Genomic DNA, 144,179 nt, shown 5'->3' with positions numbered 1-144,179 from the left:
ACTTTTCTTGACCCCATTTAGGATTTTCTTGTCAAAGATACTGCAGTGGTTTACTTTTTCCTTCTTCAGCTCATTTTACAGATAAGGAAACTGAGGTAAAGGAGTTTAAGTGACTTGCTCAGAATCACAGAGTTAATAAGTATCTGAGGCTGAATTTCAACTCAGGAAGATAAGTCTTCCTGACTTTAGGGCCAGCACTATAGACAATCTGTTAGTAGTTGTAAAAGTAGACAAAAGTGAAACAACCTATGCCCTCAAGGCATTAACCTTGATCTAGCATTCTATCTGTTCTTTACATTTTGTTGCTGTCTGTAATATTATGGACTTCAACTTCAACTTGTATGCTGAACAGTATAAGCACTTGGTGGATAAGTAGATATATTTAGTGAAAAGACTCAAGGAATTAAATTAAGTAGAGGAAATGCACACCAAATCAAGGTTTTCATTTGCATGGGTACCACTAGACTGCCACCTCATTTTTTAATGCATACATTTATTATTATGATTTCAGATAAGTGGTATGAGTGCTGGATATTAAATAAAGATGTAACACTTGGCAAAAAGATAAGTTATGATGGCAAAACATTACAACTCAAGTGTTTCTTTTAAGTAGACAATCTTGTGTCCAAATTACAGGGATATTATACTTAATATCATTAATCAGTTAACAAAAACCAGATGCTAGGAAATATAATAGGGCTACTTATTAAATTTCATAGTGATAATAATAATATTTATGTATACAACAAGCAGCAGAGGTCAGCAAGAAGATATATCTATAGGTGAATTAATGGGGCTCACTTTCTACCTATTTTCAAACATCTTCTTTGCTTCTTGGTTGATCAGCTGAAAATATATGGTAATATTTCACAAGTATTTATGGTAGGACATAGTCCTAATACATTAAAGATGTTACTAAAAATTATTGCTAGGTAACAGACTAAATTCAACAAACATTTATCAAAGTCGATCAAATTTATTTAGGGTATACATGTAGAGTACCCTGTCTTAAGTCCAAGATTTTTTTAAGTAGGAGAAAACATATGAAATAGTGAGGAAAATTAATTTTGAGCTGTATTATTTAATTACTTTTATTAACCTGTGATCTATCTTTTCCCTCATCATGAAAGGTAGAAAGTTTCTAAAGGACATAATCCAGTAATATGATCATTCCCAGCCCCCAAGTTATCTGCTTGTTAACCAGTTTGAGCTGAGTCCATCCCAAGCAGGAGAAAACTGAAACCAGCTTGACCTAGGCCCTCCCCAGCGGATACGTCCATTATTTTTACTTTCCATCATAACAGTTAGGGATAGTCTGGTTTGTAAGATAGAGACCAAGTCAGAGAGATCCTGATTGGTGTTATTTTTCTGTACAGAATTTTTAGCAGTAGTTGGGTCTGATAAAGAGACTAGATTTCCTTAAGTGCAAGAGAGGGCCATGAGCGATCATATCTGAAGGCCATCCCACTTTCTCTAGGGGCAGGCCAATCCTTTTCACTTGGGGATTAATTTAGCTTCCTCCACCCCCAAAGATGAAGTAATAGGGAGGAACTGAGACCTGTTAACTTACCTCTTTATTAAAATGTCCACGAATCAGGATTGCCCTTATCTTTGCCAAGGATGGTCCAGATGATGTAGTCACAGCAGTCAGAAGGAAGGCACACCTAGTTTAAAAAAATCTTTTAGCCCTCACTCCAGGTCTTTTGGCAATAATGTAGGTGGGGCAGATATCCATTTAGGAAAAGGCTCAGTGAACTATTAATAAATGTTATCTTATGAAGAGAATTGTCTCACTTTACCATTTTGTTAAATTTCACAATAATAGGTCTTTAAAATCAGTAGGTGGCATTCAATGCATGATCCTGGGTTCTCACATAAATCTAAAAACAATACAAAAAGATGAAAACAACATAATGTATTTAGAGTCTACTTAATTCAAAGACAGTAAGAAGTAAAAAACATCAATGCTTCAATTATAACAAATATAGGAGTATTATTACTATTATTACAAAAATAGGAAAAATAGCTTATATTATTGCTTTAAAATTTGCAGTGTGATAAACTCATATCTCATTTGATCCCCTACAATAAACCTATGAAGAAATTTAACTATTATGTAATATTTTACAAAATTGGAAGCTGAAGCCTAAAGAGGTAATAAAGTAATTTGCACAAGGTCACACAGAAATTCCAAAGTGGGATGGGTGGAGGCAGGATGTAGAAGATATAGAAGCAGGGACATGCCTGAGCTGTCCCCCCAAGCTCCTCAAAATACCTGTAAAAATTACTCCAAATAAATTCTAGAAGAATAAAAGTCACAAAATGACAGAGTGAAACCAATTTCTACCCCAAGATAATCTGAAAGAACAACAGGAAGTGTTTATTGAACCAGGCTCTGAGCAGAGTGCAGCCCATCATGAGCTGTGTCAGCACAAATAGGACTAGAGCAGGCTTCAGGGTGATGAATCATTGACTACTGTAGCAGTTTCCAGACTTCTAAACACACAAACACCAAAGATAGCTTCAAAGGTGAGTGGGAAAGCTCTCTCACCTGTGTGAGAGAGGAACATGGGCTCAAGTCTTATATCTGAAACACTAAGATTGTGGCACTCCTGTAGCAAGTCATAAACTCTTAATGCCTAATTTTAAGGCAACAAATTTTTAGATGTATATAGAGACTGATCTTCATTCATGAAAGGAATTTCTTCACAAAGAAATTCCATTGTCAGTGAATCACAGTCTAGACCGAAAATAAACAACAATAAAAACCTCAAAGAAACAAACAAACAAAAAATCAGCTGCAAAGGATATCCTATGGCATTCAAGCTTGAGTCCAGGGACTATTTTGTTTTTCTTTTGTCTATCCTCATCACCTAGCAAGTGCCTGACAAATATTAAGTATTTAACAAAATCTTGCTTGGTTGATTGACATTTTAATGGTTAGAAATTTAATAGGCAAGGAACTGTAAAAGGAAGTAGTAGATAATCTTAGAAACTGAGTCAATTAATAGTTATAGAAAAAGAAGTAGTTGAAATTTGGGAAGTGGTTTTAGTTTCAGTGTGGTATGGTGAATAAAATTCCACATACTTTAATTTTATTCAAAGATATGGAAAATTCACTTTTCTATTCATTGGCAACATTACAAAAATATATTTGTGGAATGAATGAATGAATTATAACATTGTTAAATCGAGGATTGCTAAAAATGTCTTTTTTATTTCTGAATATATTTAAAATATCTAGGGAAATGGGAGTAAATGTATCAATATTTAAAATGGGAATATTCTTTTAAAAATCTTCCAAGAAGCAAAATTATATTAAAATTAAACAATTGATGAATTTCATTTTGCTTATGTATGATGCCATCACGTAGCTTAGATTTCACATCATTCCACCAATTAGTTGTAGTAACAGCTTAATAGTATTTGGAATCATCTGATAGATTAAACTACAGCCTGTGTCTAAAGCTACTGTATCCTTCAGTTAAGTTTCTTTTCCTGAGTCCATTGTTGTTGTTTCAGTCCTGTCTGACTCTTCATGACTCCATTTAGGATTCTCTTGGCCAAGATACTAAAGTGGTTTTGCCCTTTCTTTCTTCAGTTCATTTTACAAATGAGGAGCTAAGGGAAACAGGGTTAAGTGACTTGCCCAGGGTCACATGTCTGAGGCCAGATTTGAACTCAAGAAGATTAATCTTCCTGACTTCAGGTCCCACACTTTATCCATTGTGTGGGAGGAAAGAATATATTTAAACAACAAAGTTTAAAGGTGGTCTTGTCTTTTCTTTCAATACATGCAAACAAGAAGGACAAAAATAGTGACTTTCAGGAAAATGAATTCTTGTGAAAGAAACAAAAGATAATGTTTAAAAAAATAGTTTTCAGTTTAATATTTTGAGAAACAATATATTCTAAAGAGATTTTTTTGTCGATGTTCACATAATCAGTGTGATTGTCCACAATCAGTCTGATCAATGTAAGAGGTCTCTTTCCTGGCTGAGATTGCAAACAAGTAAGAAATGCAAATCAACAGTAAGAAAGAACTTTGTATTTTTGTGACACATTAGGGTTTACATTTTATGCTGAATACTTCAATTACACCTGAAACAATATAGGTGCACCCAATTTGACACTGTTGTTTTATGTTGATATATTTCAACATTTATTATGAGTATCCTGCAGGCACTATGTCATCAGAGAAATGAGTCCTCCAATTTATACTTCTCTTTATATTCGTTGGTTAAAATGATAATGGTAAGACCTGGAATGTTTCCAATTTAAATTGATGCTGTTTGGAGATGAAGAACTGTTGCATTAATTTTTTTTTCTGTTAGTAGAAAATCCATCTTACTCCTCTACACATACAAGTTAGTCAGTGAAATAAAGTATTTATTACATGCTTAATGTGTAGACACTGTGCCAACTGCCAGAGATACAAAGAATGGCAAAGATCACAGTCCCTGCCTTTAAGAAGCTTGTATTGCAATGGGAAAGCCAACAAGCAAACAGCCACTTACAACCAAGATAGATACAGATTATATGAAATGTAAAATCAAAGGGAAGGAATAATCAAAAAAAATATGTACACAGACTTAGATATCTACAAAACCACTTCTAGTTTCAAGCTGCTTAGGTATATTACTTGTTTATATCAAAAGTACTATTTTAAGACAGAATATAAAACTATGAGGAGGAGGAGAACCTCATCTAGAAACTAGTTGTATATTACGCTAATTTGAAACATGTTATTAATTATTTAAAATATTCATGACAAAATGCTAAAATAAACTATATACCCTACTCTAGGGTTTTTTTTAATGATGTAGCTCATCCTTTCATCAGTGCATACTGCAAATCCACTCTAAGTTACCAAATGGATCACTAAAGTAGCAGTGATGTAAGCCATTTTTCATCCTTTGGCCAACCTGGAAAGGATCTATTATATTATAACCTGTAGACCATTGGGGAAGAGGTTTCTATGCTATTGTCTATGCTCAAAATGACTTCTAACTACTGTTTCTCCATAAAGTTGCTTTCATATGTTCCACTATTTGCCTGAGGCATAATCCCCTTTCATAGGTTCCATTCTCTCACACTCCTCAATCAAACCTGGAGGAAATCTGTCCCCCTCCAAGATTCTCCCTCTTTTGCACTAGCAATTTCTCTGAGTCATGAGTGGAGACCTTTTAGATATCGCCGAAATGCAGGGAAGACATAGAGAGAGCTTCAGTGATCACTGACTAGCCATGGGTCCTTCAAACAATTCCAGAATCTGATTATCAGAGGTTGGTTTCTTTAGCAGCCCTTTCTTAGGTGTTGCCAGGAGTAGGCAAGAGCTTCTCTAGTATGACTTCTCTGGTTCCTTTTTAATAAAAACAGGAATTTTCATCCTTTCAGATTTCTTGAATTGTTTGCTCCCTTCTCTAAAAATTGTTCTTATTTTCTCCTATGGGCCATTAAGGGATGTTTTAGTTTTTTGTTTTTCACTTTGTCTTTGTATCCCCAATTCCTACTACAGGTATCGTATCACACGGCAAATGCTTAAGAAAAATATATTAGACTGGTCCAGAACATATTCAGGACAGTTGAATCTGTTATCACAAGAATGACTCACCACCTTTCTTGCCTTCCTGGCCAGGGCTCCCAAACCCACTTGCCTATTCACATAGCTTGGATGTGATTGGTGTTATCAATTCTATTACTTCTGGGCAGATGGAAGATCACCTGGACTTATCTGCAGCACCACTGCTTCCTAAAGTCCTCCAGGTCATGCAGAACTCTGGAACCATCATCAGGCCTACCTAATGATCCTAGAGTCTTGCTATAAGGCACATGGACATGGACTTCAGGACTTTTTCATTCACCTTACAGTTAAATTGTCTTTTATGTATTTCTCCCCAATTAGAGTATTAGTTCCTTGAAAGAAGACTGTCTAACTTTCTATTTTCATCCCCTAACAGCACAATGCTAGGCATAAGTGAGTACTTAGCACATGATTTGTAATTCATTCATTCATTAGATTTGATTAGATTGTTGATATTTTGATTGTACAGGAAATGAAAAGCTACTGCATGTGCCATGTTGATAAAATTATTTCAAACTTTAGATGCCCCAAGTTGTTCAAGCTTTATTGAACAGATATCTCTCTTACCTAAAATAAATATGCTGTTAAAAAAACCTATAATCATGTCTATTTTTCTTCAGCAATTCATGAAACTTCTGAAATACTGTTAATGAAACAAACATAAAAACCATAACAATAATTGTGCCAATTAAACAGAACTGATTCTTATCAGAATCTTATATGTATTACTATAAAATTCTTCATGCCTGATAATGAGGATTCCTTCCTGTGTTAGGTTGGTCTAGATGGCTGCTGAGGTCCTTCCCAAATCTAAAATTCTGTGAATTTATGAAAATTTGTCTAATTACCACTCTGTTTCAAGACTTTAGTGGTTTCATGGTAGGTAACTTCATTGGCAAAATGGATAGGATATTGAATCTGGAATCAAGAAGATCTGAGTTTTAATCTTGCCCCAACATTTATTAATTATGTGATCCTCGTCAAGTTGCTTAACTTTTCTCAATCTCTGTTTTCTCCTCTGTAGAATGAGGATGCTATCACAAGACTCTTGTCAGGATTAACTAAGGTAACAGCTTTGCACAGCTTAAGGCAGTGTATAAAAGCTATCTATTACCATAATGATTATTCTTTCCACCAATGCAGATTGTGGGTTATTCAATACTTCTCACCCTTTTCCATTTTTTTCCTGTAAGTCTCCTATAAAGACTCTGACTGATGTGCAGGAAGACTTGCACTGTTTAACTAACTGCCTAATGTTACTCCAAAGCTCTGGGATCACATAGTCCAGGCTCAATCCTACAGGCTTACCCCAAAGGAACATTTTCTCTTCCTATATCATTATCTGCTTCTGAACTTCTCCAGGAAATTCTCTAGATATGCTGCTGGTATATTTTATACTAGGTTTTTCCTAAATGTTGGAAACTGGGTATCTCTGAGTCCTACATGTGCCCTCAAAGTACTGAATGCCAACTTTGAATAGCCTTTATTTTGCCCCACAGAAAAGGAATAAAATGTAAAGGACTTACAGGAGTCCATGAAGAGAAAGAGAAGCCTAATACACTATGCTTCGCTTGGGAAGAAGACACAAGTAACTTGTGTCCACAAACCGTGAGTGTTCCCCCAAAACTTTAATATAAACATTCTTTTCTTCCCCCTTTTTACTAGCTTACTTAATGATCTCAGTTTCCAAGTCTGCAATCATCTTTCTGTAGATTTCCAGATCTACATATGCAGTTCTAGTGTTGCTGTTTTAATAGTCACGTAGAGGCTTTTGGATGCCTCAAACTGATCTCCTGTAGTCATCTCAAATTTAACACTTTCAAAACAGAACTCATCATACTGCCTTTAAAACTCTTCCTTCTTCCAAATTTACAATTCACTTTTTAGCCTCCAATCTCTTAGGCTCACCAGCTTTCAGTTACGATTGAACTTCACTCTCACCCCACACATCCAATGCATTGCTAAATTTTGTCACTTCTGATTTCACAGAATCTCCCATGTATGTCCCCTTCTCTTCATTAACACAACCACAAAGCTAGTTCATGACCTCATCATCTTCTGGACTATTAGAATAGCCTTCTAAGTCCTCTCTCTTTTTCAAAGGACTTCCAGTCTCAATGAATTCTCCATCCAGCTGCCAAAGGGATGTTTCTAATGTGTAGATGCAATCATGTCACCCCCTCTACTCAGTGAGCTCCTGTGGCTCCCTATTACCTCCTGGTTCAAAAATAAAATCCTTTTTTTTTTCTTTTTACAATTAATTTTTTTAATCAGTTGTGCCTTCTGACCTATCTAGTATTCTCATATCTCATTACTCTTCTCCCCACACTCTTTGTTTCAGCAACATTGGCCTTCTTGTAATTCCTCAAAGGAGACACACTATCTACTGTTAACAATTAGCTGTCCACCAGTGGAATTTTTTGCCCCATTATCTCTTCCTCTTATTTTCCCTTATTTTAACAGGCAATTCAAACTCTACCTTCTGCAGAAAAATTTTTTTCCACCACCACCTCCAGCTTTTAATACTTCCTCCTCTCAAATTATCTTGGATTCATTGTGTATATAACTTGCATTTACCTATTTTTTATGTCACCTTCCCATGTAGAACATAAGCTTCTTGAGGGACTCTTTAAGTAGTGTTTTTGCCTCTCTTTGGAGGAACTAGGTGGTGAAATGAACAAAGGGCTGAACCGAGAATCAGGAATTCCTGAGTTCAAATCCAGTCTCAAACACTTCCCTGCTTTGTGATTCTGAGTAAGTCACTTATACTTTTGCCTGCCTCAGTATCTGAAAATGTAAAATGAGGATAATACCATTTATTTCATGGAGTATCTCACTGTGCTTAGCAAAGTGCCTGGCACAAAGTAGGCACTTCATAATTTCTTACTTCCTTCCCCTTCTTTTACTTGTAGTTCTAGTGCTTAGCACAGTGACTCACACACAAGTAAATGCTTAATGCTTATTGCCTTGACTTTGACTCCCTACAGGGTCTTGGCTGGGACTTCCTTCCAGTTTATTTGGCTCTAACCTTCTGTCACACTGGTCCTGCTCTAGACTGTCTGCTTTGCTTCTCTCTTTCTATGATTTTCTGTTTTCAGATATTCTGCCTAACACCACCACTCCAGGTTGGGTTATTTCTAGCCTCAGGTCATAAATTCACGTTTAAGATTTGAATAATGATGAAATTTTGTCTATACAGCTCAGGACAGTAGAGGATTTATCAGAATCTCAAACATTGAGTATCTCATCATAGAACTAGCTTTGGGACCCAAGCCAACACTTGATTTATTTAGTTGAACATTTAGATAATTATTGAACATTTAGATAAATTATGCACAAGAAAAAAGTGTAATGTGGTGAGGTTGGAAAGAACAGTGATATAGGAGTCAGAGCCTCCTGACCCTATCCGTTTCTAATAGTGTGACCTTAAGAAAATCTCTTTATCTCTCAGAGGTGAGATAATCCAAGAATACAGGCTGTGGCAATGGTCACATCATGCCCAGGATAGGGGAATCCCATAGCCTGGGAAGCATGTAGATTCCTGAATATATCAAATATGTTCATCATTAAACAGCTATTCTAGGGAGTGATGGTGTGTGTCTGTACGTGTGTGTGTGTGTGTGTGTGTGTGTGTCCCTATGAGACAGGGAGAAAGGGGGGCACAGAAGTCCCCGATCCCACATTAATTAGAACTGAGACCAGGATAGTATATGAACTAACTAGGTGGCATAGCCAGTAAAGTACTGAACTTGGAGCACAGAATACTTCAGTTTGAATCTTCCCTCAAAAGGTTACTAGTTGTGTGATTTTTGGTCAGTCAATCACTCTTTATATTTTTTAAATGAGAGACTTTTTTTCAGAGTCCTCTAAGGTCTTTCCTAGCTATAAATCTAAAATCCTTTGAATGAACTGAAAGTAGGAAACTGGGATCCTCCATATAATTTCTGAGACCTGGAGAAAGAGAAAATACAATTTAGAATAGTGGCAGTGCAGCTTGTGTTGGGTGGGAGCAGGAGGAGACAAAATCAAAAGAGGCTGCAGTGAGGGTTGGGAGTACGGGGTTCTGGTTTATAAGGGAACATAGAGAGATTGGGGTAAAGGGTTGGAATTGAAGAAGGAATGAGTTCAGGTTTTTTTGTGATGATCAACATGCTAATATATAGGAAAGCACTTAAAAACATTAAAGGGTTATATAAAAGTAAGTTATGGCTAAGTGTATTGATGGACTATAGGGAACTTTAAAGCAAAGAGTGACTAGGTGCCATGAAAGCATTGCCATATTTCTCTTTAATATTCTAAGTGGAAATTACTTTTCAGAGTGCTTACTCTGCAGTTTTCCTTGTTATAAATAACTTCATCCTTGAGATGCGATTCCACATCCTGCCACTGTTCACATCTAGCATGAGTAACAAAATCATCTCATTATGTTCCTTTTTGCTATTTATGCATGGGTCTTATGTCTGCAACAAGATATAATAAAAATAATAATAACAGCCACTAGAATTTACTGAGCACTTCAAAATTTGCAAGACATTTTACATATATTATTTCATTTTATACCTAAAAAAAAAAAAAACAGACTGTGAGAGGTAGGTACTATTATTATCTTCATCTTACAGATGAGAAAATTGAGGCAGGTAGAGATTAAATAACTTGCCCAAGGTCATTAGCTGGTAAATGCATGTTACCAGAATTGAACTCAGATCTACCTGATTCCAGGTCCAGTGCTCAATCCATTGCACAATTTATCTGCCTGAATAAGGAAAGGACTTGGCCTGACTGTGCAGAAGAAATGTCCATGCATATGGTAGTGATCTCTACTCAAGGTGTCAACACCAAATAGGATACGTCAGGGTAAATATATCTGATGAAAATTAGCCCATTGTGATTTGAAGAATTGTTCCATCCTCTTACCATACTCTAATTCAGTAGACTGAATACATTAGCAAGAAAGCTGATTGCAGACCAATGCTTGGATTAGAAACCTCTGCAAGGCAAGTTTCAAAGTAATCTAAAATCCATTTAATTAATTAAGCTCTTTGTATAGAGGAGCAAAAAGAGATTTCTTTATATCTTTGATTTGTGGATGATAGAGATACAAGATAGACTTACTAAGGCTAACTAGGGATCTTTTGGCCTATCAAGGTGCAGATTATTGTTTCTTGGGCAGTCTCAGAACTCACCTTTGAAGAGAAAAAGAGGAAAAGAAAAGAATGCTGGAACAATTTGCCCATTACAAGTAGAGTAGATCATCACCTATCTACCTTCTACTTTAGAGGTTCCAAGAAGGGCCACCTAATCCAAAATATATCCTTAACTTAATGTTGGTTTCATCAAATATGTTGAACAGGGGGGAAAAGCTATCAATCTCATTAAAGATAAACCTGAAAGTTAAATATCCCTGGGAGAGGAAATCAATTGCCTTAAATTTGCACTAAGGTATAAAGTACTTATATCTGATTCTTTCCTGGAGATAGAATTTTTTCTGGAGAACCAGAATCTGAATAGACAAAAAGGAATAGGGTCTAGCAAAGATTTCCCTTGTATCTTAATTTTGTCCAGGGCAGGTTGTGATATAAAGTCTAAAGTCTTTCATTCACTTTATTCGTTTCTTTTTTCATCTTAGATTTGTCCATTTTTCACAGACTCTTCAGAGGTTAAAAAAGGGATTATTTTTCTATATTTATTAAATGCCAAATTTACTTTTATAGTCACAGTAAGATGGATCCTAGTCTATGGATGAATATAGACAGAAAAATCTGTTGTTTGACATTAAATAGAACAGAGTAAAATGCAGACTGAGTTTTTTAGTAGTGAAGGATACCAGTTGGACTCCAGACAGGTCTTCATCAAAAATTGCCTAAATTTAAACTGGAGTAATGCCAAGTCCTACTGTTTTCACTTTAATCAAAGACTACAAAACCAATGTACAAAGTGGATGAGTCACATGTTTGTTTGTTTTTTTTTTTTCTGATAACATTGTGCTTGTAGGATGCTTGTGATAAGTGACAGAAGCTTAATTTACATAAAATGACAAAGCCAAATTAATTCTAATTATCCTGATCATTGAGCATTTAAATGAAAATGAAGACATTAAAGGTATCTAATTGTTAGGAAGACCATTTGTGAGGATGAATCTGAGAGGTTTTAAACAAAGGCATTATGAAACAATGGACTTCCACTGATCAAATTCTATCAGTTTGTTTATTTGTACAGATCACAATGAATTGACATAGCAGAAAATATAGAATTATTTGACTGTTTAAGAAGTCTGAAAAAATAACTCCATGGCAGGAAGCTGAACATTTCTGTTACCTAAAATATGGGCCACAGCTAACTGTCTTAATCCAGCAATTTTATATATTCTCAGACCTTAGGACAAATCACAGCCATACTACAAATCAGGGAAAATAATAAGCACAAGGTTTATTAAAAACTAACTCCTTAAAAACTAACTTTTCTCTTAAACCTCTTCCTTTCTCAATCTTTTATATTTCTCATAATCATCTTGGTAAACAGACCTAGTAGTAGTATTTCTAGGTCAAAAGTTATGGGCAATTTAATAACTCTTTAAGTATAATTCTGGATTGCTCTTCAAAAAAGTTGGATTAGATCACAGTTCTACAAAGAGTGAGTGTTGTAATTTTTTCAAATACCCTCCAACATTTGCTGCTTTTGCCTTCAATCATTTTTGCTGATCTGATAGATAAGAAATAATGTTTGTTTAATTTGCATTTCTCTAATTTTTTCAAATCTATTTATTTTTGGTTTTGAACATTCATTTGCACAAGATCTTGAGTTTCAACTTTTCTCCCCATCTCTCCCCTACTCCCACCCCGTAACACAGTGCCTTCTGATTACCCCTTCCTCCAATTTACCCTCCCTTCTATCACACCCCTCCCCTCCCTTAACCCCATCTTCTCTCTTTTCTTGTAGGGCAAGATAGATTTCTATACCCCATTACCTGTATTTCTTATTTCCCAGTTACATGCAAAAACAATTCTCAACATTCATTCCTCAAACTTTGAGTTCTAACTTCTCTCCCTTCCTCCTTCTCCACCCATCCCTGCTGAGAAGGCAAGCAATTCCATATAGGCTATATATGTGTAGCTTTGCTGAAGACTTCCATAATAGTCATGTTGTGAAAGACTACCTATATTTCCTTCCATCTTATCCTGTCCCCCACTTATTCTATTCTCTCTTTTGAATTTATCCTTCCCCAAAAGTATTTACTTCTAATTACCTCCCTCATTTCCCCTCCCTTCTATTGTGCCCCTACTTATCCCCTTCTCCCCTACTTTCCTGTGGTATAAAATAGATTTTCATACCAAATTGAGTGTGCATGTTATTCCCCCCTTAAGCCAAATGTGATGAGAGTGAGGTTCACTGTTTCCCTTTTTCTTGCCGTTTTATGAGAGATAGTTTGTCACATTCCATTTCTCCCTTTCTCCTCCCAATATATTTCTCTCTCATGCCTCAATTTTATTTTTTTACATATCATTCTTTCCTATTCAACTCATCCTGTGCCTTCTGGCCCTCTGCCTATGTGTGTGTGTGTGTGTATGTGTGTGTGTGTGTGTGTATGTGCATGTGTATGTGTGTGTGTAAACCCTCCAACTACCCATTACTGAGAAAAGTTTCAAGAGATACAAATATTATCTTTCCATGTAGGAATGTAAACAATTTCAGTTCAACTTTAGTAAGTCCCTTATAATTTCTTTTTCCTGTTTATCTTTTCCTGCTTCTCTTGATTCCTATGTTTGAAAGTCATATTTTCTATTCAGCTACGGTCTTTTCATCAAGAATGCTTGAAAGTCCTCTATTTCACTGAATGACTATTTTTCCCCCTGAAGTATTATACTCAGTTTTGTTGGGCAGGTGATTCTTGGTTTTAATCCAAGTTCCTTTGACTTCTGGAATATCGTATTCCAAGCCCTTCAATGCCTTAATGTAAAAGCTGCTAAATCCTGTGTTTTCCTGATTCTACTTCTACAATACTCAAATTGTTTCTTTCTGGCTGCTTGCAATATTTTCTCCTTGACCTGGGAACTCTGGAATTTGGCTACTATATTCCTAGGAGTTTTTCTTTTTGGATCTCTTTCAAGTGGTGATCAGTGAATTTTTCAATATTTATTTTACCTTCTGATTCCAGAATATCAGGGTGGTTTTCCTTGATGATTTCATGAAAGATGATGTCTAGGCTCTTTTATTGTTCATGACTCTCAGGTAGTTCCATAATTTTTAAATTGTCTCTCCTGGATCTTTTTTCTAGGTAAGTTGTTTTCCCAATGAAATATTTCACATTATCTTCTATTTTTTTCACTCTTTTGGCTTTGTTTTATAATTTCGTAGTTTCCCATAAAGTCATTAGCTTCCATCTGCTCTATTTTAATTTTTAAAGAACTATTTTCTTCAGTGAGTTTTTGAATCTCCTTTTCTATTTGGGTAATTCTGCTCTTTAAAGCATTCTTTTCCTCTTTGGCTTTTTGAACTTCTTTTGCCATTTGGGTTAGTGTATTTTTAAAGGTGTTAATTTTTTCAGCATTTTTTTGGATCTACTTTAGCAAACTGTTGACTTGCTTTTCATGATTTTCTTGCATCACTCTCATTTCTCTTTCCAATTTTTCCTCCACCTTTTTTATTTGCTATATCTTACTCTTACTTTTTCATATGACTATAAACTGTTTTGATTTCATCATAGAACTGATTGTTCCTGTCCTTTCACCATTCATCATTTGAAAGATATTTCATTCTTATAGGTTTACAAAATTATATGTTTGAGATAGTTGATCTTTATCTGAGAAACTCTCTATAAAAATTTCCCCAGTTTTCTGCTTTCTTCGTGATCTACACTACATTTATTTTATTTGGACAAAAAATTTAAAATTGGTTGTAAATAAAATTATCCATTTTATACCTCATTTTATTCTTTATTATTCATAAATTATTCACCTATCCATAAATCTGATAAGTATTATGATCCATATCTTCAAATTCTCTTGTAATATATCTTTTTTATATCTAGGACATGTATCCATTTTGACCTTATCTTGGTAAATAGTATAAGGCATTGCTCTATGCTCAATTTCTGTCTTACTTCTTTTGAGCTTTCCCAAAGCATTTTTACTAAATAATAAATTCTTATCTCCAAAACTTGAATCTTTATACTTGTCAAACACAATGTTACTATTGTCATTGCTACTTGTAACTTGAACTCTGTTCCACTGATCCACCTTTCTATTTCTTATCCAATATCAGATAGTTTTGATAACTACTGCCTTATAATGCAGTTTAAAAATCTGGTGTTGCTAAACTTCCTTCCATTACATTTTTGTTAATACGTCTGATATTATTGACTTTTTGTGCTTCAAAATTAATTTTATTTTTTTTCTAATTTGATAATTTTTTGGTAATGTAATTGGAATAGCAAAGAATATATAAATCAGCTTATGTAAACTTGTCATTTTTATTATATTGGCCCTGCTTAGCCATGAATAAGGACTATTTCTCCAAATTATTTAAACTTGATTTGATTTGTATAATTTTTTATTTATAATTTTGTGTTTATATATGTTTGTGTGTGATAAAAAAAAGCATTAGGATGCCTACTTTATTCCAATTAGTTGTAATCAGTTTGATATTTTACATAAATCATATATATAGAGAGAAGTACTTACAGTTGTGCTCAAACTTTAAAGTACTATTTGCTACTTGTTTAACAAGTTATAAGACTCAGGGGCAGAGACAGTATGGTGGAGAAGGACAAATCTCCTCTAGTTTTCACTCTATAATCCATAAAATACCATTAAAATGATTCTAATTGAATTCTATAACAGCAGAAATCACAATCTGACAGAAACAGATTTCTAGCCCAAGACAGCCTGGAAGGCTGACAGAAAAGGTCTATCACACTGGGCTCAGAGTGGAGCATAGGCCAGCCTGGGACACACCACAAGGAGAGGACTGGAGCAGGCTTCTGGGCCCAGAATCATGGATAAGAGCTGCAGTTACCAGGTTTCTCAACCCATAAATGCCAAAGACAGCTTCAATGGTCAGTAAGAAAGCTCTTGCACCTGAGTAAGAGGGGAGCACAGTTCAGCCCAAACTCCAGCCCAGGTCCCAACCTATACTCTAGGGTGGCAACAGCTACTGTGGAAGCAGCATCCCCTTTGGAAGTCCTTGGCCTAAAGATCCCAGGGAAATCCAACAACTGATCTGGATCTCAGCCCTGACTGATGATCCTGAGGTGAGGTGGAGTGCTGGTGTGGTGAAGCTGGTGGTTTCTGTGGAGAGGGAACCCTACTCGCAATTCCAGGGTGGAAAAGAGTGCTTATGGTTGCTCACAGACAAGAGTGCAGGCCCAGAGAGGAGTAAACTCCTTTCCCTTGATTATGCCACCTTGGAGGAACTGAGACCCTCTAGATCCCTAGAGTATACCCTCTACTTGACAAAGGACTCAAAAGTCAAGTAACTGACTGGGAAAATGTCCCAAAAAGGGGGAAAAAATAAGACTATAGAAGATTACTTTCTTGGTGAACAGGTATTTTCTTCCATTCTTTTGGATGAGGAAAAACAAAGCATACCATCAGAGGAAGACATCAAAGTCAAGGCTTCTGCATCCAAAACCTCCAAAACAAATATTCTAATGGCCTCAGATCATGGAAGAGCTCAAAAAGCATTTTGAAAACCAAGTAAGAGAGATAGAGGAAAAATTGGGAAGGGAAATGAGAGATGCAAGAAAATTATGAAAATCAAGTCAACAGCTTGGTAAAGGAGACCCAAAGAAATGCAGAAGAAAATAACAACTTTGAAAATAGACTAACCCAAATGGCAAAAGATACCCAAATAACCAATGAGAAGAAGAATGCTTTAAAAAGCAGAATTGGTCAAATGGAAAAGGAGATTCAAAAGCTCACTGAAGAAAATAATTCTTTAAAAATTAGAATGGAGCAGATAGAAGCTAATGACTTTATGAGAAACCAAGAAATTATAAAACAAAACCAAAAGAGTGAAAAAATACAAGGTAATGTGAAATATCTCATTGGGAAAACAACTTACTTAGAAAAAAGATCCAGGAGAGATAAATTAAAAATTATTAGTCTACCTGAAAACCATGATGAAACAAGGAGCCTAGACATCATCTTCCAAGAAATTATCAAGGAAAACTGCCCTGATATTCTAGAACCAGAAGGTAAAATAGAAATGGAAAGAATTCACCAATCACCTCTTGAAAGAGATCCCAAAAGGAAAACTCCTAGGAATACTGTAGCCAAATTCCAGAGTTCCCAGGTCAAGGAGAAAATATTATAAGCAGCCAGAAAGAAACAATTCAAGTAGTGTGGAAATATAATCAGGATAACACAGGATTTAACAACTTCTACACAAAGGGATTAAATAGTTTCAAAGCATCAAAGAGGTCAAAGGAAACAGGAATAAAACCGAGCATCACCTATCCAGCAAAACTATGTATAATATGTCAGGGGAAAAAATGGAATTTCAATGAAATAGAGGACTTCTAAATATTCTTGTTGAAAAAATCAGAGCTAAAGGGAAAATTTGACTTTCAAATACAAAACCAAAAGAAACATGAAAAGGTAAATAGGAAAGAGAAGCTTTAAGGAACTCATTAACTTTGAACTGTTTACATTCCTACATGGAAAGATGTTATTTATAACTCATGAGACCTTTTTTAGCATTAGGGTAGTTAGAGGGAATATATATGTAGGTGTGTATTGGCATGTATGTATATGTATATTATATATGTGTAGGTATGTATATGTACATGGGTGTATGTGTGTATATGCATGTATATGTGTGTGTATATATATATATATGTATGCATATACATAGAGAGAGGGCACAGAGTGAGTTGAATGTAAAAGAAAATACCTAAAAAAACTAAAATATACTGTTGAATGGAATGTACTGGGAGTAGGAGACAGGGAGCGGTTCAATGTAGTGAATCATCTCACATGAAAGAGGGAAGAATGAGTTTTTATAAAAGAGGGGAAGAGAGGGGAGATTAAAGGAAATGAGTGGGCCTTACTCTCATAGGATTTTGCTTAATGAGGAATAACACACTCAATTGGATATAGAAATCTATGTTACCCTGCAGGAAGGTAGGGGGAAGGGGATAAGAGAGAGAAGATAATATAAGGGACACATTGGGGAAGGGTACAATCAGAAGCAAGCACTATTGTGGGAGGACAGGTCAGGGGAGAGAATGGAACAGACTGAAGGCAGGATAGGACAGAGGGAAATGTGGTTAGTCTTTTACAAATTGACTGTTATGGAAGAGCTTTGCATAATCACACATGCATGACCTATACTCAATTGTTTGTTTTCTCAATGAGGCTGGGTGGGGATGGAGGGAGAGAATATGGAACTCAAAGCTTCAGTAATGAATATTAAAAATTGTTTTAGCATGCAACTGGAAATTAAGATCTATGGCAATGGAGAATAGAAATCTGTTTTGGAAAATACAAGGTAAAGGGGATGGAAGAAGGGCAGGTGGTGGAAGGGAGAACAGACTGGAGAAATGGATGAATAAGATGCATGCTGTCCTGGGTTGGGGAGTGGGGAGAGATGGGGAGAAAATTTTGAATTCAAATTCTTGTGAAATTGAATATAGAGAACAGAAAAATAAATGAATTATAAAAAATTATAAAAAAAGTTGTGAGACTCACCTCTACAACCACAAGAATACTGACCAAGATATCTCCAACCTGTTTTACTCAAATTCCATGTACAAAACCAACATGAGTGAGTTGCCTTGTTGCTTTGCAAAGTCCCCCAACTTATCTTTTGTACCTCTGGCCCATTCTCTCTTCTCCAAAATGAACTGATGACCATCTTATGACCACTTTGTCAATGGAGATGTCCCATGCTTCACCGAAACTGTGCGGCACCCCCATCAATGATATGTCAATTTTGACCCTGAAGAACAAAGACTATCTGCCAATGTGATTCTGTGTTTTGCCATATTTCTTTTGCATATTTGGGGGTCAAATCCTGTAAAAACAAGGACCTAGAAGAGGGAAGATCTGAGGTCTATTTCATTAGAGGGGACCATGGACCCTTTAATAGAGTGCCATTGGCTGAGAACTCTACCTCACTCTCCTTTGTTGTAGGTTGAACAATTTTAACCCCCCCACATTTGGATCCCAAGTTTCTTTTGGCAGGTATACTTTCTGTATTTTAAATGGGGTATCTCTTACTATCTCTCCTTGAAGGATTTTGTTTGTGATATATAGGAATGCTGATGAGTTATGGAAAATTACTTTATATCTTTCTACTTTATTAAAATTATTGTTTCAGCTAACATTTTAGCTGAGTTTTGGGGATTTTCCAAGTATATCATCATAGCATCTGCAAAAAGACATAGCTTCATTACCTCATTTTCTATTCTGATTCCTTCTATTTCTTTTTCTTCTCTTACTGCTATTTTTTCCAAAACAAAATTAAAGAACATTGGTGACAGTGGTCATTTTTTTTTTCACAACTGATCTTAGCCGGAAGCTTTCTAGCCATCCCCATTAAAATTAATGCTTGCTGATGGTTTTACATAAATGCTTTTTATCAATTTAAGGAAAAAATCTTTTATACCTGTACTTTCAAGGCTTTTTAAAATAGAAATGAGTGTTGCACTTTATCAAAATCTTTTTCTGCATGTATTGATATAAGCATATGATGTTAAAAATTTTTATCCCTGATGATTATTGATTTCTGTATCTTCCTTTGCTCTTTTAATTACTTTAGCTTTTCTATGGATGTTTATTGGGCTTGTGTTCAATTTGAATTTTTTTCTCTTTGAGGTTTTGCTTTTAGATATTTTAATTTCTGTCTTGAACTTCTCCATAAACATTTTTTTTTATTTTTATTTGATTTTTGTGATCATGTTCTCTTTTTCTTGTTTCCTCATTTCCCCTGACTTTTTCTGGCCTCCATATCCATACTTTGCTCCTTTCGCAGGTAGGACCCCTGCTTTCTTGTGACTATAACCACTTCTTTCTAGCCTGGATTAACTGGATTAACTCTATACATACACTGCTGAATGAAACCAGAGAAAATCATAAATATAATCTTATATATTATATAATATATGCATTATATATTATATATTGTGTATATTATATATTATAACTGATTCCACTGCAAATTTATTTCAATTACACCTTCATTATGGCTAGAAAAATACTCTATGCCTCCCTAATTAATTTTCTATTCATCTCCAGGAATAGGGAAGTTATTCCAAACCTTTTCTTCTTTCCTCAAACCTCTCATGGAACCCCCACTGCCAAACATGTCACCTGAGGACCCACTATCATACTTGACTCCTTCCCAGAGATCACTTTCTTCTCCTCTATCTTAGCCTTTATTCATTTTTCAGATACACAGTCCTTCTCTTATATGCACTCGATCCAAAATACTCCCCTTCATCATTTCCACTCTATATCTTCAATCTCTACTTATCTACTGACTCGTTCCCTACTTCTTACAAATTTATGCTAATACTTCCTTGATTAAACATTCCTTGTTTGACCCCTCCATCCCAGGCAGTTATTATGTTATAAGTTGTTTTCCCTTCTCAGTTAAACTTCATGAATTATTTCATTACACTACCTCTCATGCTCTTTTAAAGCTACTACAATATAATTTCCAACCTTGTTACTCAACTAAAGCTAACCTCTTCAAAGGTATCATTAATTTCTAAATTGCCAAATCTAATGGCCTTTTCTCAGTCCTGATACTTTTTGACTCTTCTGTAGGATTTCATATTGTTTATCATTTATTCTCAGATATTCTTTCTTATCTGTATTTACATGGTTCTGCTCTTTCCTAGTGTTCCTATATGTTGCACAGTACCTGGGGGCACACAGAAAGTTCTTAATAAAGGCTTATTTCCTTCCATCTTTGTGACCACTCCTCTGTCTCCTTTGCTGGTTCATCATCCATGTTCACCCCACTAACAATGGGTCTTCTGTCATGGACTCTTTTCTCTGTATCATTTCAGTTGGTGATCATAACAATTTCTATGGGTGTACTTATTACCTCTCTTTAGATAATTCTTAATTCTCCACATCTTGTTCTTGGGATCCAGGTACACAGTGTTTAGAAGACCAAGTCTGGAGAAAGGAAAATTAATCATCCTGAGCTCAAATCTGCCCTCAGATTCTTACTAACTGTGTGCCCATAGGCAAGTCATTTAACCTTGTTTGCCTAAGTTTCCTCATCTGTCAAATGAACTAGAAAAGTAAGTGGTCAACCCCAAATGGGCTCACAAAGAGTTAGACAAGACTGAAAGCAACTGAATAACAACAACACTATGTGTGTGTGTGTGTGTATGTAAGTATATTTATATGTATGTATGTATATAGGTATATGTATATACTTCTTGTGTCTCTTCTAAGCTATAACCCCACATCATAAGCTGACTCTTGAACATCTGGAACTCATAATCTTATACCTATCTTAAACTCATAACATTCGAAACAAAAGTCATTATATGTCCATCAAAATATTCTTGTCTTTCAAAATCCCATATTACCCTCAAGGGCACCACCATCCTTTCAGTTATTCAGCCTTATAACCTTACTGTCAGCATAGACTTTTTACTTTCACTCATCTTACATATCAAATACATTCCCAAATCCTGTTTCTTCTATCTTCAAAAAATATCTCTCATGAATATCACTTTCTCTTTACTCACACAAACACAAACCTACCTCATGCTCTCATAACCTCTTGGAGGAACTGTTGCAATTGGCCCCTTGCTGTTCTTCCTGTCACACTCTAATTCATCTGCCACTTAGTTGCCAGTGAGATGTTTCTGATGTATATTAGGGTATATGAGCATGAATTTCAACATTCCAGAGATTACATCAACTTTGATATTCATATCTCCTTAATACCCTCAGCCTCTGCCTTTCTGTTTGTAGGTCTAGTCAGCAGAGCAAAACAAATCTTCCCAAGGCTATATTCAGAGGTCTTTGAAGCCTTGTCATTAATCTAATTTCTACCAGCTACACTCGTTGGATGCATCCCACCTTCATCATGGAAACTCATCATCTCAGAAATTTCATTAGCCTTGGTACTCATCAATTTTTGGTACTTATATGTCATTTTCCCACTATTATAATGCTCTGGGCAGGTACCTTTCTCTTTTTAAGCTTTATTTTGTTTATCGTTTCCCCTCATTATATTGTAAGCTACTTGAAGACTGGAATTATCTTTGTTTTTCTTATTTATATCCCCAGGACTTAGCACAGAACTTGCTTGCTACATAGTAGGAGCTTAATAAATGTTTGTTGAATTTAATTGAAATGTCATTCTCCCACTCAACCCATCCAGTTGTTCTTTATTACATTTGAGATCAAATATAAACTTCTCTCCTTGGCATTTAAAATTCTTCCTTGATTTTTTCCTATATTTCTGATTTCCTTATATTTCTCCCCCCCTACTCATTCTGTAATACAAATGCACTGCCCTACTTGCAGATCTTTGAACAGTATTAGTCTTCCAGTGTTCTGCCCATTCACATCCACCTCTCAGTTTCTCTGGCCCAAATCCCACTAGCTGCATGAGGTCTTTCTCAGTCTCTCTATCTTTGAATGTTGTGATCTCTCAGATTCCGTTCCACCTACCATGTATATACAACATTTGTACTTTAATTATTTATATGTTGTTGTTTTTTCCCCACCACTAGAATGTAAGCTCCCTTAGGGCAGGGACTGGTTTTACCTTTCTAGAAATCCCTAGTGCTTAGCACAGTGCCTGCCACTTGGTAAGTGCAAAATAAATGCTTCTTAATTGACAGCAATCTCCAATTTTCAAAATACCTTTAAAAAAAGGGGAAAATACGCAATCATTGTAATGCCTTCCTCCATGTTCCCAAAAATCTTACTTTTAAATTTCAGTTGAAGATGTCAGAATGTGGTCTCTTTAACAAGAGTTGTTTTTTTTTTGTTTGTTTGTTTTTTTGCAAAATAGAAAAAAAAAATCAATGCATCTTCCCTTGTGTTTTCATATTTTTTTTTCATTCTAGACCTATGGTTTCATTGATGTGGGGAACTGAAGGTAGGTTGACTCCTTCAATAAGTTAAAATCAAAAACAAGTTTGTATGTTTGTTTGAATATCATTTTAGAGAGCTCCTGGGAATACTGAGAGGTTAAGTGATTTCCTTATGGTCACACAGTCAATGTGAGACAAAAACCTGAATTAAAACCATGTCTTCCAAGGCCAACTCTCTATCCACTTTCTCATTTCATGCCTCCTTTTCTAGGGAAAAATAATTTCCTTATTTGTGGTACTCACTCACATTCCCAAATAGCAGTTCAAGAATACCATCATCATGCTACTGAAAAAAGGATACATAGAAGCATCACCTGATATTTCTTTGTGGATCAGGCAACAATAGAATAGGGAACTGTACTTTTGAAAAGTTGTTTTACTTGTGCCTAATCTATTTTTGCCGCCAGAGACCAAACGCCTATTCTTTGCCATCTAGAAGCTCATTTATACAAGAAAATTACTCCTCTGTATTGTCGTGTGTTTCTGCATTAGGCTGCCAAAACAAGATTCAAGCAGAAGTTATATCCTCATGAGTCCACTAAGGGCAATACTGATTGCCACAGTGTGTATTTTAAATTATCTAAATGTGCTCATGGCTTAATTGCATAGGGAGACCTTGTATTAACCTAATAAATATCCTTGAGGACAGAATCTCTCCCTTCTTTTCCCCATCCCTAGAGCTTAAAAAACAGTGTGCTGTGCATAGTAGGCAGCTGATAAATATTTATTGAGTTGAAATTTAGCAAATAAAAACACTGTCCTCCTAAAACTAGGATAAGAAGCATATGGCCATTTGCAAAAATGGTCTATGTCTAAGGTGGTAGAGTAAATAATATTTTTATAAATGTCATCTAACTAATTGGTATTGTATATTTATATCCTTGGTTCCTGCCAGGATTGCCAGATCCTTATCAAACCCAGGTTACATATATTTTCTTACAAGAGATTGTGAAAGCAGGACCTGAGAACATCGTTGCTGATTCATTAAATGTTACCATTTGTTCTATTTCACTCAAACAGGTTCCTGTTCTGTGTTTTATTTTTGAAGAGGGAGGAAATACTAGCCCTTTCTCCATTACATTAGATAAGAAAGAATTCCAATTTTATCTTAAATTCTATTTCCAGCCATGTATGGCCTAGATCCAGGATATGGATGTGGGAACTTGGAAAGGTTACCTATTCCTCCGCTAGGGTGTTATAAATATTAATCTTGCCACATAGGTTCTGGTTGGAGTGTGGAAGTCCAAAGATGAATGTTGGAATTTAGGCTATTAAAGTAATGGAGCTGCAGCTGTGGTAGAAACTGCACAGGTAGGCACAATGGACAACCACTAACTTGAGCAGTCATGTTAGTAGGAAGTTTTGTTAGCAAACTGGAACTGAGTCTATCCAGAACATTGCAGAACCACGACCTTCAAAGGAATCACCATCATAGTCCACATATGGCAGAGACTAAGATATAATTCCTTGGAATTTAAAGAGTAGGTTAACCACATTCTTGTTTTCAAGTGATTTCTGCAGTGATTGAGTAGCACTTGTGTAAAAAAAAATAAAACAAAACAAAACTATATTTCCACCTCAAATCCAGGAGGGGGAATTAGAAACTACAGAAAGTATGGTGCCTTCTAGTTCAGGGTTTTTTCTACTGCTTTTACACTGAATCTTATCACCATTAATGATGTAATGCTGATTGAAATAAAAAGGAATGTCATGAAATTAGACTGTTTCAATAACTTCTGAATCCTTACTGTAGATTCATTAAGGAACTTCTTTTAACAGGGCTACCATGACCACATATTCCGTCAAAATCAGTATGTTTGTCTACTGGTCCATGTATCAACAGCAAATTTACTTTAGATACATATCTACAATTTCTTCAAAGATGAAGCTATATTTGTGCATAGCTTTCAGGCAGCCAGTCAATCCCAATCTTTAGCACATGTCCATGGGCATAATGTTGATCAGATACCCATTCCTATATATCTTTGTCTGCCATTCTAGGGGCCTCCAGTTCCTTTATATAGTAGTCAAAGACGAAGAATTCAGAAAATAATTCTATGTTCTAGGAAGAACTACCTGTAAATATCATTGATCATGGTCCTGCATCTTGCTTAAGCCAAGTTTTAGGAATCTGACTCTTTTTCCCCACTTCATTGTGAGCTTATTGCTTTTGCCTCAGTTCTTTGTGAGATTTTCTTAGCCCAAAAGTTTGGCATTTTCTGTAAAATTCTATTGGAAATATCTTACCTTGTCACCATCTCAGCAAAATCATGATGTCTAGTCAGTCTAATTTGGATCTGGAGTACAAATATTTTTCCCTCTTCAGTTCTTGTATATTATGATATATCAATGCTTACAAAATAATAAAATAAGTCATAACTATAAAACTAAGTTGGAAAATCATTGATGGTCTGGGACCTGAACTAGCTGTTGAGCTTCTCAATCCCCCCTCTCATTTCTCAAGCTTTCTTTAACTTATTGGCAACTAAATATCTGTTAGTCACTCCAATTACCCCTTAGAGTCTCAATAAAATAAAATTTATATTTTTATTTTTCTTCACATATGTTATTAAATATACATGTACATATATACATATGGAGAAAGAGAGAGATTAATTATTTACTTGCTATTGAGTTATTGAAATTTCAAGGTGCTTCAGGGTCTAACAAATTTCTTATGGGTTCACTTCAAGAGTGAACTCATCCACTTCCCAAAATGCCCCCATTCATGGCCCCTCTCCCTTACGTGAAGTCTAAAATACCAGATTGTTAATGCTGGAATATGATATTCTTTCCTCCCTTTTTCTCTCTTTTTCTACTCATTTTTTTCCTGAGAAGTTCTAAGTATTGAATGGACAATGGAGTGAGTAGCCAGCTTTGATTTGTACTGCCTGATTCATATAGGACAGATACTAGCTGTGTCCAATAACCTTTTGTTGGGACTGGAAGCTCAATTCCGTGTGGACAGTCTCGGGCAGGTAAAAGTGGGACTTCTAAATCTTAGAGTCTTACGAGGCCCTCCATGAACAGCGGGGGTTCGAGAAGGTCAGACCGAGCTAGGTCGGCTAGCTCGGGTATTTCCGCCTCTCCCCCGGAGATACCTGATGGGTGGAGTCTCCCTGCCCTCGAGGTCGTCCCGGATTGGAGCACACCTAGTTACCTAACAGCACGGTATTGAGATGCAAACTGTGTGGCTGAAGATTAAGTAGGATTGAGGAAGCCTAAAAGCTCTCTTAGCACGTGTGGAGCCAAAGAGAAAAGTAGGGCTCCGCTTCTTTTCTTTTCTCTCTCCCCTCCCCCTCTCTCCCCGCTTGTACTTCTACTTCCAATCCCTTAAGCTTAGCCTCCTTAGGAAATCTCCCCCTCTTCCTCCTAAGAAAGAAGACCTCCCTGCACTTGTAACCGAAACCCTGTAATAAAGCTCAACCCCTGTTTGACTCTGGAACGTCCTTTCTCTCATACATGCATCCGGCATGGCCAGCCGAAGACCTCGGGAGGTGAGGTAAGAAAGACTCGGGTAGCCCAATACAGGCCTCTAGGCTTGGCAACCTTTCACCCTTACCCTTGCATAGAATAAAGCTTCATATTTCCCCTGTGCTCTTAATGTTGAGTGGGCCCGGAAAATGCAGCATAAGATGAGTCAATGAACTTGATGGTTATCTCAATAACTGGCACACTTCTGAATTAATGACAATTGGGCTTATTCAACTCAAACAGACTTAGAGAAGGATTCTGAAAAGTAAATTTGACCTGTATTTTTAAATAAACCTTGCCTTAGACTCCTGAAGGAGATGATCTCTCCATCATCGTTCTCTAACCCTTCTTGAGTCAGTAATCAATATCTGTCTATTTTTTATCACAAAACTAAATCAAAGATCTCCCTTAACTCAATGTACTTCACCTGGAAAAGTAGAAAGGATACTGCTCCATTTGAGGTAAGGTGTTATTTTGGAGCTGTCCTATCCAGTCAGGTCTGACACCATAAAGAAACATGATAGTGTTCATTAGAATCCCACTGAACTGCTGTTCTGGAACATGCAGGGACCAATACATGCTACATTTTTATAGTCTAGCCTGCACCTTGGTTAGTCCCTGTGAATGAACCATTTCAAATAATACATGTTCTGATCTTTTGTTAAAGGGTTTGGGGCAAAGAGGATTATTGATTAAATTAGGAATCGCTTCTTGCTCAGTAGGCTTTACAAAATACTCTCTCTCTCTCTCTCTCTCTCTCTCTCTCTCTCTCTCTCTCTCTCTCTCTCTCCCTCTCTCTCTCTCGCTCTCGCTCTCGCTCTCGCTCTCGCTCTCTCCCTGCTTCCCATCTCCCCTCATATTTTGAATGAATGGCTTACTTTTGGCAACTATCCCTTGGACTTCTATTAAGGTGGTAGAAAGGGTTTGTGGTTCCTTAGAGTGGGAACCAAACTGAACTTCAAGTCCAAGAATATCTTTTCTGTTTTGTGCTTCTTTCCTTGAAATTCAGAGACCAAAAAGCAATTTTAAGATGAGGGTTTTTGTGCTGATAGCTACTTTTAAGTTTGAGTCTAGGAGAATCTGAATTCAAGTATTGGTTCCCTAGACAGTAATGGTCACTGCAGCAAACTGCATTTGTAAAGACCAGGTGCATACTATGGATAACAGGATTAAGAAAAGTCAAGCCGTGTCTTGTCTTGACTTTAGAAAAATTAGGACTTTAAATGAGTTGCTTGAACAATGCCTATCCAAGGTGAAAGTAAAATTCTTATTCATCAATCCCACAGTGTTTCATATTTGAAGTATCAATATCAACCACCCATAATATTGCAATAGGAGCCATGAGTTACTATTTCATGTTTTAAATATGTATTAATGCTCATTTCTCAGTCTTTTGTATTTTAAGCATTTCTTTGTGGTGGAAAAATAAAAACTTATCTTGTGTCTGATATATGGTATCTACTACTTTATAAATTGAATAACTTTATAGAAGGGATTCTATTAATCCTTTTTGAAGAAACCCTAGACATGACTCGAACCTAAGTTTTGATTAAGAGATTTTCCGTGTACTTTCCAAGGTGTGTGCATAATAAATCAAAGACTTTGAGACAGACCTGATCACCTTTCTTTGAAGTCAGCCCTCCATCCATGACTTGAACTCAGTTTGTGTAATTCTAAAACTATGTTTCCTTTTGTGTGAAGAGGACACACTGCCTCCAAATACACCCCAAGTCACGAGTCTTAACTTATCTTGGCTCTGGGCTGTTAGCAGTCCATAGGGGATAGATCCATTATGGTTTCACTTGTACAAGAACAATTAAAAAGCATTCTTGTCACCCCAAAACAATCATCAAAGTTCACTATTTGTCAAGCATAAAGCAAGCCTAAATTCACCTCTTTCCTCAATTATTCCTGCATTTTCTATAAGACCTAAAAACTTCACTAGGGTTGGGATGAGCTCATCTACAATTCTACTTATTTGTTGATGAATGCTTTACTCTGGGATTTCATATCCCTTGCATCTCTGTAACCTCTTATAATATATATAAGACAGAAAACTGTTCTGCCACTGTCAGGACTAGGGGTTCATTTGTTTTATTTTGTTTTATTTTAGTTCATGAAGTAAGACTGCCTTTCCTGACCCATGAGGATCAATAGATGATTGAAAAGGAAGAATCAACAAGCTCCTATAAATAGTGTCCAAAGAAATATCCCAAGGCAGGAATCAAATGAGCAGCGGATAAGAGAGTCTACAGGTCACATTGAGAAACGCATCCAGGAGATGCCAAGCTTGTATGTCTAGACAGGAAATCATGGTGTGAATTGGAAAGCAATGGGTCCCTAATTAGGGAATGCTACACAGAGCCATGTCAGAGCAACATCAGGAGCAGGAAAGGAGGAAAATCTTTGGGGTGGTGGGGGAGGGGGTTTGTTAATGACCAGATACTTCATGCTAAGAACTTGATGGAGATATAACAAATTTTCTGTTAGAACAGTGCTGAACCTTCTCATTCTACTTGCTATACCCAATTCAATGATAACTGTCTAGCTATGGGCTCAGACAATGTATTTACTTAGATTCCCCTTGTATTCAGTTCTGTTTCTGACAATTTGAGAACACTTGCCATACTCTCCATTCTCAGACCACCATTGTTTCAGGGGTGGAGAACTTGCAACCTCAACAACACATGTGACCTTCTAGGCCCTCAAGTCCGGCCTTTTGACTGAATCCAAACTTCACAGAACAAATCCAGGAAGTTTGGATTCAGTCAAAGGGCTGTACTTGAGGCCATAGAGGGACAAGCTTGGGGCCCTAAAGGGCCACATGTAGCCTTAAGGTCGCAGGTTTGCCACCGCCGGAACATTATACATATTTAAGTGCTCACAGTTAGCTTTATAATCCTAGACTCAAGTTAGTCAAAGGGGCTTCCCATTAGTCTTTAAATTCAAGATATATGCTAGCAAAGGTCTTACGCTCCCTCCCGTCTACTTCCATATAGCATCCTAAGCTAACCTGATTTCATATTGAGGTCTAGGGAAAAGAATATTTCTTAACGTTCTCTTTTCCAACCAAAATGACCAGTATCTCAGGGAAAATATGTTGGGTTTTTATTTTCTCTTGCTTAAAAAATGTGTCCAGAGGCTAAAAAGCAATGTGAATATCCATTAAATATAACAAGCAAATATCTGTTTCTTATCTATAAAGCTTCTTGGGACTAGCACGATAGGGACTATGTAAATTTAAAAGTGCTCTGGAACGAAAATGGCTTGGAGCTTTCTCAACTTGAGCAAAGCTATTAACCCCAAGGTTCTGGTCAAATTCTAACTTGGAGAAGTATGCAGGGCCAATTTAAACCAGGACCTCTTAGTTTGGAAGCCACATGATTCACAGAGCAGAACATGCACTTGAATGCCATGTTACTGGGACTTATTGCTAGCTGACATTTCATGTGCCCCAGCAGCCCCAAAGACAAGAGGCTCAATGTTTATTCAGGGGCTTGCTATACAGAACCCAGGCATCATCTGTATCCAGTGGGTAAACTCAATTGAAACCAGAAGTGACTGAAAATGCCAGACCTCAGTGAAATGATACCTAATGTACACAGACTTCATATATATGGGACAACTGAGTCCACTTTCCTTGTATGCCCCATAATGATTGCTTGTAAGGTAGGTAAATGGCTTAGGAAGCTTACTTAGGCAAAGAGCAGAGGTAGCCCTAATAAAATCTGGACTATTAAGTGTCTAAAACATAAAGCTACTGAGTGCCTATGATGGCTCTGGAGTCCTCAGTGTCAGAGCAGGAGATTTTGATGTAGTGAAAAGAATATTGGAATTAGAATTAGTCATTCTATGTTTGTATCTTGACTTTGAAACACTATATGAGTTAAGTAACCATTGGCAGATCAACTTGTTGTTTACCTTATCTGCAAACTAGGATCGATAATATATGTATGAGTAATTTCAACCAGTCAACAAATTATATTGAGCATCAACTATGTGGTAGGACCAGAGGATACATGTAAAAAGAATGAAATCATCTGTACTCTCAAGAGTCTTCTACTCTAGGAAAAGGATACGTATACAGATGCAAAAATGTGTGTGCATACTTGGAGAAACAGAGACTCAGACGGAGATTACATAAGTACAAGATAGTTAAATATTTTATAGGTTGAGGAGGACACAAACAGTTGGGGGAGAGGATTCAGAAAAACTTCATATAGAATGTGGAGGTTAAGCTTCTTAAAAGAAAACAGCAATTCTTTAATACAGAATATATGAGAAAGGAGTACATCAAAGGAGAGGAGATGGGAAATGAATTATTGTATGAAGAAACAGGGAGAGGGCTAATTTGGCTGGGATGGAGAGGGAGAGTAAGGTATAATGCATAAATGTCATAGGATTGGTTAATGTGAGGAAGTATTCTGTAACAACAAATATGCCTTTCATATAGTGGTTCCCATGTGTCAGGCATTATGATGTCAGACTTTATAATTATTATCTTATTTGATGTTCACAAAAACCGAGGTTAAATATGAACTCAGGTCTTCCTGACTGCAGGCCAAGAGGTCTATATACCACACAACCTTGCTGCTCGTATTTATATTCTACATAAATGTCTAATGAAAGTGTTTAATCTATCTAGATCATCTACTGTGGAGTCACCCTGCTTTTGGGAGAAGATAAGCTGTGTTCTTTTACCACATAACTGGAAATAACCTCTTTCCATTGGTTAGGTGACTAGATGAAACAACATATTCAAAATAATAAAACTGCAAGAGTCATGCTCATTTTTTTTCCTGTGGTGGTGTCCAGAAAAGCTTCAAGGTCTTCTATACCCATAGCATTGATGGCAAGAATTGACTATGTCAGGAGGACAACATTTGCCCTTTTACCTTTTATCCTGTGTCTCAGAGAAACAGACTTATATTTGAGTTTATTCTAGTTCATTGTCCTTTTTAGTTTTAGGTACAGGCAGTGGAATCCCCACTGGACCTTGGTGCTCAAGTCATGATAACTTTGGAGGAAGCATTTCAGGTCAGATGTGGAAGCCAGTCAACCTGGTAGGATGGCTCTGAGAAGTCAGGCTGCCTGAGACTCAAGCCCAAGACCAGTTGGATGAGTTTGCACTTGGAGCTTGGTTAGATTGTGTTATATACCTATGGACCTAATCTTCTTTCCCTCCACAGACTTTGAGGGAGGTAGGGGGGAGAATGACTTACATCCCTTTGATATTCTTGAGAGCTGTTTCTACAACTGCTCTTACTATACCTTTGAAGTAGATATTCCTTTGCAAGAGCAAATTTAATAAGGGATTAAATGGTGCTGGGGTACAGGAGAATCCTAAAATTCAGAGAACTCACCAGTGGGGGCTGAAACCAATGGGAAGACATAGATACTCCCAAACCCTTAAGATAGTGGCATATGTGCCTTTTAAGGCAGTGGGGGTCAAGGTAGTGATGGGACCTATATAAACACAATTACAAACCGCTTTTCACACAAATAAAGTCAGATTTAAACAATTGGGGAAAAATAGCGATTGCTCATAGGTAGGCTGAGCCAAGATTAAAAAAAAATGACAATTCTGCCTAACAATTCACTTATTCAGTGCCATACTAACAAAACTACCAAAAAGTATTTTGTAGATCTAGAAAAAAATACAACAAAATTCATCTGAAAGAGCAAAAGGTCAAGAATATCAAGGGATTAATGAAAAAAAAAATACAAAGGAAGGTGGCCTAGTAATACCAGATCTCAAGCAATATTATAAAGCAGTAGTCATAACACCTATCTGGTACTAAGTATTGGCATGGTGTATGAATGGAACAGAACACAAGACACAAGCCTAATCTTATGTTTGATAAACCCAAAGACCTCAGCCTTTGGGATAAGAATTCACTGTTTGACAAAAGCTGCTGGGAAAACCAGAGAAAACAAGAGCACAAACTAAAGTACCATATACCAAGATAACGTCAAAATGAGTGTGTGATTTTCACATAAAGGGTGACCTTGTAAGCAGATTTGAAGAACAAAGAATAGTCTACTTGTCAACTCTATGAAAAAAGGAAAGAATTTATGACCTAATATGACATAGTGAACATTAGAAAATATGAAATAGATGATTTTGATTATATTAAATTTGAGAAGGTTTTATACAATTAAAACAAATGCAACAAAAATTAGAAGGGAAGCAGAAAGATAGGAAACAATCTTTATAGTAAGTATCTCTGATAAAGGTTTCATTCTCAAAGATATAGAGAATTGAGTCAAATTTATAAGAATACAAGCCATTCCCCAATTGATAAATGATGAAAAGATATGAACAGGCAGTTTTTAGAAAAATAAATCAAAGCTATCTATAGACACATGAAGAAGCGCTCTAAATCACTTTTGATTAGAGAAATGAAAATTAAAAACAACTCTGAGGTACCATACCACACTTATCAGATTGGCTAATATGGCAAAAAAGTAAAATGATATTTTGGAGAGGATGTGGGAAAATTGGAACACTAATGCATGACTGGTGGAGCTGTGAACTGATTCAACCATTCTGGAGAGCGATTTGTAACTATACCCAAAGGACAACCAAACTGTGTATACCGTTTGATTCAGCAATACCATTACTAGGTCTGTATCCCAAAGAGATCATTAAAAAAGGGAAACACACCAACAGGTGCAAATATATTTATATCAGCCTTTTTCATGGTGGCAAAATATTGGAAAGTGAAAGGATGCCCATCAATTGGGGTATAGCTGAACAAGTTATGGTATGTGAATGTAATGACATACTATTGCACAATAAGAAATTATGAGCAAACGGATTTCCAAAAAACCTGGAAAGATTTGCACAAACAGATGCAAATTTAAATGAGCAGAACCAAGGAAACATTGTACACAGAATCAGTAACATTGTGTGATGATCAGCTATAAATGATTCAGTTCTTTTCAGCAACATAATGATCCAAGATAAGTACAAAGGACTCATGAAGGGAGATGCTATCCACCTCCAAATAAAGAACTTATGGACTCTGAATATAAATCGAAGCATACTTTTCCACTTAATTTCTTTCATGTTTTTTGCTCGTTTTGATCTGTTTCTTCCTTCACAACTGTGACTAATATGGGAATATGTTTTACATGACAACACATGTATAACCTATATCAGATTGTCTACCATTTTAGGAAGAGGGGAGGGACAGAAGGGAGGCAGAAAATTTGGAACTCAAAATTTTTTAAAAAATCAATGCTAAAAATTTTCTTGACATACTGTAAGTGGGAAAAGAAATAAAATACTATTAAAAATAAAGTCAGAAAATTTTCAAAACAATATATATGATGTTGACCACAAGAAGAATGGATAGAAAGAACAGGGATGATCAGGGAAAATTATTGTCCTTTCTTAGAAAAATGAGGAGGAGAATATGCTACTTATATCAATGGGTTATCAACTAGTACATCAAACTATGAGACATTATAAACAGGTTTATCATAGTGTCATAACTCGGTTTCAGCTGCAATGGAAATTTTGGCAAGAAACCTATTCATCAATTCACTGTTCAAATGAAAAGATAGCACCCATAGACCATCCCAGTCCAAAAAGAAAAAAGCATAAGATGGTTCTGTGTTGTGTTTTTAAAGCCTAAAGGCTCTTGAAGGTGATAGGGGGCCCTATCTTTTTCTTCCCTAGTGTTTTCCTTTAAATTTTTGTATTCATGTTAACTAAATTCAATGGATGAACAGGTAAAATTAATGAGCAGAGCTGTAATCTCTCAGGGAAATCTTAAAGGTGCATTTGAACACAATCACAGAGAGCCCAAACTGAAATACATTATTTCCCCCCCAATCATGGCTGGTGATTTAAACTTCCTCAAGAACAATGTTCTTTGAAAGAACAAAAAAGGCCTTCTGTTCACTCTTGCTTCACATCTGAATATGACTGCTACACAGTCGCGCTAAATGAAATTTGTCATGCATCCTTAACCAGATGGATTTTGATTTTCTGTTGTGGAAAAGTAGTCATCCGGTGTTTGCATAGAGGGGCTCATATTTAGAAGGAACAAAGAGCCCTGGGCCCTTAGGAGACATAAACCTCACTTGTCTTGCCTTTCTTATGAAAACAGAGAGGTAGATGAGGACTGGATAGTCGTAACTGTACAGAAAACTACCATTAAAAGTTCAAACTGCTTTGCTCTATCACCAAATAGCATGTACTCATTAATAATCTATTCCCATACTGACCATAAAACCTAACTGGGATTGAACAGTACAGTGCCCTACCAGTCCAAAGGAGAAAGCCATGATCTTAATAGAGACATAGCTGGCATACCTGTTTTCTAAAGAGAATTAGCAATGCCTTCTGTATGTAGGAGATGAAGAAATTAAAAAAACAAAAACAAAAACAGGTGGCTATGTGACCTGCCCCCGGTAATAAGAGCTCATTACTTGGAAAGGAGAATCTAATACTCATTGCTTCAGGGTTTTCCACTCCAGACCTCTTCCAATGAGCTACAGTACCAAAAGAGATGGAGGTGATGGACAGTGACAACAAAAAAATTGGAATCTAATAATAATGATGATATCTCATATTTAATAAACTAGCACTGAAGTTTATGGTGTGCTTTCCTAAGAAATGAAGTTTCTAAATTTGCAAAAAAAAGGATTTAATATCCCTTAAAGTTAGCAAATATATCATAATATTACTCAAATAGTTATACCAGTTAAATATCTATTTTGGTATAGTTAATTGGAATAGAGGAGGAAAAAAGGGATATTATCTATGTATGTTATTTTCCATCTTTTAGGAAACAATGAATCTTCTCTAGATTTTTCAATTCAACATCCATTTATTATGCAGTATGCGAAGATACTATGTTAAATACTGGAGATAAAAGACAAAAATGACAGAGATTCTGCCCTGGAAGAGCTTTCTTTCTACAGAGAGATGCATAGCATGTACACAGCTGATATAAACTTAAGGTGATTTTAGAAGAAAGGAGGCATTATCCGCTAGGGAGATCAGAAGGGTTTTTCACAGGGCAGATTTCCCCTGAGCTGGACCTTAAAGGATTTTAAAAAGTAGTAAAGAACGAATATGTTACTCATGAGCAAAAATTTTAGCAAATACACAGAGACAGGAGATGACATGACTATGGCATGCGGCTGGAACATGTCACGAATGGTATGAGATAATACTAGAAAGCTACAATCAGATTATGGAGAAACATAAATGTCAGCCATAGAAGATTATATTATATATTAAAAGCAATAAGAATGAAACATCACTTAATTTTTTTTTATATATATATATAGGCAGTCTTGCCTGCTTGCAAAACACTTTCTAAAACATTCTCCCACTTAGGCATCACTATGACCTAGTGGGGTAGGCAGGACATGTATTAAGATTCTTGTTTTCTAGATAAGTAAGCTACATTTCAGAAAAGGTAAGGAATTTTTGCTAGGTCACATAGCATTTAGGGGCTATATCCAGACAAAACACAGGTCACCTTTATGTTAATACCCCATATCACTCTGCCCAATTCTCCTTTTGTATTGACTAACAATGCACTGTACCAATCCCTCCAGAATTTTAGGGGGAGAAAATATCATATCAAAGGCCTTTTATGATCTCTGCACAAGGTGTGCACCAAAAATTTTATGAAAATATGCATAATAGATGCAGTCCTATGCAGGATATAACAAGGCATTGAACAAGGAATCCAGTTTCTCAAATCATATTTTTTATAAAATAAACGTTTAAAATAATTCTTTTGAGAATATCATCCTTAGAGGGAAAACTAATTCCAGTGTAAGTTTTATTATGTTTAAATGCCACATGACAATAAAAATCATGCTTTAAATGACTATGTATATGTATATGTATCTATATATGTGTATACATATATTTGTGTATATATATATATACGTACACACACATATATATATATTTAAAATTATACACATACATAATTTTTGAGGTACAGAGAGGTTCTTTTATAGAGAGTGTCCATTTTTTTTTTGTTTCCCTTCCCCATCTACCCCCAACAATTTAATATTGCCAAGTCAAATGGAACACCAAAGAAAAAAATGAAAACATACAATTAATCTTGAACCTTGTTCCATTTAGACATCTGTAACTTCAATACTATCTTCTTGGTCTCCTAGAAAAGAATAAGGGCATTGCAATTCCCCAATGTAAAGGTTTTATAAGAAATTAGCAATAAAGGAAGAAATAAAATTCAATTCTCTCAATTTTCAAGACAGTGATCTAGCCCTTCTTGCTTTAGGAGTCAAAAGTATTTCCCTGACACTTTTGAGGGGCAAGGATAATTGGGGTGGAGATAAGTGGTATTAGATTTTTCAAATTTTGTAATCCTTTGAGCACTTATTTTAGAAAGTTAATTAACATTTATAAAAAGTATATATGTTTCATGACCATAATTTTATTTTATTCCTTGTTCTTGCAGTTCATTTTCAAGAATGTTACATTTTATCTTGACCTTTTCCTTTATTATATTCTTGTGATGAGCTCATCAGCATTCTTTTAAATAAAATACCATTTTTATCTGATTCTCTTAAAAGGCTGCATAATTAGTAATGCAAATTGTAAGCTTGAAACCTTGGAGATGTGTTAGCCTTTTTCAAGTATTTATCCTTTGAAGCATTCAAAATAACATATTGACAAAGGTGTATGCTTTACTGTAGCTCTTACAAAACATCTGTGATATGGTTGTTGCTATAGTAACTGCTTTATTAAACATTAAAATTAATAACTTTGAAAATCATTTATACTAAAATGGAAATGGAAAAAAATCTGAACTTTATAAATGCAATGCCATAGGAAAATACCACTCAGAGGGCAGCAAAGTCTTGTCTGAGAGATAAGCAGGGAAGTGTCATGCCAGTTGTTAGGGAGAGGGATCATCACTTGATGACCTCAAAATGTGTGGCATGCATAGCCTCTTAATACTTTATGAGAGCTGGCCAGGCAGCTGTGTCCAGGGCCGGCCTAATTCTTAAGACTTTAGGCATTCTCCATTCAACCAAACCCTTTGACTATATAACTTCACTTGCCAGATTTTGATTTCTCAGGAAGAATTAAACCCACAAATGAGAGACTTAAACAAAACAGGTGTTTCTTTTTTTACACAGGACCTATGCAAGTCACTGTATGTGCTTTTTTAGATGAAATTTCTAATAGGAAGAGAATATGGGGAGATCTGTCTGTGAGTAAAGACAACATGTTGTGAATCCCTTTGTCAGGAACTTGATGAACAGAAGTGGAAATGAGAGAGGAAACATAGGTCTGAATTATGGAATGAGGGATAAGGGGGGAAGTAGAATAAGCAAAAAAGCATTTATCAAGTGCCTACTATGTGCTGTGTACTCTGCAAAGTTCTTTACTAATATCATCTCATTTGATCCACACAAGAAAAACTGTGATGTAGGTACTAGGATTATCTCCATTTTTCAGTTGAGGAAAGTAAGGCTGACAGAAGCTAAATGATTTCTCCAGGGCCACGCAGTTAATAAGCGTTTGAGAACAGACCAGAAATCAAGTCTTCCTGACTCCAGATCCAGAAAACACTCTAATCACTGTGTCATCTAGCTCCCTAGGGGGTATAGGAGGCTGAAAAGTATTAAATACTAATTAAAATAAAAGCCTAAAAACAAAATTTATGAGTGCCTTGAACAGAATGGAGAATAAGAAGTGGGAGAGCGTTTCTGATTATTTTTCAGTTATGCCCAACTCTTCCTGACCCCATTTGGGGTTTTCTTGGTAAAGAGATGGAAGTGATTTGCCATTCCATCTCCAGCCCATTTTACAGATGAGGAAACTGAGGCAGACAAGATTGAGTGACTTGCTCAAGGTCACATAGTTATTAAATGCCTGAGGCAGGCTTTGAACTAAGGAAAATTGAGGATTCAGATCCTGCGCTCTATCCACTATTCCACCTAGCTGCTAGAGAGTTTGTAACCAGTATTCAATTAGAAGTGAAAGTCTTATTGAATTGAGACTTTTGTTTGGATGAGGTTCTAGTAAAATATAATCTAAAAATGCAGTGAAAAGCGTATATGATTTCATATTCAGATTTTTATTTGTCTGTTACTTTAGAGGGGGTAAATGGAGCAAAATGTTACTACTTGAAAGAACTGAAAATATTAAGCCTAGAAAACAGAAAACTTAGAGAAAAATCTTTAAGGATCCATGAAATTTTAGTATAGAAATAAATATTACAAATCACTTTGTTTAAACTCATCACTTTATAAATGAGAAGAAAGCTCCCTAACACTGGAGAGATGCTGCAGGTAGAATTCCTGTGCTGAGCAGGAGGTGGGATGAGATGATCTCAAAGATCTCCTTTGGCTTTGAGATGGTACGATGCTAATAGAGTAGAAGGAGTAATAGTAATAGGTAAGCAAAAAAGCAGGAGTGGGAGATGGAAGACCACTGAGGGTCCCAAATTTTGTTATGGGTGACTGTCATTTACCTTCATTTGGATTTAAAAAAAATAGATGCCATGCACTGAGGTATTTTTATTGTGCAACTGCAAATACTGGCAGGTAAGCTTCACATAACTTATGACTTTTTCTCATCTCCCTTCACATACTTTTTGGTTTGTTTTTTAATAGCGAGACTTACAAAAGTTTATGTGTAAAGGGGATTCATTTCAGGTATTACTTTAACTGAATCCTTAGGGAACTCCACTTATCCAGGAATCAGATTTCTAGAAATGCTAACCATCCAGAACAACCACATATATACAGAAGTACTTATTTACCCAGAGGTTAGTAAAAAAAAAAAAAAAACTGAGAAGAAATGGTCTTTAAGTTGCTTGAGGAGAAAAGAAGGTTGTACTCATGGACTTCATAAACCAGAAAAGATGTGAAGTTATCCTCAGATCAACAGCTGCTTTCTTTAATTTGTATGCCAAACTGAAATAAGGTGAAAGTATTCTTCATTTTTTAAAAAAATTTCTTGTTAGTTAATTAGAAGTGGGTGAGTGAAGCTGAAGAACTTTCATATCTAGCTGTTCTTCTCCATTTTTCTCTAAATAATATCATTTTCAGTTCTTTGGGGGATGTTGATTCCCATGTCTTGCAGACGTTCATAAAATTTATATAGCGCTCAGGATGTTCTGAGTACTTTCTTTTTTTCCATTTAGTGTTAGAAGTGGCCTGTAAAGTAGACAGAGAAAACGTTATTATACTCATTCACTAAGGAAATAATTGAGATCAACAACATTAAGTACTTAATACAAGGAAATAAATTTAATTAGTCACAGAGCAAAACCTAGAAATGAGATTATCTGGTTCCTGGTCAAATAATGATGACATTCTGTGAAATATATTAGACTCACCCAAAGAGGAAGATACATGACTACATCAGGATTTTTTTAACAGAAAATGTTGAAACATATGAGTTGTATTTTGATGTTTTTAGACAAACAGAACAACCATAGGAGTTTTAAAGATGGGACAGGGGAAAAAAAGTCTGGACTAAGTTATTACTAGTCTTCATTTGGTCTGTGGAATTTTGCACGTCAGGTAAGATCAGAAAGTGACAACTGAAATAAATTTTACTGCTTTAGTTCTATCCCAACAAACCATTAAAATGCTTCCAACTTACACCCTGGACAAATTATTCTATGCTCTTGGGCTAAGAATATCGGAAACCATAAACCCTCTTTACTACCATTAATGTATGATGTAAATAAGAGGCATGTAAGCATAAAAATGTTGTCTGCTCATCCTTTGTCTCTTGAACAGTGAGGAAAAATTATTAAGCTACAAAGTATTCCAGACCATAGATAAAGAGATGAAAATGTCCCCAGAGACCATGTAATCTGTCCTCTCATTTTTCACATCAGAAAATCAACACCCAGGGTGTTTAAGTGACTTGCCTGAGATCACACATGTAGTAAACATCAGAGGCGAGATCTGAACTCCTATCTTCTGATGTCAGCATCATTTGACCTTCTCACTGAACCACAAATCTACAGTAACTTCTAGTCAGTAATACAACACTTGTAAAATATTTTCCTATTTTCTCAAGGTTCAGTAACTACAAAAAATATATATATACTGTGTTCTCTTCTCAAGTTTTTATCCTAACCTAAAACTCAATTATTAGGGAAAATATGCTCAAAATATTCAAGGGATTGTGAAGTTAAGAATAGCAATCTCCATTTCATTTCTTTTGAGCAACAAGGTATCTTAATTTTATAATTCCTATGAGACCAAAGAATGAATGAATGAATGAACAAGCATTCATTTAGGACTTACTCTCTGCTGATAAACACACTAGGTGCTGTAGACAAAAAATTGAAATAATTCCTGCCTTTATATTCTAATAGAAAGAAACAGTAAATAACAAAGGTGGTAACATGAGGAAAAAGTTTTATTTTCAGAAGTGTCAGGAATTGTTAGTGGTGTCAGCTTTCATTTTGTTGTTGTTTGGCAGTTACAATTGTGTCTGACTCTTTGTGACCCTATCTGGGGTTTTCTTGGTAAAGATACTGGAGCAAGTTGCCATTTCCTTCTCTAGCTTATTTTACACATGTGGAAACTGAGGCAAACAAGATTAAATGGCCTGCTGAGGGTCATGCAGCTGCTAAGTGTCTGAGGCCAGATTTGAACTCAGGAAGGTGAGTCTACCTGGCTTTAGGCCTCGCACCACCTAGCTACCCTGATCAATTTTCATAGACATTCCAAAAAGAAATGGTAACATTGATTTTATTATTTTTTCCCAAATATAAGGAGTGGAAAGTAATGTATGTGCATGTGCTCTCGGACATGTGTGTGTGTGTATGTGTGTGTATGTGTGTGTGTTGATAGGAAGAATGACAACATGTCTGAGTTAGACATGCCCTAATTACTTAGTAGTTAGCTGACCTGAGTGTGAAACATGGAAACAAATGATAGATAAAATTATCATAAATGTTCTGTATGCTTGATTTAGTGGCTCATATCTGTAATCCCTGCTGTAAAGAAGTTGACTCTAGTTTTTCACTTTGAGTTCATGACTTCTGAGATGCCTGCAATGATTCCTACATCATTATGGTAACCCCCAGAAGCTTGTGTCAGGGCTGGATGTATGTGTGACCATGCTTCCCAATGAAGAGTGAACTGGCCCAAGTGAAAATAAACAAACAAAAAATGAAGTGGATTAAAGCTCCGAAGATGATCAATATGGAGGTAGAGTCCATGCATGGTTACTGGATTTCCAATTTGGATGATCTAGGAGGTCCAGAAAAGGAAGGAAGGAAGGAAAGAAGGAAGGAGGGAAGGAAGGAAGGAAGGAAGGAAGGAAGGAAGGAAGGAAGGAAGGAAGGAAGGAAGGAAGGAAGGAAGGAAAGGAGGAAAAGGAAGAGAAAGAAAGAAGAAAGGAAGGAGAGAAGAGAAGAGGGAAAGGAAGGAAAGGAGGGGAGGAAGAAAGGAAAGAAGGAGGAAATAAAGGAAATGAAAAGTTATATAATGTTCCATAGCAATAGACTGACTTTCAATGACCACGAAGTAGTAAAGAATTACTGCACCTGGAAAGTATATGCATTACTCTCAAGTACGAATTTACCTGGAAAAGTAAACAAAAATAGCCAGATCTTTGGTCTGAGGATTCCAGGCAATTATAAATACCTGATTCCCCCTTATATATTCCTTCCACCTTTGCTTTCTAGAAGTACATTGACAACATAAATGCAATTCCTTTCTGTGTTATTCTCTCATATTTACCATGAAGGAAGAAATGCTCTAAGAATTCTACTTGCAAGATGAATTCCACATCCTTAGAGAGTAACATGACATTCACTTTGTGCATCCACTTGTCAGAGCCCATAGGAATACAGCACAAAGATAGCACAGTTATCCTTTACTTACATTTACCATTCTATTCTGGGTCACACTTCAGGTAAAAAGCTTCGTATTCACCATAATTTTTTGCTAGACGTGTTGCTTTGCTTAGTTATAAAGAATTGAAACACCATTTCAAGGCTATGGAAAGTATCTATATGTTTAGTTACATCTCTATCTATGATCTGATCTAAATTTACATATATGAATACTTCATATACAGGGTACTGGAAAGTAGAATATAGCTGGGGATGGTGAAGATAGCTCAGTCTTCTGACTGGGGATGACAGAAAATTGTGATTGCTTGATTTATTTTTGTTAGCATAATCATTAACTTCGAAAAGCTTAATATTATTTAGTGATTTTTTTTCAATAAAAAAGAACAACTTCTCCAAGTGTCTAAACAAAAGGACATCTTCCAAATATGTCCAAATAAAAGTATTACACTGCTTGCGTAGGTGGGAGTAGGATAGGGAGTGTAATAAATACTTTTTGTCACAGTGGATATTTTCAAACAGACTCAATTGTTTAAATAATCAGAGTAGCTCCCTTAGTCTATGATAGCTAATTTTGTTTTGCACAGGATAGTGTCGCAGAGCACTGAAATATATGCCCTGCGTGCTTTAATAAATTATTTAAAGGAGGTGGGGAAACTAAGCATAAATCCCACATTTTGCTCTTCTGACACGTACTGTTCCACTCTCCTAAGACCATCACTATTATGATGACAGACAAGGTTAACTGGGTAGTTTCCTATATATAGTACAATCAACACCAGGGTGAACATGACGACTGTTTCTTTTCATCTTCAGCAGTGATCCCATAAGTGAACAGTAAAGCCTTCTCGTCCTGTTAAGCACTCACAGATCAAAAAAGCAAATAAGGAAATAAAAATCAGATACTCACACAGAGCATGCTATTTGCTATTTAAACGAAACTTGCAATCCCTCCCAGTTCATGCACTCTCATAGAATTCTAACTGAACTGTTGCTTTTTTTTCTTACAAACATACTAAAAACCTGTGACTACATAGGTTTCTCTTATGCCTAGAAAGTCAGGCTGCTACACAGGGAAATGTGTAAAACTTATACTGTATCTTGAACATGTGCTTAATTATCATAACCTTTAACTTCTGTCTAAAGCTTTGTATGGACAATAAGCAAAAGCTAATATGGGAAGGGACAGAGAGAAAGACAGAGAGATAGGGAGAGAGAGAAAGGAGGAAGAGGAGGAGGAAAGGAAAGAGGAAGAGGGGAGGTAAGGAAAAGAAAGAGAAGGAAAAGGAAAGGCAAGGCAAGGCAAGGCAAGGCAAGGCAAGGCAAGGAAAGGAAAGGAAAGGAAAGGCAAGGAAAGGAAAGGAAAGGAAGGAACACACACAGTGAAATCATTGTTATGATAATTATCAAGGAGAGGCATAAGATAAAATTTCACTTTCAGTGCAGAACAAATGCTCCTATACTACTTACTATTCTTTAAATAAAATAAAATCAAACCAGAGAACTAGAGTCACATTAAAACAGAAAAAAAAATGATTTGACATTTTTTCCTGAACCCAAGTGTTACCTGACTGATTGGTTTATGACTTCAGCTGATTGACAGTTGCACCTGATTTGATGCCCTCCCAACTCAGCAGGGGTCCCTCCAGCTACGGACCTTGCCAAACCACTCTGAAAAATGACGTTGACAGTGAATCTACCCTTACCTAGAAATGAACCTTGAACACAACACAAATATACTGACATTTGGAAGTCATTGTAAGGTGATCATTTTCCAACTGAACTGGAATCTATACTTGAAGCAATGTACTTAGCACTTAATATAAAGTAATAATATGAGATGATGTTATACATCATATTAATGTTTGTAAAGAATTTGGCATATATTACCTCATTTGATTTTACTAACAGACCTATGAGGTAGGTAGATAATGTTATCTGCATTCTAAAGATTAAGAAATTAAGGTTGAGAGAGGTTGTATGACTTAACTACGCACACAAAGCTAGTAGAAGTAATGAATAAGATTGGAAGCCATGTCTTTCTTAAATCCATGTCCAGGCTGCTCTTTCTATAAATGTGCATATGTTTGTGTATACATGCACAGGCATTCTCTCTCTCTCTCTCTCTGCCTCTCTCTCTCTCTGCCTCTTTCTCTCTGTCTCTCTCTCTGTCTCTCTGTCTCTCTCTCTGTCTCTGTCTCTCTCTCTCTGTCTCTCTCTCTGTCTCTCTGTCTCTCTCTGTCTCTCTCTCTGTCTCTCTCTGTCTCTCTCTGTCTCTCTCTCTGTCTCTCTCTCTCTCTTTCTCTGTCTCTGTCTCTCTCTCTCTCTCTCTCTCTCTCTCTCTCCCATTCTAGATGAGGTAAAAGAACTTTTTCAAAACTTCAGCAGAAAGTTGAAATAATAGATACAATTTGACAACTGTGCTGTCTTTCACAATTTCCAAGGCAGTGGGTGAGTTCTTGATTGGCTGGTTGGTCCTGGATTTTATATTGTTTAACATTCTTATAAATAGTCTGAATGATAGAATTGGAATCTTGCTCATGGAATTTGAACAAAAGCAGAGATAGAAAACTTTGGGGCAATGCATTTTCTTAGGGATAAGTACAAAATGGGGTATTCTGAGAGACAGAAGGCACAGTGTGCACAAATTCCTGATGGAGAATGGGTGAACATGTGCAAGCAAGACTGAAAAACATCTATGAATCACAGCAAATAAGTTGAGCATGACTCATGAAAATAACTCTGTTGTCAAAATAAAGTCAAAAAATAGAAGTTCATAGAGTATCCTTTTGTTCCCTTGTGTTTTATTAGGGACTTGACAGGAGAAAATAAGCTTTGTATAAGGAAAAGGAGACATAGAAGTAATCATTTTGACATTAAACATTTACACACACACACACACACACACACACACACACACACACACACATACCAGAATGCCAGAGACATAGAGTAGGGATAGGGTAATAACATCCAAAGACTTCTCAAGTAGGAAGGGCAAAGTGGATAAAGATGGAAGAGTCTCAGAGAGTAATAAAACAGGGGGAAGGCAAAGCCATATTGGTGCCCTCCCATATCACATACACACACACACACACACACACACACACATACTAGAGGTGAGAGGGGAGAGAGATGGCATTGCTACCAGGATGGACTTCAGCATCAAGATTAGAATGAGGCACAGCTGACAAGGGAAACCCAACATATATCATGAGGAAAACATGTGATGTACTCTATCATGGTTAAACAAATTATAATTTTTTAAAATAATAGAAGGATTTGGACCACAGAAAGAGATTTGTCACTGTTTGGCATTTAGTCCTTTGCCACTTCAAAGGATCTGTTATCTCATTGATGTGGGCACTCCCCCATGGAGCACAGGTAGCAACCCATTCAAGGCTTCTTATCCTATACGACTGGTGACAATATCCTCCTATAAATCCTCCACAAGGAGTGAACCCAACATTGAGAAATGTTCCACTGAATATCTTAAGGTTATATGAGGACCAAAAGAGCCTATTGGGTGTCCATCTGTGGATCCTCCTGCTCACCACATGATCAATTCTTTTCTCATCTTTAAGATTTCCTGATGGCATATTTTATACCTATTTTGGTGATCAACTGCAAATGATCATAGACTACTCAAGCCAGCCTATCCCTCTCCATTGACATTTAGAAAGCTGGCAAACTATAGTTTTTCAGAGATTGGGACATTACATGAGTCTATCATATGGCATACTCAGAAGAATATTAATATTAAAAGGAAGGGCGTGAATTTCAGGAAGTTTAGGCTAAGTAAGATCATGAATAAAAAGCATTTGTCATACCCCAAAGTGCAATATGAATTCAAATTGTCATTTTGTTCTTGCTATCAAATTACTCTTCTCTTCCAGATACAAACAGTCCTGAGAAAAGACACTATCCTACATCACAACCTTCATATTTTATGTCCTATAGGCTGTTGCCCAGGTGAATGAAAGAATTACTGGGTTGCTTATTTGAATTAAAGTATTAGCATGTAGTTCATCCTCTATAAACCCATTGAAAGCATCTTCATTCCAACTCCAGTAGCAAACAAGGTAACATTGATGATAAGTATTTCATGTTGTCCCAAAATGATTTTTTTTTTAAAAATCTTCTCACCCAAGTCTTTATTATTCTAAAACCATTTGTTTTAGTTGTTATCTCACCCCTACCATCCATATAACTTAACAGTTTTGAGTATTTGGTAAAGTGATATCTAATTAAAATCTAAAGACGGCTTTTTTTTTTTTACTTTGTCATGTGCAAATATACCTGGAAAATTGGACTTAATAGCAATACATGTGATAACATTCGAATTTCAGGAGAGTTTTTTTACTGAATTCTCAAGATATTTTGAAGTTTGTACGTAGTATGGGAATTTGTCAATTCTGATTATAAGCTTGTAGTATAAGATTCTAACCATGAAGTTGTAGGTTGCTAGATATTTTTTAGGTGGCAAATTCTTGCAGTCTACAACAACAAATTGTACATATTCTACCACTGTCTTTCATAATGTGTATTGTTCAGCAAATCCTAGTTACTTTAGGATAACCCGGATGTAATTTCTGGCATTCAGTGACTGATTTTGAATTGGAATTACCATTAAAAATTCTTCCAATTCTAAAAGTAAATCCACATGATACAGGCTGAGTCTCCTTTATCAACATATTGTTGGTTGAGTTCATGTGGATGACTTCCATGGAGCGTTTTTTGACTCCACTCTTGGATCTCATACATTCTAGAGGCTCCATTTGGAGGTCAACTACTTTTCATTTTATTCAGCAAATCTAATGGCTTATACCTATCTCTAGCCTTTAGTATTATTTGGTTAAATAATGGCGATTTGTTCTAAAAGCCCTTCCATAACATTCTGACCAATTTATCATACATTCTGACATCAACTTCCAATGTCTTTTCTCCTTTTGGGTGAAAGAAAATTCTAATCGTTCCATAGTTTCCATAGAAAAATGGCCCCTATATTTCATTAACATTATATGGATTAATGAAAAACTAAAATGAATATTGAAAAGTTTAAATAACAAGTTTAACAAGAATAGATACATGAAATATCTTTCCCACTTCACCCATTCCTTTGCAGAAGTAGTAAGGTCCATGATGATGCAACACTGCACATATAATCATTTCTTAATGGTTAATTGCTTTTGCTGCTGTTTTCTCTCTATTTTAAAAAATATTCAGTTTAAGAAATGAGAAGGATAAGGGGGGAAATTTAGACAATATAGAAACAAAAAAAACCTATAGAATTCATGTTTAAAATGTTATTAATATTTTACATATTTTTTCAGGATGCCCCTCCAAATCTGTTGTCGTCCATTTTACAGTTCTAAAGGAGTTGGTTAAGTATGGGAAGAGGTAGGTGTTAATTATTTTGATCATGTTCCCTTTCAGCTTTGATTTCATGATGATGATGGTGAAAAAAATGATGTGTTATGAAATTCTCTAAATGTTACTACTGCCCACTCTCTCCTTCCCATTCAATTCTGAGACCAATTCTTTGTCCATCTGCAACATCTGGAAACAATGTATCTTTTGATGAACCAACCATTCTAACTGTATATAATAATCTGTTCAATAAGCATTCTTCAATCACTTTGTATTTCCTGTGTGGATATTTATACCAAATTCTTTTGAGTGATAAAGAATCTAGTTTAAGAGACTGCTGTGTTCTTGGGCTTGAGGTAATAAGAATAATGACATTTGTAAAAAAAAAAAAAAAAAAAAGGTATCTGTAGGAACTTATTTTTTATACAGAAACTTTTTTTTCTTTCTTTTCTATTTGGGTTCTGCAATGGTCTTCCTTCATGACAAGGACATGCAGTTTTTCTGAGTTTCAGCTTTGTTTCATGACTCTCTCAATACTTCTCATCAGAGTCATCAAACAGAGCTGTTTTTGTTATGTCTCTTGTTCAATCTTATATACTATTCATTTATATAAGGGAGAAATTTTGATGGAAGAAAACCTTTATGACTTTTATCACAGAATCAGAAACATGTGTATGATCAACCAGCAACGAACACAACAGAATCGCCTATTTTCTAGAGCTCTTATTCAGCAGTATGACTGTCAAGATCTGATAAAAAGTAGACATATGGGGAGGGGGTTTTCAGGGGTATAGAATCTGATGTACTTGGGGTAGGGAACTCTCAGTAAGGAAACACTCTCCATTAGAGTAGATTGTCATTTGATAAGAAGTTTGCAGTCTTAAAGGATTGCTGAGGTTACTTTTAGGCTAAATGATTTTCCCAGGATTACTCATACAGTAGGTACAAATAGGATTTACTCCAGTTCTTTCTGTCTCTGAGACTGGCCTTCCATTCAGTATTTCATGTTGCCACTGGAGTTAGAATATTTTTAAAAACCTACTTTCTCCTCTTGTACCTTTTTCAGGAATATCTTGTGTGTGTGTGTGTGTGTGTGTGTGTGTGTGTGTGTGTGTGTGTGTGTGTAGGTAATTCTTACAAAAATTCTGTAGATTTTGTATGCAATAATACCATTTTTAATAATATCAGCATTTTCTTGATCAGCTTTTTTTAAGCAGTAACAATAGCTAAGTTTTCTCAATTGTTTTGTATTCTCCATTTTTTTTTATTGAGAATCAATATTCCAAAAGTTAGGTCACTTTTAGTACAGAGCTCTTCTAGCTGCTAGCTATTATTCTTATCTTTATCTTTCTTGGTGTTCCTCTTAACTGTATTGTACTCATGTAGTAAATCAAGACTTGTAGAGGCCAACTACAATGCTTTCAGAGATGAGATTGTTATTAAAACTCCTTAAGGATTTTCTTTTTACATTTTTCAACTGATTATTGTCTTGTTTTCAGATTAAACCTTGAATAAATCCAGGACAATCTAACTTAATTGGTGGTCTCACTAAGCCTTAGTAAGTAGAATTTTTTTACCAGAGTGTTTTATAATTTTATAAAATAATACTTCTCATAATCTTCCACTATCTTCCTCCATAAGATTTTACTGAAAAAAATTTTGAATTATGAACTGCTGTTGTCCATTACTACCATATCTTTCTGCTTGTCAAGAAAATCACATATTTGTTACGTGGGACAGTTTCTAAGCTCTTTTAACTTCTATTGATCGAATTAACTTGAATTCCTTAAAATACTTAGAATTTCTTTGCTGATAACTATTCTTTTATCAATTTGGCATCAATAGGTTGTTTTTTTAAAATAGGTCACATTAGAACCGGTTTAGCTGTACGGTGTACCCTCATCTACAATGCGTCCTTGAAAATAGATTAGTGACCTGAATCTGATTTTGACAGAGAGATCAATTTTTCATAATGGAGAAGGATCACTTCATAAAATTTCCACAACATATATAAAATATCCTTCAAAGGCCATTCAGCTCACTAAGCAAGCTTCAAGTAACTAATTTTGTTTTCAAGTAGTGATAAAAGACAACTTTGTGTAGGGAATATTACTTATATTAGTTACCTGGAAGCAATTGCCATTTACAGGTCCCATGATAAAAAAACAAGGTGTCGATGTCTTTTACTAATCAATCTCCAATGAACTTAGTCTTTATGAATAAATCAGAGTCCAATCACTTTCAGATGAAAAAAATTAAACCTGCTAACCTGGCAATTTGAGAATTTCACTCTAGAGCATCATGAATCAAACCTAAGATTTCTTAATTAACAACCCATAACACTGAGGAATCTTCAAGTCAGAAAAAAAAAAAACTAGACAATTTAATTAGTTTGTTTAAATTATTAACCAACTATTCAATTTTTAAAAAGGGACTTGAGCTGATTGCTTCATGTTAGAATATGAAATCACCCACTTTTTATTTAGTTTGTTTGCTTGATTGGTTTTGGTTTTGAATTTATTTTTCTTTTCAACCAGTTATGTTGGTTTTGGACAGACCCAAGTGAGATAAAGAGAAATACTGAGGACTTGCAGGTATTTACAAAGGAATTTTTAAAGACATATTGCATCAGAAAATAAGACTGTGAAGGAAAGATCTTTCTGTTTTATTTTCCCCAGCAGTACCTCAAGGATTCATAATGTCATTGTCAGTCAATATATATTTTAAGGACCTATATTCAGGGAGGTCTAGCACCTCTGATGTTAGGGTTTGCCAAGTCCTTTTCAAAGCTACTCATTCATATTTGGTACCCTCCTTCATCTGACCCTCATCTATGGTTCCAAGAAGTTGTAGTGTGTGCAGCAGCCACATCCTGGTAAACCACAGGCTAAACCAAGTTGAGGATAATCTACAGACCTCAAACCAGTGAGTTACATGGATGTCTACACCAAGCACGTGAAGACTTTCCCCAGCAGAATAGGTTAATAAAAACAATTTGTTCCAGTGGCCATGAAGGAGATTGAAGAAGGCCCTGTGGAAAATTTAGAGTTGGATTAGGCATCAAAAACATCAAGGTCATCCACTGCATCGCAGACTAGCTTTCAATGACTGGAAGAAATTTTGAGGTTGATGACTGTGCAACTCTGCCTCACCTAAATAAAATTCACAGACAAGACAAGACTTCACTTCTGAGGAGACCGATGCTCTTTAAAAAGAAGGAGGAACCGCAACAGCAAAAAGAAGGAGGATCCGCAACAGCAGCATTAAGTACCCACTATATGTCAGACACTGGGTTAAGACCTGGAGATGAAAAACAGAAAGTCCTTGCTTTCAAGTAGCTCATACTGTAATATGAAAGGCAACACGCAAGCAATTATGAATCAACATGCTGCTGCTGGTTGTCATTTCTTGTGGAAGAAGACCATGGCATCAGAAAGATGATACACTGACACAAGTGAATTGGATTTAGGTGAGGCAGGGCTATGCAGTCACCAGCCTCACTTCCTCCTCTGGAGTCATCTGGGTTCAGAGGATACTTTGTTTGGCATTTCCTGAAGCCCTCAGAGATTACAGCCCTTCCTACGGTTTTGTACATGGTTTAATGAATTGTTTGGGGGAAGGACAGCATGAAGAAACTGAAGTTTCTTAGGAAATGTGTCTTTTTTTTTCTAACAGATGGAAAACACAGAAACAGAAAAAATTAGAGGTACCAGAGTATGGAAAGGAAACATGAACGTATAAGAGGAGAGGAATGAATTTGGAAGCAGAGGAGCTGGCTAGCTGTGTGACCTTGAGCAAGTCAGGACTGAGAGGCAGTATAGGACAGGAGAAATAGTCAAAGGACCTGACCTCATCAACCGCCCCTGCTATTTACTCCCTGTGTGATCTTGAGCTCCAGTTCCCTCACTTGTAAAATGATGAGTTGTACTAGATAGCCTCTGAGGAAACCTCAGCTCTAGATCTAACTCCCTATATTTCTATGCTACCCTTCAGGGTACTCAGCTCTAAAATGAGAGTGTTGGACTAAATGATGTACAGGGATCTTCCAGCACTCGATCCTCTTATATAAAACTATGATAGCCAAACATATCCATACACTATCATACACACACACACATGCATACACACTCTCTCTCTCTCTCTCTCTCTCTCTCTCTCTCTCTCTCTCTCTCTGTGTGTGTGTGTGTGTGTCTCAGTCTCCCTCTCTCTGACTCTCTCTCTCTCTCTCTGTCTTTCTGTCTGTCTCTCACTGTCTCTCTCTCTCTCCTTTCCCCTCCTGTCTTCATTTCCCTCTCTCCATCTCTCTCTGTCACTTTCTGTCTCTGTCTCTCTTCATTTATCTATTCACTTCTCTCTCTCTCTCTCTCTCTCTCTTTCTATTCCTCTCGATCTTCATCTCTTTTTTTTCTCTCTCCATTTCTCTCTTTATTTCTCTCTGTCTGTCTCTCTTTCTCTCTCTCTCCTGTTCTCTGTTTTTTTTCTATTGTACCTTACTAGTTGTTTTTTTCCAAAATGCATAGTTCCCTATGCACTCAGTGGTGAATAATCAGAAATGTTTCTTGGATATAGAACGGAAATGAACTTCCACTCTCATTCTATAAATCCCTTGAATGACAGCTATTAGTCACAATACACACTATTGAAATGTCAGCAAAGGTTTTCAGGATGGCAAGCTGTGTATGAAATCAAACGACTACCCATGCCAAATCATTGCAACCCTGCTGTATCAAACTGTTTTTTGTTTTGTTTTGTTTTGTTTTTGTGGCAATGGCCTGACCCCATAAGGCAGTGCTTAGCATTATATACACGTAGCACAAATAAGCAGATTTGTCTTTCAAAAACAAAAGGAACATTATTGACCCAGCATCAATAAGGCATGTGCTTTGAATTATTCTTCCACTCCTCACAGAGATGGATTCACATTGATTGCATAGCACAATTCTCTTTCTCTTTCATGAGGATGAACTCACATTACTGAAGCAAAAGATGCTTGGAGCAAAGTCCTAACTTTTCCATTCAACATAATATCATGATACAGTGGGAAAAGTCCTGGACATAGAGTCAGAAGACCTGGGTTCAAATCACGTATAATCTTGAAGGAGTCAGTTTCCCTATCCGTAAAATGAAGTAGCAGGACTAATTGACTTCTAAGATCCCTTCAAGTTATTAGCCTATAACCTTGTGATCTAGGATCAATGATCTGTGATCACTATTTCACTAGTTTCACATCTAAGTGCCTTAGTTTAACAGTAAAAGTAATGGTAAACTATGAACCACCTAGTTTATCAACAACAGAAACCTACACAATAATCGCTGAGAGTTGATGTGAGGTAAAAAAGTTGAAAAGTGTTTATGCTCACCGTTATACCACAGTATTTCATTGTAATAGGGATAAAGTAGATAATGCCTAAGTGTTGGTTAGTGTATGACTAGATGACACACGGGATTTTTTCCCATTTATAACTTGAAAGAATTATGGTAATATCATTTTTCCTCTTTAAACTGAAGGAAAAGAAACCATCAGAGCATTAGTCTATAAAGATAAACCTTCTTGAAAGGGTTAAAAAAAGTAAATGAATGTTGTAATCTGGCTCTAGCTTTCTTGCCTACAAAATGAGGTTAGATAAGAGTGGGGATTCTTAACCTTCTTTCTGTGTCAAAGATCCCCTGCTAGAAGAAGAGTGAAGCCTGCAGGGTCCTTCTCACATGAACACATTCAAATTCATAAAGCAAAATACAAAGGATTAAAAAATTATATTAAAATACAGTTGTTTAAATATTAAAAAAAATAAGTTCACAGACCTCCATGTTCAGAGTCCCTGCTGAGATGACCCTGATGTCCTTTTCATGGGCTCATTCTCTTGATCTATAATTCAATGTCCACTAGACAGGGCAGGTGAACGTGAAGGGCAAAGAATAAAATTAAGTGATCTCCTCTAGTCCCTGCAGTTCTGTGTCATTCTTGAATTTGTCTAGAGCCAGAGAAGGGCTGAATTGATAATTCCTGCTGCTTGAGGGGAAGGGGTTATCAATTTCAAAGGAGAGAGAGAGCTTCTCTCTGGTCTCTGGTGGTAGTTTATATGTACTGCTGCTCTCTGCTTATCTTTGGTTTTACAAACACAGTCAGTACAGACCAAAGACAACAGACACAAATGCAGTACAACCAATTAGTTGAAACTAATTCAATCCACTAAATTCAACTCAATTCTAGGCTTCAGAATAAATTATTTTCCTTAATTTAAAACAATTGATTTTGATAAACAGGCACAAAGTTCCAATGGTTTTATCTTTTACATATAAAAATCTTAATGAAATACATGTTAAATTCCACTTTCATATGAATACTTTAGCTTCTGACCTTTCTGCCAAAATTTGAAATAGAACTTCTATGGAACAAAAAGATTAAAAGATTTTGTAGGAATTTTTAAATTACTTTATGAAATTTTGGGAAAAAACTCACCTATTACTTTTGCTTAGAGTTCCGGTATAGAATTTTGAGACTTGTTTGAAAAACCATGTTGCAGCCAAACTGTTTCCCAAACTTGTTTTTCTCCCTTTAAACTTCAAGTCATTGCTTAGTCTTTGCCACGATAATGGCTTTCCATATCTGGAATTCCCTCCACTTCACCTTCACATCTTAGAAACCATTGCTTGCTTTAAATATGTGCAAAATACAATGAACAGTATTACAAAGAAAATCAATTATGCCATAATACAATTATCAAGATATTTATTAGAAAAACAATTTCACAAGCTTCAAGTTTAGAAGCCCTAGACTAGATAATAGCTAAAATCCTCTTTATTCATCAATAATTCTATTGGATATTCTAATAGAAGGAGCTTAAAATTAAAGAATCTTCCAGTCCTTCACAGACCTTGTATTTATGCCTGTGTGTCACCTCATACTCTCTCTGCAGATTAATTCTGTACCCTTCATCAAATAATCTTACATTTACTTATCTGTGTATAAATTGTATTTCCTTGTAGAATGTAAGATCCTTGAAGATAATGACTGTTCTTGGTTTGTTAATTTTTTCTCCACTATTATATATAACAGGTACTTAATAAATGTATTTGAAATGTATTCTAAAAGTGACCTTAGAGACCATCTAGATTAATTCCTACTCTTTTTTTTAACAAATGAAGATGTTGAAATTAAAAAACAGGTTAATGAAGTACTGCATACCTAAACTCGTATCATTATATGTATCATGGGCATTGTTAGAAGTAACACAAAATCTCTTAATTTCCAGGGCTCTTCCCAACACCCCGGAAGCCTAGGGAAAATTTTTAAAAAATTGAAGACTTGATGTTACTAGCTCCTTCTATTAACATTAGAATGTGACCAATAAATTATTGAAATGAAAACAGTTCTTTAATGTATTTTCTTCAAAGTATTCTTTGCCATTATAGATACGTTAGCACATATGCATATGTATATATATATATGTGTGTGTGTGTGCGTGTGTATAGATATTCCTACAGATAATCTCAAAATACACATATACATACACATATACATATACACATATACACATATACATATTCCTATAGATAATCTCAAAAAAATTGCATAGTTACATATATATACATACACATATACATATTCCTACAGATAATCTCAAAAGAAATAGCATAGTTACATGTAACATCTTACATATGTTTTAAAAAGATAATTTCACAAATATAGTGTGGGGACTGGTAGGTTTTGTTATTATTTTTCTGGGGGTAAAAAAAGAAAACCTCTTTGTTTTAGTGAACTTCACACTACCCAGTATGATATGACAAAAAAAAAAAAAAATGGTTTCATTAAGAAAGACATATTCTGAAGAAACAGGGAACTCTGCTGCACTCTGCTCTTATCAGTCTACATCTGGGTTACTGTGTTCAGTTCTGGGTGCCACATTTACAGACATTTACAAGCAGAAAAATGCCTGGAAGATGACCGATAAAGAGACAAATTTGGGTGAAGACTGAATGATGAAAATGTGGGCATTGAATCTGAAGAAGAGAAGTAGACTAGAGGGAATGGAGTGGACCAGATAGTGATCTTCCAGTCATTTGAAAGGTTGTTTTATTGAAGGCAGATTAGACACTTTCTGCATAGCTCTACAGGGCATGTTTAGAAATAATGAGTAGAAGTTGTATAAAGATAGCTTTCTGCTTCATCTAAATAAAATCAAACAAAAACAAAAAATAAACTTTGTGACAATCAGTTTTATCCTCATGTGGAATGAGATTTCTTGGAAAGCTGGGTGATCCCTCTCTCTGGAGGTCTTCAAACAAAGAGTGCATAATGTTATAGAAATAATTTCTACTTATGAAGAGATTCATCTAGCAAATTTTAAAGGTAGTTATTATGATATATAAACTTTCACACACATACTATAATGTCTTAAAACTGCACTGAGATTTTTGGGACATCATGAATCTAAGCATGTATTTTTCTGTAAAAGATAGATATATACATGTTTTCTCTGATAAAATAGTAACTCTTTGAAGACCAGGACTGTTCCTTTTCTCCTTTGTGTTGCTAGGATTTATCATTATGCCTGGCACATAAAAGTTGATTAATAACTATTTTGGGACTGATAATGAAAATAGCATAATTTCATTTAACTGCTATAAAATACAAGAAAATAGAAGTATTTTCAGAATCTTATTTCTAGGAAATAAAAGAACAGCTTTCATGTCACCCAGAATTTGAATTGCAGTGTATTCCTAAAGGCTATTGTTTTGTTTATGATTTATAGATAAAATAGAGAAGAATAAGCACGTGAGTTCTTACAAAGCAAGAATATTGAAGTCTCTAAATAGCACAAATACCTGCAAAGAACAGTTCCCAAAACAACAGAAATCCTTAAGAATTTTAATCTCTTTGTATATTTGGGAGGCCAGCTTAGACTTGTGGAGCCCAATTAGGACATCAATTATATTTTCAAACGTGCTTAAAGTTTGTAAGACAGGTTGAACACAAATAAAAAAATTTGGGAAAAAACGTTATGCATGTTTTGGAATCCAGATAGGTTCTCATTTAAGAAAGAAGCTCCTTTAAGAAAATTATTTTGAATTCCATGAGTACCAGTCAGCACCCCACCCCACTCAACTCTCACCACATACCCTATCACACATACTCCTACAGAAAATAAAATGAAATCATCTTGGAAAGTTTCTGTGCTTGAAAAACAATTTCTTCCTATTTTTGAAAGGAAAATTAGAAACTATTCAAAATATGTACAAGTATATTAAAGGAAAATGGTTAGCCAGAGGCAGGGCTTGCTTCAACAATTTCACTCCTCTTTCTTGGGTAAAACTGATTTCCAATTACTGAGCTCCATGAAAATTCAGAACTATGCAAGTATTCTAAGAACATTCTCTGTTTGCCACTTTGGATTTAATACTGTCCTCTTATTGGCCTATCACATATTCCAATGAAGTGCATATACCACATTGCAACAGCAAATGGCTTAATCATATTTCCACAAAATTTAAATGCTTTCCCAAATTTAACCCACCATTAATTTCTGAAATGAACATTTTATCTTCCTAGTTTTGTTTAAGTATAATTTTTCAGGCTTTGATCTAATATAATTTAAGGTGCATCAAGATGGAACTTGGCAAAGTCATCTCCTGAAAAGAAGCGTTTAGTGCTTCAGTTTGGAGAGGTGCATCACAGACATATTACTTTGGCAAGAGCAAGTACTGTGCAGCCTGTTTGACTACAGGAAATAAAGGAGGCACTTTTTAAGGGAAAGGACCTGGGCTAGCCTAGAAATGTTGTTGTAAAGGATGTTCAACTTGCATTACCATATGGCTTTCTTGGAAGGATTCCCATGTATATATATATTAGCTATATTCTTTGGCCTTGGAACTCTCTTTGAATCTATGACATGATTAGGCTGCTTTGAAGATGTCTTAAATGGGTTTAGTATTGAAGATAATGTAATATTGCCACAACTTGCCTCTAGAAAACCATTGACAATTGTAATAAAAAATAGTAGTAACAGAATCAAAATGATTTATCTCTGCATAGGAGTGCTGCCTATAACTACATGTATACCCATGTGCATTTTTACACATATTCATTCATACACACATGCACATATATATACATGGATGTGATAATGCATGTATAGGTTGCTTAAATGTGTACACATATATGTCTATTTGCATAGACATGTATATATATATATATACATATAGGTATATGTAAAAAGGGAAGAGACAGAGACAGAAAGATAGACAGAGAGAGAGAGAGAAAAAGAGAGAGAGAGAGAGAAAGAGAGAGAGAGAAAGACAGACAGAGACAGACAGAGACAGAGAGAAGGATGAACTTGTGATCACATCAGTTTGGGAAACTAGAGGAAATTCTTTCTGTCAGTGCAGGTTGACAACTGTTTCACTACTTACAGTCCTGGAGAACTGAGAAATTAGCAGACATGCCAGGGTCAGATAAGTAGTATGTGAAAGAGGTAGAATTTGAACCAGGTATTCTTGGTTGAAAGCAGGCTATCTATCCTCTATTTTATACTACATTTCTAACCATAAATGCTTATTAACAATATAACCCAATTAATGTATTATTTGCTAGTTTGATATCAATGTGTTCTACAAATTTATGGAGGAAATTAGGGGAAAATGTCTCCTAGTTTTGAGTATTTACATAAGTGAATCAGTACAAAGAAAAGCAAATTTCAAAATAATTTTTTTTTTAAAATCACTGCTATAGTATGGTTTGCTTCTGCATTGAAATTAATCAACGAAGCCATTAAAAAAAATTCTGCCAGTTTACTCAAATCTGAAATGATATTCCCAAAACTGAGAAAAAAGCCCAATTTGAGGATAAATGTTAAATCCTGAAGCAATGGAAGTTCTAGCCACTATTCACCTCCTTTTCATCACTTTGTACTTGTCTGACATTGAATACTGACCATAATAAATTATATACTTGGTCAGGGGTGTAAGGAAACTTTCTAGTTTTGGTGGCATTGTATTGGTCATAAAATATTTTGACCATGTTTAGATATCAGTTATTTCTTCTTCCTCTCCCAACTACCCAACTGCTGTCAATTTCACTGTAAAGAAAACAATAAATAAATCTATGAAAAAAGGTATGAATGATGTATCACCATCACATATCTTGTCAGATAATCTTGAGTTGCCTTCCTACCACTCTTTTCTTGGTTTATATTGAGTCTTTTTTAAAACTTTATCATACATAAATTACTAGTACTATTGAATTTTTCAACACATGAATAAGATTTTTTCCCAAATCTTAATTGTGCATCAACACTCATTTGGTATATTCCATTGAGTATTTGTATTATAGTATAGTTCATATTGACCAGTTTGAATGTTAGGCTCTGCACTTGTTGTACTTCATCTAGAACATGACTTGCAGTTCTAGTTATGATATTTTTTTTGAAGGATATAGATATAAAGAACATCCAGGGAAGGGCTACTAGGATGGTGAAGGGTCTTAAAATCATGTCATATTGGCATGAAAGCCATATGGAAATGTTTTGCATGACTGCACATGCATAATCTATATCAAATCACTTGCATTCTCAAAAAGCGGGAAAGAGAAGGGAGATAATTTAGAACTCAAAATATAAAAGAAGGTAAATGTTAAAATGTTTGTTTACATGTAATTGAGAAAAATTTAAATAAAAATTAGGTGGAAAAAGCCCTATTACCCTAAAAATCTTGTATTTCCCTAACTTCACTTTTGGTAAATGGGATGACTCTCCAGGAGGATTTGGCAAGGAAATTATTGTGATACTTCTGAAATGAGAAACAGAAGACACCAATGAACACTTATTTACATTAAGAAAAATCATGCCATAAAAGGATTACTTGAAGTAGAGATGTTTAACCTTAATAAGGGATGGTGACATGATGATGGCTTTAGGATAGTGTCTTCAAATGTTTAAAGTGCTGTTATGCAAAAGAGGGATCAAATTCACAACTCTAAGGAGCATCACTATAGGAAATGGGGCTGAAAAATCTAGAGCATCAAATTTAAGTTTAATAAAGGACATTTAACAAAGGGCCAGATGGATTTACAAGCAATTTCCACCAAACGTTTAAAGAAGAGTTAATTCCAATATCATGTAGACTATTTGGGAAAACTGGCAAAGAAGGAGTCCTACAGATATTTTTTGACACAAATATGGTTCTGATTCCTAAACTGAGAAGAGCCAAAACAGAGAAAAAAATTTATAGACCAATTTCCCTAATGAATATAGATGCAAAATTTTAAATAAGATATTAGGAAGAATATTATAGCAATTTATCATGAGAATAATAGATTTTGATCAGGTAGGATTCATACCAGGAATGCAGGGCTGGTTGAATATTAGGAAAACTATCAGTGTAATTAATCTTATCAGCAAAAAAATTAACAGAAACCATATGATTATTTCAATAAATGCAGAGAAAGCTATTCATTCCTATTGAAAAACTCTGGAGAACATAGGAATAAATGGAACCTTCCTTAAAATAATGAGTATTTACCTAAAACCGTCAGCAAGCATTACATCTAATGGGGATAAACTAGATTCATTTCCAATAAGTTCAGGAGTAAAACAAGGATGCCTATTATCATCACTATTATTCAATATGGTAGTAGAAGTGTCAACCTTTTCAATAAGGGAAGAAAAAGAAGAAATTAGAGTAGGCAAAGAAGAAACTAAGTTATCACTCGTTGCAGATGATGTGATGATATACTTGGAGAATCCCGGATATTCAAGTAAAAAACTCCTTGAAATAGTAAACTTTAGAAAAATTGCAGGATACAAAATAAACCCACACAAATTATTTGCATTTCTATATATTACTAATAAAGCCCAATAACAAGGTAGAAAGAGAAATCTCATTTAAAATTAATGTATACATGATAAAATATTTGGGAGTCTACCTGCCAAAAAAAATGGAAGAACTATATGAACACAATTACAAAACACTTTTCACACAAATAAAGTCAAATTTAATAATTGGAAAAACATCATTTGCTCATGGGCAGGCCAAGCTAATATAATAAAAATGACAATTCTACTTAAATTAATTTCCTTATTCAGTGCCATATGAATCAAGCTACCAAAAATTATTATATAGAGCTAGAAAAAAATCAAAATTCATCTAGAAGAAAGAAAAGGTTCAGAATATCAAGGGAATTAATGAAAAGAAACAGTAGGGAAGATGGCCTAGCCATACCAGATATTAAATTGTATTGTAAAGCAGTAATCATTAAAACCACTTGGTACTGGCTATGAAATAGAGAGATAGATCAGTGGAATAGGTTAGGTACTCAAGACACAGTAGTCAATGATTATAGCAGTCTACTGTTTGATAAACCCAAGGACCCCAGCTTCTAGGATAAGAATTCACTGTTTGACAAAAACTACTTGGAAAACTGGAAAGTAGTATGGGGGAAAGTGGGCATAGACCAATGCCTGACACTGTATACCAGACTAAAGTCCGAATGCGTACACAATCGAAGTACAAAGGCTGATACAATAAACAAACTGGGGTAGCAAGGAATACTTTATTTATCAAATTTATGGAGAATGGAGAAATTTATGATCAGACTAGAAATAGAAAAATTACAAAATGCAAAATGGATAACTTTGAATACATTAAATCAAAAAGATTTTGCACAAATAAAGCCAAAGAAATCAAGATTAGGAAGGAAGCAGAAAACTGGGAAGGAATTGTTTTACAACTAGTGACTGTGATAAAGGCCTCATTTCTAAAATATGTAGAGAACTGTGTCAAATTTACATGAATACAAGCCATTCCCCAGCTGATAGTCAAAGGATATGAACAGGCAGTTTTCAGAGAAAGAAATTAAAGCTTTCTATAGTCGTATGAAAAAATGCTCCAAATCACAACTGATTAGAGAGATGTAAATCAAAACAACTCTGAGGTACCACATCACACCTATCAGATTGACTAACATGACAAAACAGGAAGATGATAAATGTTGGAGATGTGGGACAGTTGGAACACTAATTAATTGTTGGTAGAGCTGTGATCTGATCTAACCACTCTGTAGAGCAATTTGGAACTGTGCCCAAAGGGCTACAAAAATGTGCATACCCTTTGACTCAACAATATTGCTTCTCAGATTGTACTCCAAAGAGATCATAAAAATGAGAAAAAGTCCTACATGTACAAAAACATTTATAGCAGCTCTCTTTGTGGTAGACAAGAACTGGACATTGGCAGGATGTCCTTCAGTTGGAGAATGGCTGAGCAAGTTGTGGTATATGAATGTAATGGAATACTTTTGTGCTATAAAAAATGATGAACAGAAAGACTTCAGAGAGGCCTGGAAGGATTTATATGATCTGATGCTGAGTGAAGTAAGCAGAACCAGTAGAATATTGTACACAGTAACAGCCACAATATGCAAGGACTGTTTCTAGTAAAACTAGCAATGCAAGTACCTAAAACATTCCTCATTCTTGAGGCAAAATGCCATCCACATCCAGAGAATGAACTATGGAACTGAAAAACAGAATGGAGCAGAATATTGTGTAATGTTTTGTTTTATTTTTGTTTTTTCTCAAGGTTTCTCCCATTCCTTTTAATTCTTCAGTGCAACATGACTAATGTGAAAATATGTTTAATAGGAATCTATGTGTAGAACCATATAAGATTGAACGTCATCTTGGGGAGGGAGGGAGGAGAGAGGCGGTGAAAATTTGGAATTTATGGAAGTGATTGTGGAAAACTGAAAACAAATAAATTAATAAATTTGGGGGGGAACAAAAATATAAAGGACATTTCCCGAAAAATTAGAATTACCTCAAAGTAAAATGGGCTACCTTGGGTTTTTTTTTTCCTGTAAACATCATGTTGTATGATTTTGCTTTTTAATCCATTCTGCTACCTATTTCTGTCTTATGAGTGAGTTTATCTCATTCACATTAAGAGTTATAATAACTAACTGTGCATTTCCCTCCATGCTATTTTTTTTTGCTTATCTCCTCCTCTCTTAAACCCCCATTTCTGTCCTCACAAGTGTATTGGACCCTCTTATATACCCTCCCTGTACATACCTATATATCTACCTTATATACCTATATATATGAAGCTTTATATACCTATGTATAACTTTATATGCTTCCCTATATACCTACTACATGTCCTCCCTTTAGTAAGTCCCTCCTCCCCCTTCTATTATCCCTGTCCCTTCTTTACTTGCTTATGGGGCAAGATAGATTTCTGTATCAAACTCAGAATATATGTTATTCCCTCTTAGAGTAACTTTGATGAAAGGTATGTTTTGCTTGTTTATCCCTCCCTTAATCCCCCTTTTTCCTCCTCATAAGTTTGACTTCTAATCACTGCCTTCTCCAATATACCCCCCTGCCTTTTATCAGTCTTCTTTCTCTTTCTATTATCCCTGTCTCATTTTACTTCCTAACGGGATAAGATAGATTTCTATATCTTAATGAGTGTGTATTACATTCCCTCTTTGAACCAATTGTGTTGAAAGTAAGTTTTAAGCTTTGTCTGCCACCTCACCCATATCTATCTCCCCTTTTATGCCTCTTTAATGTGGAATAATTCAATCTCCTACCTCCTTCTCCCAGTGCATTTTTTTCTTCGCCCCTTTATTTTATTTTTTAGGGATATCATCCCATCAAAGTCACCATATATCTATATCTTCTATCTACATATACTCCTTCTAATTGTTCTTAGAGTAATAAAGTGGTTAAGAGTTACAAAAATTACCTTGCCATATAGAAATACAAAGAATTTACCATTATTGAATTTCTTATGTTTTCTTTCTTGTTTCCTTTTTAATTTTTTTGTTTCCCTTGAGTCTTGAATTTGGAGATCATTTTTTTTTTATTCAGCTGTAGTCTTTTAATTAGAAATGCTTAAAAGTCTTCTATTTCGTTCAATATCCATTTTTTTCCCATGTTTGTTGGTAGATGATTCCTTGTTGTAATTCTAATTCCTTTGCCTTCCAGTAAGTCATATTCCAAGTCCTATGATTCTTTAACACACAAGCTGCCAAATTTTGTGTAATCCTGACTGTAGTTCCACAATATTTTAATTGTTTCTTTTTGGCTGCTTGCAATAATTTCTCCTTGATCTGTGAGTTCTAGAATTTTGCTATGATGCTCCTGGGAGTTTTCATTTGGAGATCTCTTTCAAGCAATAATTGCTGGATCTTTCAATTTATATTTTATATTATATATATATATATGTATACGTATATAATATGTATATTATAATTGATTCTAATGTGTCAGAACAGTTTTCTTTGATGATTTCTTAAAGGTGTTTTCCAAAGATTTTATTGTTTGTTTGTTGGTTAGTTTTTAATGATGGCTTTCAGGTTGTATAATTCTTATATTATTTTTCCTGGATCTATTTTCTAGATCAGTTGTTTTTCCAAAAAGAAACTCATATTTTCTTCTATTTTTTTACTTTTTTAAAAAAATTTTGTTTCATAGAGTCATTAGTTTTCACTTATTGAATTCTAATTTTTAAGAAATTATTTTCTTGAGTGAGCCTTTGTACTTCCTTTTCCATTTTGAACAGTTCTATTTTTAGGGAGTTATTTTCACCAGTAAATTTTTATCTATCTTTCCCCTTGCAATTGACTCCTTTTTCATTATTCTCTTGCATTATTCTCATTTCTTTTCCCATTATTTCTTTTGCTTCTCTAGTTTACTTTTTAAATCCTTTTTAAGCATTTCTAAGAGTTCTTTTGTAGCCTGAGGCCAAATTACATTTTTCTTTGAGGCTTCACATGTAGCCATTTTGACACTATTGTTTTCTTCTAAGTTTATGCCTTGGTCCTCCCTGTCACGACAGTAACTTTCTATGGTAAAATCCTTTATGTTTGATTTTTGATCTTTTTTCTGCCTTTTTTGTGACTTGGTCTTTTTATGTGAGAGTTGGGCTCTGGTTCTACACTACCCTAAGCTTTTTGTGCTGGGAATCTGAGTTTTATTTCTGACTTAATATGGGTTTTAGGGCTTATTCTGGAGAGTTGCTTTGCCTTCTGGATTGTACTGAGGTTAGGGCATCTCTGTTGGCCTTCCCTGGATGTGGGGTTTAGCTATTACCCTGCTCCAATGGTTGGGACATGCTATGGGGTTTCTCTGGTAATGAAGTCTTCCTAGTGACTGGCCCTAGAGGAGAAATCTTATTTCTGGTCCATCCCAGGGATGTGGCCCTGCTACTTGATTGCTCTGGAAACAGGGTTTCTCTACTGGTAGACCCCAGGGACTGAGTCTCACTGTTGGCTAGCCCCAGGGCTTGGGCTTCACTACTGGTCAGCAATGGAGTCAAGACCTTGCTGGTGGCTTCTCTTAGGGGTGGAGTCACTAGTATAAGACCTTGTTGTGTTGCACAGACTGCTCACTTGCCTCACGGTCTGCAGGTTTGCAAGAAAGTGGGACCTCACTGGAGGACTGCCCCAGGTGGAGCCTGGCTGAAGATGCCATGCAGTGAGGCTGGGAGCTACTGCTGCCCATGGACATTGCTCTCCTCTTGCTCCAGTGACACAGACCCTCCCTAATGTGCTGGTAAGCTGCTTCCCTGCTCCTAGATAAATTTCGAGGTGGTTTTTTAATTGTTTGGAGGGGAATTTGAAAGGGCTTTAGAGGTTTCCTTCCTTACTCATCTACCTTGGCATTGGAAGTCAGTCCCACTTTATATTTTAAAACATGTTATTATTGTGTTCTCTTTTTTGTCACAGACAGAGGAACATTCTTCCTTGATTGTTTTTTTTTTTTTTTTTAATTCTCAAGGGCACCTAGACCCTTCTCCTTTCCCCTACCCTCTTTCCCCTTGATGAAGAAAAATTCAGCTATGCCTTGAAGCAATATCCTGGGTACAAAGGGGTCTTGGGAGAATGATTTTGTCATGCCTGAGGAAAAATGTTATGAAGTTAGCTCTAGACCAAGCATCCATGAACTTAGAAAAAAAACTACATTATTTTCACTAACCTTTAATCAAAATTTGGCATTTCCTTCAATTATGAATGCAGACCCTAAACCACATTAGTATGAAGAGTAGTTATGACTTTTTCACCAATGAAAATCACAGATATTTTCATACCCCATTATGGTTGTTGTAGATATCTCAAAATGTCATGTATGCTCATCAGTATTTTCAAGTTACTGTAGTTATTAGACCTGTTGCTAAATCACACATCATTGGTCGTCCTTCCTATAGATACTTATGCAACAAACCACTGTGACTAGAAGTGGTTTTGCCTCTAAAAGAAGTCACATTTTCTCATATTATCAATTGAAACATTTACATCAGTTTCAAATATGATCTACCTGCAATTGTTTCTTGATCGATACATGGAAGTTATTTTCACTGTTTAGGTTCTGTAAAACTGAACAGTTCCAATGAAAATTCCTAAGTCCTTTTTAGACAGGCAGGCCTTTATAATGAAGAAATCAGTAGAACTACAAATATAGAATAGATAATTTCAAACATATTTGTTGATTGAAATAACTATATCATTAATAGATTGTGCAGAAAAATGAGTTGTACATCATGTTATAATTTCTGTGATTAGAGAGGGCATTATTCTCACTTGTTTATCTCTTAATGCAGATTGATCTTGGGGAGTGGGGATACTTTTGCAACCTAATTCAAAAAGTCTTATGAATTTCTAGTTCCTTCTTCTGAAATGGGATTTTGAATGTTTGTAACCTCTTCCCCCTCCAAAAAAAGAAATTAATTAAAAGTATAATATGACCTTAAGCTATGCATGTTGCCTTGTCTAGAATCACCCTACATTTTAATGCTCCTATCCTAGCCCAACAATAGCAGCCTTCCCACTGATAAGTCTTTAAAAGATAAAATTTAATTCTCATGTGTCTTTTTAAGATGTCATCTTGTTATATAATACATTAATAAAAACTGCAGATGTTATAAAATCATACACTTTTTATTATTTTATTAACTGCATTTTAATATAAGTGACTTCACTGTAAATTTTATGTATTAGAAATAATATATTGAGAAGGGGTCTATACACTGTGAAATATGTCCATAAAATGGTTATTAATCTCTGTTCTTTATATATATATATACCTGGAGATTTGTTTCTTACTTTCCACCTCAAATCTAAGAAAACCAGGAATAAGACTGGGGTATTTCACTGTAACTTTCACAACAGGGTGATATGAAATATGTAATTCACAGATAGTGCTTAAATCAACTTGGTTGATATATACATACATATATATATATATATATATATATATATATATATATATATATATATGGAGAGAGAGAGAGAGAGGAGAGAGAGAGAGAGAGAGAGAGAGAGAGAGAGAGAGAGAGAGAGAGAGAGAGAGAGAGAGAGAATTGTGCTTGCACTGTTTGTATTTTCAGCTGGTGGAGTTAATGTTACTGTCAGAATTTCAGTTCCTGAAGCGTTTTGCTTCTCTGTGTTTAAATTGGCAACATAAATACTGCTTCACCCTCAATTTTGCATATAATTAGCTAGGATTTAATAAAAGTAAAAAGTAATTTCTTTAGAAACATGTATTTGAAAAAATAAGAGAGTGATATCATGTAGGAGGAATTTGGAGAGAAAAAAAAGGTACAAAGCAACACCAGCAGTTAATGTTTAACTTTCTTATTTTCCATTAAAATGGTTTTCCCCTTATGGCTTATTATAATTCCAGTTAAGAATTTATTATTGATGGAAATTTGGGGCATATTTCTTCTTAATCTCTTAAGGAATCAAATAGCTATTGGTGGTGATGATTCTTTTTTTAAAGTAACAGTCCTTTAAAACTAAGTGTGACAGAATGAGCAAATATAAAAATAGCTAGGCAGCAGAATGCTTTGGTTGAAACAGTGATCTGTTTCCTAAAGCTTCAGGAAGATAACACTTTTGGTTGAGTTAGAGACTTGCGGTAGTTCAGTTACTCCCTGCTTATAAATTAAGTACCTTGGGAAGCTGCATTAGGTCTTTGGGATCCCCAGGGTTCTGTTTAATTCAGTGAAGCAGTAATTCACTAAATAGTGCTCTTGTGGCCTACAAGAACTAATGCAGCCTCCCAAGGTGCCTCACTTCAAATTGGGAAGCAGTTTGGACACAGGAGCAATCTGTTTCTTTTATCAAAAATAGGTTTAAAATTGAAAATGGATAGCTGGAAAAAATATTTTCAAAGCATTCATGTTGCTGATGAAACAAAAAAAGGCATTTTTCTATAGAAATAGGAAAAATTCAACATTATGATATTTTCTTATAAATTAATCAGTCTGAAAGTTCAGAGTATCTTCATATGATTTCCAAAAAACTTCCATTTATGTACCTTATGTATATATATATATATATATATATATATATATATATATATATATATATATATATATATATATATATATATATATATATATATATATATATATACATATATAACATTTTATATATAAAATAAACACAGCTTGGAGTAGTAAAAAAAAAAATGTACTGGAATTGAGGTCAGGAAAACCTGGGTTCAAATCCCTCAGCCACTATTTAATGTAGATTTTTAACTTCGTAAAGCCTCAATTTTCTCATAAGTAAAGGGCTTTAACAACATAGGTAACATTAGCCTCTGTAAAATGAGTTGGAGAAGGGAAGGGCAAATGACTCTAGTACCTATGCCAAGAAATGACCCCAAATGGGATCATGAAGAGTTAAACACAGCTAAAATGACTAAACAACAAAAATTAATCTAACAAGGTTGACGTGAGTTTCAAACTGTGATCATGTTTGGAAAGTCCCTTGTAAATTTTAAAATACCATATTAACATTAGGTATCAATATTTCTGGAGAGACTATTTTTTGCGAATCTCTTCCTTACATTGAGGAGAAACAGAAATAGAATCTGTTTGGAATGGAACTATTGATTTGATAAAAAGGCTTTATAAATCTTCAGGTGCTTTCTAAATGTGTGATTTTTATTGTTATCATTATTGTTAGGCTGTTTAACAAGAAACTGCAAAATTATTGTGTATATTATAAAAGAAGGTTTTCTTTTCCTTCTACCTCCATGCTAGTGTTTTTCCTCTAAGAGTATTTCCAATTTACTGTACACACACACACACACACACACACACACACACACACACACACGAATGCACATATGATGCTTTTTTCTTTGTTATCTGAATCTTCACCAACCCATGGTGCCTAACATGTATTAAACATGAGTGCTGTGTCTTTAAACTTTTTCTTAGAATGATAAGGAATTTTTTCTGTTCTAACTAGCTTAAAAGAATAAACTCAACTAACTTGTCTAGGCAATAAAGTTCTGGGACTGTGGATCTATATGAAACATATTTTAAGAATAATAATGCATTCAACCCATAGACATTTACTGAGCATCTCTTTGGTGAAAAGCCTGATACTAAACCCTGGACAGATAGAAGTGTTAATATTAGACATTTTATCTCTTCTATGAAAATAGTAACCTCAACTCCTATTTTTCTTTCTTTTTAATGTATTTTTATTTTGAGTACCACTTCTCTCCCTTCATCCATCCTCTCACCCACTCATTGAAAAGGTGAGAAATACAATGCCAACTATACATACAAAGGCATGCAAAACATTTTTCCAATTTAACTACATTGGGAAGGGGCAAGAATATAAAGGGAAAGAATTGATCCAATCTGAACTCTGAGTGTCTCAGTTCTCTATATGGAGATGGATAGTATTTAACATCCTGAGTCCTTTTGAGGTGTGGTGGATCAATGCTAAGTCTTTCACAGTTGATTAACTTTACAAGATTGCAGCTACTATGTACATTGTTCTGTTTCTACTTACTTCACTTTGCATAATTTCATTTAAGTCTTCCCAAGTTATTCTGGAGTCAACTCCATTCACCATTACTTATAGAACAGTAAATGTTCCAGGTACCATAGCTTGTTCAACCATTCCCCAAGTGATGAGTATCCTCTTAATTTCCAATTCTTTGCCACTAAAAATAGAGTTGCTATAGATAATTATACATAGATATGCATAAATATATGGGTGTATGTATGTGCATATATACATATATACACATATGCATATACATATGTGTGTGATGTCTTTTTTCTTTTTTATTTCATCTCCTCAGAGTATAAAAGTAATAGCCATATTGCTAGAATTAAGGATATGCACAGTGTTATTGCCTTTTGGGCATAATTCCAAGCTATTTTTTCTAGAAGAGTTCACAGATATGGACTAGTTCGCAGCTCCACCTATAATGCATTAATGTATCTGTTTTCCCCTACCACCTTCAAATTTGTCATTTTCCTTTATTATCATCTTAGTCAATCTTATGGATACAAAGCAATACTTCAAAGCTTTAAATTTGCATTTCTCTACAGGAGGCAAGCCAAGGTGATGGACTAAAGGGAATCCAGTTCAGCTCCCTCAATATCCCCATGCAAACAACTTTAAAATGTCAAAAATCAAATTTTGGAGTAGAAGAATCAACAAAAGGTCAGAGAAAAACATATTTCCAACCCAAGAAAACTTTGGATGTGAGTAAGAGAAGTTTATGATGCTGGAGTGGAAGCTTGTCCATAGCCCACACACACAACAAGAGTAACAGCAGCCTGAGAAGTGATTTCAGAAACTTTACAAACACTCAACTCAGAGAAAGCAAAGGGGATTGGACAATCAAACATAATGAGATTGTGTTGGACTCGTTGATGTCACTGGATAAAGCTAGCACTGATTGGTAAGTCTATTGCCCATGTAAAATTCTGAGTCATTGTTCCATGTTGGAGAGAAGCACTGGAGGGTGAATCACAAGGAAGCAAGGGTCTTAGTCAGAGTTCTAAGGCAAAGAGAGGGCTAGATCTTGTGGCTGCAGGGAACCAGGAGTCTTTTCTGGGTAAAAATCAGAGTGCAAGCCAGGAATGCATTCACCTCACCCCTCCCTGCATCACAGCACCTTGGAAGCACTGAAAACTTGCAGAACACCAGAATTATCTTTTTAAACAGTAGCAAGAAAAATTGTGAAGTTTGAGATAGTACCTCTCAATACATATGTTAGCAGTGTCCAACTTTAATATAAAGTTCAAAATGAAGAAGTAGGTTAGAAAAAATGAGCAAACAATAATTAAAACTTAATCACAAAAAGCTGCTATAATGACAAGTAAGACCAAGACAAATTCAGAAGAATATGGCAATATGAAAGCAGGTATAAGTAAAGACTCAAAGAAAGAAACTAATTGGATCCAAGCCCAGAAAGAATTCCTGAAAAATTAAAGAAAGACTTAAGAGTGGGACAGGAAATACTGAGAATAGAAATGTGAGTGATATAAGAAAATTATGAAAAGAGAATTAACAATTATGTAAGAAGCATAAAATCATATTGAGAAAATAGCAATTTAAAAAGCAGAGTTGACCTAATGCTAAAAGAGGATGAACAATTATCTGAAGAAAAGAACTCCTTAAAAACCAGAAAAGGCCAAATGGAAAAGGAGGCACAAAATCTCATAAAGAAAATACACCCTTGGAAGAGCCAAGATGGCAGAGTAGAAAGACGCAGATACACGTAGCTCCGAACCCACAATCCATAGAACATCGGTAAAAAGGAACTCATGGCGAATTCTGGAGTAGTGGAGGCCACAGCACAGTGGAGCAAAGGAGATTTCTGTCCCAGAGGGACCTGCAAACCTCTCGCAAAAGGTCCGTCGCGCTGTGGACGCGGAGACCAGACCAGCCCTGCCACGGCACAGAGAGGAGCAGATCTGAGCAGGCTTCAGGGACAGGATCTCCAGCGGCCGCGTGGGTCCCTCCACCCACAGGTGATGGGGGTCAATGAGAGGGTCTTCTTGGCAGGTCGAGAGGGGAGTGAGGTGCCCCCATAACTCAGGCCCCCTCGGGAGGCAGTAGCTGACGCAGCGGCAGACCAGGGCGCCCCAAGCAGGCAGGACCCTGAATCCATTGTTGAAGGTCTCTGCATAAACAACCTGAGGGAACTGAGCCCCGAGAGGCGGCCCTGCTCTGACCTGAGTACCTGAACTTAATCTCACACTGAATAGCAGCCCCACCCCTGCAGAAACCATGAAGCTGGGAAGCAGCATTTGAATCTCAGACCCCAAGCTCTGGCTGGGAGGATCAGGAGGCGAGGTGGGTGTGAGAAGAATATTCAGAGGTCAAGTCACTGGCTGGGAAAATGCCCAGAAAAGGGAAAAGAAATAAGACTATAGAAGATTACTTTCTTGGTGAACAGGCATCTCCTCCCTTCCCTTCTGATGAGGAAGAACAATGCTTACCATCAGGCAAAGACATAGAAGTCAAGATCTCTGTATCCCAGACATTCAGACTAAATATTCTGTGGGCTCAGGCCATGGAAGAGCTCAAAAAGGATTTTGAAAATCAACTTAGAGAGGTGGAGGAGAAGCTGGGAAGAGAAATGAGAGATATACAGTCAAAGCATGAACAGCAGGTCAGCACCCTGCTAAAGGAGACCCCAAAAAATGCTTAAGAAAATAACACCTTGAAAAACAGGCTAACTCAACTGGCAAAAGAGGTTCAAAAAGCCAATGAGGAGAAGAATGCTTTCAAAAGCAGAATTAGCCAAATGGAAAAGGAGATTCAAAAGCTCACTGAAGAAAATAGTTCTTCCAAAATTAGAATGGAACAGATGGAGGCTAATGACTTTATGAGAAACCAAGAAATCACAAAACAAAACCAAAAGAATGAAAAAATGGAAGATAATGTGAAATATCTCATTGGAAAAACAACAGACCTGGAAAATAGATCCAGGAGACACAATTTAAATATTATGGGCCTACCTGAAAGCCATGATCAAAAAAAGAGCCTAGACATCATCTTTCATGAAATTATCAAGGAAAACTGCTCTGAGATTCTAGAACCAGAAGGCAAAATAAATATTCAAGGAATCCACAGAACACCGCCTGAAAGAGATCCAAAAAGAGAAACTCCTAGGAACATTGTGGCCAAATTCCAGAGTTCCCTGGTCAACGAGAAAATATTGCAAGCAGCTAGAAAGAAACAATTCAAGTATTATGGAAATACAATCAGGATAACACAAGATCTAGCAGCTTCTACATTAAGGGATCAAAGGGCATGGAATAGGATATTCCAGAAGTCAAAGGAACTAGGACCAAAACCAAGAATCACCTACCCAGCAAAACTGAGTATAGTACTTCAGGGGAAAAAGTGGTCTTTCAATGAAATTGAGGACTTTCAAGCATTCTTGATGAAAAGACCAGAGCTGAAAAGAAAATTTGACTTTCAAACACAAGAATGAAGAGAAGCATGTTAAGGTGAACAGCAAAGAGAAGTCATAAAGGACACACTAAAGTTGAACTGTTTACATTCCTACATGGAAAGACAATATTTGTAACTCTTGAAACTTTTCAGTATCTGGGTACTGGGTGGGATTACACACGCACACATGCACACATGCACACACACATAGAGACAGAGTGCACAGAGTGAATTGAAGAGGATGGGATCATATCTTAAAAAAATGAAATCAAACAGTGAGAAATATATTGGGAGGAGAAAGGGAGAAATGGAATGGGGCAAATTATCTCTCATAAAAGAGGCAAGCAAAAGACTTATTAGGGGAGGGATAAATGGGGGGGGTGAGAGAAAAACATGAAGTTTACTCTCATCACATCCCACTAAAGGAAGGAATAAAATGCACACTCATTTTGGTATGAAAACCTATCTTACAATACAGGAAAGTGGCAGATAAGGGGATAAGCAGGGTGGGGGGGGGGATGATAGAAGGGAGGGCATGGGGAGGCAGGAGCAATTTAAGGTTGACCCTCATGGGGAGGGACAGGATCAAAAGAGAATAGAAGGAATGGGGGACAGGATAGGATGGAGGGAAATATAGTCAGTCTTATGCAACACAACTGTTATGGAAGTCATTTACAAAACTGCACAGATTTGGCCTATATTGAATTGCTTGCCTTCCAAAGGGAAGGGGTGGGGAGGGAGGGAGATAAAGAAGTTGGAACTCAAAGTGTTAGGAACAACTGTTGAGTAATGTTCTTGCCACTAGGAAATAAGAAATACAGGTAAAGGGGTATAGAAAGTTATCTGGCCCTACAGGACAAAAAAGAAGATGGAGACAAGGGCAGAGAGGGATGATAGAAGAGAGAGCGGATTGTTGATAGGGGCAATTAGAATGCTCGGTGTTTGGGGGGGAGGGGACAAAAGGGGAGAAAATTTGGAACCCAAAATTTTGTTAAAATGAATGTCAAATAAATTAAAAAAAAAAAAAGAAAATACATCCTTTAAAGTTCTCATCAGGAAAGTAGAAGTTAATGACTCCATGAGACATCAAGAAACAATAAAACAAAGCCAAAAGAATGGAAAAAAATAGAATAAAATATGAAATATCTCACTGGATGAAGAGTTCATCAGGAAAATAGACCAAGGAGAAATATAAGAATTATTGGATTACTTAAAAGTCATGATAAAAATTGAATATAATCCTTCAGTGGGAGAAAACGTGAATATTTAATGAGCTTGAAGACTTGGTTCAAAGAAGGAAGAAGAATCCATATATACTCTAATTTGTGTATAGAAATGTTACTTACCCAGTAGGAAAAAAAAAAAGAAAGAGAAGAAGATAAAAGAAAGGTGAGGAAATGGTAAAAGTGAGGACTGAGAAAAGGAGGCAGTGGTTTGAAGCAAAATATACTGTTTAGGAGGGACATGATAAAGAGAGAGAAAGAGAGAAGAAGAAGCAGAAGAAAATGGGACAGAGAGGAAAACACAATTAATAATCATAACTGTGAATATGAGTGGCATGAGTTCACTCATAAAACAGAAGTAGATAGTGGAATGGGTGATAGACCAGAATTCTACAATATGTTGTTTAGAAGAGACACACTTGAAACAGAAAGGCAAATACAGAAATTAAAATAAAGGGTTCAAGTAGAATCTAATATGTTTCATCTGAACTAAAAACAACTCAAGCAGTCATGATTTCAGATAAAGTAAAATCAAAAATAAGTCTAATTTAAGGGTATAATCAAGGGAATTTTATTTGGCTAAAATGTACCATAAGCAATGAAGTCATATAAAAATGTTCTTATAAAACCTCATTTCTCAAATATATGTTGAGTTTAGAACTGAGTCAAATTTATAAAAATAAGAACCATTCCCCAAATGACAAATGGTCAAAGGATATAAATAGACAATTTTTCCAAAGAAGAAATCAAATCCATCCATAATCATATGAATAAAAAATGCTCTAAATCACTTTGTTAGAGAAAGGCAATTAAAACAACTCTGAGGTATCACCTCACATGTATTAGAAATGACAAGTGCTGGAGAATATGTGGGAAAAATAGGTACCCTAATGAATTGCTGGAGTAGTGAACTAGTCCAGCCATTCTGGATAATAATTTGGAAGTAGGTACAAAGGGCAATCAAAATGTGTATACCTTTTGATCCAACAATACCACTGCTAGGTCTGTATCCTAAAGAAATTATAGAAAAGGGGAAAGACCTATACATGCAAAAGTATTGATAACAGCTCTTTTCATGGCAGCAAAGAATTGGAAATGAAGAGAGGCTCATCACTTGAGAATGACTGAATATGTTGTGGCATAGGATTGTGATGGAAAGCTATTGTACTGTGGTGATTTCAGAAAATAAAAACAAATTAACATGGCATGACCTATATAAACTGATGTAAAGTGAAGCGAGAAAAACTGAGATCATTATGCACAGGAAAAGCAATATTGTAATGATAATAAACTGTGAAAGGCTTGGCTACTGGCTGGTCAATACAATGATCTAAGACAGTTCCAAAGGACTAATGATGAAAGATATTCTATCTACCTCCAGAGATGATGATGATGAACTCGAAGTGCAAATTGAAGTATAATTTTCTCACTTTATTTTTTTGCTCTTTTTAAATTATGGTTAATATGGAAATGGTTTACGTAATTTCCCATGTATAATTGATATATTGTTTGTCTTTCCAGTGGTTGCATGAAGATGTGCAGTGGAAGGTGAAAATCTGGAGCTCAAAATTTGAAAAGAAAAGAATGTTTAAAATAAATAAATAATGCATTGTTTTTACTGCATTTGTCTGCTTATTATTGATTTAAAGCATTTTCCATGACTGTTAAGAACTTTGATTTCTCCCTCTAAAAACTGCCTGGTCATATATTTGACCACTTATCAATTGAAGGTTGGATTCTATCCTTATAAATTCTCTTCTACTTTTACTAGGTCAGCATTTTGTTTTTCTTTTGCTTTTTGCTTTTGATTTTTTGAAATCTTTGATTTTTAAGATTTCTGTTTTGGTGTTTAATTGGGAGTGTTTAATTTGTTGTTTTGCTAGCTTCTTCTTTTTTAGTTGCATGTCCAATTTGTTGACCTATTCTTTCTCTTTTACCGACAAATGTTTAGAGAAAAAAGTTTCCCCTAAATGTACCATTGACTATATCCACAAAATTTTGGTATGTTGTGTCATTGTTACCATTGATTTGAGTGATTTTTGTTTGTTTCTATGGTTTGTTGTCTGATCCACTGCATGATTAGATTATGTAGTGTTTTCTTTTGGGGGTGGGGTTTTCAAGGCTCTTGGGTTTAAGTGACTTGCCCAGGGTCATGTAGCTAGTAAGTGTAAAGGCCAGATTTGAACTCAAGTCCTCCTGACTCCAGGGTTAGTGTTCTATCTATTGTGACACCTACCTGTCCCAAGATTATTTAGTTTTAATTAATTTTTCATCTAAGCTTCAAAAGTCCTTTAGTGAATGTAATTTTATTACATAATGGTCTTAAAAAAGTAGAGGTAACATTTTTGTTTTTTCTGGAATTTCTTTCAGACCAGATATCCAATCTTCTTACCATCATTGGACACTGAACATTTCTGGTGCTACCACTGACTCCAACATCTCCAAGCCCATACCACTTTAATCATGCTCCCAGCCAGCCCCATCCCAGATGCACAGACCCCTCTTTCTTCCCTCTTAAACTGTCCTGAGCCAGAAAAAAATGACTTATTCTGACTTATTAGTTATCCCATTCAGATTTGATTTTTAAAAGTTGTTTCAAAGGGTGTCTGGAACAACTAGGCAAAACTGTTCATTTCCCTCAGCCATAATGACTCTCCTCCTACCCCATAACAACACTTCTTAATGTTCACAAAATGCTTTCCTTATAGCAATGCAGTAAGATAGGTAGTAAAAGTGTCCCCAAATACAGTGTTCTTTCTTGCTTCCCTAAAGGATGAAGCTATGGAGATCAATATTCAATCTAAGAATGGAAATTCAACATTTGCCTTCCATATATAGCTACTTCTGCAGCTAGATCACACTAAATGTGGTATTATAGGCAAATAATTCACAGATCCTTTTCTAACCTCAGTCTACCCATGTGTAAAATTAGATAACACTTTTACTACCTAGCTTACTGCATTGTTATGAAGGGGTGGGGTCAAAGCCAAATATGGCTGAGGAAAGGGAATAACCTCTGGTTTTTCCCTTGGAATTGATATTTTAAATACAACAAAAGGGTACCAAATTTAGAGCTTTCAGAAAGGACCTCAAAGGTCATCTAGTCAAACCCCCTCATTTTAAAGATGAGGAAACTCAGGCCTAGGATGTTTATCCGTTTCCTAAATTCTTTGAAAAGGATTCTGTTTCTCAGAAATCCCTTAAAATAGAAAGCTGACAATTATTTTCTGACTACGTCCAATTGCTTCTCATACTGCAAGACTTTGTAGCTGAAAATAAAGGAAACATGGCACCTAAAATAACTTTAGAAGACTTTCTCAGCTGGTAGAACCCAGAGGCTATTGGTGGTTAATTATTAATTCTATAACCTTACAACTTGGCCTCTGTTCAAATATGGGATTGGCTACTGAAGGTGGGAGGGATATTTTTTTAATTTTATCTGAACCAATTCTTTCATCCTAAACCATTAACTTCTATTGTTCAAAGATGATGTCTTGCAGGATAGATTGACTGCGGAGACAAAGTACAGGCTAGGCACACAAAATTTATTTGCTGCAACCCTACATTCTTGTAATGTTTCTGTGGGTGCCTTTCAGAGTAAAGTGGAAACAAAAACAGGAAAGTGACTTACTCCATGATAAATGAATGTGCCTGAAAACATGAGACAGTAATACCAGCCAGAATAACTGATTCAGTCTTGTCAAGAACAACATGAAAGAAAATAGAAAAGTTTTGTACGAATGCCAACTTAATCAAAGTCTTCAGCCCTGTTAGCAATAAAAGTTGATAGAAAAAAATGAGTATACTCTGCTGATTTTTCCCCCTGACTGGTGTGAGATAAGAGTTTGGGATGAAATATGAATTTTGTAATTATATAGTATGTAGTTAGTCAAATTTGCTCTGAATCGGATGTCCCTCCTTAATGCTGCCATGGTCCAGATTACATTTGTAATATCTACAGTTGCAGAAACTGTAGAAGATGAATGGATGAGACATTTCTTAATGAAGCTATAAAATACTATGGACATTATAAAGGTAGAGATGGATATGTAATATTCAATGATTTGTTAAATTATTGGGAAAAGTATTGGTACTCCTGATTATATGTAGTAAGGGGATATTTCCTAGAGAAACAATGAAATACAGGTGAAATTTTACAGAAAGAAAAACAACTATTTATATGTATATGTATTGTGTATATGTGTATATGCTTGCATATGTGTATATATGTATGTGTTATGTGTATGTATGTATGCATATGTGTGTATACATACATATACATACACATACACGCATATTTCAAACTCCTGGATTTCAGCCTGGTACCTTAGTGGAATATTCTCTGTGCTTCACCTTTATTTTGTACCATTCATTATTTTCTTTCTTTCAAAGAGATCTCAAACTAATTACTAAACTTATCAATTATATTTGACTCAGGGAGAATGAATTATGAAACAAAAGACAGAAAGTACATGACAATATCAAGTTTCTTGCAAACACTCAGGAATCTTATATGCAAAATTGAAAATGTCCAATGGAAATTAGCTTACTTTCCTGATGATTAGATTATAAAAACATTCATGTCCTAATAATCACATTTCCAGGGAAAATGTCTAACATCATGCATATATTTTAAACTCAGGTATCTGATAAGCTACTCTGCAAAGGTAGGCTATGCTGCCACTACATTTTTAGCAGATGGTCATCACAAGAGGTGAAAGCTGAGAAACTCTATCACTTGTTGGCCCACAATCTAATAATAGTGCTCTCCCAAAATTCCATCCTTGCGTATCAAAAAGAGTCCATAGTTACACTGTCTGTGAAAGTCCTCACAGATTGGTTAACTCTTCCAGAACATGTGCTCTAAAAACCCTTGATTATCCCGGATCACTTCCCAGCCAGGATGAAGCATTAGAGGAGGACCTTGATGTAGTCATCTATGCATTATATTGTTACATTACTTTATGTTATGTTACATCATGTCATATTATGTGAGATATTACATTTTCTACTTCATATATATCATATTGTATCATATTATGCCATATAATGTCATATATTATTATAAAGTGCCTTATATTATGTTTTGTTGTACTGTGGTATGGTATAGTATGGTATGGTACACTATTATATTGTACATATAATGTACTATGCTGTGGTATGATAAAATATGATGTAGTAAACATGGTATGCCCTATCTTGTGCTATGTTATGTTGTTATACATCCTATCAAGTCATATCATACTATACATTGCGTTATATTTTGAAGAAATCTTGCATTGAAGTTTACAAAATGTTAGTTTCCTCAGCCCAAATTTTAACATATGCAAGTGTCATGCACAGACCAAATTGGCAGAATAAGCATTGAATGAAAAAGAGATCCTGGAATAACTGTATCACTTTAAAAGTCACCAAGGATTTTTCTTTATTTCCTGATATAAACTAATGTTCTCTCATAATCATGAATTATGATTGTAAAATTTATATATCCCAGAAAACTGCCTAGGAGATCATAAAGTACTAATCAACTAAGCATAACTATCAAATTGGCAGATAATATATTTTTCTGTTACAATGATCACATTTCACTGATGTTCTGTTATTTGAGTTTAATGGAAAGAGGAGAATAGATGACAGCCTGTGTAGCTCAACTCCTACATTTAGAAAGTTACATCATATTTAGAACCTTTAGGATGAGAAATGTTTCTTTCATGGAACCCATTCCTCCCCCAATTCTTACCCCCAACATCATTGTATTAGGAGTAGTTTTTCATTATCAGCAATCACCTAAGCATCTTTGGGAGTTTCTAGTGTTAATACTTTATTTAAATTCCATGAATAAACAGTTTAGCAAAATAAATGTGTGTGACATGGCCACCTACCACCAAGAGACTCCTGTGTTTGTTGGCCTTAGTCCCAGATTATTGTTTGGGGAAATCAGATTGGTAGTAAAATTGCCGTTACATGAATGGTAAACACTGAATTTGTTTAGAGCCTAATCTATCAAGATAAAGGGCTAGCACAGTACCTTATTCTTACTAGGTCATCTATTAATATGTGTTGAATGAGTGAATGAATGAATGAACTTTATGGTGAAATATGGATTGCCTGATTTGTAAATAAAATCAGGATGAAATGAGTCTTTTATCTTTTCTGTGGTCACACATGAATTGTTGCAGCAGAGAGGGAACAATTAGGCAGAATATTTTCTTTAAATAAATAAACAAAGAAAAAAGACTCAAAAGGGAAAAGAAGTTTAACATGTATTGCCCAAAACTCTACATTTATATGAGGAACTAGAGAGAGTACAATGCAAGTAAAAAAATAGAAAATACTGTTTTCCTAAAAATAGAAAAATGAAAGCGTGGCTGAAAACCCAGTCATTTTGCTAACTCCTTCCTTGTGCTGAAGATGTCCATGACCTTTCAATTGCCCAGTATGTCAATCATCATTGACTCTTCAAACTCTTTCACCATCCATATGTAATAGTTTGCCTAGTCTTGTCAATTCTACCTCCATTAGAGCTCTTATAACTGTCCCCTTAACATATAACTGTCCCCTTCTCTTTACTAACATAACCAACACTTTAGCTTCAGTTTTCATGACTTCTCTCCAGGGCGTTTACAAATTTACAAATAAGTTTCCAAATTAGACCCGCTGAGTCATCTCTCCCTTCTTTAATCCATTCCAAAAGTTGGTTGGCTGGTTGTTGTCCTTCATCTTCGAAGGGGACCAAAATGACATCACCACTGTAAAGTGAAGTTTCAATGTGTCCTACTGTGGCTGATCAGACCAATATGAGCTTGGAATGCTCTACCACAGATTGGGCACAGATATTCCAAAGGTACTCTCCAAATGGATATTCCCAAGACCTAGGTCTGACCATGTGTCTTCCCTTCTCAAGAAGTTTCAGTGACTTTTGTATAAAATTAAAATTCCTTTGTTCATAATTTAAAGTTATTTACAAACTGACTCCAGCATTCCTTTCTAGGATTATTACACATTATTCTACTTCATATAGTGTATGATTTATTCAACATGGTCTACTGAATATTTATCAAACACTACATTCCAGCTCCCATATTCATATTTTGCACTGACTGTCCTTTATCCCTGAATGTCCTCCTCCCTCACCTTCAACTCTGAAAATCCCTGTCTCCTTTCATATTACAACTCATTTATCATCTCTTACATAAGATCTTATTCTGCTTCACACCCATCTCCTTATAGTAAAGATATTTTTCTCTCCCCCTCAAAAATACTGAATTGCTTTTGTATAAAATCTTTAATTTACCCAAATGTATATATGAACACCCCAAGGGGAATGTAAATTCCTAGATGTTCCATTTTCCACTTTGTATCCCTGGAATTTGAACTATGATGTGGACATTTCTTTTATGTTTGAAAATTGATTAATTGAAGTCTTAGAAAGCTAATAGATCAGTAAGTGTTTAAGTGACTTGCCCAAGGCCACTCAGCCAGTGTATGTCAGGGAAGTGACTGAAATCCATGTATTACTGAATTGAAGGTTGTCTCTCTATTCATTATGGCACACTGCCTCTTATGACAAATCTGTTGAATGAAAATCACTTTCATCACTATAAACTGAACAAAATCATCATGGAGTGCTGGCAATATATTTGGAGTCAAAGTTCTACTCTGCTACCAACTATCTGTTTGACCTTAAAAGTCACTCTCATTATCTGGGTTTCAGCTCCTCATCTATAAATTGAGTGTTGGACTGCACCACCTCCAAGGGGTTGTGTAGCTATAAATGTTCTGACAGTAGTACTTTTGCTTTCAATTTGCATCTCTTTTCACCTATGAGCCGAAAGTCATCTCTCTCATCATATTCCATGATTCCCTATAAAAATGGGAATAGTAATAATAATAAATGTAGCTATTTCAGCTGATATATAGAACAGTTCATATTGTTACCTATTTAATGGGAAAATTTGCAACTTTAATGGTCATTTTGGGTGAGATCCAAGGATTAAGAACTTTTTGTAGTTTTCTACTATTTGTTGGGATTTATGCAAGTTGATTTATAAGAGCTATTTGAAACAATTTTGTTACCTGCTACTGTGTCCAATACATTCTAAAAAAAATCAGATCACTGCAGGGCTGATGAATCAGGACTAGATAATAAACATAGTTAATTGGTAAAGAATTAAAAGCAAAGTTTTGAAAAAGGAACTGAAATATGAAATGGTACTTTCGACACTTATAATGAAGTTGTTTTTCATACTAAATTTTCTACCTGGAATTCATTAAAATATTGTAGCTATCAAGTCCTTGGTATTCACACAAGAATATGTCCTTACTCAATGTCTTAAATGCCAAGTCTAAAGACTACTTTTTAATGTTATACATAGCACTGGTTATGTATCTTGGGCTTATAAAAAAATGAAAGATAAAAAGATTATGTCATCCTGGTAAATGGCCTAGATCACATCCTTAGTAATTTGGCCACAACTATCTTGATTTCCCAGAAAATCTAATCAGATGTTATAGCTATTTTTTTTTCATATTGAGTAGTTATACCATTTCACTGTCTCATTAAATAGGGGTTCACATTTTGCCTCAGTGGTCCCAGCATAATGTTTCTTGAGTACTACAGGAGGTTACATGAATAAATATTTTGATTTTTTATTATGATATTTGAAAATATTGATGAATCTGTTATTTCAACGTGGGCACTTCCTTTAACGGAGTTGGTCATAATCTATCCACACTTCTCCTTCCTGTTGTCACTCTTTCTTCCTCTTATATGAATTCTCTAATGGAGTCCATCCATCCTCTGCGTATTGACATTATGTGAATGCTAATAGAATATGCAAGTTCTCTCCCTGTTATTTTTATGACAGTTTCTACTACATGTTTGATACTTAATAAATGCCAACTGATTTGACCTGACTGTACGTTCATGAATGGTTTCTCTATAAGGAAATGCTGAAAACAGTTCAAATTGTCTTTCAAAGCTGATTGTTAAATTTTCAATTCTAAGATTTACATCTCCGAAATTGGTAAGCACTGAAAACCAAGGTTTGATTTATTTATTTTTTTATGATCATTGATGATGATCTAGCCTAAAAAAATTATGGAATAAAAGTTAATGATGCTAAGTAAACTTTAACGTGTGTCATCCATGCATTTTTTTCAGTCAGTTGTTAAACACCTACCAGTGCACCACTACTCACATTCTTACAACAAATTTTTGCATTGTCTTTCCTCTGTATCTATAATCTCCATCCTTCTCCCCTTTTTCTGTTCAAAAGTGTTTCTATTGCTATTTCTTGATGCAAAAAGCATTAAGTACTTGCAAGAAAACTATATCATGACATCAGTTGTGTCAAATTATAAAGTCTTTACCCAGAATCATATAGAAATGCAAGGAGAATATTTAATTTATTTGTAGAGCAAGGAAAAAAATACCATATGTCTTCTTAAACCAGGATTTTGAACTCTTCCCACACTTTTGAAGTATAATATAACAATTAAAGTTGAATATCTGACAGAAAATCAGTTAGTAACATAGGGACTCATTCTGTGAGTAGATCAAGAGAGTGGAAAATGAATTTGTGAAATATGCAGCAATAAATCTCCAGAAAACATGAACAAAATGAAAATTAGAGAAGAGTCTAAAGGACTGTCAAATATGATCTGTAGCAAGTTCAATACCTATGGAATTTGATTTGCAAACTATGAAATGTGCCATTGCTTCTTCCTACAGCTTTAGTGTGGAATGCTGCACAGATTAAAACTGTCATGGTTTGTGATAAATCTTTCTGACTGCCCAGCATAATATTTTGAACATTCTCATGGCTTTACAATTAATTCAATGTAGTCTGAAAACTTACTAATTTCAAAATATTCTGGAATGAAAGTTATTTTTAAGTTGAATAGTAGTTGAAATGAGTGTTGATTGAGAACCTTTGGGTTTGATTTAAACGAGATCAAAAAATGTGAATTTTCAACTTGCCCTCTTCTTTCTGTTCAATTGGAATGGCATTTCCAGCCAAATAATTTCCAGAGAAATGGTTGATACTTCTTGCATATAATCAAATAAATCAAGTATGTATTTTTCTTTCTTTCTCAGCAGTACTTTTGGGGTTTTACAAGAAACAAGAGACAGTGCACTATATAAGGTATCTGCCATTTAAATAAGAGATGTAGTTTCAACCTTTCAGACATATCTTGTGAAGAACTATTTTTTCCTCTTTTTTGCAGTATGACTGTGAGTGTAGTTCCTCACTTCTAGAAAGACTTGAAATGTGAATCTGACTTGTAATTAACTTTTAGAAAAGTGAAAGGTCTCATTTCAATAGATGGGGTCTTTTCCTAGACAGCCCAGAAAGAGTTAGGTTAAAATAATCTAGTCTTAATACTAAGATCGTTGATTCATAATGATTTCAGCATATTCTTGACAGCACTGTTTTCACTTCTTTATGTGGATGTTACTGGACAACTCATGGAAATGGGTCCATGTCACTTTAAATTGCTAGTATGTATGATGATCCTTTGGTATCTGAGTGCAAGATTCTTGCCTCTCCAAAACCATCTTTGTCAAAAGGGCTAAGTTTGAGACCTAGCTGCAAATCTTACTAGATATGTGACCAAGGACAAATCGTGTAATTGCCCAGATCCTCAATTTTATCATCTGTAAAATAGATAAAATATTATATTTTATTACTAACCTTAGAGCTGTCATGAGGAAAATCCTATATAAATTACCATTATTGTGTTCTAAGATAATAACCATGATTATCAGAATTAAAGTCAAGGGTCATCTAAGGGTAATGGAGATGCATAGTGGAAATGAGTCATGGAAATCCACTGTAAAAAAGTAATATAAAGGATTTCAATAGAAATATGTGTGTACACATACACACACACAAATACATGTATATGTATTACTGTGAAAGCAAGTAAGCTAATTACATAGCATGAGCAAAGGATAATCAATGAGCATCCTTGGCAGTCTAATGATATTTATGCCAGATAAAAAGTGTGTGAAGAAAACTATCATGGTGGATAATCCTCCCCCTCCTCTAAACACATATACACACAAATACAAACACACACACACACATACACGCACACACACACAGAAATACACTCCCCTGTGGAGGAGCTACAGTAAGATATGGACTAAGTTTTCCTAAGATGAGAAGGCACCGATGGTTTTTAAATTTCATATCTACGTTGTTGGAGGGAGTGTGTGTGTGTGTGTGTGTGTGTGTGTGTGTGTGTGTGTGTGTGTAATCAGTATAGTCACAGACTCTTTACACTATTGAAATATTATTCACAATAGTAATAGTAATAGTAGTAGTAGCAGTAATGATGGTAGTAGTGTGATAATAGAGTTCTTACAATTGTGGTATTAGTAGAGGTGGTAGTAGTAGTAGTAGTAGCAGCAGCAGTAGTGGTAGTAGCAGCAGTAGTAGTAGTAGTAGTAGTAGTAGTAGTAGTAGTAGTAGTAGTAGTAGTGGTAGTAGTAGAAGTAGGAGTAGTGGTAGTGGTAGTAGTGTTAGTGGTAGTAGTGGTAGTGGTAGTAGTAGCAGTAGTAGTAGTGGTATTAGTAGTAGTAGTGGTAGTAGTAGTAGTAGTAGTAGTAGTAGTATAGTAGTAGTAGCAGCAGTGGTAGTAGTAGTAGTAGTAGTAGTAGTAGTATAGTAGTAGTGGTAGTGGTGGTAGTAGTAGTAGTGGTAGTAGTAGTAGTGGTAGTAGTAGTAGTGGTAGTAGTAGTAGTAGTAGTAGTATAGTAGTAGTGGTAGTGGTGGTAGTAGTAGTAGCGGTAGTAGTAGTGGTAGTAGTAACAGTAGTAGTGGTGGTAGTGGTAGTAGTGATAGTGGTAGTAGTAGTAGTGGTAGTAGTAGCAGTAGTAGTGGTAGTAGTAGCAGTGGTGGTAGTAGTAGTAGTAGTGGTAGTAGTAGTAGTAGTAGTGGTTGTGGTAGTAGTAGTAGCAGTAGTAGTAGTAGTGGTAGTAGTAGAAGTAGGAGTAGTGGTAGTGGTAGTAGTGTTAGTGGTAGTAGTGGTAGTGGTAGTAGTAGCAGTAGTAGTAGTGGTAGTAGTAGTAGTAGTGGTAGTAGTAGTAGTATAGTAGTAGTGGTAGTGGTGGTAGTAGTAGTAGCGGTAGTAGTAGTAGTGGTAGTAGTAGTAGTGGTGTAGTAGTAGTAGTAGTGGTAGTAGTAGTAGTAGCAGTAGTAGTAGTAGTGGTAGTAGTAGCAGTGGTGTAGTAGTAGTAGTAGTGGTAGTAGTAGTAGTAGCAGTAGTAGTAGTAGTGGTAGTAGTAGCAGTGGTGTAGTAGTAGTAGTAGTGGTAGTAGTAGCAGTAGTAGTAGTGGTAGTGGTAGTACTGGTAGTGGTAGTAGTGGTAGTGGTAGTAGTAGCAGTGGTGGTAATAGTAGTAGTAGTGGTGGTGGTAGTAGCAGTAGTAGTAGTAGTAGTAGTATAGTAGTAGTGGTAGTGGTGGTAGTAGTAGTAGCGGTAGTAGTAGTGGTAGTAGTAACAGTAGTAGTGGTGGTAGTGGTAGTAGTGGTAGTGGTAGTACTGTTAGTGGTAGTAGTAGTAGTGGTAGTAGTAGCAGTAATAGTAGTAGTGTTAGTAGTAGCAGTGGTGTAGTAGTAGTAGTAGTGGTAGTAGTAGCAGTAGTAGTAGTGGTAGTGGTAGTACTGGTAGTGGTAGTAGTGGTAGTGGCAGTAGTAGCAGTGGTGGTAATAGTAGCAGTAGTAGTAGTGGTAGTGTTATTTTATCGTTTCCTCTTTCTTCATGTCTTCCTAATGCTACTTCTTGGGCTACTACTAATCTCACAGGATTGTTGTGAGGCAATTATTATGTAAATGTGAGTAATTATATCATTTTAGTGACAAATATAGTTATTATGAAAGGCAGTTATTAACATACTAGGAATAATATAAGTTCATGAGATATGGAACTACATACATATATACGTGTGTGTGTGTGTCTCCCAACATGCCTATTCATGAGGTAAAGGTTCAGTTGAAATAAACTGAAATTGAGTTAAAATCAAATTTTAAAAACTAAGTTAGTCATAAAGGGCCAGTGTCTTAGAGGTTTCCATAAACTTAGCTAGTTCAAATTATGATCCTTATGATTTATTTGACGCAATATATCTGACACATTACTACCTGTCCTGTGCTTAAAGACAACTAGAAAAGGGAAGCCTGTTACTGTCCAAGAGAGCCTATACTGTAGACTCAACTCCTTCAACCAATTCAAAGGTATAGCAAGATCTCAAGGGCCTTCATCATCCCAAATGGTTTTTTATTCAGATTATCTGCAGTTTATCAATGTCTTTACTTAAAATACTTAGGTCAGAACCCAGTTCAATTATCCAGATTGACTCTCTTCAACTTGAAAATTTGGCCTTTCTGAATGTAGCCTAAGATAGTCAATTTTCTTGGTGGCCAGGCCACATTCTTGATTCATTATCACAGTACAGAAAAACCCTAAGCTCTTTTTCATAATAAATGCCTCTCTTATAATGCCTAGCCCATCTTATATTTGTGGTATTCTTTTTTTTCAAACTGATGTGGAAAATATTGTACTTATCCTTCTTAAATTTCATTTTGTGAGATTCATCCCAATGATCTAATCACTCAATACCATTTTGAATCCTGAGTGTCCTATAATGGGCTACCTATCTCTTCTTGTTTTTATTGTTTGCAAATTTGTAAGCATGTTTCTTGTAATTTAAAGTCATTGACAAATATAATTTCTTTAATCTAGCCACACCCCCAAAAAATAATGTACCTTCTGGTCAAATGAGATAAGTACATAAAGCATTTTTTAGCCTTAAAGTGCTATATGAATATCAACCTTTATTGATTTTGTTATTACTATTGTCCCAAGTATTATAATATGTTTCTTGGGAAGTACACTGGTTAGGGAACAGCTCCATATGACTACATTTGTGAAAGGATAAACTCATTTAAGGAAATTACTGATAAACAGTGAAAAATGTTCAAAGACAAGAGCAAACAAATCAGACTTAATTCAGGTTAAAGATGCGTTGACTTTTGACACTGTGATCCATGATCTGCAAAGAAGATTGCACAGTCTTTAAATCCTATTGTAAGCTAACTTCTTTCTTTACATTATGGTTGGGCTGGGAGAGATAATAGGCAATCACTGTGGATCTGGGGGTAAGTGGAAGATAGTGACCCAGACAATTCTGTTTCTGTCTAGGTTTCTTGATCGTTCAAATAGAAAGTGACATTTAAGAACAGCCATAAAATAGGTCATGCTTTCCTTAAAACAGGGAGGCATCTTGTTCTTTAGCAGTAAAAAATGTAAAGTCTGTTTAAATTTAGAAAATTGAATTCACATTTCCATTATGAATCAGAATAGACATGACATGCATTAAAATATCTTTTATATTTATGATGAGAGTCACAAAAATATCCATGGTTTCACTGTGTTTTGTTCTGTATAAAGTCAAGTAAAAAATGTACCCAGCCCCTCAGAAGTTTGTATCTAGAGCCAAAAAAATAACCATTGTAAGAATCACTTCCACCAGCATAGCACTTCATATTTTTCAAAGCATATTCATATGCAGGAGACTGCCCTTGGATGTGTGGTTCATGGTTTTAGAAATGTGTAGGCTCTTTGCCAATACACACTCTTTTCTCAATGAGATTGTTTTTACAGGATTGGTTGCAAAGGTGAGGAATGGGGGGGATGGATAATGTGTATGGATTTTATGTCCTGCTGAGAAGGGAGCAGCTCGTCAGAAATAGTAAAGGAGGGCCTTGAAAGCTCCCTTGCTTGAAAATTAAACCCCTCAGGAATTCCACCAATTAGAGGCTCATTTGGGTTAGCAAACCCCACTTTAAAAAAATGCAAACACTCTCTGGTGTCCCCAGCTGCCTAAAGCTGAGCATGGTGGTGGTGGATGCTATCCAGCTGCAATGGATTTAGAATATGGTAGAGGGTGAGACCAGTCTCACACTACCAGGCATGAAATCATGCTAGTCACTCCTAGAAAGCTGTCCAGCAAATTGAGTCTTTTTTTACAAAATCAATCTTGTGCTCCTGTTTCTTATGGAAATATCAGCATCCTGCAGCCTGACCCCAGATAAGTCTCTTTGTTTATACCTTGTATGCTTTTCTTGGTTCTTCCTAGATTAGGAGCTGCTTTTGCTTTTGGAGACTGCTTTCTTTCTCCATACTTTGTATCTATGTTACACATTCCAGGTTGTGCACCACTTTCATAGCTGGACCATGTTGGACTCAACTTAGTATCTAGGTAAGGATGCTTCAAAGTGCAAAATGGAACTTACTTGAGTTCATTCTCTGGCAGATCACCTTAGGGTTACTGGAAGCCATCTTCACAATCTAAATATTACTTCAATGAAGAAATCAGATGAAGACCAACTTGATCTGGAGGAATGGCAGATTTTTTGATTGAGACAAAATGGGGAAGAGTAATTTTATGGCATTAAACTCTTGAGGGAGAGGACCATTATAAAAGCAGAATTAGTTTTTACCTTTCTTTGTTTCTACTGCTTTAAACAGTATCTAGAATATAGTAAGTACTTAACAAATGCTTTTTTATTTTTATTGTGGTAGATTTTGGAAACCAGAATGCAACATTAGGATACCTGATATATGAGCAGCAGGATAGAGGAGGCACAAGTGGAAGGGTTGAGAAGGGAAATGGAAAGCCATTAGACTGTCTGGATGGTTTGTGACAATTAGAATTCTGTAATCTTCTGCATTTAGATGCTACTAGTTTGAAAATTTGAAAACCTCCATGTCCTCAACTTAGTACAGTCTACCAATCCTGGATAGTTAAGTCTTCCCAAGATTTAATCAAGAATCAAAGAATCACCGAGTTGGAATGGACCTTAGAAATAAATTATTCCAATTTCCATATCAATGTGAAGATCATTTCTATAATATCTTCAATCTACAGTCATTCAGTCTCTGCTCAAACTCTTCTAATCTTGTGAGATATCTCATTCAATTTTTTGCATATATCTAATTGTTTTAATATCTAATTATTTATAACAGTTATCTATCATTTTTAAACTTATAATGTGGTGAGAACTGAATATTTCTCTCTTATAATTTATTATTGTCTTAGGACCAAGTTGTTTTTCTTTTTCGCCTTCCTACTTCCTCATCCAAAGATCAACCAGTGTAGGAAATTTCTCTTAAAGATTTACCCAGATCAAGATTTAACCAGACAGTAAAATAAATTCTAAGTTTTGGCAAATAGGTATATTTCTGCTCATTGTGTTTTCTCAGACAGGTCCTGCAAAATGTTGATTCTCCCTATTTTCAATGCAGGTGATTTGGAAATTGATGTCTCTTTGACCAAGATTTGAGTGACCTAAGTCTTAGAGACCCAAGATAACCTACCTCCCATTTGATTAACCACTCAGAGGTGATTAGGGATACCTCTTCTTCAAAGGGCATATAAACTGTGACTCCAGCACCATTAGGGCTCTTTTGTTTGAGAGAGATAGTCAAATGACCATCTTTTTATTAATGAACTGCTGGTCTTCTTTTCTCCAAGTTAAGTAAGCTATCCATAAATGGGTGTTTGGTAGAATTTTCATTGGTTTGGGGAAAAGATAGGATCAGGTCAAGTTGTAAAGGACTTTAAAAGTGAATGGGATTTGATATTTTATGCTAGCCATAGTTTATTGAATGAGGGAGTGACATGAGCATATCTATAGTTGAAGAAAACTCCCCCTGGCAACAACATGGAGGACATTTGAAGTAGGGAGATACTTGAAGGTAAGAGGGTGTAGTTAGAAGCCTCGGTGCAAGGTGGAGAGAGTCAGAGCTAAAATGATGGCAGAACTAGAAGAAGGAAGTGATCATATATTCTGGTTTTACAGATATAATTTTGGCAATTGTTTGAGTGTATGGGGGGAGGCAAGATAAGAAATTGAAGATATACTCTCAGTATGGAATGTAAGTTCCTTGAGGTAAGAGCTCTTCCTTCCTTCCTTCTTTCCTCCCTTCTTTTCTGTGTCTTTCTTTTTTCTTTCTTCCTTCCTTCTTTTCTCTCTCTCTTTCTTTCTTTTCTCTCTTTCTTCCCTCCTTTTCCTCTTTCTCTTTTCTTTCTTTGTTTCTTTGCTTCCTTCCTTCCTTTCTTCTTTCTTTCTTCCTTTCTTTCTTTCCTTCCTTCCTTTCATCCTTCCTTCCTTTCTCTCTCTCTCTCTCTTTCTTTCTTTCGTTCTTTCTTTCTTATTTTTACACTTCAGTTCCTAGAACAGTGCCTTGGACACATAAAGAAAGTGATAATGCCTGGGCTGGGATCTTTCACTGATAGAGGAGTGAGAAAGCTCTCTCTTCAAAAGCAAGCAGGCATACTCTCCTCAACTGAGTCTTAGAGAGTTGTCAAGAGCACTGACCTACTGCACTATGTTGCCTGGCACATAGTAGCACTTAATAAATGCTTGATGGCTGATTGATAAACATATTTTTATTAATTCAACTTTACATTGATTTAGATGTTTCAAAAACTTTGCAGAATAGCATTTTCTTTAGCTTGATGATAACTAAAAGCCTTAGATCTTTCTTACACAAAAATGGTTCTCTTATAAAAATAGATGGTTTTTAACCTAAATTGAGAAATTGACTTTTATCTGTTAAGTCATACATAATGGGAGGTTGTGGCCACTCTTCTAGCCTATGTATACCTTTTAAGATCCTAATTCTTTCATTCAGTTCATTAGTTATCACTGCCAATTTTGTGTCACTTACAAATCTGAAAACCAGGTGCTATTTATCATTGTCTAGGAAACTCATAAAATGATTTGGGGGGGAGGAGTTATAGCAGAGCCCTGAGATAGGCCAACAAATATCTTCCATCAAAGTAACAGTGATTTATTAATCAGTACATCTCAAACAACAAGTATTATTAAGCACCTCATGTATGTCACATAATATTCTATGTTCTAGGAGATTTAAGAGCAAAAAGACAAAGTAGTTGTCCTTAAGAAATGTGTTTGGTTTGGTAGTGAGAGGACTTAACCACTCAATTATGATATAATCTAGTCCATAGTTATCAGTCTTGTCCAGAAGATTTTGATGAGAGATGTTTAGTATTAAATATCTTGTGGGAATAAAAATATTCTATCTGTGGCAGGCTACTCATTTCCCAGTCTAACTCTGCCAAAAATGATTTTCCTTTTGACATGAATTTTTGTTTCTCCAGAAGCTCGTATAGTGACTCACTGTGATAACTGCTTCCTTTTCCAGGTGCTCATAAACCATCTATTTAATGACTCATTTTAGAAATTTTCTGTAGATTGACATTAAGCTTACCCATAATTTCTAGAATATATCCATTTTGAAAACCAAAATATCTTCCAGTCTTTTATCTTCTGTTATGCCTCCCTTCAGCATTATTTTTAAATAAGCTTTTGTTAATGTCTTCTATGATTATAATAGGTTTAAAAAAAAGCAAAAAAAAAAAAAAAACAATCCTATGCTCCTAATCCAGCTCTGCCTCCTTTACCAAAGACCAACTGCAGAGAGAAAGAAATTCAACATTATTTCTTAAAGATCACTTACTCCTAAGCATTCTACCACCACATTTCCTTCAATTTACTGGCAGATGGATAGATCCACAAATAGATAGATAAGAAAGATAGATAATTCATCGCATATATGCTATACTTAAATATTGCATATATATATGCTTATGTATATGTGTGTATGGCACACCCACATTATATACATGTGTGCATGTCATGAATAAAGCAGTCAGGTGGTGAGGTTTACAGAGCGTTACTCATATAGCCAAGAGTCAAAGCCATCCCTGTATGCTTACTATCTATGTGTTCCTGTATAAATCACTTAATCTTTGCCTGAATTTCCTTATCTGTACAAGCTAATAATACTAGCTACTTCCTGAGATTTTTGTAAGTATAGAATGAGATGATTTTAAAGTTGACAATGCTATATAAACGCGATGATGATGGTGACTATGAAGATGACGGTGGTGGTGGTGGTGGTGGCAAGTAGTATTGTGTTGTCTTCTACTCCCTTTAGGGCATGAACTCTTTCGGAGAAGAAGCTGTTTTTCATTTAGTTTTTCCCCTTTCTTTGTATCCCCAGCACTCAACCCTGTGCCTGGTACAGAGTAAGCTGCTAAACACTTGTTGACTTGACTTGACCAGTTTTATGAAGTACATCCAGGGATGGAGATTTTTTGAAGTAGCTATATCTTTTCTTGCTTTCTTCTCTCCTCTAATGTATTGAATTTATAGAGGTGGAAGATTCCTTGGAGATCATCTGATCAAATTCATGCCCAAAGAGGAATTCTTTCTTTAATTTCTAAACAAGTGATCACCTTCCAGTACTTAAAGACTTTTGAGGTAGAAGCCATTGATTCTCAAGAAATTCTATTCAACTTTTTGATATTCCTGTTAGGATTATTTTTCTTTGCATCTGCTTTGAATCTGCATTCCTGACACTTGAGATGATCACACAAGCAAAGAGAAATGTTTTTATTTGTTTATTCATCCAAGAAAACCACACAGCAAGGTATGACTTACTTGGAGACATAATTTTCAATGAAAAAATATTTGTCTATGAAGTCAAACCTGGGGAATAGGGAACAGGAACCATCTAATGGAAAAAAAAAATCAGTGGCTGGTAAAATTCTGATCCACCAGTGTTCTAAGAAACAGGATCAAAGGGAGAAATAAATATGGGTCAGATAAGTCTTTTGTCTATATTAACTGCTGAGAGACAATCATATACCTGGCCAAGTTGTCTGGGAACTGGAGAGAGTATGATCAAACAATTAAAGACTGTCTTTTTGAGTCAAGGCCAATGGAGGAATTTTTCCATTTTCTCCACCACATACAGGTTTGTTTTTTTTTTTTTTTCCTGAGCAATTTCAGCACTCTTCAGAGACATTAATTGCCTGCTGTTAAAATAAGCAATCAGGGTGAAACCATTACAAGAATAGCAGAAGGTAGGGAGTAGATCAACTGCCAATTTGTACATAGGGGCATGGTTCCATAATATGCAGATGTGGAATTCTATGATCCCTATAATTAAATAAAAGGCAGATATCCCTATCCAACTGGGTTTCTTACGCCATTGAGAAGGTTCATCAAAATCACATGATGCTCAGCCTGTCTCTAACTGGTAAAATAGACCTCAGAGCATCTCAAGCCTACAAGTTTGCTTATGCTGATCAACAGCTTAATAATCATGTCCTTTATTGCCAAACTCAAATGTTCCACATTCAAGAAGCCATATCCATGATGAATCAATGCCACCATAGGTAAAGGGAGTACTCTCTAGTTTATTAATTTCTTGGATCCAGACTCTAGGTAGATTTACTTCTTATGGACATATTTCTGGCTGATCCCCTTTAACTCTTTCTTATTCCTTCCTTGTCTCAGAGTCACCCAAGGCTTGAAATATTTACAGAAGAAGAAGCAACTCTAGCACCACTCAACTATCGGGTCTCCTTTCCACTTGAGTGGTTCAAGCAACTTCTTCCCAGAAATAGCTTGGAGGAACAAGTTGTAGCAATTTTGAGAATTGTTTGCTTTTCAGCAACAAGGGTAGAGATTAAATTATTGTTAAATATTGTTAATTCTTAATATATATTTACCTAGAAGAAATGGGTTCCATTAGGTGACTTAGTGGCAATACTGAGTTTCTGGATAAAGGTGAATAGACTTTATCCAACTTCTGTGAAAGAAGTCAGCCCCTTACTGTAAGTCTTTAAAGCAGCCAATATGTGATATTACTTCCCCAGTGAGGTTCTCAAGGGGGATGTTCTGGTTGGTAACTTGGAGAAATTCTGTGCTATGGCACTAATGCTTCTGAAGCTGTTCCTGTTCATTAGAAATTTCTTACATCAGGGAGATGGAAATTTTTGCTTCCTGACCCTAATGCATGATTTCAAAAAAAATCAAAACTGTCCAAGGTGTCATCATCTGTCATGCAGTCCTAATGTTACTGATGCTACTTCTGCTCATTGTCACCGCAAACATTTGGTATCTCCACCACATGGACCAGCATGTTGAAATCTAAGACACAGTCCCTATGAAGTACTGAAGCCAAGTCTTGGCTATCTGATTTTTGTTTCCTTCCATATCTGGATACTATTACAAAGGACCGTTTTTGATTTTCGGTGGGGGAGAGAGGAAAGCACAAGTTTAATTTAGCTTTCTATTTTTCCTCTAAAGTTCTGGCTTTGTCAGATTTCTCACATCCTGGAGATAAGGCCAACAAATTAGCCAAAGTCCCTATAGGTATTTAAATGGACAAAAATTCTCTAGAAAATCTTTAGTACCTTGCCAACAAGGGTTGGAAAGTATGATAACATCAATATCTCCCAAAGTCTACCCCTAACCTCACTAGATTAGTTAAGCTACTTATTTTATTCAATAAAAAATTGATTTGCTCAGGGTTCTAAGGCTCAAGTCACTTGAGGATTGATGCAGCTTTCTGATGTTCTCAGACTACATCGACATGGCTCCCTGATTCCTTAGGAGCATAAAAGACTGTCCATGTGAAATAAAGACTTTCCAGATTTATAGGATGTCTCAAAGCTACACAAGTCACCCTAGCCTTCTGATAATATATACTTCCCTTCTAATCATATACGTTTTCATATAGAGGCACAGAAGATTGCATTTATTCTAGTTAAGTGTTTTATCTTTCCTTCCTATCTTATCTATGCTATGGTTCCTTTTGTTAACAGTTGTGTAGCTTCTTGTGATTGTCTTATTTCATTCCAATATTGTCTCTAAACTACTAGGATATTTAGGTAACAAGGGATTAGTGCCTAAATTAAGGCTATGGCTATATGTATAAATATAAAAGGTCAAATGGTAGAGACATTCAGTTAGAAAATGAAAGATTTAGCAATTGAACGGTTATATGAAGTAAGGAAGGGTTCAGACTAAAGGGAGAGGGTCCCTGAGGTCCTGAACCTAGGTGACTGGAAAAGAAAAAGACACGACGCCTTTGGGAGACAAAGGGAATTTAATGAAAGGTGGGTTTGGGGAAGAGCAAATGTTCTGTTTTGGGCAAGTTGAGTTTGAGATGTCTCCAGGACATTCAGTTTGAAATGTTGATAAAGTAGTTGGAGATAAAAGGCTGAAACTCTGATAAGAGGCTGAGACTACATAAAACGGGTCTGTGAGTCATCTGCCTAGAAATGATTGAACCATGAGAGCTAATGAAGTCATGAAAGAAGAGAGAGTGCAGATAAAGTACAGAAGACCTGGAAAGTGATATGAAAAATGACCATAGCAAGGGGCCATGATGTGATGAGTTAGCAAAGGCAAGTGAAAAGAACTGACACAGAAAGAGAACCAGGAGAGGGTAATGTGATGAAAACCCATAGGGAAGACTATCAAGGATGTGAAGAGGGTCAACAGTGCTGAAGGTAGCAAAGTAGTGAAAAAGAATGAGAACTGTGAAAAGATCATCAGATTTGTCAGTTAAATGATGATTGGTACATGGAGAGAATGGTTTTATTTGACTGATGTCAGTGAATGACATACAAAAAAGGGTTAAGGAATGAGTGAGGAAAAAAGTGGTCAACAAATATAGATAAGATTGTTAAAGGCGGTTCACTGCGGGGAGCGGTGGGGCAGAATAGAGATGTGGTAACTAGATGTAGCAACTAGATGTGGTAACTAGATGTGGTAACAAGATGATAACTAGAGTAGTAGATAAAGTACAGGTTTTGTGTTTTGTTTTTCGTTGTTGTTGGTTTTTGAAGGGAGAAATGTGTAGATGCTTGAAGATGTCAGGGAAGGAACAGAGAGTGGATATGGGGTGAAAGGTTTGAGGGAGCAAACTGCTGGAGAAATTGAGATGGGCTGTGATCAAGGCCACACATAAAACAGCTCTACCTCAATCAAAATCGAGAAGATTTTTAGTATCACAGAGTGTTGGGGGTGTAAGCTCAGTTCCATGTGGACAGTCTCGGGCAGGTAAAGGTGAGGACTTCTAAACCTTAGAGTTCTCATGAGGCCCCCCAGGGAACAGCTGGGAATTGAGGTGTGAGACCCGGGCTATCTCGTGCGTCTCTGCCTCTTCTCCGTAGGATACGTGCTGGGAGAGAGCATCCCCGCCCTTGAGATTGGCCCCGGGGTCTGAGCACACCTATTGTTGTCTAACAGGCATGGTATTCAGGTGCAAACTATGCGGCAGGAGAGCTTAAGTAGGGTCAGGAAAGCCTGAAGGCGCTCTTAGTGCTGAGGGGCTCTTACGGGACAGAAGGCCCCTCTTCCTTCTCTCCTCTCTTCACTCTTCCCTCTCCCCTCTCTCCCCACTTCCACTTCCGCTTCCATTCTCTTACTGTAAGATCTTTGCCTCCTTGGGAGATTTCTCTCTCCTCAGGAAGAGTTCCCCCTGCACATGTAACCAAGACCCTGAATAAAGCCTAACGCTTGTTCGACTCTGGAAAGTCTCTTCTCTCATACGTTTATCCGGTTTGGCCAACCAAAGACCTGAGATAGGTAAGGTAAGACTCGGGTAGCCCTTAGGCCTCTAGGCCTGGCAACAGAGCTACGTGTAGATTTCTGGTGCTCTCGAATAGATACTTCCCTCCTTCTTCATATCAATTCATTAATGATTACTTTTTTTCTAACCATTTAATTAATCAGCTCTGAATACACCTAAATATACTATAATCTAACCAATATCACTCGATATTATCCGCAAGTATTCAGCAAGAGAGATTTTGTCAAATGTCCTTGCTAATCTTAGCATTTGCTTAAACAATGCTTTTTTTCTTAAAGGTTTAAAATGTATTTTTTTTTTCTCACCAGTGAGAATAAATATTCCTAGATTGCAAGGAAAGAGTCATATTTCTTTTGGAAGTTTATAGCTATGAAAGTATTAAGGTTTAAAGGGCTCAATGAATCAATGAGTGAACAGTGAGTAAAAACAATAGGAGCACTTAGGGGCACTAAGGGACCTTTGGCAAATGGGAAACATCCTATGAATCACAATATCCAATACCGGTTACAAGCAAGATACCATAGATTAGAACAAAAATTTAGAGTTCAAAGTGGCATTGAGAAATATGTCATCCAGCCCTCTCATTTGATAAATGAGAAAAACTAAGAAGCATGAAATTAAAAGGTGTTGCCCAGGCTCAAACAGTTAGTGATTCCCTGAGGTGAGATTTGAACCCAGGACTTCATGACTCTATGTTTAATACTCTTTGCAATATGCCACATTGCCTCAGATGTTCTACCAACTCTATTTTGAAAGAATTGACAATCTACATGATCATAAATAATTATGATGGAATGGAAAGTGTGATGAGAAGTGTGAGTTTAAAGTGTGGTGGATGCTTTCCTGTCAATGTCCAGGGGGGAGAAGGCTTCGTCAAAGAAGCAGCAGTAGAATTGAGTTTTAAAGTAAGGGAGGTAGAGTAACAGTGAGTGTGTAATTTAGTTAGTGCATAGGATTTAGTTAAAGGAGTAGTGGGAGATAAAGGTAAATGAAAGGTAAATGAAGATCAGATTCTGAATGGTAGACTTTGATACTGTCAATCATTCTTCTCTCCTCAATACTCTTTTTTTCCTCTAGTTTTTCATTATACTGTTATCTCTTCATTCTCTTCCTATCTATCTGACCACTCCTTCTCAGTCTTTCTTTCTGGATCTTCATCCAGTTGCATAAGTCTTTGTCCTAGGATCTCTTTTCTTTCCCCTCTATATTAATTCCATTATCAGTTTTATGGTGAAAATTCTCAAACCTATTCATACTCCAAACTCTCTGATGACTTTCTGAGTCATCAAGAATTGGATGTTCTATAGACATTTTAAACTCAACATGTCCAAATTTAAAATCAATATATTTTAATATCATCGCCCTGCTGTTAATTCAAACCTTGCTAGATACCACCTCCCTCAGTCTCTGTTTTCCTCTGAAAGGAAGACTGGAGGAATACCAAACTCCTCTCATTGTCTTCCTTTATAGATGACAGAAACTGGGTGCTCAACTCCTCCACTTTGCATCTCTTGCTCTGCCTGGTCTCAACTTAACAGAACAGGTGTGTACCCTCCGGTGCCTTGTCCCCTTGGCCCATTCCTGCCATCATTTACATGTTATTTTCTCCTCCATTAGTTTGTAAGATACTTGAGGGCAGAGACAACCTTTCCTTTTACTAATTGTATCTCCAGCATTTAGCACAGTGCCTGGCACATTATAAGCTGGTTGGCTGTTGTCCTTAGTCTTCGAAGAGGACCAAAACGACATCACCATGATAAAGTGAAATTTCAGTGTGTCCGACTGTGGCTGATCAGACCAACAGGAGCTCGGAATGCTCTACCACAGATTGGGCACAGATGGTCCATGTTAATATTTGGGGCAGATATCCCAAATTTGTACAATATAAGCACCTAATAACTATTTATTAGATTAGAATAGATTTCTTCTAAAACTGTTCCATCTTCTGAAGTTCACTACTACTTTCAAGCATATCATTATCCTCCCAACTTTCAATCTAGGTGTCATCCTTAATGTCTTATCCTTTCATCCCCTATATCTAATCTGTGGCAAGACCTGTCAGTTTTACCATCATCACATATTCCCCATGTGCCCCTTTTCCCACAGATACTGCTACCATCACCTCAGATAAGCTCAGACAAGCACTCATCACTTCATACTTGAACTACCTCAATAGATTTCATATTGGTCTCTCTGACAGAAGTCTGCTCCCATGCTAGTCTTTCATCTCCTCAATGTAAAAGTAAACTATTTAAAGTATAATTCTGATTGTGCTTCCCCATTCCATATTCAATAACTCCAGTGCATACCTATTACCATCCATATAAAATCATATTTGTCATTCAAAAACTTCATAACCAGGAACTCTCACCCCATATACTCACCTTTCCAGTCTTCTTATGCCTTCTCATGAACTTCACCATCCAATGATGCCTATCTTTTTGCTGCTCATTGAACAAGACATTCAATTTCTTGAACCCTGGATGTTTTTTTTTCTCCCTTATTATTTATTTTTAATATTCTTTTCTTTTTAAACTTTGAGTTCTAAATTCTTTGTCTCCCTCCCACAGTCTTGTTCATCTATTGAGAAGGCAAGCAATGCATCAATTATACTTGTGAACTTATGTAAAATATATCTCCATATTAGCAATATTTTAAAAGCAAGAAAAATAAAATAAGTAAATTATATTTCACATTAAATTCTTTCATTTTCTATAACACTCTTTGGATCGATATTGTGGCAGTTCTGCTTGATAATTTTTTGAAATATGATATCTAAGCTCTTTCATCATGGCTTTCAAGTAGCTCAATAATTTTTTATCTAATTTTCTGGTCAGTGGCTTTTCCAATGTAATTTTTTTTCATTCTTTTGACTATGTTTTTATGCTTCTTAATGTCTCATGGAATCATTAGCTTCTTCTTGCTCAATCCTAATTTTTAATTAACTATTTTCTTCAGTAAGATTGTGTGCCTCTTTTATTTTTATTATTTTTACAATTTGGCCAGTTCCAATTGTTTTTGTGTTTTATTTTTAACCTCCTTTGACATTTGGCCTGTTCTGCTCTTTGAGATGTTTAGTGAATTTTGTTGTTTTTTTACCATTAGATTTAGTTTTTAAGGTGTTATTTTCTTCAGGGTTGTAAGTGTGTATGTGTTCCATGAACCTTTTCATCCTCTTTTCATAATATTCTTGCATCACTCACATTTCTTCTACATTTTTTTCTTTAAAACTCTTACCTCTTTAACTCTTCAGGACTTCTTATTGGACTTGTGTCCAATAGTCTTTTTTTTTCAGGTTTTGTAGCTGTTTTCACATTGTTGTCTTCTTCTCAGCTTATGTCGTGGTCTTTCCTGCCACCATAATAGCTTTATATGATCTTTCCTGCCACCATAATAGCTTTATATGATCAAATACCTTTTTTTTTTTTTTTTTTTTTTGCTATTTGCTTTTTTTTTTTTCTTGAGTAAAGCTTATTTTTTGACTTAGAACTTTATGTTAAGGTTAAGCTCTGCTCACCAAGGGATGAGGAGTCAACTTATTCATACTGCTGTTTTCAGAAGTAGTTCTGGGGTTCTGTGCTTCCAAGGTGCTATGATGCAAGGAGAGGTAAGGTCTCTGTTCTTTTGGTCAGCACTCTCGCTTTTACCCAGGTCCTCTACAGCTACAAGTTGCAGCCCATTCTTTGCCTTGGAACTGTGACCTGGGCCCTTACTGCCTCCACCCTCCCACCTTGAACTCTTTTTCAACCTGGAACAATGACTTAAAACTCCATGTGAGCTATAAGATTGCAGATCAGTAACAGATATACAGAGTGACAGTAAAAGATCCCCTGTAATCTCATTCCGACCAGTTGTCCAACCCCCTTAATGTCTCTTGGCTGAGAGCTCCTGAATCTGCCACTGTCTTTTTCTGTATATATGAACTCCAGAGAGGCCTCACCCTGATGTCAGTAGCTACTCCTGCTGACCTTTTAACTATGCTTAGGCCTGAAAAATGTTTCACCCTGACCTTTACTTCCGCAGCTCCAAAATTTGGTTTGGGGTGTTATTTTAAGGGAATGTTGAGAAAATTCATCTGACTGCCTTTAATGCTCCATTTGACTCTGGGCATTTTCACTGCTTATAACCCATGTCTAGAACGTTTTACCTCCTCATCTCTGCCTCCTGGCTTCTCTCACTTCTGCCAAGTTATAGCTAATATCCTACCTTATGCAGTAAGGCACACACACACACACACACACACACACACACACACACACACACATCCCTTAATTCTAGCGCCCTCTCTCTGTTGAATGTTGCTGATTTATCCTGTTTACTACATACTGCTATTAGATAGGTGTTTCCTCCCTCATTAGATTGTGAGCTTCTTGAGATCTGAGATTGTCTTTTACCTTTTCTTTGTATCCCCAGGCTTAGCACAGTGTCTGTCACATAGTAGGTACTTCCTAAATGCCTGGCTAAAGAATTTGGGCTTTATACTGTGGGCCATGAGAAAATACTGAATATTTCTGAGAACATTGTGTGTTCATCCTTTGTTGCCGAAGAAGACCATGCCATCAGAGAAATGATGACATGACTTTCACTTGACTTTGTTTTGAGTGAGGGAGGGCTGTGCTGGTCACCAGCCTCACTTCTTCTCCAGAGTCATCTGAATTCAGTGACCAGATATTCATCAGGATGACTGGAGGTGACCCAGGATGAGGCAATTGGGATTAAGTGACTTGCCCAAGGTCACACAGCTAGTGAGTGTCAAGTGTCTAAGGTGACATTTGAACTCAGGTCCTTCTGACTCCAGCACTGGTGCTCTATCCACTGTACCACCTACCTATCCCTTCTGAGAACAAGACATGAGATCAAAGGTATACTTACAAGAAGATTATTCTTGATTATTTGGAGAGAAAGATGTTTGAGACAAGATAGCTACTTCTGTCGTCTATGAATTGAGACAACTGAGATGGGAAGAATGGTGCTCACTTCAGTCATAGAGAAAAGCACTGAGACCAAAAAGGCTAGATTGGGGATGGGTGAAAGAGATTGCCACAATGTGTCTAGATAGAATTTAGAGTACTTGAATCCTTCTATTATGACATAGCTCTGGTCTAGTGAAGGCAAAACAATTTGGATATTTGGTTCTTCGACATGAAAGTATGAGGGAGGCAAGTTCTAGGATAAGAAATAAACTGCATTTTCTCTAAGAACTGAGATGACATTTCAGAAGAGGAAACTACAATTCACCTGGAATCTGTAACAATCTGTCAACATAGAAATCACTCCTGCTTTGTTTCTCTTCTGTTCTTGTGAAGGTATTGAGACTCAGAAGACAAAAATGGTGCTATTTTATTCATTCTGCCTTTTCATTTGAAGACTATTCAATTTACCTGATAATTTGGAAAAATATGTAGAAAATGTAAATATCCATCTTTCCTCTGTTACCTATCGATTCCTCCAAAAGACACCTTTTTTTTTCCTCCAAAGTCCAATCCAAATTTTCTCCATTTTAGCTTTTCTCTAATGACAACTGACATTGCCATTCACCTGAGGAAAAGTGGAGGAAAGAAAAGGAATAGGAAGGGCTAGAGCCCAGGCTTTCTTCCAGGAGACAAGCAAATCAGAATTCTGTTTTCCCATCATTTCCTCAGCAGTCTCCTTTGCAGGTAACATGAGGGACTCTCATATGCATGATCTTTTAATCCATGGAACACTTAGGATGTGAAGAAAGGCAGGTACTATTACCTTTATTTGAGAATGAGGAAACTGTGGCACGGAAAGACTCAGGACTCTCCGGGTATTTACATGTGTTGCTTAAACTGAGATCATAGAAGACAAGGGTTTTTATTCCCACTTCACTTCAGTTTTCACTATACAATTGCTTCCACCAATATATGACAACTATGACTTCTGAATTTTTCTGAAATAGTCACAATTTCAAGAAAATTCAGGACTTTTCAAAAACCTTGGCAAAATAAATATTCTTTTCAGACTGTGTATCCCAATTTACAGTTTGGAAAGTGTATTTGGCCACCATAAATATAGACCACTTATAACAGACATGGACAAAGATAGATCACATTCTACAGGTATCAAATAAATCTATAGATAAAACTACTTACATTTTTAACAGTTTAAGTAATATGTATGCATATATAACTTGAATCTGAAATAACAGAACTCACAAGATTCACATAAAGAAAATTTACCAGTTGACTTCAGTTTACTTGTAATTCTTTTTTATAGAGGTAGAAGTAGAATTTTAAGAAATAGAACTGGTTTGAAGGAAGTAGAAGCAGAATTTTAAGAAGATGCGTTTGATGTATGCTCAGTGTTTCAGCTAGACTAGGATAACTCATTCACTTTCAGGACACGTTTACATTTTAGGCAAAAACACTTTTGGGTCACTATCTGACATCATATGGGGCCCCTAAGTGGTACAGTAACTAAAACTCTAGACCTTGATTCAGGAAGACCTGAGTTCAGATCCAGTCTACGACATTCACTAGTTATGTCACCCTCTGAAAGTCACAACCTCTGTTTGCCTCAGTTTTCTCATCTGTAAAATCAGAATGATAATTACACCTACCTCTCAGAGTTGTTTTAAGGGTCAAATAAGAAGGTATTTATAAAGTCCATGAAACACGACAAATGTTATATAGATATTAGCTATTATTTTAGCAATTTGTCTTGGGAGAGGAAATAAACATCCATATTTACACATCCTTCTGCATGCTATAAACTTTGCATTTCATTGGTCTCTCTTTACTGGGCACTAAGTCAATATTGATTCTGGGGTACACTTATGCTTGGTACATAGTGCCTAAAAATAAACACTCAGGCATTTGTAAAAGCATTGATATATGTAGCTATCAATTCTGTTTGCCAAGAGTGTAATGAACTGCGATATATAGTTATCAGAAGACCCCAATACTATAAAGTCAGCAAATTTCACAAGATTCACTGAGTAAAGGAAACTTTAAAAACCAAGCAGGTAATTGGGGCCTTGATAATAAATCTGGGGAAAGCAGAAAAGCCAAAAGATTTACTTTATATGTGAAATTCTGTGTAAGGCATTCAAAGCAATGAAAATGCCAGGAGCATCAAATATGTGTGTATGTACACTCATATACATATACACGTATATGCATGTATATATATGCAAGCATGTATATGTATATATTTGCAGGCATATATGTGTGTACATATGTAGGTGTATTTATGCATGTACATGAGTATGTCTATATGTGTGCATGTATATTATATGTATATGTGTATATTTATGACTATGTATGCATAGGTTTGTGTGTTCATGTGTATGCATCTATATGTGTATATGAATATGCAAATATATGTATATACAAATATTACATCTAAGGAGTGATCACTGCAATATTTTAATGATGAAAAAGTAAATGAAAACAGTATTACAAAAAAAGATATCTAAGCAATCTCATGATAATGCTTCTTAATTATGAACCCATCTTCCTCACTTTGTATAAGATAAGAGTCCTCTGGAGGCTCTGAAGACTTACTTAATGTCATTTATTTTCCATGAGTTTGTCTTAGGTTTTATTGTACTCTCAAGTTACATTATCTCAGCACCTAAAATACTCCCTGGTATTAATTTGGGCACCTTGAAATCTTCATTATCTCTTCCTCCCAGATCTCTAGGGTACTTCTCAATACCCTAAAGTACTAACACACTATGTGCATGTGGGTGTTTAGAAAGTAGTATTTGATGATAATGATGATGATTTCCGGAGACTGTTATTCAACTCAGGAATGTTACAGTGGGAGGCTTTGGAATTGGCCACCTTGGACATCTTGAAAGTAGGATAAATTTTCATCTGTTTCAGATATTTTAAGTGCAGTCCTGTCTGAAGGTGGGGAAAGGACTAGAAGACTTCAAGGTTTCTTTCCATCTCTGCTTCTATTGAGCGGGATGATTTATCCTTTAGAGACTTAATAACTATCTTCAAGCATATGAAGGAAAAGCTTGTCTGTAGAAGATGATGACCAGCTGCTCCCTATCTCTACTGATTACAGAAGAGGAAATGGATTTAAGCTTCAAATGAGGGATTAAGGGTGTGAGGGAAGAAAGAATTTCCTGACACCAAGATTGAGCCAGGACTTGAGGTGAAAAAGCCCAGATAATGAACTCAAAGTTGCGTTTCTTAAGTAGAGAACCAAGAAAAGTGTTAAACATAGGAATGCATTCCTGAAAGAGAACTTTTAAGATGGTTAGCTCTCCTAGGCACATAGGTGTCTGACAGATTTTTACCTTCTTCAAATGTGTGTCACCTAAGGAATGGCATCTAATAATCTCTTCTAAATTTATGTAATATTGAAATTGCATTATGAATATCATTCAATGAATCTATGATTTCACCTGCATAACCACAGTAGCCAACTTAGTTGACCACTGTTTGTCTTTTCTTAGTGGGATGACATTCCAAAAATTTCTGTGGTCAGAAAAAACAGGTACTACCTATTGGTCAACTTTCTGGTTATTAGACTCTCTGAATTTAGCTAGACTACTGCTTGGATGATAGAAATATCTTGACATTTCAAAAGATTTTCTGTGTCCCTTGTCTTGGCCTTTTGTTCCAGGGAATACTTCCACACTACAATGAGTCTTCAGTGTAAGACTTTACTAGAAAAATAAAAATGATGGTGATTATGAGAGTGTAATGACTATTGTGTAAAATGGAAAGAGAGCTGGTCTTGGTGAGAAGATTTAGGTTTGAGTCCTAGCTCTGATACATCTTGTCTGTGGGATCTCTCAACGTCACCATTCAATGCTCTAAGACAAGATATAGAAAGAGTGCCCACTTGCAAGGAGAGAAAAATTGCAAATCTCTAAATACAAACAAATAAAAACTTTTACTATTCATTATGGCTTTTCTTCAGGTATTTATTTTTGCATGATTTGGCATTGAATTCACACAATTTTGACATATGTTTAAAAAATTCCTCATAATTAAATCACACTTTTATTATATTGGGTATTAAGTCTACCTTTGATAATAAGCATTTTCCAAGTCTAGTATAACCCACAGATTTTCAATTACCTTAAAAATAGATGAGTTCTCAGATCACTGAAGAATACATGTCTTCTTTCTCATAAAAGTTTCTTGACTTTTGTGGTTTATGAATTGAAAGAAGGCTAGGTTGCAGTTTTCTAATTCCATATGGAAATTCCTATAAATCAAGAACAAAGAATTGTTCTTCTAAGTATGAAATGCCTGATATAAGTCCATAATTCCTTCATCATGGATGAGTCCTGGGGCCACTGAAAATTAAAAACAAAAGCAAAATAGAACAAAGACCATCTTATTTAATGTTTTTAAGGTAAGATCTTTCATAATATAAAGATACCTAGATCATATATGTTCCCTTGAATTTCTTCTAAATAATGAATTTAATGTAGCCTTGAATGAAAAGATTAGTTCCTTACATATATATTTTTTTCCAATTTTGAATGCCTCAGTCTCTCAGCCATTTGCCCTCATATTAGGGTACTCTGTCATACATTTTGATGAAGTACCCTAATTTCTCACACCTCAAACTACATAATTCCCATGACTATTACTTCACAGAGGACAGTTAGGTGTCACAGTAGAGACAGTGCTGGCCTTGGAGTCAAGAAGAGTCCTCTTCATGAATTCAAACCTGGCCTTAGTTAGTTACTAGCAAGTCACTGGGCAAGTCATTTAACTTTGTATACCTCAGTTTCTTCATCTATAAAAGGAGTTGGAGAAGGAAATGGCAAACCATTACAGAATCTTTGCCAAGAAATTTCCCAAAAGAGATTGAATATAGCTAAAAAATAACTCAACAGCAACAATCCTCAACAGAAAGGAGCATACTGTTGATCCTACCATCACCCCAAAATATTAGAATTCTGTGTCCATGAAGTCCAAAATTTTAATACAATTTTCTGTCTTCCCATATTTCCTTACACCTTATAACTTCTCTCTCTGTTCTTTGGCTCCATTATCCTCTTCTATGTGTGTTGACTGTGACTAATTTTGCATAAACACCTCAGTTGCTTTTTTTCCCCTTTAATAATCACCTGTGTAGTGGCTACATTCTCCTGCCTTCCCTATAAGGAAAATGATCCATTAATGACCTAAACCAGCTCTACAAGCCCCTCATTCCTCAATAAATCTCAATGCTGGATTTTTTCCATAATCTACCACCCTTGTTCCTAGACACATAATGGTGAAGGGAGGGTAAAGGAAATCTCCAAACTGTGTGTCCTGGATCCACTACAAATTCATGTTATTTAACTTCAGTGGGACCCTCAGTGTAGTAAAGACAACAATTCTACTCTGTTCTAATCACTCTCCTACTCTGCAGAGAGGTTGTTTCAAACTTTATTTTCTCTCCATGAAACTCTTATAGAATTATCTCCCTTCTTCCCCTCTAAATCAGGAAGATTACCTTATATTTCACTGAAAAAAATGGAAGGCATTCCTAGGTTTCCCTTTATCCTCATCTCGTATCACTTGGACATATTTATCCACTATATCACTCACTCTGGTCTCAAATGAAAAAGGTAGTCCTTCATGACAAGGAAAACACCTGTAAGTGTATTCTTGATTACCTACCCTGTAATTATATTAACTGGATTATCACCACCTACCATCCTCATTTTCTTCAGTCTTCAAAATCTACTAACATTTTCTCTTATGCCTACTAACATTATCATGTCTCCCCTATACTTAAAAAAAAATTTTCCATCACTTCAACCTATCATCTTTACTATATATATATATGTGTGTGTGTGTGTGTGTGTGTGTGTGTGTTTGTGTGTGTATACACACACTCACATATGTAATATAAATAATATATGTGCATGTCAATATATGCATATACTTATGTGTGTATATATAATATATATATATGTATGTATATGTCTGTTTGTGCATGTATTCTTTTTTTTGTGGCTAAACACCTTTAGGAAGTTGTCTATTACCTATATTTGTTACATCTACTTCTCCTATTCCTCTCTTCTAAATCTTCTGCATTCATGTTTCTGATTTGATCTCATCATTCAATGTATACTACCCTCTCTGAAGTTACCAATGATACCAAAACTGCCAAATCTAATAGTCCTTTCCTGTACTGGTGTATATTTTTATCTATACCACCCCCTCAAATCACTAGACGAGGTAAGAGACTTAGATAGAATGTTCTCTATCCATATCACCACTTCCAGATTACCCCTCTATCATTATCATTGAGTTATCACTCCTTTGAGGTTCATTCAATCTAAATTTATTTTTATTTAAGTAAATTTATTTATTTTATATAAATTTAACTTAATCAAGGTTTTCGTTGTTATTTGTCAAACTTCAAAATGCTCCTCAAAACAGATTGCTGGCTTCCCTCCCTTCCTTCAAGTCCCAGCTAAAATCCCACTTGTATTCTACAAGATGACTTTCCTGATCTTCCTTAATGCTATTGCCTTCCTTCCATTAATTATCTCCAACTTATACTGTGCATATTTTGTTTTTAGTTGTTGGCATTTTGTCTCCCCATTAGAATGTGAGTTCCTTAAAGCAGGGACTATATTTTGCCTTCCTTTGTATCCCCATCACTTAGCACAGTGCCTGTCACAAAGTAGTGTTTAATAAATTATTTTTTTACTTATTGACTCTCCCTTATCAATGAGGTCAGGTATTGAACCATAGTCATTTTTTTCCGCCTCGACTCTAGCCTTCAAATTAGAGCACTTCAACATACATATTTATATTCTCTCAAACACTAGTTTCTTAATCTAAAGGCAACTAGGTGGTACAGTGGATAGAGCACCAGTGCAGGAGTCAGGAGGACCTGAGTTCAAATCTCACTTCACACACTTGACACTCACTAGCTACATGACCTTGCGCAGGTCACTTAACCCCAACTGCCTCATCCTGGGTTATCTCCAGTCATCCTGATGAATATCTGGTCACTGGATTTAGATGGCCCTGGAGGAGAAGTGAGGCTGGTGACCTGCACAGCCCTCCCTCACTCAAAATAAAGTCAAGTGTAAGTCATGTCATTATTTCTCTGATGGCATGGTCTTCTTTGGCAATGAAGGATGAACACATACACAGACTTTCTTAATCTGTTCACTTTCCATGACTTACTCCTACATCCCATCGAAGCTTCACACAAAGATAACTGTCCTCTTGATCTTACCATCATCTGTGTTCTGCTCTCATATTCATGAACTCTGAAATGCCTTTATCAAGTCATAATCCTTTACCATTCTTTCCTTCCCTCTACCTTACAATACCTAAACTTCTTCATAATTACCATGACTTCCAATCCCTCCACATTTCATTTTTTTATAGGCTACATTTTCTTTCCCATTTTGATCCCTTCATGAACTAATTCAGTTATATGCACTATCCCACATCATCACTTCCCATATAATTAGATAAAATTCAGTGGTTCCCTATTACCTTCAGGATCAAATATAAATTCCTTTCTTTTGATTTAATGTTCTTTAGAAAATCATTCCTCTCTACCTTTCCAGTCTTCTTTCAGTTCACTGCACTCTATAAATTTGTCTATTTACCTATACTAAAGTACTTAACGTTTTTAGATATAACATTCCATCTTCTGTCTTCATGACGTTGCTCTGGATCACTGTTATGTCTGGGGCTCTCTGCTTTCTCACCTCCATATCTGGGTTTCTCTGGCATCCTTAATGAGCCTTTAAAATCCTTTAAGCTCTACCTTTTGCAGAAGACCTTCCCCAGTCTTCCTGGCTGCTGGTGCCTGCCCTCTTTCCTCTTTTGCCAATTAGCATGTGAACCTCTTAAAGTATTTGATTGTGTTTGCCTTTATTTGTATCCCCAGTAGTTTACCTAATACCTACATAGTAAATCCTTATCACATTTATTTTGTCTGTTTGACAAGAATTTTTTTTTTCTTCACAAAATTAGCAGCTGTTGTGTTACTGGTGTTCTCACTGTTCTTCTAACTTTAAGAAGTGTCTGTTGCACTGTTGAGGAATCAATAACAACCCTTTCAGCTTCCAGGTCCCATTGAAGGTCTTTGTTTAATCCATGAATAGTTTATCAGTTCTTGGCATTGCTTTTTCTTTTCTACTGTCCTGTCCTTGGGCTTTTGTGGGACTAATATTGTTTTATTATATAACTCACTGAAATCCCAACCTGGAGAGGTTTCTTAAAGAATAGCCATGTGGCAAATTTGGTTCTCTACAGAAATGGAGAAGGGGAACAATGATTTCTTATTAACTGACACCTCTGAACCCACAATGATACATATCTCAATATGTGGAAAATGGACTTCTTGAGATTGTTGGGAGAAGGGCAAATGGATGTTTGAGAAATAAGGCAAACTTTTGAGTGGTTATAAAGCAGGTCACTTTGTAGCTACAAAACTGTGGGAAAATTGGCCCTCAAATTCTAAGAATCACAGTTTTAGGTAATCCTAAAAGTGAATTTCCCCTCCTGTGAAATTCTTCTCTTCCCTTAAACTAAGATAATATCTAGATCCTAATGAGCTCACTTACTTATGTGTATTCATTGGTCTACTCTAATATGTAAAACTTGATTGATTGGTGTATAATGTTTACTTCTTACTTTGATGAACAGAAACGTCAACTATCTTGATTGCTGGTTGTCTAAAGTGTTTGGCAGGAGTGAGCTAAGCTAGTCAGATTAAACCAAATGTCACTTGCCCTTCCCTCTTTAGAGTGACTAGAGAAAGTTCCTTTTGTTCTGAATCTCATTCCTAAGGACTATAGGAGAGGTTATAGATAAACACCATTCTATCACAGTGCTCATCTTAGAGATAAGAAAATGACAAAATGATTGCCCACTCATGTCAAACACAACAAAAGAATTCATAGAAATTTGTATTGATAAAAATGTAGCAATCGATTGATGAAAAACTAAAGATGGAGGAAAAAGTAGCTCTGTATGGTTTCATCTAGTCAAGAAAAGATATTTTTTGCCAGCCTAACTTCAGCAGAAGTGCACATGATTAGCTATTACTTGTCAAAATGGAGCCATTTCAAGATGACTCCTTTCCCCAAATAATTTACATATAAATGTAGGTACCATTCTTAACTCCATTTTAGAGATGTGAAAATTGAGTCTGAGAGGTTAATTGACTTAACCAGAGTTATAGAGCTATGAAGAATGTGAGGTAGGATTCAAGTTCATGTATTACTAACTCCTAGTCTAGCATCTTATCACCCCGCTGACATTTCTTGCGACTTTTAGACATTTCTCTTGAGTAAATTGTCATAGTAGTATTATATTTAAAATGTCAAAGTAAATTAAAGAATTATATTCCAAAGTGCTTCACTTTATTTTGTAATTGCCAAATTAAGGAACCAATCAGAAAGTGGCTAATTAGTTTTATAACATAAATTTTACCAGCTTTTGAAACAAGTATATATTATTGTGAGGACTATTTCAAAATCACACGAACTATGATGACATTTTTATAGTATCTAAATGAAAGATGGCACTATCCAACTATTGCAATACTCAAGGAAAGTTGACACCTCTATTAACCACTGACTGCAACAGAGTATGAATTATATAATCTAATCACAGAAGAATAATGGTTCCTGAAATAAAAATAAATATTATAGTCCACTAATTATATTTGTATTTTAATATACAATATTGTTATAATATCTTTAAGTACTAGGATATCTTTTTTGAGTTTTTATTTATAGAAATATTGGATGTAAGCTTGTAAAAATTTCAGATAAATTTTTGCAATGGCATTTATAATGACATAAGAATGAATTTCAGCACATTTGTTTTCTTTCTTAGTTAAAAATAATTGTCACTGAATCTTAATAATAAGACTGAAGCATGTTTATAGATCACTATGATATGCTAGTGAATTTAGAGAAATGTAGCATTTGAGAAAGATTTTGAAGCTGTGGTTGAGCCCTGAAAATTCAAGAACCAATTACATTATAGTATCCCAATTTTTTTTCAATTTTTTAACAGTCAGAGATCTGGAGGAAAAAAGTGCTTTATTTACCAGAGGATCTATAGAGTAAAACTCAAAAGATCAACCTACTTGATCTTGGGTGTTAACATCCTCTCTCAAGTATATTATGTATATATATATATATATATATATATATATATATATATATATATATATATATATATATATATGTATGTATGTATGTATGTATGTATGTATGTATGTGTGTATGTATATATACATACACACACACACATATATATGTATATATATACATACACATATCTATACACATATCTATAGTTTCCCAACATAAACAAATAAGTGAATAAATTATTTTGTAAATATTTAATGCTATTTTAATTTATGCACTTAAACACCATGCATATTTAATTGCAAATAAATTATTTCTATGCTAGCATTTCAATATCATAGTAACTAAATTATTGTTATGAAATGGCTTCAACCTCACTACCAAATATGCAATAAAAATAATGTATGTAGTTCCAAAACTTTAAATCTAACTAAAGCAGTTAATTTTAAACTAGTAAATCTAACTAAAATCAAGAATACAAAAATTATTGAACTGATTGACATGGTGACCTAGATACAGAAGATGTTTGTAACATATCAATAAAAATCATTACCCATGAAAATCATTAATAATTAATCAAATTATATCTTTGAAGATATATTTAATAGTTAAAATATTCACAACTTGTAAATATTTATAACATGAACTAATTTTGTTGTACACCCACATGCACACATACACATCTATATCTATAGATGGATAAATCTTTCTATCTCTATCTATGTGTGTATATATACATATACACAGACACACACACATATATATATATATATATATATATATATATATATATATATATATATATATATATATATATATATATATATATATATATATATATATATATGTGCATTCTCAGTATTCAACCAGAAAATTATAGGACCATGGAATCAAAACTAGAAGGGATCTTAAAATACATCAGATAAAATATCTTCATTTTTATGGAGGAGAAAAATGAGACACAGAGAATTTAAATGGTTTTTTCATGGTAATACAGCTAATCACTGAGTTAGGAATTCATTTCAGGTCTTCTATATTTCATATCCAATGCCATTCCACATCTACTATGCCAACCTAAGTAATCCATTTAAAAGATTGACACTGTACTTCTAATTTCATTTTTCTTTTTAAATTTCATGTGTCTCAGGCAAAATGTCATATAAATAATCAATCAGTCATTTGCATTTATTAAGTGACTACAATTTTAAATGAACTGTACTATTTGCTGAGAAAACTGTGATGAAAGTGAAATAATCTCTATCTTCAAATAGATTGCTGTTTATCAGGGCAATAAAATGTACAGATGATATACATGGAAATTAAATATAAGTTCATAGATATGTGCAAATAAATATATATATATATAAATACAAAATAAAATGAAGGGAAATTGGGGAAGTCATTAGGGGGAAAGCTCAGGACAGGACACCTGTAGAAGTTAGTACTTGTTAGATCTGAGACTTGACATAGGCAGGAAAGAAGTGGAAGAGAGAAGGGAGGACATGACAGGAATGGGGATCAGTCAGTATAGAAGTGTGGTGATGGACAATGGAATCCTCCATATGAGAAACAGTACAAGACTATTTTATTGTATGTGAAATCATGTAATATGTAATAAGACATGGAAGGTAGGTTGGGAGCATGTGGTAAAGGGAAATAAAAGACAAACAGAGAGCTTATATTTGATACTTGAGATAATAGGAAGGAACTAGAGTGTGTTGATAGTAGAAATAAGATCAGAACGGTGTTCTGGGAAAATCATTTTGGCATCTGTGTGGAAAATGGATTGCAGTGGGGAAAGGGTTAGGGAAAAGAGGCTAATTTGGAGTCCATTCAAATCTTCAAGGCAAGAGGTGATAAGGACCTGATCTGGGCATGTGAAAGATATTTATAAGAGAAAATGTAGAGAAAGAAAAGATTTGACTATTGATCAGATCTATAGGATAAGGAAGAAACGAGGAGTGAAGAATGACACTGAAGTTAGAATCCTAAGGAACTGAAAGAAAAGCAATATCATTTGATGGAGAAGTTGTTGTTGTTCAGTCACATCCAACTCTTTGTAACCTCTTTTTTGAGTTTTCTTGACAAAAACACTGGAGAGGTTTGACATTTCTTTCTCCATCTCATTTTAAATTGTCTTTTTTTTCATTCTTTTCATTCTCTTTTATAATTTCCTGATTTCTCATAAAGTCATTAGCTTCTATTTGTTCCATTTTAATTTTGAAGTAATTATTTTTTTCAATGAACTTTTGGAACTCCTTTTCCATTTGACCAGTTCTACTTTTAAGGCAATCTTCTCCTCATTGGTTTTTTGCACTTCTTTTGCCATTTGGGTTAATTTATTTTTAAGGTGTTTTCTTCAGTATTTTGGAGGTCTCCTTTAGCAAGCTGTTGACTCAACTTTCATGATTTTCTTGCATCACTCTAATTTCTCTTCCCAATTTTTCTTCTACTTCTCTTGATTTTCAAAATCTTTTTTGAGCACTTCCATAGCCTGTGACCAATTCATATTTTTCTAGGAGGTTTTTGATGTGGAAGCTTTGACTTCATTGTCTTCTACTGGTTGTATGTTTTGATCATCTTTGTCATCAGAGTAAGATTCTATAGTCTGAGTTCTTTTACTGTGTTTACTCATTTTCCTAGTCAAACACTTGACTTTCTAACTCTTTGTCCAAGTAGCACTCTGCTTCCAGGGATGGTGTGGGCAGTGGGGGGCAGGGTTGTACTTTCCCAAGCTTCAGGAATTTTGTATCAGTCACTTGATTCCCCACTGTCTTTGGGCCAAGAGACATGAAAGTAGCCTCTGCTGCTGCTGTGGTAGCCACTGCTGCCATCACCCCCACAGCCTTGGGACTGGAACTAGACAGGCCAGATGGCATACTCCTTTTTTACACAGGTCCCACAGAGTTTTCCCAATGACATTTTTGGCATTTGTGCATTGAGAAGTCTGGAAATTGCCACAGCTGCCAATGATTCAATCCCCTGGGGTCTGCTCTGGTCTCTCTGTGCAGGTGTTGCCAACTGTACCCTGCCAGCGTGATAGTCACTGTCAACTTTCCGAGTTGCCTTGGCCTGGGGATTTGTTTCACTCTCTCATTTTGTGAGTTCTGAAGCTCTAGAACTTGCTTAGAGTCATTTGTTAGAGGTATTTAGAGGGTTGTGGGGAATAGCTCAGGGAAGTTCCTGCATTTACTCCACTATCTTGGCTCTGCCCGCCCAGGTCATTTTGCAGATGAGGAAACTAAAGTAAACAGGGTTAAGTGACTTATCCAGAGTCACCCAGATAGCAAGTGTCTGAGGCTGTATTTGAACTCAGGAAGATAAGTTTTCCTGGCTCCAGACCTCATACTCTGTACCACATTTTACCATGAGTGGTAAGTACTGGATAATACTTGAGTTTAGTTTTGTACAGAAAATTAATCACTAGGTTATATTGATTTTCCTGTTATCCCAATGACCCTAACATACATTTTTTTCAGTTGTTTTTCCCCTAAACAATCCCTGTCTGCTAAAATTAGGGCTCATGTAGCTGTCACTGCATTGTCCTATTCAAATATATTTAAATCCAGATACATAACTACAAGTTTAGAGGCAGCCAGGTAGTAGAGTAAGGAAGCTAGGTAGAGTAATGTAGAGAGTGCTGGTCCTGGAGTTAGGAAGATTCATTGTCTTGAATTCAAATATGACCTCAAATATTTACCAGCTATGTGATTCTGGACAAAGCACTTAATCCTATTTGTCTCAGTTTCCTCATATGTAAAATGAACTAGAGAAGGAAATGGCAAACCACTCCAGGTGGCAAAGAAAATCCTAAATGAGGTCACAAAAAGTAAAACACCACTGAAAAATGACTGAACAAGAAAGTAGGGATAGATTGCTGGACTTGGAGTCAGAAATGTGGAGGCCATTATGATTTAAAATTAAAGTTTCATTTCCCACAGAGTCTATAACCATGACTTCAATGGAATTTAAATCAATTTATCACAATGATAATTTGCACTTTTATGGTTTGTAAATTTTTAAAAATTATTTGTTCCAAGATTATTCCATATATATAGAAGTAAAGTTGCAAGCCTATAATTTTTAGGACTCTTTTTTCTCCTATTTGATATATATACATACATACATATATATATATATATATATATATATATATACACATATATGTACATATATATATATACCTTTTCCTCCAGGCATCAAGAACCTTACCTATGAAAAAAGTCAATTATGTGGCAATTATACTAATATATTGGAAGAGATGAATGATATATTACTTTATCACTTCTCAGCAGTGGAAGTAGTATTGGTTTAAAAAATATTAATGATTGGTTATAACAATGTGTTGGACAACTTTGAAAATCCCAGGTAATAAAAGTGCTATGATATTCAGATGACTATAAACACTTTTAAATAGGTGGCTTTTCACATTGCTTTCAACAAAAACTCTTGATAATTCATATAAACATATTGTTCAGAACTCGAAATTAAAGTATATATTTTTAAAATGTTAATATCCATAAAACTACATAATTTATGATCACTAGAATATAAATTTAGTGAATGAGTTTTCCTGACATTAATAGGAGTAAAGTTGAGTTACATGTATTCGTAGATGTTAGTTTTATAATTAGTACATATCTGAAAAAATGTAAATATGAAGGCTGTAAAATTGCTCCATCCTTCCCATATATTCTGTCAAGCTCTGTCCTACAAATAACTCTCTCTAAAGTTATGCAAATATCCTGAGTACTTAATTAGTGTTAATATATTTATAAGATGACTTATTTTTTCCTCTTTTTATTTCTTGGGAAGTGAAAAATGACAGATATAAAGTATATATCCAATCAGTCACCGATTTTCATATGTATCCATTTCCTTGATATGCAAATTCCAAGGGTCAACTAATACAAAAGTAAAAGACAAACAAGAACACACTAATATAATTATTCATATCTCAAAGTTTAGACACAATCCTTCCAAATCCCTGCTGCTTACTAGTTAGTTGAAAATTACTCTAAATTGTCAGATTTGGATTGGTTTTAGTTTACATAACAGGACATCATTCCAATATTCCCAAACATTTAGTGAAGTGGTAAATGATATGTAAATAATAAAAATGAGCATTTACAATTTTACCTCTGCAGTGTATACAATACTTTCTCTTCCCTATCTATTTACAACAAATGTCCATGAAGTTTCAAACTCTTATAGATTAAAACTGCACTAAGACACTTGGAACACTCTCTATATGTCACATATGTCCTTGATGATGACTTATAGGCTTATTCATACATGCATGGTTTTTGCTGGTAACAATTCTTTCATGCCCCCAATGTATTCTTTCATTGTCCTTTGAGTCACCTACAATTTCTGATTCTTCTGAGATCATGGTATTTTTACATGATTCATAGCCGCGTAAGTTCACTGAAAGAATATTGATATTTTCTGTGTGATCTGACTAGAAAATGAAGTGGTGGACCATTCAAGAGTGAGAGATAACAGATTGATGGACCACATGTTGCACTGGAGTATGTGGGATGCTGAACAAGCAAACAAAAAAACACAAGAGTATGTTCTCCAGCTCTTTGAGTAAAACCTCTATGGAGAGTTTATGAAAGTCATGGACAAGAAGTACACAAGATAAGAAGGTCTGAAAGACTTGTGATCTATGTTAGTTTATACAGTATGGAATTAAGAATCCACAGAAGTATTGGAACATTTACAAAGTATCCCCAAAGTCTTGGAAGAGTTTTAATCTTTTTGGCATCTTTTGACATTGTATTTATCTATAACAGTTTTTGATTTGATCATTTTTCATTCATGTTTTTCTTAAATGTCACCAGTGAGCTTGTATTCTTAGGAATATTTTTACTCAGTACTTTTATCTCCCTCTCCATAGAAAGCAGAATAAAATCCACATAAAATGTCAAGTTTCTTCCAGTTTTCACAATGTCACTTATGATTTTTATATTTATTCTAAAACCATGGATGATATCTCTACCTTGTGTGTCATCCCCTAGACTGACTTCCAGGTAGAAAATAAGAGGTGTCCTCCATTTGTTCTACTTGGTTTCAGATGATAAATCATGCCTTACTTTGTTTTCCATTCAAATTAGATAAAAAGCCACAAGAAAAAAGGATATATGGAGAAACAAGAAATCTAAGGCATCATCACTATACTTTCTATACCTAATCTAGAAGAAAAGAGGAGGATATTTGGTGGGTATTCTTTTGTTTTTTTAAAGTATTTGCCTTTGTTGTTCTGTTGTTTTCAGTTGTGTGTGACTCTTTGTGACACTAGTTGGGGTTTTCTTGGCAAAGATGGAGTGACTTGTCACTTTCTTCTCCAACTCATTTTAGAGGTGAATAAACTAAGGCAAACAGTCTTACATAACTTGCCCAGGGTCACAAAGCTAGTAAGTGTCTGAGGGCAGATCTGGACTCAAGAAGATGGGTCTTCCTGACTCCAGACCTAATACTCTATCATTCTGTCATGTAGCTGCCAGTTTAAAGTATTGCTTTGCTCTAAAATACCTTTATTTAATGTTTACTAAAATTTTGATAATGTGGCCCAAAAGAATTCATTCATTCCAGAGGTAAATTTAAGCCTGATCTATTTCTGTCTGTAGCACTGCTACTCAGCCTGTTTAACCAGGTTTACAACCTTGAAGTTATCTTTGACCCTTCCCTCTTCCTTGATTGCCATATCAAGGCATTGTTACTGTGTTATGAATTCCACCTCCACACTACTTCCCATGTCTGTCCTCTCCTCTCAAGCCACACAGTCACCACCTTAATACAAGTGCACATTACTTCCACCTGAATTACTGTAATAACTTCCTCATGAGTTTCTGGGACTCTTTTCTTCATGACATCTATCTTTCATCATAATTTGAAAATAATCTTTCTTCTACAAAGATCTAATCATGTCACTTCTCTATTCAAAAATATATTGCCTAGAATAAAAATTCTTAGATCTGGCATTTAAGAGTATTCACAATCTCAGGCCACCTTAGGTCTGTAACTTCCTCATATCATTTCCCTGTGGGCAAGCTATGCTCCAGACTAATTGTGTCCATAGAATGTGCCATACACTCTCCCCCTGTGACCTTTTCAAAATACTCTCTATGTCTAGAAAACCCTCTCCATTTTTCTTGTGTGTTAATTACATAATTTTTGATTATTCTTTAAAATTTTATTCAAATGGCATCTCCTCATGAAACTCTCTCTGATGCTCCAGATGGTAATGACTTTCCTATTTGGATCTCACATTGAACTTTATCTCCTAACTCTAACTTATGTGATATTTGAGAATAATTATCTATGTTGTTTTCTTATACCCCTACTGGACCATGAAATCCAGTAGAATAGAAATTATCCATTTTTGTGTATCTACTAATAAGTACATTGTATATGCATAGAAGCATTAAAAATTATGCACATGAGTATAGATACAAAGAGATATATGTGTATGTATATATGTGTATATACACACACATACCAATGTACAAATGTCTATGTTTTAGTTGATTTTGAATTATGCATTTAAGAATCAGGGTATTAATATTTCATGTTAACAATAGTTTTTAAATGATGGATTAAAGGAAATGAAGGAAAGTGATCAAGAAATAAGAAAGAAATAATACATTCAGCTTTATGTACTAATAAAAGAGCCAGGTAAAGATATCCCACAAGTTGCTGTAGATGTTGATCTAAAGAACTATGAAGGAGGTTATAAATGGAAATGTAGAGTTGGGAATCATATTTGTAGCATAAATAAAATTAAAACCATGTGTCAGTGAGATTGTCAAAGGACTTAAGGGTAGAGAAAAGATGAAAACATTTAGTGAAGTTCAGCTAAAGGAGTGGAGAAGAGAATGAGCTAAAGAAAGAGAAAGAGAATGAGTAATAGGAAAAGTAGAGAGAACTTTGGAACTACAGTTTCTCTGAAGTTAAGAATGGAGAGATTATGTTAAAGAACATATGCAATATTATCAGGAAAACATATTTGATTTTCTTAATTAGGAAGTCACCTTTGTCCTTTAAACAAGCTATTTCAGCAAAGTGATAGGACAAAAACTGGATTATAAAGAGTTGAGGCTAACGTGGGTGACAAAGGACTAGAGGCATTATTCACCGTTTTTTTCAAATGTCTTCATTAAAGGGGAGCAGAGAGGGGAGATTATTAGCTGGTTAGTATAGAAGAGTCAAAAATGGACTTCTTAAAGGATTATAAAGAAATAAGCCTATTTATGTGTTTGGGGACCCTTAAGATTCATTTCAAAGGGAGAAGGATCTTGAAGAAAAAAAAGGAAAGTGTCAAAGGCACAGGTAAAGGGGTTTTCCTTATTTGGAAGTAAGAGTACCTTTTCCTCTGTAAAGGGAAGAAGGAAAGAGCCAGTAATTTTTGCTGAGAAATTCTGAGGAGTCGAGGAAGGAAGATGATGCAGCTTTTGTTGGATAACCTCCATCTTCTCAGTGAATTGTCTGTAACAATGAAGAGGTTAGGGATTAACATGGAAAAGGAAACATTTCAAACAGTTTTCTATGGTGTGTGTGTGTGTGTGTGTGTGTGTGTGTGTGTGTCTGCGTGTGTGTGTGTGTGTGTATTTAAACTAGACCTGTGATTTTATTGGCATAAAGAACTCCTAAAGATGAATTTGCTTACAGATCAATACCTCTGCAACGTATAGAGCTTAAAGACCACCTTGCCTAGTGGGAGATTAAATGATTTTCCAAGAGACATGTAGCCAGTAGACCTAAGTTACTGTAACATAAATCAAGATAAGCAGATAGGGCACTAGATTTGGAATCAGTACAACCCAAATTTATATATCACTTTATTTGTAGCTCATGTAGCTCTAGATAAGTGATTCAACCTTTCTGTTCCTCAGTTGCTTCATTTGTAAAAGTCAAAAAAGACCTATATGGTCCCTTCCAGCTCTAAACCTATGATCTGTATGATTTGTGATTCAAATGCCTGATTCTGAATCAGATCTCTATCCATATTTCTCTGCTTTGATCCTTGTGGATTTTTTAAAGTAGTTATATAAATGATGACAAAAGTAGAAATGAATGAAGGAAAATGACACTTAAATAGTTCTTGTACAACGTAAATGATCACCTCCTGACATCTCCATTTGATAAAATTATTTGTTCATAAAATAGAATTAATTTTGAGGATACAATCACAATGTTTTGACAAGACTCTGGCCCAAAGGAAAAACGAAAACAAGAAATTAGCATGATAATTTTGTTGTACATTTGAAAGAAATAGCAAATTGTGCCTAGTAGATTTTCAGTTTCATATACAAACATCTTTTTTTATTGTGCAATGTTAGAAAAATGTGTTTTATTCTATAAGTTAAAAATGCATTATTTCGAGGAGAGAGTTATCGTTAACTTTGCATAGCCAGAGCTGTCTGTGTGTAACTAGATAATATCTAAATAATGCTTAAAAAGTATCCCTTTTCTTTTCCTTTTCTAGTCCACAAAATATTTACTCAAAGAAAAAACAAAATTTTAGAAAGAAAGTAAATAATCTACCACTACGTGCAAAAAACTTAATTAATTGTTTTTACCTCACTTAACCACCAAACTAGTCAAAGAATTAATCACACAGCACTACAGTTCAAATTTATTTTTACTCTTTAGGTTTATGTGTGGACATACAAAGATGAAACAAGCTGGTTCAATTCAAACCTTTTTGCTTGAGTTGATTTTCTGACAAAAGATAAGAAACTAGGATAATGATGTCTACCATGCTGATTTAGAACCATTACTTACCCAGCCCAGGATTTTACCTTTCAGAATTACAGAAAAATAGCTTGTAGGACAATGACATCCTTAGTGAGAAGCTGAATTTTGCTCCCATTAAGAACAGTTGCCTGCTTTAGAAACAATACCTATTTTTGCATTTTTTTCTGTTTCCCCTCTTACATTATTGGATCTTTCTTGTCTCTTGTCACAGCCTGTGCTCAGTAGCTTTGACATCAGGTTCTGCCATATTGCTCAGGGCTTGATTGTATCTTCAGGAATATCTGTGGTTATTTCAAGTCTCTAACCTCACCATTTTGGGCCTCTAGTTTCAGTTACTCCCATTGTGGTTGGGCTTATTCTTTCTTCATCTCTCTTCTTTTCCCCTCATATCAAACAAGTTTTTAAGTTCTTCTTATTCTTATTGTCACCGCCCTAATTGCCACAAAGCATCTGATTCTCATAACTACCTCCCTAGATAAACCATTGCAATGTGAAGTTTTGTTGACATGCCACATCAATCAACCTCCTGCTACGCATATTTCCCAATATTGGTCATCTAGTCTTGTTGATTAGTTGCAAATATATTACTATCTGCATTACTTCCTTGAGAATGTTCATCCCTATTAAAATGCAACTTACTCATCTCCAGGTCTGCTTCCATCTGATTTATACATAATATTAGTCATTCTTGTATAGATTTTAGTCATATCCTATTCTTTATGATCCTTTTTAAGGATTTTCTCTACAAGGATACTGGAGCGGTTTGCCATTTCCTTTTCTAGCTCATTTTACAAATGAGAAACTGAGGTAAACAGGGCTAAGTGACTTTCCCAGTCTCACATAATTAATAAGTGGTTGAACCTGGATTTGAACTCATGAAGATGAGTCTCCCTATCTCCAGAACTGATACTCTATCCACCCTACCTCCGAACTGCCCCATAGTAACATTAATGGTCATTCTACTGTGACTTCTAGAAGTCTGATACTATTTTCAAAAAAAGTTCCTTATATCCTTGGATTTTTAACTATAAATTGACCCTACCATGAGGGTACACATACTCAATGACTCTTTCTATGGAAGGTCACTCCTCACACTCTCAGAGGGTAAGGAGAAAGACGAATAATGAATAGACTTCTTTTTCTTCACTGTCATTTTCAAACCAATATTCTCCAGGGTTGGGAAACCTGTGGCCTCAAGGCCACATGCGTCCCTCTTGGTCTTCCAGTGAGGCCCTTTGACTGAATCCAAACTTTAAAGAACATTTGAAGTTTGGATTCAGTCAAAGGACCACACTTGAGGACCTAGAGGGCCGCATGTGGCCTCAAGGCCAGAGGTTCCTCACCACTGCCTTATATCATCTTTCACTGAACTTCTCTTGATGCTGATCCAAGCAACTGATTTACATCACCCTTTCCCTATCTTTTCATCTGTCAACCTTCTGATAGCTCTCATAATTTCTCAATGGTTTTATTTCCTGACTCATAGACATTTTCTCCACCCTATTCCTTTTCAGCTTCCTAAGAAACATGAATATTTGAATTTGTGAGTTTTAGAATAACCTGACCATACAAGTTTTGAAAGTTCTCCAGTTCCAGAACCTTTTCCTCCATTCAGCCAAACATGGTGTAACAGTAAGGACCCCAGTATTTACAGGAGGGCCTGCTGAACAGGCTCTTAGATCTTCTTTTGAGGGGTCAACAATCTACTTTAACCAAGTACATATATCATTCACTTATCTCAGGGGAAGAAAAGTCAGCACCCTGAACTTCAGAGGAAATACAAGCAGAGAAATAAAGACAAACAGACAGGGTTTCCAATTGTCTAATCATAAGCAATACATACATCACAGATCAACAGACAGATCGAACTTTCTGACTATTATGTACACACATAGTTACCAGAAAGAGAAGCACCAGCATCTGGGTTTTCAAAGTCAGGGGGCTCCTTAGCAGTTGCCCAGAGTCTTGTCTAGCCAAACAAACACTTCCAATGAGTAAACCCCGAAGTAAAATCTCACCTCAGAGAATTTATACACTTTTCAGAGCAGGAGGGCAGGATCCTCTGACCCAGTGCCTCAGTACAAATTAGCAAAAGGTATTGAGGTCTATTAATGGGTGGAGAAGATCTTTAACTCTTCCCCCAACTTACCATTAACCTTAAATTAACATTATCAATAGCATGGACACACCTCAACATCACTCACATTTTTATTGCCTACAAAATATGGAGCTTAGAAATGACCTTTTCAGACTACAACTTCCTATCATTCTTTTTTTCTTCACAATAAAAAGAAAAAATCCAGATTGAGCAGCTTGTACAAAATGTAAACAATGCTATTTATAGGGAGTGAAGATGCTAGTGACCCTGGGAGCCCCTTGTGAATCAATGCCTAATAAGTTTTCAGCGACTATAGATGAATGGAAATCTATCTATTTTAACATCTGTTCCCAGATCTGCCCGCTCCCACAAATTATATATGTGTGTCAGAAAATAGTGTTGTACAAGGTAATTACTTTTAATATTGTTTCTATGTTAGTATAGTCATATTGATGACTTCTTTATCCTTATTCTCTTTACTTTATCCTTAACACAATGCTATCATTCTCAGTAACTATTTCCTTATTTTTTAAAGTATAATTACTCCCACATGAATTAATATAATTATATCAGGGCAATACTACATGCCCTTTCATGTTTCAGACAAATAGACCTATATTTTGGAAGTACTGGATGGGACACTAGCATCAGAGTCAATAGCAGATAGAAAAGGATATAATTTGAATCTTCATGTTCATGATTTAGAACTTTGAGAGACTTTGAGAGTATATGGTCCATATTTCTTTACAGAAGAGTAAACTGAGGCCTAGAATACTTCAGTGATGTCCTCAAAGTCACATAGGCAATAACTGTTAAAGCAAGTATATGAACTCAAGTCCTGTGGGTTAAGATCTAGAGAGTTTTCCACTGCTGCTCACTCCTATTTGGGAACCAAAATTTCATACTGTTTGTTAGTTATTTTAGCACAGTTTGAGGAATATCAGGTACTAATGAATCTCAATGTATTTTTTAATAACTGCATGCATGAAATTGGATGTGACTGACATAATTAAATTACAAACCTGAAATAGTCATCCTTTGCAAAAAAGGTTCAGTAGAGGATAGTAACTTTTAAAGCAGCCTTATATAATTCATTTCTTTTATATTAATAAATGGAGGATCTAAGATGAAAAAACTTATTACAGACATTAGAAATAAGCAATATTTTGGTAATATGTTCTTGTATGTGAAAAACTAGGAGAGAAAGAATGGCAGAGTAGATAAATAGCTCACTTCTGAACCAGGGAGACTTGGGTTCACATTCTAATCTCTGAAGCATACTATCTACTCAGACAGTATGGCAAGTCATACTGGCATGCCATAGTTGGGTAAGTCATCTAAACTCTCAGGACTCCAGGAAACTATAAAACAAATTAGGACGGGGGTGGAGCCAAGATGGCCAAGTAGAAAGACGTACATACTTTAGCTCTTCCCACACAGCGCATAAAATACCTGTAAAGAAAGACTCTCAACAATTTCTAGAGTAGTAGAAAGATGGAGTAGAGGAGATCTCCAGACTAAGGTGAGCTGGAAGGCCGATGGGAAAGTTCTGTCGCATGACCAGCCCAGCCCAGCATCAGCCATGTGACTCTAGGAAGAGCAGGACTACAGCAGGCTGCAAGGCGAAATCCCCGGGAGCAGCAGTGGTTCGCAGATCCCTCAACCCACAAGCAGCAAAGGTCAATAAGAGGGCCTTTTCAACCTGAGTGAGAAGGGAGCAGAGTCCACCTCTGGCCCTGGCCTAAGGTGGTAGAGGTTGGGCTCCTAGGCTTCTGGCCACGGCAGGGAGGCAGCAACCAGCATTCATTGTTCCATTATTGGTGCACTGAGCATAAGGCCTCTGGGGGAACTGAGCAGCTGATCTGAATCTCAGCCCTGAGCAGAGTCCTAGGATGAGCAGGAGTACTAGGACCCTCCTTTTGACTAAGGATTCAGAAGTCAAGTAACTGGCTGGGAAAATGCCCAAAAAAGGGAAAAAAAAATAAGATCATAGAAGGTTATTTTCTTGGTGAACAGGTATTTCCTTCCATCTTTTCAGGGGAGGAAGAATAAAGGATACTGTCAGACAAAGCCAAGGCTTCTGCATCCAGTACCTCCAAAATGAACATACAATGGGCTCAGGCCATGGAAGAGCTTGGAAAGTGAATCAGCAGCTTGCTAAAGCAGACCCAAAAAAAATTGCTGAGGAAAATAACACTTTTAAAAATAGGGTAACTCAATTGGAAAAAGAGGTGTGAAAAGCCAATGAGGAGAAGAAGGCTTTAGAAAGCAGAATTAGCCTAACAGAAAAGGAAGTTCAAAAGTTCACTGAAGAAAATAATTCTTTAAAAATGAGAGTGGACTTCAAGGAAACTAATGTCTATACGATAAATTAAGAAGTTGCAAAATAAAACCAAAGGAATGAAAAAATAGAAGAAAATGTGAAATATCTCATTGGAAAAACAACTGACCTGGAAAACAGATCCAAGAGAGACAATTTAAAAATAGCGGCACTACCTAAAAGCCATGATCAAAATGAGAGTCTAGACATTTATTTCATGAAATTATCAAGGAAAATTGCCCCAATATTCTAGAATCAGAGGGCAAAATAAATATTGAAAGAATCCACCTATCACCTCTTGAGTGAGACCCTAAAAGAGAAACTCCTAGGAATATTGTGGCCAGATTTCAGAGTTCCCAGGTCCAGTAGAAAATATTGCAGCCAGCTAGAAGGAAACAATTCAAGTATTGTGGAAATACAATCAAGATAACACAGAATCTGGCAGCTTCTACATTAAAGGATAGAAGGGCTTGGATTATGATATTCCAGAAGTCAAAGGAACTGGGATTAAAATCAAGAATGACCTACCCAGCAAAACTGAGTATAATAATTCAGGGTAAAAAAAAATGGTCATTCAATGATATAGAGGACTTTCAAGCATTCTTTATGAAAAGACCAGAACTGAAGAGAAAATTTGACCTTCAAACACAGGAATCAAGAGAGGTATGAAAAGGTAAAAAGGAAAGAAAAATCATAAAGGACTTTCTAAAGCTGAACTATTTACATTCCTACATGGAAAGATAATATTTGTAACTCTTGGGACTTTTCTCAGTATTTGGGTAGGTAGAGGGATTATACACACACACACACACATTCACACACATGTGCGCGTACACATGTGCACACACACATAGAGAGAGAGAGGGAGAGGGAGAGAGAGAGAGAGAGAGCATAGGTTGAGTTGAATCAGAAGGAATGATATAAAAAATAAAATTAAGGGGTGAGAGAGGAATATATTGGGAGGATGAAGGAAGAAATGGAATGGGCAAACTATCACTCATAAAAGAGATGTTTTTTCAATGGAGGAGAAAAGACAGGAGGTGAGAGGGAAAAAGTAAAACTTACTCTCTTCACATATGGCTTAAGGAGGGAATAACATGCTCACTTAATATGGTATGAAAATCTATCTTACACTACAGAAAAGTAGGGGAGAAAGGGACAAGTGGGGTGAGGGGGATGATAGAAGGAAGGGCAGATGAGAGAAGGGAGTAATTAGAGGTGAACACTTTGGGGAAAGGGCAAGGTCAAATGAGAGAATAGAATAAATGGGGGCAGGGTAGAATGGAGGGAAATATAGTTAGTCTTACACAACTTGACTATAATGGAAGGCTTTTGCAAAGCTACACATATATAGCCTGCATTGAATTGCTTGCCTTCTTGGTGGGGATGGGTGGGGAGGGAGGAAGAGAGAGAAGTTAGAGTTCAAAGTATTAGAAATGAATGTTGAGAATTGTTATTGCATATAACTGGGAAATAAGAAATACAGGTAATGGGATATAGAAATCTATCTTGCCCTTCAAGAAAATAGAGAAGATGGGATAAAAGAAGGGTAGGGTGAAAGGGAGGGCACATTGAGGAAAGGGGTAATCAGAACGCAAGGTGTTATGGGGTGGGAGGAGTGGAGAGATGGGGAGAAAAGTTGTAACTCAAAATTTTATGGAAATGAATGTCACAATCTAAAAATAAATAAAGGAAAGTACAAAATTTATAGTGGAGGTACCAACCTGTATTTGTAAGGTGTTTTAAGTTTCCATATACCAATAAAATCACAGTCTGTCCATTCTTTTTCAGAACAAGCAAAGTTATGGTTATGTGTCTGAAAACTTACTTCTTGTTAATTTTTACAGTTATGGTCATGATTATGTTTAGAAAAGTCTTTAAAAACAAACAATTTTGGTTTAAGTTGAATAAAATAACAAAATTCACACACAAAGATGATAATGCTCTTTAGCATATGTCTGATAGAAAGATAAATAATTCCAAAAATATATTATACCCTACATGTAAACAACACTGAAATATTTGAAGTATGAATGCATGCTCATATTTTCCTATTTTGTGTTTATATTTTAACATTCAGGTTGACAAATGAATTGTTATTTTTAAATAGCTGTAGCCATGCTGTTGAAGAGTCAACTGTTAGATGTCACTTTATTGTCTAAGGCAGAGTGGAGCTGAATTACAAAACACATGGAAATCATCTCCATCAAATGATAAGACATAAAAGGTGTCCTTGGCCAGTGCAACATGATGCAATGAAACTGGAAATTAGGGCCCTTATCTCTGATTCAGTTTTCTCTCATTAAAGAGGTGTTTTACAAGTTGAACAAGTTCATTAAGGGTCAAATGAATGACATCCTTAGGGAATTAAAATATTATCATACATAAGATGTCATTGCTGAACTATACTGCATGTGCATAAGTAAATAGAACCGGGGTCACACGCTTATTTACAAAACTTGTCTGATAGTACTAACACCCTATCAGATTTCTTTTCTATATTCGGAAAAGGTATTAACATTGGAAGACACAATCATCAGTCGTAGTATCTGTCTAGACTGTATTTCACAGTAAAACTAAGAAAACAGAAATATGAACACAGACAGTCTTTTTAGTAACATGAGCATTTGTAGCTACCAAGCCTTATTAGTCTTAATTTATACAAAACAAAAGGAAAAACTAACTGGTATGACTAGCATGCATCATGTCTAGAAGGACTTAAGTTTGTGCCTCTTCCTGTCCTTTTAAACTCCTAAAACAGAAACTAAATACATAGCAAGAGGGGGTTTGGTTTAGGACTGAGAAGAGGTCTTTAATCATGAGGGACATGACCCTGATGATCATAGTGTCCTGAACCTCTCTCACCTAAAAATCCTCTATTAAATAGTATGTGCCATGAACTGAGATGAAGGCTATGGACTCAAAAAGAGACTAAAAAAAGAAGAGTTCCTGATCTTAAGGAAGCATTATCAGAGGAAATAGCATGCAAATAAGTATGTACATGCAAGAGGTATGCAGAGTGGATGGAGGTAGCCTGAAAGGGAAGGTATTAACATCTGAGGATCTAGAATAAGGGAGGAAAAGGCCTGTTTGACAAAGTGACACTTGATCTAAGCAATTAAAGAAATTAAAGAACTATGAAAGTTTGTGGAGGAAGAAAAATTCAGGTATGAGAGATAGCCAGTGGACAGACAAGGAGAAATGATGCAGAATGAAAATTTAGAGGTACTAAAAGTAGGTGAATTTAGAAGGATTAGTTAAGGATTAAGTTACAAAAAGGCTGGAAAACCAGACTGAATCCAGGCTATGAAGAGCTCCAAGGTCATTTTGCCAAAGTGCACATCTGACTATGCATTTCCTGTTTGTTGAATTCTAGTGGATCCACATTACATCCACAAGAGATAGTAAAGTATTCTTTCCAGCATCTAAAGCACTTCATAACATCACCCTTTCCTATTTTCTGATCTTCTTATACTTTACTGTGGATTTTAATCTGACTGAAGGAAAAATAAATCCACATGCTAAAATTTTTCATATAGAATAACCTTGTGTTAACATAGTTCATAGATATACGGTGGGTCAAAATATTTATCTTAAAACATAGTAATTACAAAAAATAAAATCCAAATGTTAATTCTGTTTTCTAACACTAACATTAGCAAATAGTTCAAATGTATTTACTTATAAGACAAGGATAACTTATGACTTTCTAATTAGATTGCAGCATTTTGAGTTTGTATTTCTCTAACTTTGGAGTTGAAAGTTTAAAATTTTTCATCCATTTTCCTCTTTTTGTGCGAAGTTGAGATTGAACTTCCATGACTTTTATTGAGAGATTCAATAAATTAATTACTCATAATGGTGGTGGGTGATATTGAAAAATCAATAATCATACATAGAATCCATGTTTCTAAAAATGACTGATTTATGTGCCATACATTTAAAAGTTTGAAAAACTATATACATTCATCTCCTTTGACCTTCACACCAATGCTATGAGATAACCACTGCAGTAATTACGTACCCCATTTTACAAACAGGAAAAAAGGATTCTCAGTTCAGTGAAATGATTTGCCCATTGCCACATAATTAGGAAGTGTCAGAAACAAGATTTGAAGTCAGCACTTTTTCCCACTCTTCATTTAATGTATGCTTTCTCATTTAGAAACTTGTCTATATTACAAGGCAAGCATGAAGGAAGAATGCCCACTAAGATCATATATAACAAACTTTTCAGAAGAACACTTCCCATTATCTATCGATTCTTTTAAATATTTGAATATCATAATGTAGGAAGTTCTTCCATATATATGGATTGCAGTTCATCAATATTTTCACATCCTGGGCAATTATCGCCCATGTTTTCCCAAAAGATCTCAACAGAGACTCTGCAAAAACTTCTGAAGCTCTTCCTCTAGGTCATTTTTTTTAAATTTCCTGCATGCCAGTGCAACACTTGTAACTGTCTATCCTTTATCCCTTCTTTTTATTATCTAAACAACCCACTTTTCCTTTATCATTATGCTTGTCTTCAGTGATAGTCTTTATGCTATTTCTTCTTTATCTATCGTCAGTTAAAATAAGCAGAATACAACATTTTTCCAGTATGTTGTTTAAATTATCACAATCATGAGCTACAAAGCAGTAGAAATGTTGATGTTTTTAATATTGTTTTATGATAGTATACATTATTGCATTTTAATCAAACACTAATTTACTTTGAATAGAGAGATATATTCTTTAGAAGCACCACTGGGAAGTACATTGCCACCAAACGAGCAGACTTCCTCATCTAGCTAGCTAGAAATGAGAGCAGTTATTAGATGATGAGATCTATTAACACTAGAAGAATGAAAGAAAACAAGAGGATACAGAGAAGCATATAAAATTCAATAAAGATTTATTAAACATCAATTTTATGCAAAGAAAGAATGAATGTGTGAAGGAAGTTAGAAGTGCAGATAAGCAAGTGACCTTTCATTTGTAGTTCTGCTTACCTTACAAGGTTCATGATTCTAAAATACATTAGATTGATTTGTTTAAAAGTTTTCTACCTTCTATTTCTTCCTTCCTTTTTCTATATCCTCCTTCTTCCTTTTTTATTACTATTAACCATGAGGAACTACAGAGAATATTCAAAATTAGAAGAGGCTAAAAGAGTAATCACTGAGAGCCAATCAGAAAATTTTGACTTGGGAAAAACACTTTGCAAGACAATTTTGAAACAAGGGGTGAGAAAAATATTTTAATCCTGACTGTATCCTCATTTGATCCCTATTGGAGAACAGCTGGAAACCATTCTCCATCAAAAGAATAGAAAAACTGCAACCCTTCGCAAACTTGAAGACCATTAAATCACCCCCTGTCTGCCTCCTTTCCAAAATAAGTGACATCAATTTCTTTGACCTCTCTTCAAAGACCTTATTATTAATCCATTAATTATTTCCATTAATACATGCAGTAAATAAACTGAAACTCATCCTCCAACACTTTCTATACTTTTCTCACCCAGACACTGTATCACAGTTCTACCTACAGATGACAAAAATGTAACTACTATAGTTAACTAAAGTGAGTGTAGGAACTGAAACAGCTAATACTTAGTGTTTTTAAGTAGATGACCCAATGAGTACATTAGTAATGAAAAACTCATGGGATCAGTTAGAAATATAGTAGTGTCTTCTTCAATAACAATGAATTAATCCAAAGAATTCAGAAACAGAGGAAGGAGTCATAGGGTGGATTAAGACAAAAAGTAAATAATTTTGTGAGTGCTGTGGACAAAAAAACAAGGTCCAAGAACAGGAGGATCCAAGATAGTAGATTCCTTATCTTTCAGTTCAATTCCAAGAAATTTCCAAGTCAAGACACATTCTGGACTACAGATAGATAGATGATATATACATATATGTGTATATATGTGTGTATAGACATAGATATCTATACACACGTATATGTATGTATATATATATATATATATATATAATCTTACTGTTCATACTTCTATTTATTAATTCTTTCTATGGAGATGGATAGCGTTTTTCTTCATAAGTCCTTTGTAGTTGGTTTGAGTATTTATAATACTCAGAATAATTTAGTCTTTCACACTTATTTTTTGACTAGAATTGTGGTTACTGTATACAACATTCTCTTTGTTCTGCTCATTTCACTCTTCATTATTTCATGAAAATCTTTCCATTTTTTCTAACATCAGCCTGCTAATCATTTCTTATTGTATAGTAATCTTCAATCTCGACATATACCATAATTTATTTAGCCATTTGTCAATAGATAGCCATCCCACACCCCCTCTTCCAATTCATTCCCACCACCAAAAGAGCTGCTTGAAATATTTTAGAACAAATAGGTTATTTTTCTTTTCCCTTATCACCTTGGGAAACAGACCTAATCAATATATTGCTGGGTCAAAGAGTATACAAAGTTTTATAACTCTTTGTGCATAATTCCTGATTGCTCTCCAAAATGGTTGGATCAGTTCACAATTCCAACAACAGGGTGTTAGTGTGCCAATATTCCCACATCCACTCCAATATTTCTCATTTCTCCCTTCTATCATTTTAGCCCATTTGAAAGATATGAGATGATATCAAAGATTTTTAATTCACATTTCTCTAATCAATACTTATTTAGAGCATTTTTTTCATATGACTATACATAGCTTTGATTTCTTCATCTAAAAATCATCTATTCATATCATTTGGTCATTTATCAGTTGGGGAATAACTCATATTCTTATGAATTTGACAAAGTTGTACACTTGAGATGAGACCTTTATCCAAGACATTATAATTTCCACCCAATTTTCTGCTTTCCTTCTAATTTTGGCTATATTAATTTTATTTGTACAAAAAGTTTTCAATTGAATGTAATAAAAATTATTCATTTTACATCTCACAATGCATTCTCTTCGATTTCTTTTTATCCATAAATTCTTCTCCTAGCCATAAATCTGTTTATATGCTTCATGTTTTCCTAATTTACTTATGATATCTCCCTTTATATCTAGGTCATGTATCCATTTTGACCTTATCTTGGAAAATGATGTAAGGCATTGGTCTATATTCAATTTCTGACAGACTGCTTTCCAGTTTTTTTTTATTTTTTTAACCAAATAGTGAATCTTTACCCCAAAAGCTTAAATCTTTACATTTGTGAAGCACAAAGTTAATATAATTATTGACTACTGTGTATTTTATCCACCTTTCTATTTCTTACTCACTCCCCGACAGTTTTGATAATCACTGCCTTATATTATAGTTTAAAATCTGATACTGATGAATCTCCTTCCTTTAAATTTTTTAATTAATTCCTTTGATATGGTTGACTTTTAATTCTTCTAATGGATTTTGTTACCTTTTTTCTAGCTCAATAAAATAATTTTAGAATAATTTATTTAGGATGGCAATTAATAAGTAGATTAATTTCGGTAGAATATTATATTGGTTCTTTCCATCCATGAACAATTAATATTTTTCCAGTTACTTAAATCTGCCTTTATTTACAATTGTTCATGTAGTTCCTGGGTTTTTCTTAGCAAATATGCCTCAAGGTATTTCATACCTTCTACAGTTATTTTAAGTGCGTTATCTCTTACTATCTCTTCTTCCAGTGTTTTGTTTGTAATATTTGGAAATGTTATGATGTATGAGGATTTATTTTCTATCATGAAACTTTGCTAAAATTATGGTTTCAACTAATTTTATAGTTTAATCTCTAGGATTTTTCAGGTATATCATTATACCATCTGGCAAGAATGAGACTTTTGTTTCCTCATTGTCTATTTTGTTCCTTCAATTTCTTTTTTTTCTATTTTTGCTCTTCCTATCATTTCTAATACAATATTGAATAATCATGGTGGCAATGTGCATTCTTACTTCACTCCTGATCTTATTGGGAAGGCTTTAAACTTATCACAATTACAAATTGGTGATGATTTTTGTCGTGTTTTCTTCAATCTTCACATCTGCCATGTTGTTCCCTCCTCCCACTGTCTCAGCTTAGAACTTTGACTCAAGTTTCACTCAAAAATTTACGTGAACAAGAATTCCCTTTGTTCCCCTTCTCTTCATTTAATATCACTCTGAGTCCTTACCCTATCATCTCTCCCTTCACTCCTCTCTAATGTGAGAAGTTAACCCTTCTTCTTGCCAAGAAAAATCCCTCTACATGCTCAAACAATCCAATTTCACACTGTCTTCTTCAGAAAATTGTACCCTTTATCATCCCTCTCTTTTCCTATTTTAATTTTTTATTGGATGTTTCCTATGATATATCCAAAAGTAAATTAATCTTTTCCCCCAAAACCAGTCAATCAAGCAATAACCATTTATTAAATGCTTATTATGTACCTGATACTAAGTGTTGGAGATAGAAAAAGAAGGAAAAGATGGCCCTTTCCCTCAAGGAACTCACAGTCTAGTAGAACATGCAATAAGTAGACCAATTATATATGTATATACATACATATACATGTATACACATGCATACATGTGCATATAAACATATACATATGCACATGCCTATATGTGTGTCTACATGTGCACATGTGTGTTTATATGTGTGTATACATACATATATACACACAAACTATATACATGATGAATAGAATTAAAAGAAAGAAAGAGTTATCATTAAGGGGGATTAGGAAAGACTTCCAGTAAAAGTTGGAATTTTAATTGGGAATTACATTAAGCCAAGGAGACAAGTTGCAAGAGTGGAAGAGGAAAAGCATTCCAAGTATAAGGTATGACAACCTGAGAAAATATCTGGAGTCAAGAGATGGAGTGGAATAGAAAATGGGCCAGTGTCACTGAACTGAAGATTGTGGTGAGGAATAGTATATAAAAAGACTGGAAAGATATATATATACATATATGGGTGGGGACAGGGGTATCAGAGAGAATATACTGTGGAAAGCTTTGAATACCAAAGAATTTTGTATTTGATCCTGGAGGGGATAGGGAGTTATTGGAATTTGTTGAGGAGGGGAGTGATGCAGTCTGATCTACTGTTTAGGAAATCCACTGAAGGCTAAATAGGGAATGGATTGGAGTGGACAGAAATTGGAGGAAGGTATACTCATTTCCCTATTATTTTCAAGGGCAGCAGCATGTTCCCAACCACCCAAGCTCACAATCTAAGTGTTTAAGCTACGTTCCACCTCACCCCGCCCAAACCTACCCCACTACTCAATTCAAAAAAACTCTAAAACCTCTTATTTTTCAACAGCAAATCAGTGGATCATAAATGTTTAGACATAGTCAGACTTGAGTTTTGTTTTATTTAACTGTACTTCTTTGTTACAATGAAGTATTCTGTTCTGGGGAAGGTTAGTAATCATTGGCAATGACACCATAGCAAAGTATATTAAAAAAGCATTTATTTAAGAAAAAAATAACTAAGCTAGTGAACAATAAGAAATAGTAATTACTGATGAAGTATAAGTATTACTTTACCTCAAAGAGTTTTCAAAAAATTTTTTGTGGAAAATGTTCATCAGATATAGACACTGAAGAGAGGTTATTTAGAAATACTAGCACTCACAAAACATCACAGACATAGGGAACATCATGAGAGTTATGTATGAGCCTGGGCAGAATGATCACATAATTTAGTTAAATCAGGTTCAGAGCTAATTCTTTCCTTGTGCCCACCCCTTGAATCCTATCCAATTAAATTCAACAAACCCTTCATTAAAACCTTACCGTTTCTAAAGGCCTATCTGGTGTATCCCCAATAAGCTATGGGCAAGATTAACTTTGAAAATATCTAGTAACAGAAAAATTACTGCTTCCTAAGGTTGCCTTTTAAAAAAACCATAGCATTAGAAAGTTTGGTCATGGATTGAACCACAAAAATCGACTTCCTCTTAACATCTATCCTAATTCTAGGTCATAGTCACTTAAGTTGCTCAGTGGACAGAGCTGTGGGCCTGAACTAAGCAAGACCTGAGTAGTAATCCCACCTCAGACACTTCTTTAGCTATGTGACCTTGGTCAGGTCAATTTCCTCATCTGTAAAAATAGGAATAATAATAGTGCCTACCTCTTAGGGTCTTTCTGAGGATAAAATTATATAATACTTATAAAGTGCTTTATAAACCCTAAACTACTTATGTAAATGCTAGGGAGATATTGTTTTATCTGGAAGTAATTAGTAAAAGTATTATTTATTTCTGTATATGATAATGCTTCTGATATTTAAGGTTATGATCATCACTCCCTCTTGAATTTTTTGTCTTCTTTGTCAATTATTTCTACTTCTCTCAATTTTTCTCGTATGGCAAAGTATTAAGCCCTCTCACCTCCATACTCACTCTCAATCTGGATTTCCAATGCCCTTCTAAAAAGCTAAGATAGAGATCAATAAGCAATATTAGAGATTTGTTATGACCAACCCATCAATTAATCATTAAGCACTTATTAAATACTTTGTACCAGGCTCTGTGTTGGGTACTTATGGTTTAAAGTCAAAAGTGAAATAATCTCAGCTCCCCAAAAGCTAACATTCTATCTGAGGAAACAATAGATATGCAATATGCTTATTTTAAACACAGATAAAAATTTAGAATGCAGTACACTAATATTTAACAAATTTAGCCTATCATCACATCAGCGTGTTTGCTTTCCAGGTCATATTGTTTATTCATTTGGAGCTTGTCTCCTAAAATCCCTGGCTGACATGAATTGTCGTCTGACCCCATTTCTCCTTCTCTGTACTTGTACAAGCATTATTTTTTAAGCCTCAGGGCAGAAAGTTACATTTATGTCTATCTAATTTCATTTTGTTAGTCTGAGCTCCCTATTCCAAATTATTTGAATCTTTTCTGTATCCTGATGCAATAATTTCAACATTTGGCATCTCTCTCACTTTCATAAGAAGCACCACTGTATTGGCAAGCAAAACTTGGGCACAGGAAGACCTAGAATCAAGTCTTTCCTCTGACACCTATTGGCTGTGTGATCATAGGAAAGTCACTAAGCCTCTCAATGTTCTATGATCTCATGACTGTGAGATCTTTCCAAGACATTGGAAGCACACAACAGAACATTTTGCCAGCTACCACCTACCTGTGTCTTGTTGGAAGGAGCCTGGTTGCTCTTTGTCATCCCACGGGAACTGCTAAAAGCGTTTCTTCTTTCCTCCCCCAAAAAGCACAATCCTGGTTACAAAGAAAATAACAGAAGAGAATTCATGAAAGGGCTTCTAAAGGGTAAGGTATACATTTTCATATGTTTGCAGTGTCCTAAATGGAGATGAAATAGGAAGTTCCAAAACCATTTAATTTCCTTTTATTACTGTTAAATATACACCAGAAATATAGTGCAGGGTTTTGTTATTCCCAGAAGTAAAAACCGGCCTATTTAGATTAAGTATTACATTGTGGTTTTGTGGTTTAAATATATACTTTGTTCATTTGGGATACATCCTCCTACAGGCTTTTGGTTATTTTTTTTAAAAATTTATCTTTTTAAATGATGCATACTATTTGCGTGAATTAAAATACATAGCCACAGTGAACTTAATAAAAATTGTTTATTTAAAATACTCCATTTTTCATCTTACTCTCAAGAACACAACTTAATATACTGAAATTAAGAACAATAAGATGATGGCAGAAAATATTTTAAAACATGGCTCTTTCTTGCTATATATTAAGTTTTTTTAAATTATACAATTATTCTACTATTTATTTTTTTAAATGAAGATTTACCCTCTAACTTAAATGAGAGTGAATTCAAGATTTCAGCCTGAAATGAAAATTTATGTGCAAAAGTTTATGGAAATGACTCCAAAATTATTTTCATTATTCCATACAGTGTACAAAGAGGAATGATTTAAAGGCCATACGAATCTGAAGTAAAATGTCATAAATCACAAGAACAGTGTGATGAGGTAAATGTGGCAGCTATATGAAAAAAAAATGTTTTTGTGGATCAGTTCTTTTGCCCTGGTGGAACATCTTTATCCTCTCTCAACAAATACTTTTAAAAGAGGATCCAATACCACCAGGAACCTTGCATTTCACAGTACTCAATGAGAGGGAATGAACAGTGTTTTTAGAAATATAGAATGAAATTCAGAAATCCCACTTTGACTACTGTTTTGCTTATGCATGCTTCTCTATCTAATCTTCATAGAAGTAGAAGCTGAGATGTGTCCATATATACATATATATGCTAATTAAATGCAAAATTCCCAGCATTCCTTTCAGCTGCACTTGGCCCTACATCCCAAATCCATTTTCACTTTTGGCATGGCTGCTCGAAAACGTAAATGGTAGTCACAAAGAAAGCAACCTTGGCCTTTGCTTTTCCCCCACAACAGCCATAGAATTTCTTTTTTCTTTTGTTTCCCAAGGCCATAAACACTGAAAATCCTAATTAAAACACAAAGTTTGACTGTTCTCTTCAAGGATTACCAAAGCTAAGAAAGTGAAAGGAATGTGGATTAAAAAAAATTACCCCAGTCCTGACAAAGACACTCTCAGAGTTTCAAACTGTTAACTTTTCTTCTTTCTGGCATCATGTACCACGGGAGGAAAATAGTTACAGTGAAAAACTAATGAATGTAGGCATCCTTCAAACAAGTTTAATACATACATGGAGTGGCCCTGTGAATAGGATTTCAAACAAAACTTCTAAGCGATGATGAGAGCAGGAAAGAGCCATATTTGCTCTGTACAAAGAGAGCTTTGTCACCTCCTGACTTCATAGAAAGAAGTGCACTTGTGTTTGTATGTGTGTGTTCATGCACTTACAGTAGTCTTTGGGTATCACCACTTGAACCAACCAGCCAAGAAAACGGACACATTTTCTAGCTCTAATGTCAAGAGTTACGGGTCAAGGTCAGGTTGAACATAATACCTTCTTCATATAAAAGGAGACTCTCTTTCATACTTCCTTCATTTCTTTCTTAAAAAAAAAATAAAAAACTCTTACTGAGAATACATGCATTTTCAAAGGAGGAAAAATGCCCCTCTGTGTAAAAAAATTTCTGCAGCCCTGAAAGATGAAATGGAGATCAGCGCTGGTTCCATAGAACCTTACCCTCCTGACCTCACCCTCTTTTCTTTCTCTCAGTATCTATTACATCTTATATTCCTATTTATTATATTAAAAGATATCGTGTTAAAATGAAATGGAATAACCTGGTCTCATTGTGTCACTCTAACTACAGCACTTCAATACAAGTCTCCTAACATTGATTGAGGGCCTGCTATGAGGAAGGCACTGTGCTAGGCAGTGGGATCTAAAGCTTGGAAATGAAAGAAGTCTGGTGTTCAAGGTGCTTCAGTTTGAACAACTCTGAGAATTTTTTTCTTTTCTCTTTTAAAAATTATCATTTTAATTATACTTTTTCCATATGGAATATAAATTTGAATGGAGGAAAAGCCAGCATGGGATTCATGCTAATGTTATATTCTTGTAAGAAAAATTATTAGGATAAAAAAATCAGAAAAATATACATAGTGACCCCAAATAAATAACAAAGTAATTTGCTCAGAAAGCTTCATGATCTCTGACTGAATTTTTAGACTTTAACCAGCATGTTTGAATTCATATACATAGTATAATATCCTTTTTCATTTATCATAGATTTATCCTTTCAATGGTTCAGTTCTGCCAGAATCAGCCAGAAGGACCTGGGTACAATTCAGGAGTCTAACATGGGCTCTATAACTCTGGTCAAATAATCTGAATTGTCAGTGCCTCAGATAATTCTCTAAAATAAAGTCTCAGAGCAATTACTGATTTGCACTGATGGAAGAATATACTTTGACAGTTCAGACACAATCAACATGACAACAACACAAACATTTCCCTACACCAATGAGATCACAGGACCAGATAGAAAAAGAAGAAACATGTTAGATTCTGGGGATAAAACAATAAAAGAAAAGAAACAGCTCTTTCACTCAAAAAGCTTACATCTTTATGGGATGTATTTACGTATAAATGTAATAAATATATTATTAGGGATATATTAATGTGTAAAGTGATGAAACATAGATAGAATGACATGAACTTGTCCATCACATCCCAGAACATTAATGTTAAAGGAGATTCTGCCTGAATTCTGAAGGAAGTTAATTTAGGAGAAATAAAGAACTACTTTTATAAAGAATATTTAGTAAACGTATGGAATCTGTTAGGTTGGTTTGGTCCAGTCTGACAAAAAGGCCCCAGGTGTGAGGGTCACACAGAGACAAGAGAAGAACCTGAGGAATCCTGGAATGGATGGGTGGGAGTGACAAGACCCAGATGGTGCCTTAATGAAGAGGCCCAGATGGAATAAAGCTATGACCATTCCAGGTGCCGAGGTTGAAATGATACTGACCTTTTGGAAGAAGACAGAACTTCAAGATGAGTACAAAATTATCAATATAAATGTCTAAATTCTTAACAAAATAACAGGGCGGAATGTTACAGCTTGAGTGAGGGCCTTGCAGGGGTTGCTATAGTACTTGTGCCAAATTTTATTCAATCAAAATGATATTTATAATAATAGTGAAATCATGAATGTTGGGCATTATCCAAATCAAATCATTTCTAAGAATGTTGAATGTGGTCCCTGGCTTACATCTAAGTGAATAATAATGATGAAGCCTGGGTAAAGTTAGTATTTTGTGCATAGTCTGAAGAGTTCTTATAAGTAATGTTAGAATCTTTCTTCTTTTTAAAAGAAGGGAGGCTACAGTTACAGTCGAATTTCAAGTCAAAAGAACTGTGTTCATATCCAGACTTGGGTACTTACTACATATGTCTGTCTTTGGGTTAAATTCCTTCAACTTTGTTGTATCTCAGTTTCCTCAATTGTAAAGTAAGACAGTTGTACTTGAGGCCTTAAAGGACTCTTCCAACACTAGATTTGGGACTCTAAATTCATATAAATACCATCACTGTTCTGGTTCTGTCATTTTTCAGTGATAGCTGACTTCATAACCTCATTTCATGGTTGCTAGGTTTTTATTTTTTTGTCAAAGATATTAGAATGGTTTGCCATTTCCTTCTCCAACTCATTTTTATGGCTGAGAAAATTGAGGCAAACAGAGTTGTATGACTTGCGCAGGGTCACACAACTAGTGAATGTCTGAGGTCAGATTGTGAACTCAGAAAGATGAATATTCCTGATTCCAAGCCCAGCATTCTATCTACTGTGCCACCTAGCTGCCCAATGTATATAAGTATAATGTGGTTCAATAGCGGAGCTTATTATCACTCCATGGAGCACAATAGGTAAGAATCAATCAACTAAGGCTGAACTGGAGCAAAATGTAAATCTATTTACTTAGCCATCTAAGTGGCATAGTGGATAGAGCTTGGAATCAGAAAGATATGGATTCACTTCCTAGCTTATGACCATGGATAACAACTTCCTCAACTGCAAAGTGGAGTTAACAGCAGTACTTACCTCCCAAGGCTGTTGTAAGGGTTAAATGAGATATTGTTTGTTAATGGTTTAGCACAGTGCATGGCATATGTTAGTGTTCATTTTTTTCAGTCATTTTTCAGTCATGCCTGACTTTTCATGACGACATTTCAGTTTTCTTAGCAAAGACACTATATTGGTTCACCATTTCCTTCTCCAGCAAGACAAATAGTAGGTGCTTAATAAATGTTTGCTCCCTTCCCTTTAAATATCCAACAGCATATTCTTCTGATACATTTAAGTCAATGAGCATTCATTAAGTTCTTATGTTATGCCAAGAATTCTGTAAAATATTCGGAAGAAAAAGCAAAATCAAGATGGTCCCTTCTCTCAAAGAGTCTTTGTTCTTGTAAGAATTCAGTTAGACTTGGTGCCCAGTCCCTATGAGTGCCACATCTCCACCTAAGAGATCACCTTGCTGGCCCTATGAGCTTTAGAGATCACAATCCACCCAAACTGTGCTCTGTATGAGATAGTTACAATTACCCTTAGTGCAAATCCTAAAATAGAATCTATTGACATTTTTAGCAATTTTTGAAAATTCTTAAATAGTTAATCCATAATGTTTTTACAAGATTCTAGAGAAGGCAACTCCTTCAACCTTTGAATTTGAAATTGGGGATGCTGTCTATACCTTTCCCCAATTTTCTTTGTTATGTTATTGTCTCATGAATATCACATTTTAGTGTTTAAGTATTAGCAAGTTTTATTTGGTATGATCCTTTAAAGCTGACAAACATTTTGCTGTAACCTTTTCCTAGTGTAATTATCCCTGTTTTAAAGATAGAGAAACTAAGGCTCAGATAATTTGACTTGTTCGAAGTCATACAATAAGGCCATAGATGACTAAAGACTCAAACTCAGCTCTCCTGACTTACAGTCCAGCTTTATTTCCACTCCATCATCTATAAGCTACTTGCTTAGTCCTCTCCACAAGTGCTAGGCCTACTCAAAGCAATCTCTCTATTTGACCATCCATGGGGGCCTGCTGGACGAAATCTGACATCTGCGTCTGTTCCTAGGATCATACACACTGCTAGTGTCCATTGTTTCCAGCTGAGAGCATTTCCTTCTATTCCTGCAGTGCTTTCTTTAGGAGCAGGATATTTTCATTCTGCCCTTGGCTTGGCTCCAAGGGTGGAGGGTGCTTAACTGGCAGGAGAAAACAGATGGTTGTCACCCCTAGAGATGTCATTCATTTTTACACTGCCCTTACCCTTCACCAGCTTGAGCTATCCCATTTGAATTCCACCCCTCACCCCCAATTGTGAAGCTCTCACATTCCACAGATGAAAGTCACACAACGTGTGTATGTGGTTGCTGCTGCTGTTAACAGTTGGGGTGTTTTCATATGTGGGTGGCAGTAAGGTCTCTAATGAATTTTTTTTACTCAAAATGCACATTTTGTTTTCTTTCAAACATCCCAGTTTCAAGCTTCAATTTCCTAATTTCCTCAGTATTTTTTCAGCTGTCATTTTCCTGCCCTCATCTTTCCCTTCTTCCTTTGCCCTCTCTAAATCTGAATCTCTAAGCACAGTCATCTACACTTGCTCTGTAACTCTGCCTTCAGTGCCCACTAATGGTGGTATAGGAATTAAGCAAGCTAATGCATAGAAAATGCAGTTACAGTAATTCTGGTATAAATCCCCATTATTCCTTGTCTAGTACTCTGGGACATAAGGCTATTGGGAGGGAGTGTATTGGCTGATGTTTCAGCTGCCACATGAAACTAAAAGGGAAGGAAGAAGGACAAAATCAGGCCCAATGAATAACTACAATTATAAATGAGGTAATTGGGCATAGAAGCACTTCCTTGATTTTTACATATTTCTGTTCATTCTGTTGTCTGTTTTGATACACCCTTATATTTGAGAGGTTTTTTTGGTTGCTTTAAATATCTCTTCTTCTAATTATCCTCAGGCATAAAGAAGAAATCTTTGATGACTCAATGCAAAGGAAACCATCCCTTTGCATCCAGTTCATTATGCAAAGATAATACCTATCTTCTTACGGATATGGGATTCTGGAAAACAGAAGCAGATCATTCCTTTCTCCTGGCCATATGAGAGAAAAAAATATAATTAGCATGTAACATTTTAGCTATAAAATCATAGTCATTCACTTTTTCCCCCTTAAATAGAGATAGTCATGATTGCTAAGGAAATTTGAAATATTCTTTCATGAAAGAGTATGAG

At 35.5% G+C, this 144,179-nt stretch overlaps 1 long non-coding RNA gene across 1 annotated transcript; it reads right to left on the bottom strand.

Moving 5' to 3' along the window:
* Positions 1–38,376: 38,376 nt before the first annotated feature.
* Positions 38,377–102,298, bottom strand: LOC140511238 (uncharacterized). The gene is made up of 3 exons (XR_011969478.1): positions 102,154–102,298; positions 89,094–89,193; positions 38,377–39,305 (listed from the first exon to the last, which is right to left on the bottom strand). It is a non-coding gene; the product is annotated as an uncharacterized lncRNA (long non-coding RNA).
* Between the last annotated feature and the right edge of the window lie 41,881 nt (positions 102,299–144,179).

This window comes from Notamacropus eugenii, chromosome 6, assembly GCF_028372415.1.
Source record: "Notamacropus eugenii isolate mMacEug1 chromosome 6, mMacEug1.pri_v2, whole genome shotgun sequence".
NCBI classification, from domain to species: Eukaryota; Metazoa; Chordata; class Mammalia; order Diprotodontia; family Macropodidae; genus Notamacropus; species Notamacropus eugenii.
Note: the sequence above shows the minus strand (reverse complement) of the source record. Positions and strands in the feature narration are given on the sequence as shown.